A 144179-nucleotide genomic window follows, 5' to 3' on the forward strand; every position below is an offset into this window, starting at 1 on the left:
TTATAGGAGAAGAGCTGAAGGTTATTCCATAATTAAAGGTACAGTAACTGGAATAAGGAAATGGCTATATTCCTGACACTCATCAACAATACTCATAAAGAGACCCAATAGTGTTAATAGGGTCAAGAAGGATACAATATCAAACTAATGTTATCTGAACTTAATAGAGATACATGAAAAATGGAATGAAGAGCAAAATGAAAAAATCTCAAAGATCAATTAGCAGAATGGCACCATGAACCCTCATCTACTAATGGAATCGGGAACTCTCTTGACTCGTCGTCCACGGACTTCTCACAGGAATGTCTGCCAACCAGATTGGACATTCAGACCCCTGGGAGCCAAGGAGCCAAGTTCATGAATCCATCTTGCCTCTTTCTGAAGTAAGACCTTAGCTCTGCTACCACCTCTGCTTAATACTGGAACGTGATCAATTATGCAGAACCTCAGGTCTGTAACTGTGTGTTTATTCTCCAAAAAGTGTCTGGCTACTGGTGATTCCGCTTTGTCATTCTTCAATGCAGCCCTGATGGCTGATCGATGGTTCGCCATACGTGTTCGGGCATCATCAATGGTCTTACCAACGTAAAAAAGGCCACATGGACAATTCAGGAGATAGATGATATATGTGGTTGTAAAGTATCTGATCTTATACTTCCTTCTCTTCTCAGGATGTTGAAACACACTTCCTGCATGCATACTGTTGCAAGTTACGCAGCCCAGACATTTAAAACGGCCCATTTTCCGTTTGAGCCATGTTTGGTTTTCGGTGGATGTTCGGAAATCAGTTCTCATCAGGTAATCCTTCAAGCTCTTCCCCCTCCTGTATGCCAGCCGAGGGGCCTCCCACCGGGAGAACGGTAATGAAGGGTCTGACTGGATTAATCTCCATTCTTCCTTGATGGCCTTGTTAATGCAGTGTTGATTAGGGGTATAAGTTGTCATGAATGTCAGTTGTGTCATATCCTCTGTTGTATTACAAGTGTCACCCAACTCTCCCTTCAATACTTGTTCACACATAGACCGAAGTAATGGTTTCCTATACCCTCGTTGGGAGAATCTCTCTACCATTTCTTTCAACTGTGTTTCACCCTTTGATATATCTGTATTATTCCGAATAACCCTCTAAAATTGGGCCTTCGGAATATTACGGATCAGTGCCGGTTGATGACAACTATCAGCGTGAAGTATGGAGTTACGGTCCGTTTTCTTTCTGAATAAGGTAGTTCCCAGTGATCCATTCGCTTTAAATACCCTCACATCAAGATAATCAACCAAAGTACTGTCCACAACATGCTGAAATCTGATGGTACTCTCCATTGTATTCAGTGACTCAATCCAGACCTCCAATGTCTCAATCCCATCTTGCCAGATCAGAAACAGATCGTCTATATATCTGCGATAAAATTTTATGGATGAATTTTCATATATCTTCATCTGTGTTGTTTCGTATTCATCCATAAACAGATTCGCCAGCGACGGGGCCACATTGGACCCCATCGCTGTGCCTGCTATCTGGAGATAGAACTTGTTGTCAAAACGAAAATAATTTTCTTTCTAACAGATCGATAAAAGTTCCATTAGAACTTCCTCTGGAGGACCCACATAGGGTGTCCGTCTCAAGCACTTAGTCACTGCTGCAATACCTAATGAGTGAGGGATTACTCTGTATAAGCTTGAGACGTCCATCGCCACCAATAGATCTGTGTCTGTAATCTCACGTAATTGTATAAACGTTGACGAATCTTGTGTGAAAGATCTCATATGTTTCACCATCGGTTGTAAGAAATAATCAGTGAATATAGCTAAGGGCTGTAAAAGCGATCCTCTAGCCGAGATGATGGGTCTACCAGGTGGAAAACTCATGTCCTTATGGATTTTCGGCAGCGTGTAAAGGACAGGGATTATAGGACAGTCTCTCTGGAGGAAGCACCCTTCCTGTTCAGCAATCACCCCTGATTCTTTCCATACAGTTATTTTGTGGTCAATCTCCCGGTTTAATACAATGGTGGGATCTCCAGGTAAGATTCTATATGTGGTAGTATCAGAAAGCTGGCGAAGGATTTCCGCTTTATAGTTCTCCGTATCCATCACTACCACTCAGCCGCCCTTATCCACAGGTCGTATCACTATCGTCTCATCTTCCCTGAGTATTAGATTATTCTTGTGTCTTCTGGTATTCCCAGGTGCTTGACTAATTCTTGACAAATAATTTGTGTAGGATATAATAGACGGATTATTCGAGGTAGGCTCAAAAATGCCAGCCGTTCTGAAGCGTGTCTCTTCATCACTCTCTCCTTTCTAAAAAATTCTTTTAGGCGCAACTTTCTGCCAAACTTTTGTATATCAATAAAATAATTAAAGGGGTCTCTCTTGGTTGTGGGGACGAATGATAATCCCTTGTTTAATAGTGAGGTTTCTGCTTCATTCAATGGTCTTGTGCTGATATTGAAAACATTACTCTCCATTTTCTTTGGACAGGGGGGCGGTGGGACATGCCTCTCCCCCGCCTCGTGTGCGGCCGGGACCCTGCCCTAAAAAACGAGCTGATGTTGAATGTGGGGCCAAAGGTGGTCTTGAAAAGCTATCATGTTTAGTTTTTATAATGCATGATTATATGATGAATGTATGTGCCAACAATGATAGTAGAAAGAATAGTGGATGGGACAGTACATTAAAGGGGCTCCTGTGATAGAATGTACCATTTTTAAAAAACAAAAATCCAATTTCTTTCCCGAGATATGGTGAGTCCATGGCGTCATCATTTACTGTTGGGAATATCACTCCTGGCCAGCAGGAGGAGGCAAAGAGCACCACAGCCAACCTGTTAAGTATCACTCCCCTTCCCACAAACCCCAGTCATTCGCTTTGCCTTGATGCATGGAGGAGGTGAAGTTTTGGTGTCTGAAGGTTTTTTCAGCACTATAGATATGTCTTCTTTAATGAAAGAAAGCCAAACATAATTTTAAAGAATTTTTCCTTTCAGCCATCCATGAACACAGGCTAAAATTTCTAGAGAATACATTGCTTGCCATTGTTTTCCTGAAGGAGTGTATTTGCCTGCAGATTTTGCAGCTCAGGTATCCTCTGCGGTATCTGCAGCTTTATCTGATTTTTCTTTCTTACAGGGATAACGCAAGAGGACATTTTAAAGATTCAGATAGTAAGGTTTCTGCTCCACAGGTTGCTCTCTTTCCTAAGTCTGGTGAGGAGGCCGGTAGCTTCTGATGGTGAAAGCTCAGATTCACACAGTGTAATTCCTTCATCTGATGCTGAAGTAGACACCTTCAGAGGTAAGCTTGAACACCTCGTGTATTGTTAAAGGAGGTTTTTAGCTACTTGGACGACACTGATACCCTGTCGTTGTCAACCCTTGGAAGTTTTGTAGACTTTATCATTTCTATGATGTTCCTTCCTATGAGGAAGTGTTTCTAGAAATAGAAACACAGGAATAGGAGAAGTTAGGGATACCTTCTCCCTGTCTCCCGCTGACTCCGTTAAATGCACGGTGCCTTAAGTAGTAGGGACCATTTCTCTATGGCTCAGAGAACTTCGATCCAGTTAGAGGATAACTGCTCTTTTTCGGATCAATGGACAAGAAGCTGGAGGTTTATTTAATCATCTAGGTTTTCATGGAAACCTGCAGTTTGTATTGCCACTGTGTCAAGTGCGGCATCTTATGGTGCGATGCCTTGCTGGGCTAGCCCCCGGGGCGTTGTGTCTGAAATCTTGGTCAGCTGAGTAGCCTTCCTGTTGTCTAGAACTCTGCAGATGCAGGTTCAGTATCCAAATTGACCAAGACATGTGACATCCGTGGCCATATTTGGAATATATTTAATGTTACCTCTAAGTCCAAGCTTATGGCGATTCCTTACAAGGGTGATACCTTGTTTGGTCCTGGTCTGGCAGACTTAATTTCTAACATTACGGGTAGAAAAGGGTCTTCTCTACCACACGTCAAGAGGAATAGACTAAAGGAAAGTCTTAATTTTCCTCTTTCTGCAGGGACAGTCCAGTCTTCTGGGAAACCCAATCTCCTGCTGCAGAGGGAAGCAATCTAAGCTTTTCTCCCAGGGGCAGATTTCTCCTTTTCGAGTATCTGCAGTCCCAGTATGATGAGAGGCATTCTTGAACTGGGTTCAGGACCTTCCTCCCTTGGATTGATAGTTCCAGTTCCGGTAAGGGAACAGGGAGGTATTTTCACAAGTTTCTCAGAGTACCGTCCTTCAAAATGATATTCAATTTTCCTTTAGTTCAAGACGGTCTGTTCATGATGAACATGGACCTGAAGGATGTGTATTTTCATGTTCCCATTCTTCGGAATCTTCTAAAGTTCCTGAGATTCACCATTCTAGAAAGACCCTTTTTCAGGTCTCGGGAATTGCAGGAGCCTTCCTGGACAATATTTGGTTCGGTTGCCATTCTTCCTTGAGCAAACTTTCATTCTAGAGATCTGGTCTTTCTATGTTCCCATGGATGGAAAGTGAATCTGGAAAAGAGTTCCCTTGTTCCAGCTACAAGGGTGATTTTATTAGGAACTATAATAGATTCTCTATCAGATTGTTTTGGACAGAGGTCAGAAAATCAAAGATTCTTATCTCTCTCTGCAGTCTACTGTTTGGCCATCAGTGACTCACTGTTGGGAGGCAATTGGTCTGATGGTTCCTTGGACATCTTACTTTTGCTTGATTCCATTTGAGAGCTCTGCAGTTTTGCATGCTGAGTCAATGGAGTGGTGACCATTCAGATCTCTCTTAGAGAAAAAACAAGAGACTCTCTTCCGTGGTGACCTTCTCAGGAGCTTCTGTCTGAGGGCACGTTTCCTGAGATTTTCCTGGGCGATTGTGACCTCGGACGCCAGCCTGCTAGGTTGGGGAACAGTCTGGGTCTTGTTAAAGTCAAGGACTATGGATTCGGGAGGAGTCTGCTCTCCCCATTAACATTTTGGAGTTGAGAGCGATTTTCAATGCTCTGATGGCTTGGCCTCAGTTGTCCTTATCCTGGCTTATCAGGTTCCAGTCTGACAATATCACCTCAGTGGCTTACATCAACCACCAGGGAGGAACTCGGAGTTCCTTAGCCATGAAGGAGGTGGCTCGGATTGTTCTGTGGGCAGAAGTTCACAATTGACTTCTATCTGTCATCCACATTCTAGTGGAATACTGGCAAGCGGATTTTCTGAGCAGATAGACTTTTCATCCCGGGAAGTGGTCTCTCCATCCGGAGGTGTTGCCCAGGTTAACCCTCTAATGGGGGGTTCCTGGGTTGGATCTGATGGCGTTGTGGCAGAACGCCAAGGTTCGGTTTAAGGTCAAGAGATCCACAGGCCCCCCATATAATGGGTTTTCAAAATTGAATGATCTGGTGCCTTGGGATTTCAGTCTAGCATACCTGTGTCCACTGCTGCTCTTCTTTCACAAGTCATTACTGGTAACAAATGGGCGAGAGCATCGGTATTCTATTAGCTTCTGGGTGGCCTCGCAGGATCTGGTATGCAGAGCTAATGAAGATGTCATATTTTCCACTTTTGAGGTTGCCTCTGAGAAAGGGCCTTGTAACACAGGGTCCATTCCTTATCCAAATATCCCTTCTCTGAAGCTGACTGCTTGAAGTTTGAACGCTTAGTCCTGTCTAAGCGTGGTTTTTCTCAGTCGTCATTGAGACCAAGATTCTGGCTTGCAAGCCTGTTACTAGAAAGATGTACCATAAGGTATGGCGTAAATACCTGTATTGGTGTGAATCCAAGGGCTACTCTTGGAGTAGGGTCATTATTCCTAGGATTGTGTCTTTTCTCCAGGAAGGTAGAAAGGGTTGTCCGTCAGTTTTCTGAAAGGTCAGATTTCTGCTTTATCTATTTTGCTGCACAAGCGTCTGGCGGATGTGCCAGACGTCCAATCTTTTTATCAGGCCTGTGTTTAAATCTGTTGCTCCTCTTTGGAGCCTTAACCTTGTTCTTAAAGTTTTGCAGCAGGCTCCGTTTGAACCTATTCATTCCATAGATGTTTTGTTTCTTATTGCTTTCTCTTCTGATTGAAGAGTTTCAGAGCTCTTGGCTTTGCATTGCGATTCGTCTTACCTTATCTTTCATGCAGATAAGGTGGTCCTGAGTACTAAGTTGGGTTTTCTTCCTACAGTGGTTTTGGATAGAAATATTAATCAGGAAATTGTTGTTCTCTGTCGTAATCCTTCTTCACATAAAGAACATTTGTTGCACAACTTGGATGTTGTGCGTACTCTAGAATTCAATCTACAGGCGACTTAAGATTTTCACAGTCCTCTGCCCTGTTTGTTTCTCTGGAAAACATAAAGGTCAGAAAGCTACTGCTATTTCTCTTTCTCTCTGGTTGAGAAGTATATTTCATTTTGCTTATGAGACTGCTGGTCAGCAGCCTCCTGAGAGAATTACGGCTCTTTCCACGAGGGCTGTTTCCTCTTCTTGGGCTTTCAAAAATTTATACTTCTGTGAAACAGATTTGCAAGGCTGCAACTTGGTCCTCTCTGCATACTTTTTCAAAATTTTCCGAATTTTATACTTTTGCCTCGGCTGAGGTTTCTTTTGGGAGTAAGGTTCTTCAAGGGGTGGTGCCTTCTGTTTAGGTCTGCCTGTCTTGTTCCTCCCTAGTCATCTGTGTCCTGTTGCTTGGGTATTGGTTCCCAACAATAAATGATGACCTTGTGGACTCACCATATCTGTCTGACAGCAGGAGCGAGCTGCACTTAATGTTATGGTGCAATCGGGCCGGGCTGTGACTATACAGCTGGCCCGATGCGCTTTGTAAAAAAAACAGACCCGCTCAGCAGAGAGCGGGTATGTAAAACCGGCATATTTTTAAAAAATTCAAATGTGAAAAAAAGCTTTTATAACGATAGCACTAAAATAATGTTATATAATTCTGCACTATGTGCAGAATTATATAACATTATTTTTTAGGTTTACTGACACTTTAACAACTTGGCTGTGGTGCTCTTTGCCGCCTCCTGCTGGCCAGGAGTGAATGACGTTGTGGACTCGCCATATCCGGAATGAAATAAATTTATCAGGTAAGCATACATTTTTGTTTTACTTAAAATTTGCTTTGTTCCTGTATTCTTTGTTGAAGAGATACCTAGGTAGGTGTCTGGAAAACTACATGGCAAGAAATGCAAATGTATTATGTTCCTGCTTTTCAACAAAAATATGTCAATAGAAGTAAATTAGAAACTGGTTTAAAATTGCATTCTCTGCCAGAATAATGAAAAATTTAATGTTATGGGACTCAGTCTGGGATATTTTTAGAATAGTTGTCACTAACTGACCCAAAGCTTAGTTTTTATAAGACATATATGTTTGCCATTATCACCAGTGATTGTGGAATCAGTCAGTGCATTCAGGGAGCTCCTAAGGGGTCTTCTGCCCAAGATAGGGTCCTAATTTTAATATCATTGAATTCTGTTCAGTAGTGGGTATCCTAGGGAAGTTGACACAAAGCTTAGTTTTTATAGTGCATGATATTTATATGATGTATGTAGTTGCCATTATCACCTTTTTATAGTGGATATGGGCAGTACATTCAGTTGTCCCTAAGGGGTTTTATATAGTATTTATTTTTATTGGGAAGGTGTTTATATGATATGTCTCTGCCGTTAAGACACTATTAAAGGGACAGTCTACTTGAAAATGTTTGTTTAAAAAGATAGATAATCCCTTTATTACCTTATTTCCCAGTTTAGCATAACCAACACTGTTATTTTAATATACATTTTCTTTTGTGTGACCTTGTATATAGGCATCTGCAGACTGCCCCCTTATCTCAGTTCTTTTGACAGACTTTCATTTCAGCCAATCAGTGCTGACTGATAACTCCATGGGACTGAGCACAATGTCATCTGTGTGGCACACGTGAACTAGCACTGTTTAGCTGTGAAAAAACTGTCAAAAAGCACTGAGATAAGAGGCGGCCTTCAAGGGCTTAGAAATAAACATATGAGCCTTCCTAGATTTAGCTTTCAAAATAAGAATACCAAGAGAACAAAGCAAATTTGATGATAAAAGTAACACAAAGCTTATATGATTAATGTCTTTTGCAATAATCGCCTATTATCAAGCACTGAATTATGATAACAGAAAGAGGCAGTGTGTTTATGGTGCTCCTGATCGGTCATACTCCCTAAGATAGGGTCCTAACATTGATGTCATTGGATTCTGCTCAATCAGGGGTTCCCTTGGGTAGTTGTCACTAAAAGCACAAAGGTTTTTGTTTGTTTTTTAAACAAAGATGCTGATCCTCCGCCCGCAACTCCTGCTTTCTTTAGCAGATGACGGATCCGGCTTCCTCCAATCGTTGCGCTGCCCCACGAGCTAGACGCCAAGGGGGCCACACAAAGATTGGAGGAAGCCTGCTTTCTGTAGCAGAACAATGATGAATCCGAAGATGCGGGTAGAGGATTGGTGTTATGTTAACCATAGCGCAAAGGTATTTTTACATTCACTTTAACTTCTCTCTACCCTATGAAATCCTGTATCCCATAGAGCCTCGTTACTTTCTATGGAAGGCATCTCTCTGAGACTTCTAGGTTCCTCCATTTTCTGATACATTCAATTGAATTCAGTACCTATGAAGTCTGCAATATAATTTTTTCCTTCATGATTCAGATAGAGTATACAATTTTAATCTAATTTGCATTGTTCTCCCTTGTTGAAAAGCATACCTAGGTTGACTCAGCAGCTGGACGCTAACTGCAGATTGGTGGCTTCACTTATATGCCTTTTGTCATTGACTTAACAAGATTTGTGCAGCTAGCTCCTAGTAGTGCATTGCTGCTGCTTTAATGAAGGATACCAAGAGAATAAAACAAAATTTATATTAGAAATAAATTGAAAAGTTGTTTAAAAATTGTATACTCTATCTGAATCATGAATAAACACATTTGAGTTTCATGTCTTTGACTGCTAAGCCATTTCCCACCTGGGTGCCAAGCTGGGGGTTTTTTTTGTTGTTTTTTTTTTAATTTAAATATTTGTTTTTTACACTTTTTTTTTAATTTTATTTTTTCCCCAGATCCCCAAGACTTTGGAAAGGTTAGGCGATTACCTTTATAGTGGTGGGTCTTGGGGGTCTGTAGCTGCTTAGATGCCTTGGATACAGACATCTAAGCAGCATGCTCCCATCTCCCTATATTGTTCATTGTTAATGTTAAATAAAGTTGCGCAGTGAAGCGTGAAGCCCCGGCGATGCCTCTCACTATTCATGTCAAATCGCCTGGGTGGGAGTAGGTAGGAGCACCCAGATTGCCCTCAAGGTGGGTGAGTGCTAGCAACAGCTCTGAGTCGTCTTTAGCACCTGACTCAGAAAATTTGCTACGACTCAGTCGTCATTAGCATGCAAGGGGTTAATTGCCATGGCCTTAGAAAATTATGAAGCTCTCTGCGAAGCTGACAGTTTTTCATTTGTTTTTTATTTATTTTTTAATAGAAAAAATACAAAGTCAAGTACAATGCAATTTGTATAAGATACACCTAAATATTCAAAGTATGAGACTAATTTCTTTAAAGTTACGGACTGTCAAAGCATAATTTGGAAGGTCACAATCCTAAATACTTTGCTGTATACATAATATTTATGCATTAATATAGAAAATAAAAAGCACAGTTTTAAAGGGCAAGTAAAACCAAAAATTATTACTTATTTAGATTATGTAAATAACGATTTTTACTGCCAACTGTAGCCCAATTTTCATCTAAATATACTTTGCAAGTAAAAACCCTTACTAGTTCTCTTCCGGCTGTTTTGAAATGGCCACCTGACCCCTCCTTTCCCTGACGTCACCCAAAGTGAATTTCCAGCTTCCACTACAGGATCTTTGTCGATACTGCGCGTTCCAGTGCAATGCACCTTAAATGCCCCCTTGACGAAAATGGTGCATTGCGCATGCGCGAAACAAGGGGATGCGCAGGATCGACACAGATCCTGTAGTGGAAGCTGGAAGTTCACTTTGGGTGACGTCAGGGAAAGGAGGGGTCAGGCGCCATTTCAAAAGTGTTTTTACTTGCAAAGTATATTTAGATGAAAATTGGGCTACACTTTGCTGTAAAAATCGTTATTTACATCATCTAAATAAGTAATAATAATTTTTGGGTTGACTTGCCCTTTAAAGTGAAAATAAACTTTCATGAATCAGTGCTCTGTTTTTAAAAATGCTATTAAAAACAGGGGCACTTTCATTCATGAAAGTTTACATTGCAGCGTGTTTTGAAAAAGACTTTAAAAAAATAAATAAAAAAATACCTCTTCTGCAAAGCCGGATCGGCGATCCCCCGCCCACTGGTCCTCTGTACATACTTCACGAATGACGAAACCGAAATCATGGCTCCACCCCAGAGCGTCCATCTTGTGAGGCAACGCTGTGATTGGAGAAAGCCGGTTTCGTCATTGCTGTGTAGGTACAGCAGGAAGAAGCGGGCGGTGGATCGCCAATCTGGCTTTGCAGAAGTATTTTTCAAAATACGGTGCAATGTAAACTTTCATGAATAAAAGTGCCCCTGTTTTTAATAGTATTTTTAAAAACAGGGCACTATTTCATGAAAATTTACATTCACTTTAATGTTATGAAACTTAATCAGTAAAGTAATTTAAAAACAAAGCACAAAGTGTAAATGCAGCAGTATTTAAGTCATGCAGTGCTATATTGCCACTGGGCTTGTCTCTCCACATACAGAAATGCAGGGAACACCCCTTGGAGAAGTATAGCAAAATTTGCCTTTTTAGAATCTCACTAGGGATCTTGCAGTGCTGGAGTATCATTTTATAGTGCTCTCCACTAATATTGGTACCTTTTGGTAAATATGAGCAAAGAAGGCTGTGAAAAATTCTTTGTTTAACTTTTTGTTCAAAAACTAAATAGAAATACTCTGCTTTCATGGATATCAAACAATTGCAAACACAACACAGGTTTATAAAAAAAATATTTGTTAAATGTGTGGCACAGTTATTGGCACCCTTTTAGTCAATACTTTATGATACTTTGCCACGATAACAGCTCTGAGTCTTCTCCTATAATGCCTTTATGAGGTTAGATAATACATGGCAAAGGATCTGAGACCGTTCCTCCATAGAGAATATTTCCAAACCTTCAAATGTAGAGGTCAACACTGTTGAACTCTCCTCTTCAGTTCACCCCACAGGTTTTCTATGGGGTTCACGTCAGGGGACTGGTATAGCCATGTCAGAACCTTGATTTAGTGGTCAGTAAACCATTTTTGGGTTGATTTTGATGTATGTTTTGGGTCATTGTTCTGCTGGAAGATCCAACCACGGCCCATTTTAAGCTTTCTGGCAGAGGCAGTCAGGTGCTCATTTAATATATGTTGATATTTGATAGTCAATGATGCTATGTATCCTAACAAAATGTCCAGGTACTCTGGCAGAAAAACAGCCCCAAAACATTAAAGAGCCAGCACCATATTTATCCGTCTGCATGAGCTACTTTTCCATATGGCTACCTCTCTGTAAGCGCCAATCCCACCTCTGGTGTTTATTGCCAAAAAACTCTATTTTGGTTTCATCTAACCATATAACCCAATCCAATTTGAAATTCCAGTAGTGTCTGGTAAACGGAAGAAGCTTGAGTTTCATTTTGGATGAGAGTATAGGCTTTTTTTTCATGAAACCCTTCCAAACAACTTGTGATGTATGTAAAGGCCGGATTATAATTTTGGAGTCTTTCTGACCCCAAGACACAACTAACTTCTACAATTCTCCAGATGTGATCCTTGGAGATATTTTGGACACTTCTTTGAGACAATATAGACACACGTCCTCTTCCAGGTTGATTCATTAAATTTACAGTTGACTGAAACTTCTTAATTATTGCCTTGATGGTGGAAATGGGCATTTTCAATGCTTTTGCTATTTATTTATTTATTTATTTATTTTATAGCCTTTTGCCGCACATAACAGCTATATTCCTTGGTCTTACCCTTTGTGATGACTAAGGGAATTTAGCCTATATGTTGCCTCATATGTATACCTCTGTGAAACAGGAAGTCATAGTTGAACAATTTCCTGTCCCTAGTCACCCAGGTGTGCTAAAAATGTAAAATCAATGTGAATATACTTCAACTATGTTTTTCTTATATGAATTCATAGGGGTGCCAATAATTGTGCCACAAATATATTTAACATTTATTTTTTTAATAAACCTGTAATGTGTATGCAATCATTTCATAACCATGAGAGCAGAGTAGTGTTTTTTTTGTTTGTTTTGTTTTGGGGGTTTTTTAACTAAAGGTTAAACAATAGACAAATTTTCACAGCCTTCTTTGCTTATATTTACCAAGGCTCCTAATATTCACAGAGGGCACTGTATATCATCTCCTCTGAATGGAGATGTTTATATCATAGGTTCTCGGTGACTACTTCCCAAGAATACCCTTGACTAAGCAGAATCCAATGACATCAAAGTTAGGACCTTATCTTTTGCATAAGACCCCATAGGAGCCCCCTGATTGCATGGTCTCTATCCACAGTTACAAGTGATGATGGTAAATACACCATATATACAAGTGCCCTATAAAAACTAAGTTTTTTGTCACTTAGTGACAACTATCCTTGGATACCCTTGACTGAGCACATTTAATTGACAGAACCCTTAAAGTGGTGAATGCACTCTGTCACTTATTGTCACCTTTTTATAGCGCAAAAGGAAATGTTTGATTTTGTTAAAATAAAAACATATGTTTAATGTCAGAAAGACACTGCTTATTGTATCTCCTGGGACTATAAGTGCAAATGGAGTACATTTTTGAGTATGGAGAGGCAACTTGCTGCCATTGGGTACTATGGAATATTTAAGTTTTAGGCACTCTGAGATATACAGTAATGCTGGTATTTTGCGAGCATATAGCAGCAAGCACAATGTACCTGCTTTTCTTCCCTGTAACTTGAGGACTTATGATTTTTTTTTTGGGTGAGGCCACATGTATTTTAGCAGAAGCCAGCTAGGCCTGTGCATAGAGCAGCAGGATTTGGTGGACAAAGTGACTTTTGAAGTGTAGTTTTGTGCTCTCCAACATTTTTTATTTATTTAATTTATTAAAAATAAGAGTCCCCTGTTGGTGATCCCTACATATGTTCCTGTTCTCCAGTTGATTAGATTTCCCAGCACTCGGGGTAGCATAACACCACTGAGCACTGCTCATGCATAGGGGCCAAATGTATGTCCTCAGTGCTTACTGCCATATACCCCCAGTATTCCTAGTGTTACTCTGTAGCACAGGTGTATGGAATGTTGAATAACATTGTTTTCTGCATCATTTTCTCCAGGAGCACAAAGAAACATGGTAGAAAAGTCAGAGAATGGACCACTTCTTCCTCTCAGCATCACACCACCCCCTGAGCTACTTGGGGAAGTTTTCAGGGAGCATTACACACCCTTACCATATATGGCTGCCATCCACAAAATGAAGAGGCTCCATACTGGGGAATACCTGTGCACTGAAAATTTTGAAGAGGTTCTGGAGAGAAGGCAGGCAGCTAATGCCAAGGAAAGAGAACGAGTGAGAGTGTATTTTAATGAAATTGAAATAAAAATACCTTATTTATATATATAAATATATATATATATATTTTTTTAATCCATTCCATATCCAAATAAATGTGTTGATTTAGATGTAATATTTTGTTATAATCCAATCTGTACTCTCAATAATGCCCCAATACTGATGATTAATTGCTGCTTGCACAGCAGATATCACTTGATTCATCATGATTCTGTCATTTAAGTCTGAACCCTTACACCATATTGATTTACATTGAACACCCAATCAATTGTCACCTTCATGCATGACAGTCCCCAATTCCATCCTATGGTATTCTTACTCTTCAAGCTACCCAAGTACTCATGGGTCCTTTATCACCTACCCTGCACTGACTGTACAAATCAGTAGTAAAGCACAAACATCATTATTTACACACTTCCAATATCTCTTACTGGATCCAAAAAACAAATACTTTTCATACTCCAACCATCACTTTCTACAACCTTAGCAAGATTGTGGTAAACCTAGTATGTATAAAACTAAAATCAAAATTTTTTGTTCATTTCCTTTCTGTCCTGGTAGTAAATCTAAACTTCTCCCATAAACCCTATGTATCTCAATGCAATTAATATACCAATAAACCATGTTAGTCACACCCTTCCCCCTTTCTTACCATAGATTACATTTCCTTCTCTTATTCACTCACTCCAATAGACTATAAAAACACGATTTCCCACCCTTTCAGTTCCCCTAAATAACACTCCACATACTCCTCTTTCTACTCCCTTCACACATATTGTGAACTCTTTACTCATGCCCCTACTTGATTGTGCTCTTAACATTTTTTTCTAGGAACTAAAAATATTAAAGTTTTAAAATCTGAGCATTATGCGGATGTACTATTTCTTATATACCTTCTTGGCTCCCATCTTTCAACAGATTAGAAATATCAACAGTGGCTTTTCTAAGCTGAAAACAATTGTTCCTTTAATCCCTAAAGACAGAAAACCAAGCAAGGTAGACACACTTAAAGCAGCAACAGAATATATACGGCTGCTTCATGATATCTTGGAAGAGACTGGAGGGTATGAGGTAAGTCTGCCAGGGACACTAAACACAAATTGTAAACTACATGATTATAAACCTTAATTTAAAAGAATAATTTTGCATTGAAAACTGCAGCTTTATTTATTTTATATAGGTGGCAAGAGTGCACAAGCGGTTACTAATGGGATATACATTCCTACCAGGAGGAGGCAATGTTTCCCAAACCTCAAAAGCCTATAAATTCCCAGCCCACCTCACTTATACCTCAATTTAAAAACTTTGCCTCCTTAGGAGGTGGTGAAGCATGATGTGCTTGATTTCTTCAGTGAAACACTCTTCTAAGCATATTGAAGCCCAGTTCCTCTCTAAGTACAGTGTTTGTCTGAGGGAAGTGAAGGGAGTACTGTCTAATGATACCATGTTTTTGCCTCTGGAAAATCTTTTCATACAGGTTCTCTGTAAATTCAGTCACAGAGATTCATCTTCTGCCTCCCTTTATAGATCGACATTATACTCCTCTACCATTACCTCTGCTGATATGTTTCAGTACTGGTTTGGCTGTCGGCTATATGTGGATGGGTGTTTTAAAGGTAAGTATAATTTTAATTTTTTATTAAGACACTCTCAGCTATGGATTGGGCACTTTTTAAGTTTTTATGTACAGTATATTTTTATATAAGCTGCCCAGAGTCATGTATTTATTCTCCTTATAGACATTGCAGCAAGAGTATAAGTTAAAGTATAATTAGTAATTGGGGGCTATGATTTTATTATATGAAGAGCCATATCTTAATCCGTTTTTAAGGACATGTCATTTTAAATTTTCGTGTACAAATGCACACGAGATGATGCTTTTTACGTCATCTGTGACAAGGCATCAATTTGCGCCATTTGGCTCTAAACTTTCTGTGCCTTTTTTTTTTCCCCATTAAAAACCCACCTTCTTATCACTCTCTGCCCTCATACATTTATTAGAGGGCTATATGCAGCACTTGTTTTTTTTACTTCTTAGATAAACAATGTATATCAGATGCTATTTTATTATAAATATTCATTTTTTTTTTCTCTTGCAAGATGTATCGAGTCCACAAATTCATCCAATACTTATACTTGTGGGATATTCTCCTTCCCAACAGGAAGTGGCAAAGAGAGCACCCACAGCAGAGCTGTCTATATAGCTCCTCCCTTAGCTCCACACCCCAGTGATTCTCTTTGCCGGCTCTAAGCAATAGGAAGGGTAAAGTGAGTGTGGTGACAAAAATGTTAGTTTTATTTTCTCAAGCAAAAGTTTGTTATTTTAAATGGTACCGGTGTGTACTATTCACTCTCTAGCAGAAAAGGGATGAAGATTTCTGCAAGGAGGATGATGATCTTAGCACTTTGTAACTAAGATCCACTGCTGTTCCCACAGAGGCTGAGGAGTACAGGAAAACTGCAGTTGGTGTAACGGTTTGCATGCTAAGCTGCACTGAGGTATGTTCAGTCATTTTTTTCTAAACAGACTGATAATTTTAGAAAAGGCTGACAGTATCCCCATGAGGGAAGGGTAAGCTGTATTCAGAGACTTAGTATGGATTTCCAGCTTGCATAAAGGGCTAAGTTGACACTTATGAGAAAAACGTTTTTTATTAAAAGGATTAACGTTTTGAGGGACTTTGGAGGTTCATTTTGGCTTATTTAAGGGTTATTAACCCACATGGCTAGTTTAGAAACACTTTGGTGTGTTTCTTTTAGGCCCCACAGACATCAAGTGAGGTGGGAGGGGCCTATTTTCGTGCCTCAGATGCGCAGTTAATTTTACAGACAAGACATCAAGCTGCTACTCCGAAGGGTCCTGCTGTACTTGAGGGCCTAAAGGAAGTTTTTTCCCCACAAATCTATCCCTAAGGGCAGGTAGGCGCCACAGCAGAGCTGTGGCAAGGTGCTGAACTTTTTTGTACCGGTTTTTGACGTTTTGTCAATCCGGTTTTTCCATTAAGGGGTTAATCGTTTGACTAGTGGGGCAATCTTACTAAAGCTTTATGAATCCACTGTAAAAATTTCAAAAAGTTTACTGCTTTTTTACACTGTTTTGCAGAGTTTGTGCATCTTTTTTCTCTTAAAGGCACAGTACCGTTTTTTTCTAAGTATTGTTTTACTTTGAATAAAGTGTTTTCCAAGCTTGCTTGTTTCATTACTAGCCTGTTTAACATGTCTGACATCAAGGAAACTACTTGTTCAATGTGTTTAGAAGCCATTGTTGAACCCCCTCTTAGAATGTGTCCCACTTGCACTGATATGTCTATAAATTTTAAAGAGCATATTGTAGCACTTAATAATATAGCGCTAGATGATTCTCAGACAGAAAGAAATTAGGTTATGCCATCTAGCTCTCCCCAAGTATCACAACCAGTAACGCCCGCACAAGTGACGCCAAGTACCTCTAGTGCGTCAACTTTATTTACTTTACAAGACATGGCCGCAGTTATGAATACAACCCTCACAGAGGTTTTATCTAAACTGCCTGGGTTACAAGGGAAGCATGACAGCTCTGGGTTAAGAACAAATGCTGAGCCTTCTGACGCTTTAGTAGCCGTATCCGATATACCCTCACAATGTTCTGAAGTAGGGGTAAGGGATTTGCTGTCTGAGGGAGAGATTTCTGATTCAGGGAAGACGCTCCCTCAGACAGATTCTGATATGACGGCCTTTAAATTTAAGCTTGAACACCTCCGCTTGTTGCTCAGGGAGGTATTAGCGACTCTGGATGATTGTGACCCTATAGTGGTTCCAGAGAAATTGTGTAAAATGGACAAATACTTAGAGGTTCCTGTTTTCCTGTTTTTCCAGTCCCTAAGAGGATTGCGAACATTGTTACTAGGGAGTGGGATAGACCAGGTATACCGTTCGCTCCCCCTCCTGTTTTTAAGAAAATGTTTCCCATATCTGACACCATGCGGGACTCGTGACAGACGGTCCCTAAGGTGGAGGGAGCTATTTCTACTCTCGCCAAGCGTACAACTATACCTATCGAAGACAGTTGTGCTTTCAAAGATCCTATGGATAAAAAATTAGAGGGTCTCCTAAAGAAAATTTTTGTTCATCAAGGTTTTCTTCTCCAACCTATTGCTTGCATTGTTCCTGTAACTACTGCAGCTGCTTTCTGGAAGAGGCTCTTCAGATGGAGACCCCATTAGAGGATATTATGGATAGAATTAAGGCCCTTAAGCTGGCTAATTCTTTCATTACAGATGCCGCTTTTCAACTGGCTAAATTAGCGGCAAAGAATTCAGGTTTTGCCATTTTAGCACGCAGGCCGTTATGGCTTAAGTCCTGGTCAGCTGATGTGTCATCAAAATCTAAACTTTTGAACATCCCTTTCAAAGGAAAGACCCTATTCTGGCCTGAACTGAAAGAGATTATTTCAGACATCACTGGAGGGAAAGGCCATGCCCTCCCTCAGGATAAAACAAATAAAATGAGGACTAAACAAAATAATTTTCGTTCCTTTCGAAACTTCAAGGGTGGTTCCTCTTCCCCAGCTGCGAAGCAAGGGGGGAATTTTGCCCAATCGAAGTCAGTCTGGAGACCTAACCAGGCTTGAAACAAGGGTAAACAGGCCAAGAAGCCTGCTGCTGCCTCTAAGACATCATGAAGGGGTAGCCCCCGATCTTCGCTCAGGCTTGGGCAAGAGACGTTCACGACACCTGGGTTTTAGAAATTGTTGCCCAGGGTTATCTTCTAGACTTCAAAGACTCCCCCCCAAGGGGGAGATTTCACATTTCTCAATTGTCTGCAAACCAAAGAGAGAGGCGTTCTTACGCTGTGTAGAAGACCTACATACCATGGGAGTGATTCACCCAGTTCCAAAAGCGGAACAAGGGCTAGGGTTTTACTCAAACCTGTTTGTGGTTCCCAAAAAAGAAGGAACTTTCAGACCAATCTTGGATCTCAAAATTCTAAACAAATTCCTCAGGGTTCCATTGTTCAAGATGGAGACTATTCGGACTATTCTGCCTCTGATCCAGGAGGGTCAATATATGACCACCATGGAATTAAAGGATGCGTATCTGCACATCCCTATTCACAGAGATCATCATAAATTCCTCAGGTTCGCCTTTCTGGACAGACATTACCAGTTTGTGGCCCTTCCCTTCGGGTTGGCCACGGCTCCCAGAATTTTCACAAAGGTGCTAGGGTCCCTTCTGGCGGTTCTAAGACCGCGGGGCATAGCAGTGGCGCCTTATCTAGACGACATCTTAATTCAAGCGTCGACTTTCGAGCTAGCCAAATCTCACACGGACATCGTGTTGGCTTTTCTGAGATCTCATGGATGGAAGGTGAACATAAAAAAAAAAGAGTTCTCTCTTCCCTCTCACAAGAGTTTCCTTCATAGGGACTCTGATAGACCCGGTAGAAATGAAAATATTTCTGACGGAGGTCAGGAAATCAAAACTCGTAGCCACCTGCCAAGCTCTTCATTCCATTCCTCGGCCATCAGTGGCTCAGTGTATGGAGGTAATCTGAATTATGGTAGCGGCAATGGACAGAGTTCCTTTTGCCCGCCTACACCTCAGACCACTGCAACTATGCATGCTCGAACAGTGGAATGGGGATTATGCAGATTTATCTCCTCAGATACATCTGGATCAGGAGACCAGAGATTCTCTTCTCTGGTGGTTGTCACAGGACCACCTGTCCCAGGGAATGTGTTTCCGCAGGCCAGAGTGGCTCATAGTAACGACAGATGCCAGCCTGCTGGGCTGGGGTGCAGTCTGGAACTCCCTGAAAGCACAAGGTTTATGGACTCAGGAGGAAGCTCTCCTCCCGATAAACTTTCTAGAACTGAGAGCGATATTCAATGTGCTTTAGGCGTGGCCTCAACTGACTGTGGCCAAATTCATCAGATATCAGTCGGACAACATCACAACTGTAGCTTATATCAATCATCAAGGAGGAACACTGAGTTCTCTAGCGATGATGGAGGTGACCAAAATAATCCGATGGGCAGAGACTCACTCTTGCCATCTTTCAGCAATCCATATTCCAGTGGTAGAGTACTGGGAGGCGGATTTCCTACTTCATCAGACTTTTCATCCGGGGGAGTGGGAGCTCCATCCAGAAGTATTTGCCCAGCTGACTCAGCTATGGGGCACACCAGAATTAGATCTGATGGCGTCCCATCAGAATGCTAAGCTTCCTTGTTACGGGTCCAGGTCAAGGGATCCCCAGGCAGTACTGATAGATGCTCTAGCAGTGCCCTGGTCCTTCAACCTGGCCTATGTGTTTCCACCGTTTCCTCTCCTTCCATGTCTGGTTGCCAGACTAAAGCATGAGAGAGCTTCTGTGATTTTAATAGCACCTGCGTGGCCACGCAGGACTTGGTATGCAGATCTGGTGGACATGTCATCTGTTCCACCATGGACTCTGCCAATGAGGCAGGACCTTCTAATACAGGGTCCATTCAAGCATCCAAATCTAATTTCTCTGTGGCTGACTGCTTGGAGATTGAACGCCTGATTTTATCAAAGCATGGTTTCTCTGAGTCGGTCATTGATACCCTGATTCAAGCTAGAAAGCCTGTCACCAGGAAAATCTATCATAAGATATGGCGAAAATATCTTTATTGGTGTGAATCCAAGGGTTACTCATGGAGTAAGATTAGGATTCCTAGGATATTGTCTTTTCTCCAAGAAGGATTGGAGAAGGGATTATCAGCTAGCTCCTTAAAAGGACAGATATCTGCTTTGTCTATTCTTTTACACAAGCGTCTGGCAGATGTTCCAGACGTTCAGTCATTCTGTCAGGCTTTAGTTAGAATCAAGCCTGTGTTTAAACCTGTTGCTCCGCCATGGAGTCTGAATTTAGTTCTTAAAGTTCTTCAAGGGGTTCCGTTTGAACCTATGCATTCCATAGATATTAAGCTTCTATCTTGGAAAGTTCTGTTTTTAGTTGCTATCTCTTCGGCTCGAAGAGTTTCTGAACTATCTGCGTTGCAATGCGACTCGCATTCTCTTGTTTTCCATGCTGATAAGGTGGTTTTGCGTACCAAACCTGGATTCCTTCCTAAGGTTGTTACTAATAGGAATATCAATCAGGAAATTGTTGTTCCTTCTCTGTGTCCTAATCCTTCTTCCAAGAAGGAACGTCTGTTGCACACCCTAGATGTGGTTCGTGCTTTAAAGTTCTGCTTACAAGCAACTAAAGATTTCCGTCAAACATCTTCATTGTTTGTTGTCTATTCTGGAAAGCGGAGAGGTCAAAAGGCTACGGCAACCTCTCTTTCTTTTTGGCTGAAAAGCATCATCCGTTTGGCTTATGAGACTGCTGGCCAGCAGCCTCCTGAAAGGATTACTGCTCACTCTACTAGAGCAGTGGCTTCCACATGGGCTTTTAAAAAGGAGGCTTCTGTTGAACAGATTTGTAAGGCGGCGACTTGGTCTTCGCTTCATACTTTTTCCAAATTTTCCAAATTTGATACTTTTGCTTCTTCGGAGGCTATTTTTGGGAGAAAAGTTCTACCTGTCTTGTCCCTCCCTTCATCCGTGTCCTAAAGCTTTGGTATTGGTATCCCACAAGTATTGGATGAATCCGTGGTAATGATTCGGACTATGAGTATATATTTTTTTTTTATGTTCTTTTAACTGATTTCCCTTTCTCCCAGAAAAAAAGAAACCCTGCTAACCAATCACAAACTAATATTCAGATGTATATCAAACTATTTTTGCCCATGTGCAGACTGGGGAAGCCTGCCCTCTTGTATTACCTTAAAGGGAAACTGAACCCAATATTTTTTTCTTTCGTTATTCAGAAAAACATGCAATTTTAAGCAACTTTCTAATTTACTCCTATTATTAAATTTTCTTCATTCTCTTGGCATCTTTATCTTAGATGCCGGCCCATTTTTGGTGAACAACCTGGGTTGTTCTTGCGGATTGGTGGATAAATTCACCCACCAATAAACAAGTGCTGTCCATGGTTTGAATGGACCAAAAATTGTCTGGCTCCTTAGCTGAGATGCCTTCTTTTTCAAATAAAGATAGCAAGAGAACGAAGAAAAACTGTGTTAATCTCACCATATCTGTGCCAAAACTATATTGCTAACTCAGCGACTCCGGCCACCCACGGCACAGTGCTCTTCTCCAATGAGGTGACGTTTTCACCTCTAAACCAATAGCCGTGTGTTTATACATACCACTGTAAACAAAGAATAACAAGAAAATTTGATAATATAAGTAAATTGGAAAGTTGTTTAAATTGAAAACTCTATTTGAGTCATGAAAAGGAAAATAAAGGTTTTATGTCCCTTTTTTCAGGGGATATGTCTTAGTATTTAATTTTATTACTCTGCCTGAAGTTTAATTCTGCTCATGCTTTATGGGTTTACATGTTCTTTTAGCAGTTTGCTCTGTAACGCTGTCACATTTATCCTGCTTTACAGAGTGTGCTCCCATGTTTTTGTCACAGTAGGTCTGAAGCAGCTATAGCGTATTTTGTAGTAATTTTTGAAAGACAATGACCTGCATGGTTTCCTTCATTTTCTACTATGTAAAATGGGTATGATTTTGTAGATGATTTACTTACTGCTTTTTTTATACACACAGTAAAATGTACTGGCGGTCTTAACATTTATCTGTGTCTTATTATGCTGTACATATTGGAGTATACATATGAGTGAGAGAGAATAAAAAAAATATAATACAATACCTACTGATCTTTTAGTTTCTCTAACGGTATATTTTGCAACATTATCTTTGCAATGTCAGTATAGATCACATTGTACATTTTGTACAAACTAATGCTATGTTTTCTCTAGAGCAGAGAATTGTGTCTGGCACCTTAATTTTATTCCCCTTATCTGTCCCTATTGTCCATTTTCCCCCTCCGCCAGCCACCTGATTAATTTACTTCCTGTTGTGGCTGACGGTGTCCATTTCAATCGAAATAGCGCTGGGGGTGCTATTGCACATGCGCAAGTAGTTTCTGGCGGCACTTATCTCTAATATAATTAGAAAATGCTGGAAGGTTACTGCTCAAGCGCATAGTGCGCATGTCGTTTATATGGAGGCAAGAGTGCAGGACCGCAAGGTGCAAGCAAGAAGTCTGCTGTTTCTGAAGTGTACTGCATGGAGAAGAGGAGTGAGCGTAGGACTTTGAGTCAGCGTGAGCACACAATTCCCAATAAGAGCTCATACTGCCATCACAGACTCATAGGTTGTGAGCATCTCTGGCTATGTATGATATCATCCAGACAATCCCAAGGTCTCATTCATACACCAACAGACTGCAGGATTGCTAAAGAAAGTGTGGCACAGACAATGTAACATTGCTCCCATATGCAATGCATACAAAGGGTTATCCTAACACCCCGTTAACAGGGCTGGGCAAACCCCAAAGTCATAAAGAAGCGGTGATATGTTCACAACAATGTCACCTGTGCACAAATATCAGAGCTACCACCCTAATTCCAATACCTGACCTTAGACCATTCTTGCTCACGGATATCATGGCCAGTAAGATGTTGGTATAAGCCCTGTTCTTGCACATTTTACAATGAACTTTAATTATTTGATTTGCCCTGTTTTCCTCCAATTTTTCCTGTGTTGTTTTTATATTTTTCACTGCCCTAGAAATGATGGCATTCTGCACTGTGATTCCTGCTGCATGACTGCAAGAGCTCATGTATATCCGCCAATTAATTCCAGCATTTCTGGGGCAGTGGAAAAAAAACACAGGAAAACCGGAGGGAAATAGGGCAAATCAAATAATGAAAGTGCATTGCAATTTTTTTTTTCTTGTTGTTTTTTCTCTTGTAAGGTGTATCCAGTCCACGGATTCATCCATTACTTGTGGGATATTCTCCTTCCGAACAGGAAGCTGCAAGAGGACACCCACAGCAGAGCTGTCTATATAGCTCCTCCCCTAACTGCCACTCCCAGTCATTCTCTTGCAGCTCTCGACAAAGGAAGTATCAAGAGATATGTGGTGACTTAGTGTAGTTTATCTTCAATCAAAAGTTTGTTATTTTTAAACGGTACCGGCGTTGTACTGTTTTTGCCTCAGGCAGAAATTAGAAGAAGAGTTCTGCCTGAGGTTTTTGATGATCTTAGCGGTTTGTAACTAAGGTCCACTGCTGTTCTCACACATAATTGAAGAGTATGGGAAAACTTCAGCTGGGGGAATGGCCTGCAGAATTATCTGCTCTGAGGTATGTTCAGTATATTTTTTTCTAGAGAGATAAGGTCTAGAAAATGCTGACAGTGCCTGATATATTTAAGGTAAGCCTGATTACAGTGATTTAACAAACGACTGGGATCATGCTTGCAGTAAAGGGTAATATTCATTTTAATTGCTCTTATTACTAAGTATGTAAAACGTTTGCATGATATATAAAAAACGTTTTTTACTGAAGGTGATAAATCTTTATTGGGGGCCTAGTTTTCCACATGGCTAATTAGATTTCTCCTAGGAGTAGAGTAGTTATTTATGGCCATTTCACTTTGTGTGCATGGTGGGAGGGGCCTATTTTCGCGTTCTAATTGCGCAGTAGTTTTTGCAGTCTGAGACATCCAGCTTCCCTGACGGAGTCCCCTGACATATAGGACCTCTGTAAAGGGTTTTTGTTCTTACAAAAGTCGTTTTAAGGGCAGGTAGGAGCCACAGTAGAGCTGTGGCAGTTTGCTTGTGACTGTTTATAACAGTTTTTTATCGTTTTTCTGATCCGTTTTTGAGCCTGAGGGGTTAATCATCCATTTGCAAGTGGGTGCAATGCTATTTTAGTCTATTATACACACTGTAAAAATTTCGTAGAGTTTACTGCTTTTTTTCACTGTTTTGCAGTTTGTGATTGTTTTTTTCCCTTAAAGGCACAGTACCGTTTTAATATTCTGCTTTTTAACATTTATTAAAGTGTTTTCCAAGCTTGCTGGTCTCATTGCTAGTCTGTTAAACATGTCTGACATAGAGGAAACTCCTTGTTCATTATGTTTAGAAGCCATTGTGGAACCCCCTCTTAGAATGTGTACCAAATGCACTGATCTTACTATAAATTATAAAGACCATATTCTGGCTTTAAAAGATTTATCACCAGAGGAAATTGACAAGGGGGAAGTTATGCCGACTAACTCTCCCCACGTGTCAGAACCTATAACTCCCGCTAAAGGGACGCCAAGTACATCTAGCGCACCCATTGCGTATACCTTACAAGACATGGCGGCAGTTATGAATCATACCCTTACAGAGGTATTGTCCAGACTGCCAGGGTTACAAGGAAAGCGAGACAGCTCTGGGGCTAGAACAAATACAGAGCTCTCTGACGCTTTAGTAGCTATGTCTGATATACCCTCACAATGTGCAGAAGCCGAAGCAGGAGAGCTTCTATCTGTGGGTGATTTTTCTGATTCAGGGAATACACTTCAACCTCATTCTGATATGTCTACATTTAAACTTGAACACCTCCGCGTGTTGCTCAGGGAGGTTTTAGCAACTCTGGATGACTGTGACGCCATTGTAGTCCCAGAGAAATTGTGTAAGTTGGATAAATACTATGCAGTGCCTGTTTACACTGATGTTTTTCCAATCCCTAAGAGGTTTTCAGAAATTATTACTAAGGAATGGGATAGACCAGGTGTACCGTTCTCTCCCCCTCCTGTTTTTAAAAAGATGTTTCCTATAAATGCCGCTACACGGGACTTGTGGCAGACAGTCCCTAAGGTGGAGGGAGCAGTCTCTACCCTAGCGAAGCATACAACTATCCCTGTCGAGGACAGTTGTGCTTTTCTAGATCCAATGGACAAAAAATTAGAGGGTTACCTTAAGAAAATTTGTATTCAACAAGGTTTTATTCTCCAGCCTCTTGCATGCATTGCCCCAGTCACTGCTGCTGTGGCCTTCTGGTCTCTAGAAGAGGCTCTACAGGTAGAAACCCCGTTGGATGATATCCTTGACAAGCTTAAAGCTCTTAAGCTAGCCAATTCATTTGTTTCTGATGCCGTTGTTCATTTAACCAAGCTAACGGCTAAAAATTCAGGTTTTGCTATTCAGGCGCGTAGGGCGCTATGGCTTAAATCCTGGTCAGCTGACGTTACTTCAAAGTCTAAGCTTCTCAACATTCCCTTCAAGGGGCAGACCCTATTCGGGCCTGGACTGAAGGAGATCATTTCTGATATTACTGGAGGAAAAGGTCACGCCCTTCCTCAGGATAGGTCCAACAAATTAAGGACCAAACAGACTAATTTTCGTTCCTTTCGAAACTTCAAGAGTGGCGCAGCTTCAACTTCCTCTAATACAAAACAAGAGGGAAATTTTGCCCAGTCCAAGCCGGTCTGGAGACCAAACTAGGCTTGGAACAAGGGAAAGCAGGCCAAAAAACCTGCTGCTGCCTCTAAGACAGCATGAACGATCAGCCCCCGATCCGGAAATGGATCTAGTAGGGGGCAGACTTTCTCTCTTCGCCCAGGCTTTGGCAAGAGATGTCCAGGATCCCTGGGTGTTGGAAATTGTGTCCCAGGGATATCTTCTGGACTTCAAAGCTTCTTCCCCAAAAGGGAGATTTCATCTCTCACAATTATCTGCAAACCAGATAAAGAGAGAGGCATTCTTACATTGTGTTCAAGACCTCCTAGTTATGGGAGTGATCCACCCAGTTCCAAAGGAGGAACAGGGGCAAGGCTTCTATTCAAATCTGTTTGTAGTTCCCAAGAAAGAGGGAACCTTCAGACCAATCTTAAATCTCAAGATCTTAAACAAATTTCTCAGGGTCCCATCCTTCAAGATCAAGGAGGGTCAATATATGACTACCGTGGACTTAAAGGATGCTTATCTTCACATTCCGATACACAGAGATCATCATAGGTTTCTCAGGTTCGCCTTCCTAGACAGGCATTACCAGTTTGTGGCTCTTCCCTTTGGGTTAGCCACGGCACCAAGGATCTTTACGAAGGTTCTAGGGTCACTCCTAGCGGTCCTAAGGCTGCGGGGTATAGCAGTAGCCCCTTACCTAGACGACATTCTGATACAGGCGTTGAATTTTCAAATCGCCAGGTCCCATACGGACATTGTTCTGGCATTCCTGAGGTCTCATGGGTGGAAGGTGAACGAAGAAAAGAGTTCTCTATCCCCTCTCACAAGAGTTTCTTTCCTGTAGAAATGAAGATTTACCTGACAGAGGCCAGGTTGTCAAAACTTCTAAATTCCTGCCGTGTTCTTTATTCTACTTCTCGCCCTTCAGTGGCTCAGTGTATGGAAGTAATCGGCTTAATGGTAGCTGCAATGGACATAGTGCCGTTTGTCCGCCTACATCTCAGACTGCTGCAACTTTGCATGCTCAGTCAGTGGAATGGGAATTACACAGATTTGTCCCCTCTACTAAATCTGGATCAAGAGACCAGGGATTCTCTTCTCTGGTGGCTATCTCGGGTCCATCTGTCCAAGGGTATGACCTTCCGCAGGCCAGATTGGACAATAGTAACGACAGATGCCAGCCTTCTGGGCTGGGGTGCAGTCTGGAACTCCCTGAAGGCTCAGGGCTCGTGGACTCAGGAGGAGGCACTCCTTCCGATAAACATTCTGGAACTAAGAGCGATATTCAATGCTCTTCAGGCTTGGCCTTAGCTTGCTGCGGTCAGGTTCATCAGATTTCAGTCAGACAATATCACGACTGTAGCCTACATCAACCATCAAGGGGGAACAAGGAGTTCCCTAGCAATGTTGGAGGCTTCAAAAATAATTCTATGGGCAGAGGTTCACTCTTGTCATCTATCAGCTATCCATATCCCAGGAGTAGAGAACTGGGAGGCGGATTTTCTAAGTCGGCAGATTTTTCATCCGGGGGAGTGGGAACTCCATCCGGAGGTATTTGCACAGTTGATTCAACTTTGGGGCAAACTGGAACTGGATCTCATGTCGTCTCGTCAGAACGCCAAGCTTCCTTGTTACGGATCCAGGTCCAGGGATCCCAAGGCAGCACTGATAGATGCTCTAGCAGCGCCTTGTTCCTTCAACCTGGCTTATGTGTTTCCACAGTTTCCTCTGCTCCCTCGTCTGATTGCCAAGATCAAGCAGGAGAGAGCTTTGGTGATTTTGATAGCACCTGCGTGGCCACGCAGGACTTGGTATGCATATCTGGTGGACATGTCATCCCTTCCACCATGGACTCTGCCGCTGAGGCAGGGCCTTCTACTTCAGGGTCCTTTCAACCATCCAAATCTAATTTCTCTGCATCTGACTGCTTGGAGATTGATCACTTGATTTTATCAAAACGTGGTTTCTCTGAGTCGGTCATTGATACCTTAATTCAGGCTCGAAAGCCGGTCACCAGGAAAATCTATCATAAGATATGGTGTAGATATCTTCATTGGTGTGAATCCAAAGGTTACTCATGGAGTAAGGTCAGGATTCCTAGGATATTATCTTTTCTAGAAGAAGGATTGGAGAAGGGATTGTCAGCTAGTTCCTTAAAGGGACAGATTTCTGATCTGTCTATTCTTTTACACAAGCGTCTGGCTGATACTCCAGATGTTCAGGCGTTTTGTCAGGTTTTAGTTAGAATCAAGCCTGTGTTTAAACCTGTTGCTCCGCCATGGAGTTTAAATTTAGTTCTTAAAGTTCTGTTTTTAGTAGCTATCTCCTCGGCTCGAAGAGTTTCAGAGTTATCTGCTTTACAATGTGATTCCCCTTATCTCATTTTCCATGCAGATAAGGAAGTGTTACGTACCAAACCTGGTTTTCTTCCTAAGGTGGTATCTAATAAAAATATCAATCAGGAGATTGTTGTTCCTTCACTATGTCCTAATCCTTCTTCAAAGAAGGAACGTCTATTACACAATCTTGATGTGGTTCGTGCTTTAAAATTTTATTTACAAGCTATGAAGGATTTTCGTCAAACATCTGCTTTGTTTGTGGTCTACTCTGGACAGAGGAGAGGTCAAAAGGCTTCGGCATCTTCTTTCTTTTTGGCTAAGAAGTATAATCCGCTAAGCTTATGAGACTGCTGGCCAGCAGCCTCCTGAAATAATTACTGCTCATTCCACTAGAGCGGTAGCTTCCACATGGGCTTTTAAGAATGAGGCTTCTGTTGAACAGATTTGTAAGGCGACGACTTGGTCTTCGCTTCATACTTTTTCTAAATTCTACAAATTTGATACTTTTGCTTCTTCGGAGGCTATTTTTGGGAGAAAGGTCTTGCAGGCAGTGGTGCCTTCCGTTTAAGCGCCTGCCTTGTCCCTCCCTTCATACGTGTCCTATAGCTTTGGTATTGGTATCCCACAAGTAATGGATGAATCCGTGAACTGGATACACCTTACAAGAGAAAAAAAAATTTATGCTTACCTGATAAATTTATTTCTCTTGTGGTGTATCCAGTCCACGGCTCGCCCTGTCATTTTAAGGCAGGTGTTTTTTATTTTTAAACTACAGTCACCACTGCACCCTATAGTTTCTCCTTTCTCTTGCTTGTCTTCGGTCGAATGACTGGGAGTGGCAGTTAGGGGAGGAGCTATATAGACAGCTCTGCTGTGGGTGTCCTCTTGCAGCTTCCTGTTGGGAAGGAGAATATCCCACAAGTAATGGATGAATCCGTGGACTGGATACACCACAAGAGAAATAAATTTATCAGGTAATCAGAATTTTTTTTTTTTTTTTTTAATACACAATGGTAAAAAAAACAAAAACAAAAAAACTTTGCTTTATATGTATGGTATTTCGGCACTGGACTGACCGTAATAGGCAGGATCAGACTGATATACTACAGGAAAGTTCTACCCTGTGAAAAGCATTACTGGGCAAAAAGAAGCTGCACCCAGGTGGTAAATCGCCATAGAGCAGACTAACAATGGGAGCTGGTTGTTCGTTCCTGTGAGGTCACTTCTCTGTGTGTGTATGTATGTGTGTGTGTGTATGTATATGTGTGTGTGTATTTATGTATGTGTATATATAAAATATAAAAAAGGCACTCACTGGAATTTAGCTTAGAAATTAGTCAGACTTACAGAAAACAGTGCCAGTCAATAACCATGTTCAAACATTTGGGGTGGATCGTGTCCAGTATGTATATCCACTCTGCTTCCCTTTCTAATAAACGTTTCTCTCTGTCACTGTTTTCTGTAAGTCCGACTAATAGATCTCACCCATCGGTTTCCGCTCAGGTTTGATACTGCTACATTGCCCCTTGAAATGGAATCAGATGTGATACCAATGTATCATCTCTTTGCCTATATGTGTGTAGTTCAGTTGACTTTTCTGTTTGGATCACTTGACTCATACTCCCCTTCTTCTATGTATGACCCCAGGTTTGGTTTAGTGCCCTTTTTTTTATGCCCCTCGGACTGCCTTTTATTTGAAATATGTATGATCTGTGCAGCATAGTTTTTTTATTCTGTTTTTGGGGTTTTCTTTTTTCTTTTTTTTCCCTTTTCCTGATGCTTTTCAGTGCTATGTACACATTGTTTATTGCTTACTTTGCTTATTGCCTATTTGAGCTGTTATCAAGATTAATCAGTCTGTCTCCTAGTGTTGTTTACAGTTATATACCTTCACATATCTAAATTATGGTCCAGTCTGTTTACCCTGTGTGTGGCTCCATCCGCTCACAGGCTCAGACATTTCACACTCTAGGGACACCCTTTATGTATACAGATATTCTCTTTTTGCCCTGGGGATAGTATTTGGGTGTTGGTGCTTTGCTTTTTCTTGTTATACTTGTGGTTTTTACTTAACAAGACATGCATACGACAGGAGGCATGTCCTTCCCCATCAATGAGCACTGCTATGTCCCATGCCGCTCCAACCTCTTGTTGTCCGATATATTTAGCATAGATCTAGTGTACATGCCTCTCATTTCTAGATCCCTCCCCCGCTGCTACATTCAGCCCCTGATATCTCTGGTACATTTTCCCATGTTTTATTCAATATTGTCACACATTCCTAGTGTATACTGACATAGAGGCGCACCCCCCCCCCCATCTATGTAGACTAGCATGTTGCCGCCCACTGATCAGCTGTTCTTGCTCCAATGCATTAACATAGCCGATTTCTATCAGCTTGCGTGCTCTGACTTTGTCCATACTCCGCTCTGCTATTCTGCATATTGCGGTCTGTACGATCTTGCTTGTACACACATCTCTCTCATTTTAACTGACTTTAGCTAGTGGGGCATGTAGCTGCTGTTATATTACATTGAGGCTTATCACTAGTTCCTCATTTTAACCTGTATCAGTGCGTATCTAGTCTAGTGCCTAAGGGCAGAATCGAGCTGACTATTATGGGACACCATTAACCCTGTTCATTATTATGGGATACCATTTACCCTGTCTCTATGCACTTGAAGTTTGCAGCTCATATGTATCTGAGGTTGTATATGTATTTCATACCCTGCATTGAACACTTTTGTATATAGGGTGATTTGTATTGTATTTTATCTTTCTTTCATGTAATTAGCAAGAGTCCATGAGCTAGTGACGTATGGGATATACATTCCTACCAGGAGGGGCAAAGTTTCCCAAACCTCAAAATGCCTATAAATACACCCCTCACCATACCCACAAATCAGTTTTACAAACTTTGCCTCCCGTGTAGGTGGTGAAGTAAGTTTGTGCTAGATTCTACGTTGATATGCGCTTCGCAGCAGGCTGGAGCCTGGTTTTCCTCTCAGTGTGCAGTGAATGTCAGAGGGATGTGAAGAGAGTATTGCCTATTTGAATTCAATGGTCTCCTTCTACGGGATCTATTTCATAGGTTCTCTGTTATCGGTCGTAGAGATTCATCTCTTACCTCCCTTTTCAGATCGACGATATACTCTTATATACCATTACCTCTACTGATTCTCGTTTCAGTACTGGTTTGGCTTTCTACTACATGTAGATGAGTGTCCTGGGGTACGTAAGTCTTATTTTTTGTGACACTCTAAGCTATGGTTGGGCACTTTTTTATATAAAGTTCTAAATATATGTGTTTAAACATTTATTTGCCTTGATTCAGGATGATCAATATTCCTTATTTCAGACAGTCAGTTTCATTATTTGGGATAATGCATATGAATATATCATTTTTTCTTACCTTAAAATTGACTTTTTTTCCCTGTGGGCGGTTAGGCTCGCTGGGGCTGAAAATGCTTCATTTTATTGCGTCATTTTTGGCGCTGACTTTTTTGGCGCAAAAAAATTCTTTGTCATTTCCGGCGTCATGTTTGTCGCCGGATGTTGTTCGTGTTTGCGTCATTTTTTTGACGTTTTGCGCCAAAAATGTCGGTGTCACCGGATGTGGCGTCATTCTTGGCGCCAAAAGCATTTAGGCGCCAATAATGTGGGCGTCTTTTTTGGCGCCAAAAAATGTGGGCGTCATTATTGTCTCCACCTTTTTCTTCTGTTATGTGTGATCAGTCCACGGGTCATCATTACTTCTGGGATATAACTCCTCCCCAACAGGAAATGCAAGAGGATTCACCCAGCAGAGCTGCATATAGCTCCTCCCCTCTACGTCACTCCCAGTCATTCTCTTGCACCCAACGACTAGATAGGATGTGTGAGAGGACTATGGTGATTATACTTAGTTTTTATAACTTCAATCAAAAGTTTGTTATTTTACAATAGCACCGGAGCGTGTTATTGCCTCTCTGGCAGAGTTTGAAGAAGAATCTACCAGAGTTTTTTACTATGATTTTAACCGGAGTAGTTAAGATCATATTGCTGTTTCTCGGCCATCTGAGGGAGGTAAAAGCTTCAGATCAGGGGACAGCGGGCAGATGAATCTGCATTGAGGTATGTAGCAGTTTTTATTTTCTGAATGGAATTGATGAGAAAATCCTGCCATACCGTTATGACATGTATGTATACTCTACACTTCAGTATTCTGGGGATGGTACTTCACTGGAATTACTCTGTAAAAAGTTCATTAAACCTTTTAATAGGTATTTATTATGTTAAACGTTTTTGCTGGAATGTAGAATCGTTTGCATTTTCTGAGGTACTGAGTGAATAAATGTTTGGGCATTATTTTTCCACTTGGCAGTTGCTTGTTTTAATTGTGACAGTTTCGTTTCTCTCTCACTGCTGTGTGTGAGGGGGAGGGGCCGTTTTTGGCGCTCTTTGCTACGCATCAAAAATTTCCAGTCAGTTACTCTTGTATTTCCTGCATGATCCGGTTCATCTCTAACAGAACTCAGGGGTCTTCAAACTTCTTTGAAGGGAGGTAGATTCTCTCAGCAGAGCTGTGAGACTTATATATTGACTGTGATTAAAAACGTTGCTCTCTTATTTTTACGTTTCAAATTTAATTATTGTTACTTTACTAATGGGAACAAACCTTTGCTAAAAGTTGTGTTGTTTTCAAGGATTGATGCTATAACAGTTTTTCAGTTCATTATTTCAACTGTCATTTAATCGTTTAGTGCTTCTTTGAGGCACAGTACGTTTTTATTAAATAAGATTGTAACCAAGTTGCAAGTTTATTTGCTAGTGTGTTAAACATGTCTGATTCAGAGGAAGATACCTGTGTCATTTGTTCCAATGCCAAGGTGGAGCCCAATAGAAATTTATGTACTAACTGTATTGATGCTACTTTAAATAAAAACCAAACAGCGAGGGGAGAGTTATGCCGACTAACTCGCCTCACGTGTCAGTACCTGCATCTCCCGCCCGGGAGGTGCGTGATATTGTGACGCCTAGTACATCTGGGCGGCCATTACAGATAACATTACAAGATATGGCTACTGTTATGACTGAAGTTTTGGCTAAATTACCAGAACTAAGGGGCAAGCGTGATCACTCTGGGGTGAGAACAGAGTGCGCTGATAATACTAGAGCCATGTCTGATACTGCGTCACAGCTTGCAGAGCATGAGGACGGAGAGCTTCATTCTGTGGGTGACGGTTCTGATCCAAACAGATTGGATTCAGATATTTCAAATTTTAAATTTAAATTGGAGAACCTCCGTGTATTACTAGGGGAGGTTTTAGCGGCTCTTAATGATTGTAACACTGTTGCAATACCAGAGAAATTGTGTAGGTTGGATAAATACTTTGCGGTACCAGCGAGTACTGACGTTTTTCCTATACCTAAGAGACTAACTGAAATTGTTACTAAGGAGTGGGATAGACCCGGTGTGCCGTTCTCACCCCCTCCAATATTTAGAAAGATGTTTCCAATAGACGCCACCACACGGGACTTATGGCAAACGGTCCCTAAGGTGGAGGGAGCAGTTTCTACTTTAGCTAAGCGTACCACTATCCCGGTGGAGGATAGCTGTGCCTTTTCAGATCCAATGGATAAAAAATTAGAGGGTTACCTTAAGAAAATGTTTGTTCAACAAGGTTTTATATTGCAACCCCTTGCATGCATCGCGCCGATTACGGCTGCGGCAGCATTTTGGATGGAGTCTCTGGAAGAGAACCTTAGTTCAGCTACGCTGGACGACATTACGGACAGGCTTAGAGTCCTTAAACTAGCTAATTCATTCATTTCGGAGGCCGTAGTACATTTAACCAAACTTACGGCTAAGAACTCAGTATTCGCCATTCAGGCACGTAGGGCGCTGTGGCTAAAATCCTGGTCAGCTGATGTAACTTCTAAGTCCAAATTACTTAATATACCTTTCAAAGGGCAAACTTTATTTGGGCCCGGTTTGAAAGAAATTATCGCTGACATTACAGGAGGTAAGGGCCACGCCCTGCCTCAAGACAAAGCCAAAGCTAAGGCTAGACAGTCTAATTTTCGTCCCTTTCGGAATTTCAAAGCAGGAGCAGCACCAACTTCCACTGCACCAAGACAGGAAGGAGCCGTTGCTCGTTACAGACAAGGCTGGAAACCTAACCAGTCCTGGAACAAGGGCAAGCAGGCCAGGAAACCTGCTGCTGCCCCTAAGACAGCATGAATCGAGGGCCCCCGATCCGGGACCGGATCTAGTGGGGGGCAGACTCTCTCTCTTCGCCCAGGCTTGGGCAAGAGATGTTCAGGATCCCTGGGCGCTAGAGATCATATCTCAGGGATACCTTCTAGACTTCAAATTCTCTCCCCCAAGAGGGAGATTTCATCTGTCAAGGTTGTCAACAAACCAGATAAAGAAAGAAGCGTTTCTACGCTGTGTACAAGATCTGTTATTAATGGGAGTGATCCATCCGGTTCCGCGGTCGGAACAGGGACAAGGGTTTTACTCAAACCTGTTTGTGGTTCCCAAAAAAGAGGGAACTTTCAGGCCAATCTTGGATTTAAAGATCCTAAACAAATTCCTAAGAGTTCCATCGTTCAAAATGGAAACTATTCGGACAATCTTACCCATGATCCAAAAGGGTCAGTACATGACCACAGTGGATTTAAAGGATGCTTACCTTCACATACCGATTCACAAAGATCATTACCGGTATCTAAGGTTTGCCTTCTTAGACAGGCATTACCAGTTTGTAGCTCTTCCATTCGGATTGGCTACGGCTCCAAGAATCTTCACAAAGGTTCTGGGTGCCCTTCTGGCGGTACTAAGACCGCGAGGAATTTCGGTAGCTCCGTACCTAGACGACATTCTGAAACAAGCTTCAAGCTTTCAAACTGCCAAGTCTCATACAGAGTTAGTTCTGGCATTTCTAAGGTCGCATGGATGGAAAGTGAACGAAAAGAAGAGTTCTCTCCTTCCTCTCACAAGAGTTCCATTCTTGGGGACTCTTATAGATTCTGTAGAAATGAAGATTTATCTGACAGAAGACAGATTAACAAAGCTTCTAAATGCATGCCGTGTCCTTCATTCCATTCAACTCCCGTCAGTAGCTCAATGCATGGAGGTGATCGGCTTAATGGTAGCAGCAATGGACATAGTACCCTTTGCACGTCTACATCTCAGACCGCTGCAATTGTGCATGCTGAGTCAGTGGAATGGGGATTACTCAGACTTGTCCCCTACTCTGAATCTGGATCAAGAGACCAGAAACTCTCTTCTATGGTGGCTTTCTCGGCCACATCTGTCCAGGGGGATGCCATTCAGCAGGCCGGACTGGACAATTGTAACAACAGACGCCAGCCTACTAGGTTGGGGCGCTGTCTGGAATTCTCTGAAGGCTCAGGGACAATGGAATCAGGAGGAAAGTCTCCTACCAATAAACATTCTGGAATTGAGAGCAGTTCTCAATGCCCTTCTGGCTTGGCCCCAGTTAAAAACTCGGGGGTTCATCAGGTTTCAGTCGGACAACATCACGACTGTAGCTTACATCAACCATCAAGGAGGGACAAGAAGCTCCCTAGCAATGATGGAAGTATCAAAGATAATTCGCTGGGCAGAGTCTCACTCTTGCCACCTGTCAGCAATCCACATCCCGGGAGTGGAGAACTGGGAGGCGGATTTCTTGAGTCGCCAGACTTTTCATCCGGGGGAGTGGGAACTTCATCCGGAGGTCTTTGCCCAAATACTTCGACGTTGGGGCAAACCAGAGATAGATCTCATGGCGTCTCGCCAGAACGCCAAACTTCCTCGCTACGGGTCCAGATCCAGGGATCCGGGAGCGGTTCTGATAGATGCTTTGACAGCACCTTGGAACTTCGGGATGGCTTATGTGTTTCCACCCTTCCCGCTGCTTCCTCGATTGATTGCCAAAATCAAACAGGAGAGAGCATCAGTGATTCTAATAGCGCCTGCATGGCCACGCAGGACTTGGTATGCAGATCTAGTGGACATGTCATCCTGTCCGCCTTGGTCTCTACCTCTAAGACAGGACCTTCTGATACAGGGTCCATTCAAACATCAAAATCTAACTTCTCTGAAGCTGACTGCTTGGAAATTGAACGCTTGATTTTATCAAAACGTGGTTTTTCTGAGTCGGTTATTGATACCCTGATACAGGCTAGGAAGCCTGTTACCAGAAGGATTTACCATAAGATATGGCGTAAATACCTATACTGGTGCGAATCCAAAGGTTACTCCTGGAGTAAGGTTAGGATTCCTAGGATATTGTCCTTTCTACAAGAAGGTTTAGGAAAGGGTTTATCGGCTAGTTCATTAAAGGGACAGATCTCAGCTCTGTCCATCTTGTTGCACAGGCGTCTGTCAGAAAATCCAGACGTCCAGGCTTTTTGTCAGGCTTTAGCTAGAATCAAGCCTGTGTTTAAAACTGTTGCTCCGCCATGGAGTTTAAACCTTGTTCTTAACGTTCTACAAGGAGTTCCGTTTGAACCCCTTCATTCCATTGATATAAAGTTGTTATCTTGGAAAGTGTTATTTTTAATGGCTATTTCTTCGGCTCGGAGAGTCTCTGAGTTATCAGCTTTACATTGTGATTCTCCTTATCTGATTTTTCATTCAGATAAGGTAGTTCTGCGTACTGAACCTGGGTTCTTACCTAAGGTAGTCACTAACAGGAACATCAATCAAGAGATCGTGGTTCCTTCCCTGTGCCCGAATCCTTCTTCAAAGAAGGAACGTCTTCTACACAATCTGGATGTAGTTCGTGCCCTCAAGTTCTACTTGCAGGCAACTAAGGATTTTCGACAAACTTCTTCCCTGTTTGTCGTGTACTCTGGTCAGAGGAGAGGTCATAAGGCTTCGGCTACCTCTCTCTCCTTCTGGCTTCGTAGCATAATTCGTTTAGCCTATGAGACTGCTGGACAGCAGCCTCCTGAAAGAATTACAGCTCATTCTACTAGAGCTGTGGCTTCCACTTGGGCCTTTAAGAATGAGGCCTCTGTTGAACAGATTTGCAAGGCTGCAACTTGGTCTTCGCTTCATACTTTTTCCAAATTTTACAAATTTGACACTTTTGCTTCTTCGGAGGCTATTTTTGGGAGAAAGGTTCTTCAGGCAGTGGTTCCTTCTGTATAATGAGCCTGCCTATCCCTCCCGTCATCCGTGTACTTTTGCTTTGGTATTGGTATCCCAGAAGTAATGATGACCCGTGGACTGATCACACATAACAGAAGAAAACATAATTTATGCTTACCTGATAAATTCCTTTCTTCTGTTGTGTGATCAGTCCACGGCCCGCCCTGTTTTTTTAAGGCAGGTAAATATTTTTTAAATTATACTCCAGTCACCACTTCACCCTTGGTTTCTCCTTTCTCGTTGATTCTTGGTCGAATGACTGGGAGTGACGTAGAGGGGAGGAGCTATATGCAGCTCTGCTGGGTGAATCCTCTTGCATTTCCTGTTGGGGAGGAGTTATATCCCAGAAGTAATGATGACCCGTGGACTGATCACACAACAGAGGAAAGGAATTTATCAGGTAAGCATAAATTATGTTTTTTCACATTATTTAAGTCTCCTTTTTCATTTGCTTCTGGTTGCTAGAGACTTGTTCATTGGCATTTTTTCCCATTCCTGAAACTGTCTTTAAGGAATTTGATAGATTTTGCTTTATATGTTGTTTTTTATCTTACATATTGCAAGATGTCTCAGATTGACCCTGGATCAGAAGCTACTTCTGGAAAAATGCTGCCTGATGCTGGTTCTACCAAAGTTAAGTGTATTTGCTGTAAACTTGTGGTAACTGTTCCTCCGGCTGTAGTTTGTGATGAATGTCATGATAAGCTTGCTAATGCAGATAGTATTTCCATTAGTAATATTCCATTACCTGTTGCTGTTCCATCAACATCTAATACTCAGGATGTTCCTGTTAATATAAGAGATTTTGTTTCTAAATCTATTAGGAAGGCTATGTCTGTTATTCCTCCTTCCAGTAAACGTAAAAGGTCTTTTAAAACTTCACATTTTTCAGATGAATTTTTAAATGAACATCATCATTCTGATTTGTCTGTTTCTGATGATGATTTTTCTGGTTCAGAGGATTCTGTCTCAGATATTGACACTGATAAATCTTCATATTTATTTAAAATGGAATTTATTTGTTCTTTACTTAAAGAAGTTTTAATCGCATTAGAGATGGAGGAATCTACTCCTCTTGATACTAAATCTACTAAGCGTTTAAATTCGTTTTTTAAACCTCCTTTAGTTATTCCGGAAGTTTTTCCTGTCCCTGATGCTATTTCTGAAGTAATTTCTAGGGAATGGAATAATCTGGGTAATTCATTTACTCCTTCTAAAAGGTTTAAGAAATTGTATCCTGTGCCATCTGACAGATTAGAGTTTTGGGACAAAATCCCTAAAGTTGATGGGGCTATCTCTACTCTTGCTAAACGTACTACTATTCCTACGGCAGATAGTACTTCTTTTAAGGATCCTTTAGATCGGAAAATTGAATCCTTTCTAAGGAAAGCTTATTTATGTTCACGTAATCTTCTTAGGCCTGCTATTTCTTTGGCTGATGTTGCGGCAGCTTCCACTTTTTGATTGGAGGCTTTGGCACAATAAGTGTCAGATCATAATACTCATAGCATTGTTAAACTTCTTCAACATGCTAATAACTTTATTTGTGATGCCATCTTTGATATCATTAGAGTTGATGTCAGGTATATGTCTTTAGCTATTTTAGCTAGAAGAGCTTTATGGCTTAAAACTTGCAATGCAGATATGTCTTCTAAGTCAACTTTGCTTTCCCTTTCTTTCCAAGGTAATAAATTATTTGGTTCCCAGTTGGATTCTATTATTTCAACTGTTACTGGGGGGAAAGGAACATTTTTACCTCAGGATAAAAAATCTAAGGGTAAATATAGGGCTGCTAATCGTTTTCGTTCCTTTCGTCAGAATAAGGAACAGAAGCCTGATCCTTCCCCTAAAGGAACGGTTTCTGTTTGGAAACCATCTCCAGTCTGGAATAAATCCAATCCTTTCAGAAAGCCAAAGCCAACTCCCAAGTCCACATGAAGGTGCGGCCCTCATTCCAGCACAGCTGGTAGGGGGCAGATTACGATTTTTAAAAGAAATTTGGATCAATTCGATTCACAGTCTTTGGATTCAGAACATTGTTTCACAAGGGTACAGAATAGGTTTCAAGGTAAGGCCTCCTGCAAGAAGATTTTTTATTTCTCGCATTCCAATAAACCCAGTGAAGACTCAAGCATTTCTGAAATGTGTTTCAGATCTAGAGTTGGCTGGAGTAATTGTGCCAGTTCCAGTTCTGGAACAGGGTCTGGGGTTTTACTCAAATCTATTCATTGTACCAAAGAAGGAGAAATTCAAAATGGTAACTATAAGGACTATTCTGCCTTTTGTTCAGCAAGGGCATTATATGTCCACAATAGATTTACAAGATGCATATCTGCATATTCCGATTCATCCAGATCACTTTCAGTTTCTGAGATTCTCTTTTCTAGACAAGCATTACCAGTTTGTGGCTCTGCCGTTCGGCTTAGCAACAGCTCCAAGGATTTTTTCAAAGGTTCTCGGTGCCCTTTTATCTGTAATCAGAGAACAGGGTATTGTGGTATTTCCTTATTTGGACGATATCTTGGTACTTGCTCAGTCTTCACATTTAGCAGAATTTCATACGAATCGACTTGTGTCGTTTCTTCAAGAACATGGTTGGAGGATCAATTTACCAAAGAGTTCATTGATTCCTCAGACAAGGGTAACCTTTTTAGGTTTCCAAATAGATTCAGTGTCCATGACTTTGTCTCTGACGGACAAGAGACGTCTGAAATTGGTTTCAGCTTGTCGAAACCTTCAGTCTCAATCATTCCCTTCGGTAGCCTTATGCATGGAAATTCTAGGTCTTATGACTGCTGCATCGGACGCGATCCCCTTTGCTCGTTTTCACATGCGACCTCTTCAGCTTTGTATGCTGAACCAGTGGTGCAGGGATTATACAAAGATATCACAGTTAATATCTTTAAATCTGATTGTACGACACTCTCTGACGTGGTGGACAGATCACCATTGTTTAGTTCAAGGGGCTTCTTTTGTTCTTCCAACCTGGACTGTGATCTCAACAGATGCGAGTCTGACAGGTTGGGGAGCTGTATGGGGGTCTCTGACAGCACTGGGGGTTTGGGAATCTCAGGAGGCGAGATTACCAATCAACATTTTGGAACTCTGTGCGATTTTCAGAGCTCTTCAGTCGTGGCCTCTTCTGAAGAGAGAATCGTTCATTTGTTTTCAGACGGACAATGTCACAACCGTGGTATATGTCAATCATCAAGGGGGGACTCACAGTCCTCAGGCTATGAAAGAAGTATCTCGAATACTTGTATGGGTGGAATCCAGCTCCTGTCTAATCTCTGTGGTTCACATCCCAGGTGTAGACAATTGGGAAGCGGATTATCTCAGTCGCCAGACGTTACATCCGGGCGAATGGTCTCTTCACCCAGAGGTATTTCTTCAGATTGTTCAAATCTGGGGACTTCCAGAAATAGATCTGATGGCCTCTCATCTAAACAAGAAACTTCCCAGGTATCTGTCCAGATCCAGGGATCCTCAGGCGGAGGCAGTGGATGCATTGTCACTTCCTTGGAAGTATCATCCTGCCTTTATCTTTCCGCCTCTAGTTCTTCTTCCAAGAGTGATCTCCAAGATTCTAAAAGAGCGTTCATTTGTTCTACTGGTGGCTCCAGCATGGCCTCACAGGTTTTGGTATGCGGATCTTGTTCGGATGGCTACTTGCCAACCTTGGACTCTTCCGTTAAGACCAGACCTTCTATCTCAAGGTCCTTTTTTCCATCAGGATCTCAAATCATTAAACTTGAAGGTATGGAGATTGAACGCTTGATTCTCAGTCATAGAGGTTTCTCTGACTCCGTAATTAATACTATGTTACAGGCTCGTAAATCTGTGTCTAGGAAGATATATTATCGAGTCTGGAAGACTTACATTTCTTGGTGTTCTTCTCATCAATTTTCCTGGCATTCTTTTAGAATTCCTCGAATTTTACAGTTTCTCCAGGATGGTCTGGATAAAGGTTTGTCTGCAAGTTCTTTGAAAGGACAAATTTCTGCTCTTTCTGTGCTGTTTCACAGAAAGATTGCTAATCTTCCTGATATTCATTGTTTTGTACAGGCTTTAGTTCGTATAAAACCTGTCATTAATTCAATCTCTCCTCCTTGGAGTTTGAATTTGGTTCTGGGGGCTTTACAAGCTCCTCCGTTTGAACCTATGCATTCTCTGTATATTAAATTACTTTCTTGGAAAGTGTTGTTCCTTTTGGCCATCTCTTCTGCTAGTTATCTGCTCTTTCTTGTGAATCTCCTTTTCTGATTTTTCATCAGGATAAGGCGGTGTTGCGGACTTCATTTAAATTTTTACCTAAAGTTGTGAATTCTAACAACATTAGTAGAGAAATTGTGGTTCCTTCGTTGTGTCCTAATCCTAAGAATTATAAGGAAAGATCGTTACATTCTTTGGATGTAGTTAGAGCTTTGAAATATTATGTTGAAGCTACTAAAGATTTCCGAAAGGCTTCTAGTCTATTTGATATCTTTTCCGGTTCCAGGAAAGGTCAGAAGGCCTCTGCCATTTCTTTGGCGTCTTGGTTAAAGTCTTTGATTCATCATGCTTATGTCGAGTCGGGTAAAACTCCGCCTCAAAGGATTACAGCTCATTCTACTAGGTCAGTTTCTACTTCCTGGGCGTTTAGGAATGAAGCTTCGGTTGATCAGATTTGCAAAGCAGCAACTTGGTCTTCTTTGCATACTTTTACTAAATTCTACCATTTTGATGTGTTTTCTTCTTCTGAAGCAGTTTTTGGTAGAAAAGTACTTCAGGCAGCTGTTTCAGTTTGATTCTTCTGTTTATAATTTCAGTTTTTTTTTTCATTATAAGATTTAAACTTTATTTTGGGGTGTGGATTATTTTTCAGAGGAATTGGCTGTCTTTATTTTATCCCTCCCTCTCTAGTGACTCTTGCGTGGAAGTTCCACATCTTGGGTATTTATTATCCCATACATCACTAGCTCATGGACTCTTGCTAATTACATGAAAGAAAACATAATTTATGTAAGAACTTACCTGATAAAATCATTTCTTTCATATTAGCAAGAGTCCATGAGGCCCACCCTTTTTTGTGGTGGTTATGATTTTTTTGTATAAAGCACAATTATTCCAATTCCTTATTTTTTATGCTTTTGCACTTTTTTCTTATCACCCCACTTCTTGGCTATTCGTTAAACTGATTTGTGGGTGTGGTGAGGGGTGTATTTATAGGCATTTTGAGGTTTGGGAAACTTTGCCCCTCCTGGTAGGAATGTATATCCCATACGTCACTAGCTCATGGACTCTTGCTAATATGAAAGAAATGAATTTATCAGGTAAGTTCTTACATAAATTATGTTTTTACTCTTGTTATATTACATTATTGTTTCATTGGTTGCCTTGCATTTTTTTATACACGGGGGAGGGTCTTACATGGTATAAATGTTTGGTATTCACTTCTTGTTTGTTGGTCTAATGAAGGGGAGTGTTCTCCCAAACATCACTTAATTAAAAGCTTTTTTGCATGATTTAAGACCAGTGAGTCTTCTATCTAATAAATATATATAATATAAAATATATATAATGTGTGTAAATACAAAATGTTTGCATTGGAAATTAGCACATCCAGTCAAGTTTCCCGCTTGCTTTAACCCAGTAAAACTCCATGTACATTGTTACCAATGCACAAGAGGATTCTGGGTAAAATATGCAAATTAGATATGCAAAATCTCAGATTCTTTGCTTCAAATACTGTTTTTACACCACTGCTAGACAGCCTGTTTCGTTCTTTCTAGAACTCGTCAGTCAATGTAGATGGAGTTTTACTGGGGGAAAGCAAGCGGGGAACTTGCCTATATGTGCTAATTTCCTATGCAAAAAAATTGTATTGATTTACTTTTGAGACATGGAGGATTTTAATTTCAGATTTTTATCTCCACCATAATTTTAATGAATTGTGTGTATGTATGTACAGTATGTATGTATGTGTATTTATGTATGCATGTATATATATATATATATATATATATATATATATATATATATATATATATATATATATATATATATATATATATATATATATATATATATAGTGATAAAAGCACTATAAGTTCTCCACTAAATGTGGCTGTTATGAGTATCTCACTTACTCTAGAGTGAGAAAGGGTGTAATGTCTGTAAAAAGAGGGTGATTATAACTGCATCTTCAAAATGGGTGTCCTCATGTGCATGTAAATGAGAGGCAGATAAATCTCATAAGTGGTATACGATAGAAGAATTAAAACAAGCGATAATTAACCGCTCACCTGTATGGACCACAGGGGAAGGTGGTCAACGTCGTATATTTCTCCCGGTTGGTGTTGTCCTGGCTGTTGGTGTCCTGTAAATGACTGACCACAGTATGGATAAACTGTATAGCTAGGAAGATATTTACTGGAGAGGTGTGGGATATTCCCCTACCACTGCTCTGTAATGTTGGACAGAGAGTGAGAACAATGGGATATTCCTGATTTTATCCAGAGCTGTAAAGTTTATTTATTTATTTTTATTTCAAATTTTTATTGAAAGGAAACAAGTACATTTGCCATAACAAAGGCAGAATCCAAAAAACAGATAAGTTCTCGTATACTTTGTACAATTCTAGCTCTATCTTACGGCAATTACTCTTGAGTTCATTATCCTTTAATTTGAAGGACCTTTGCCTTATCCCTAATGGGGAGAAGGCAATTTCATTCATACAACAACAAAACAAACAACGAAAGAAAAGAGAAAAAAAAAAGGAAAAAAGAAGAGAAGGGGGTACCCGGCTCTCTGACTCAATACTCCCTCCACGACCAGCCGCCCCCGGTCCCCGTCATCCCGCTAAGGATGTTCTATCCACTGTTCCAAACCTCAGTACCATTCAGGAGGAAATACCCCTGATAGAATTAAGGTTTCAAAGTTCTCTGTTCTTCGCAGGCTAGTAATGAGGGAGAATTGTATATCTCTGGGGTATGATAGTATGACTCTTAACCATGTTGAAAAGTAAGCTATAATCTTTTTCTTATGTGAAGGCGATATAGTCATTTGCTCAAAAATTATTTGAGACCTCACAGAGTTTAAAAAACACGAGATTGACGGAGCTCTGTTACTCTTCCAGTTTTTAAGAATAAGATTGCGCCCTATCATAATCACTGTATTAATAAGGTTACAATTATTTCTGCTGTTTTCTGTTGGGGCAAGGAAAAAGATGTATCTGGATGTAAGTTCTATTCTATTCTCTAACCTCTTATTGGTCCAGAACTCGACTTTGCGCCAGAACTGTTTAATTTTAGGACAGTCCCAGAAACAATGGACTATGTCTGCATTTGCATTATTGCATCTGGAACAGTTGTTACCTCTATTAGGAGCCTGTTTTGTAAGCCATTTAGACATTTTCCTAGGTGTGAGATATGCGTTATTCATTAGCTTTAGGTGTGATTCTTTCCAGGATGTAGAAATGGTAGCTTTTTGGACCCTTTTAAAGCCTGTGTATAGTGTATCTACAGATACGTCAGAGAAATAGTAATTCCATTTTTCAGAAAGACTGTTAACACTCAATTGGCCCTGTTTAGCGAGCATAATCTTGTATAATAATGAAATACTGTGATGGCCTGATTTGTAATAAATGAAATATTGTTCAATTTTGCCCCATCCTTCAGTATCGAGGATTGATATTTTACTATTAGTAATGAAATGTCTAATCTGAAGATAGGCAAAAAAAAATTTGTTTGACAGGGAAAAACTACTAGCAAGTCCCTCAAACGTTCTAATTTGAAGGTGGTTATTTAGACATTGGTATACATTCGATAAGCCTTTCTGAGCCCAGACATTATAAACTTCATTAGAAAACCCAGGAGTAAATTTTGGATTGCCTTGTATTGGAAGTAATGGAGTGATCTCATAGTTAATATCAAATTATATATTTAATTTTTGCCAGGCATCAATGGTGTTATATATTATAGTCATTGTTTTAATATATTTTGGCAACTGAGACACTGGGCAGTGTAACAGGGCTTTTAAAGCATATGGTTTACATAGGTATTTTTCAATTTGAGAATGTGTGAGATAGTTAGCTTCTGTTAGCCAGTCAAAAGCTGATCGGGCTAATATAGCGATGTTATATTTTTTAATGTCTGGGAAAGATAAACCACCTTCCTCAGATCCAAGAGATAATTTGGTTATGGATAGCATATGTCTTTTATTATTCCATATAAAGTTAGCTGCCTCACTATTGAATCTTTTTATATCTTGGGTCTTTATAAATAGTGGTAGATTTTGCATTATATACATCAATTGGGGAAAAAGGATAGTTTTTATAATCATGACTTTAGCAGACAGGGAGATAGGAAATGTTAACCAACGTTGCATTTTTTCTGAGGCTTTTTTAAAAAAGATAGAATAGTTAAGTTTATACCACTTATTAGGGTCGGAGTGTAGATTTAATTCTAAATAGTTAATACTCTCGACCTCTTGAAAAGGATGATCTTGAATGCTTGCCTTGGTCTTGTGTAGCCATAACATTTCAGATTTACTAACATTTATTTTATAGCCTGAAAAAGAGCTAAACAGGTCAATGATCTTTAGTGCCTGTGGTATACTCCTCTTTGTATTTCTTATGCATAGCATCAGATCATCTGCATATAATGCTAGTACCACTTTTTATTGCCCTAATCTGATGCCTTGTAACTCCTGTCGAAGAGTAATAGCCAAGGGTTCTAGGGCAAGGTTAAAAAGTAAAGGAGAAAGTGGGCATCCCTGTCTTGTCCCCCTGTTTAAAATAAAATCTGTGGTATGGCTACCATTAATTAAAATGCTGGACCTTGGATGGTCGTATATGGTTTGGATAAATTTTACAAAATGACCAGTGAAGCCGAAAGAGACCAATGTTGAGGATAAATGCTTCCATTCTACCGAATCAAATGCCTTTTCGGCGTCTAATGTAATTAATGCGAAGTCTTGGTTATTTGTTTTCCTCTCCGCTTTTTTATGCCAGAAATGCTCTATTAGTAAGATTATCTTCCTAATATTTTTCGTAGAAGTTCTTTAAGACATGAATCCCGTTTGATCGGGATGTATGATGGGGTCAAGACAGGATTTTAATCTATTTGCAACAATATGTGTCAATAGCTTATAGTCTGCATTGAGTAATGAGATGGGTCTATATGACTTGGGATCTAATGGGTTCTTCCCTTTTTTCAAGATCAATGATATAATTGAAGCCGTAAAATATTTAGACATGCTTAGACCCTCAACATAATATCCATTAAACAATGAAACTAAAATGCCCACTATCTCTGCTTTGAGTATTTTATACATTTCAATAGGTATTTGATCTGGGCCCGGGGATTTATTAGCTTTGGTGTTATTTATAGCTTCCAAGACTTCCTCATTTGTTATTGGTCTATTAAGAGTGTCACAGGCTTCTGACGTTATTTTAGGCCAGTTAATCCTATGCCAAAATATATTCTTATTGTCAACATTAATCTCTTTGGCTTCATATAAATTTTGATAATATTCTAAAAAGACATTTTTGATTTCGGACTGTTCCGTGACTCTATTTATCCCATCATTAATGGCTTCTATTATATTTGATTTTTTCCTCGCTTTATCTAATATGGATAGATATTTGGCGGATTTTCCATATTGGCCTTTATATTTGATGCTAATTCTAAGTTCTTCTAGTTCAACTTTTTTCTTAATAAAGATATCTCTTTCTGCCTTGAGAGCATTATATTTCTCTCTTAGTTGTTTAGAGGGATTATAGAGATATTTACGATGTGCGTTCTGGATTTGTCTAGATAGTTGGACCTCCCTTTCTAAACGTTTCCTTTTTTTTTGAGACCATATAGGCTTTAATCTCGCCTCTTAAGTAGGCTTTGGCGGTTTCCCAAAATATTTCTGCTCTCCCTCTATACTCTCTATTCGTCTGCTCAAATTCTCGCCACTTATGTTTTAACCAATTATTAAATTCAAAATTGTTTACCAAGAAATTCGGAAAATAGAAATTATTTCTTTCATTATTTTGCGCTGGTTTTAATTGAAGATCTAATGAGATGATGGCATGGTCTGAGATCAAAATGTCAAATATCTCTGTCTTAATTTCTAATTTAATTAGTGAGCTGGACAGTAGAAAGAGATCTATACGGGAAAAAGAACCATAACTTTTAGAGTTGCAGGAAAAAGATCTAGTATCTGGATGTTGTAGACGCCAGATATTGTGGAGTTTAAGGCTTTTTTACAGATTTGTTTGAAAATATGTGCTTTCTGTTTGGAGGAAGCTGAATTTATGGGAGTAAATTTGTCCAGTATATCAGAGGGGATTAAGTTAAAGTCTCCTGCTAGAATTAAATTTTGACCATGGAACTTAGACAGCAAGAACATCAAATTATTCCAGAAGCTAGAGTCTGTATTGTTGGGACCATATACGTTACATATTACCGTCCGAAAATTATTGATTTCAATTTCCAGAACTAGCCATCTCTCATGCAGATCTAAAATAGTGTTTAAAATATTATAAGATAGTTTTTTATTTATCAGAATTGCAACTCCCTTTTTCCTTCCGGAACAAGGGGTGGCTATCACCCCCCCCCCCCCAACCCATTTACTTTTAAGCTTGAGTATTTCCTCTGCATTCAAGCGAGTTTCTTGTAATAATGCAATATCAGGGCTATATTTGCCCAGTTGTCTAATTATCATTTTCCTTTTGATTGGGGAGGTGATGCCCCCCCCACATTCCATGAAAGACATCTAATATTCCCCGTCATTGGGGACCAAGTCAACAACTAGAAAGATGTGGGGGATAAGTGGAGGTGAAGAGGAGAGGAAGGAGGCGGGCTAGGGCAGAGGGAGAGTGAGACAGAGGGAAAGCAAGAGAGAGAAGAGAAAAGAAACAAAAAACAAAACCCTATCATGCAACAACAAAACCTTTACAGCCGGGGTGCCCCCTAGGCACTCCTCTGTTTTATATACCATTTTACCATAACTAAAACACATTTTTATTCCAATAACATTATGTACCTTTTCCCTTTCTGACATTTTCAAAAAAGTTGGAAAAATAAAAATAAAAAAGCAATCCCAGCCTAAAAAAGGAAAGAAAAGGAGGGACAGCCGATAATATAACCAATTACCAGTGCACCTATTTTGTGGTCACCTATTTTCATGTAAGAGATATATTATGTTTTTCCAGATAAGATTTAGCTTCCTCTCGACTATTTAGTCTAGATATTCCCTCCTTCTTTTGTATAAATATTTTTGCAGGGTACACTAGTCTTGCTGAGAGACCCTCTTGAATCAGCCTTGTACAAAAGGGTGCCATTTCCTTTCTTCTAGCAGCTGTTTCGGCAGAGTAATCTTGAAAAACTAAAATCCTGCTATCTCCCACTTGAACATTTTCAATCTTTCTATATGCTCTGAGGATATTGATTTTATCTTGGAAGCTCAAGAATTTAATTAATATTGGTCTATGAATAGTTTTTCCGTTAGCTCCAGTTCTAGGTGGGCCCAACCTGTGGGCTCTTTCTACAGCTATTGGAAGCTGGAGCTGCTCTATTCCTAGCGCTAGCGGGAGAGTTGTTGATGCAAATTGCAATAGATTTTTATACTGTTCTGTTTCCGGTACGCCTATAATTTTTAGATTACTCCTCCTAGATCTATCTTCTAGATCGTCTATCCTGTTTATTAGCGTCTTATTTTTCTTTTCAAGTTCGGATATTCTTAATGCATGATCATTACAAATGTCTTCTGTTATAGATATTTGGTCTTCTGCCTCAGTAAGTCTATTGGAAAATACTTTTAGTTCAGATGATAGGCTGGCTATTTGAGTTTTGAGGGATTCAAATTGGGGTAAAAAGATATCGCTAAGTTGATTAACTAGTGGTTGGAGATCAAATCTAGGATTACTTCCTTCACTAGTATGTTCCACCACAGCATCAGATAGACGCGATTTTTTATCTTTGATTTTAGGAGGCATGGTCTGTGGAGGTGTGCGGGAAGTGAGGAGGAATCTTCCATATATTATATGTGATTGTGAAAAATAAAACGTGAACGAAAAACTATCAGTGTGCTCTTATAAAGAAAATTTTAAGGGCGGGGGGGGAATGCCCCAAAAGTGAAATTACAAGAGGTCTATGTGAGGGGGGAGAAAAAAAAAAAAAAAGACCGGTGGGGATAGTGAGATAGTGCAATACGTGAGGGTTGTTAGACTAAATTAATGGACCTCACCTGCTGTCTTTTATGATTCTTTGTGTGTGTAGTTTCTATTCTGCAAATAATTATCTAATTACTTAATTGTTTGCCCTCTACAACTATTCAATGGTTTAATGAAACCCAAAAGACTTCCTAAGCTTATGGCTATTTGAGGCAGTAAGTTCCTCTTTAGTTTTTCCCAGATAGGATTTTATAAATTAGATTATATTTACCAATTAAAGTTTAAAAAGTGGTCGCCTAGTGCCAGGTCTGTATGTTTACAAAGACGTTTATCCTTCCCTCTGCTTGATATCCTCTGTTACTCTAGATACAATGTCTAACCAATGAAGCTCCTATAGATTATAACATCAGACATGTAAGCTTTAAAAGGATCCAGCCCAGATTTGTGTACTACACAAGAACCTCTAATATATCATGTCCGTGATTTATCTAGAGAGAATTGTACATCATGTACCTAACCCCTGAATGGTATTAGGCGTGTGCTGACCTTTATATAACAATAATCTATATTGGATTTATACCTCTGCAGCAATACGAATTATTATTCTCTCCTATTACCTCCTCATATAAGAAGGTTTTTAGGGTTCAACAGAGATATTCAAATTATGCAGGAGCGTGAAAAATAATAATCTCTATACGAAGCTAACTAGGAACCACTTAGAAAATAATTTGGATACAGTTTAGACATCTAACATTCAGATATAGTTATAAGGTTATAACAGAAGAGTGTCTAACACAATATCCTAACCTTCCACACCCTTGTTATATTCAGAAATAATAAGAAGTAGTAAATTTCTTTTCACAAATAAAAAATATTTAACCAACAATATAATGTCTTAAGTCAGAAGGAGAAATTCAATACTGGAACCCCTGATTTCCTGCTTATCATCTTGTTTGACCCTTAGGTCTTATCCATGAAAGTCATTTATCTCAGATAAAGAGAAATAGGCATGAACCAAAAGTAGAGTTGAGTTGAGTGCACAGTCTCAATGTGTCTGAATACAAAGTTCTCACAACTTCAGGGATAAGTTTGATTGATTGGAATAACAGCTTGAGAGTAAATGCAAGTTTTTATAGTATTTTTAGTAGCACCCAGTAAGGTTCTTTAGGGCTAAGGAGACCTGCGGTTTTATGTTCTAGCCTGCCCCTGGATATAAATCAAAGTGCCTCAGAGCCAGACCGCAATATTTACAATGTTAAGTCCCTGTTTGTAGGTTGTCTGATTCTAAGATAGGGGCGTAATGCCTTTCAAATGTTCGGGGCCTGGTGAAGGCAAAATTTCAGATCAAACACCTCTGTAGCAACTGTTATCCAGGCGTTTTTACCTTTCACTTTGTCTATCACCTTCTAACTCCCCCAACGGCAACAGCCAAACTCACCGCTGGTATCTCATCTCGTCCTGGCTGTTACCGCCTCACAGTTTGCGACGGGGAGTCCTCAGCATCGCGGTCTCAGCAGACCGGGGCTCTGCTCGTGCTCCACACACCCCTCTCCAGCTCCGTGTGAGAGACGCGCTGTGTAGGCGTGGTTAGTCTCGGTTCCGGCCCCGCTCTCAGCCAGGTGAGTCTCCCGGGGGCCCGTCTGGTCACGGCGTTGAAGGTATCCTCTGCAGGTAATCAGCCTTTACTAACCATTCCTTGTTTCCTCGGTCTGTAGTATATCCAGGGGGAGCGTTGACCGCTATATCCCGCCAAATCTCGTCTCCTTAGCTATCGCTTCCTCAGTCTCTGCTCCTTGAAGGGTGCTCTAAGTTTAAGGTGGTTTTCAGTTAGGCTCTCCGACTGTGGCCCTAGCAAACGAGCCAAAAAGCAGCTATGTGGAGGCTTCCAGGTCCGCCCCGATGGCAACAAGGCTTAGTCCTAGGGAGTGGAAAAGGACACTCCAACAACGGACTGAGACCGTTAGGATCTTAGGAGAGCTCCTTCAGGTAGCACATAGGTAGCACACTGCTGTAAAGTTTATTAATTCTTAAACAGATAAAAAGTAAAAAAGAGACTATTAAAATATAGCGTTAAGTTTAAGTGCTAAAAGCAAATGAAATATAAAATAGAACAAATCCAATTGATATAATGGATTCCTATAAATGTCGCAAAGACAATGAGAGTAAAATAAAATAAGAACTAAGTTAAAATAGAACCGCTATCAGCTGACGTGCCGAGCGGAACGAAGAATCCGTAAGTGACGTCACTAATATGCGTCACGTGGCCCTTACGCTTTCTTTTACAAGATATGACGAGTCCACGGATTTCATCCTTATGGGATTAAATCTCCTGTTAGCAGGAAGTGGCAAAGAGCACCACAGCAGAGCTGTATATGTAGCTCTTCCCTTCCCTCACACCCCAATCATTCTCTTTGCCTGTGTTAGTGATCGGAAGAGGTAAAGTGAGTTGTTAATTTAGATTCTTCAATCAAGAAGTTTGTTATTTTAAAATGGTGCCAGTGAGTACTGTTTTCCTCAGGGAGAAATCGTCTGTCTATAACTTCCCAAGAGGAGTGGAGACATTTTATTTTTCTGCCCTGATGGTTCCCACAGAGCAGTTGAAGGTAGTGTAAAGAAAGATCTTCAATGTGGAGAACCGTGTCATGCTACAAGCAGCATTGAGGTATGTTCAGTCATTTGTTTCTGGGGAGACTTGATGCCTCAGAAAAAGCTGACATTCCCTATCTGGGTAGAGGTGATCAGTATGCACTATATAAATATATATATATATATATATATTTATAATCTGTCTGAGGAGAATCGGGGTATGCCGCCAAATTCTCCCCATGCGTCACAACCTTTAACACCCACCCAAGCGACGCCGGGTTCTTCAACCGCGTCTACTTCATTTACTCTGCAGGATATGGCTGCAGTTATGTCATCTACCCTTACAGAGGTATTATCTAAGTTGCCAGTATTACAGGGCAAGCGCAGCAGGACAGAAGATTTGGGGGTCAGGAAACTTCTGTCTGAGGGGGAACTTTCCGATTCGGGAAGTGTTACCTCAGACGGATTCGGATGTCATGTCCTTTAGATTTAAGCTTAAACACCTCCGCCTGTTACTTCGGGAGGTTTTAGCGACTCTGGATGACTGTGACTCTATTGTGGTACCACCAGAGAAATTGTGTAAAATGGACAAATGCTTAGAGGTACCTGCTTACTCTGATGTTTTTCCAGTTCCTAAGAGAATTTCGGAGATTATTACGAGGGGATGGGACAGACCGGGTATCTCGTTCTCACCTTCTCCTAATTTTAAGAAAATGTATCCCATATCTGACACTGTTCGGGACTCTTGGCAAACAGTCCCTAAGGTGGAGGGAGCTATATCTACCCTGGCTAAGCGTACAACTATTCCCATTGAGGACAGTTGTGCTCTCAAAGACCCTATGGATAAGAAATTGGAGGGTCTCCTAAAGAAGTTGTTTATTCATCAGGGTTTCCTTTTACAACCGACGGCCTGCATTGTTCCAGTTACCACTGCGGCGGCCTTCTGGTTTGATGCCTTAGAAGAGTCTCTTAAGACTTAGACTCCTTTAGAGGATATTTTGGATAGAATTAAGGCTCTTAAGCTGGCTAATTCTTTTATTACAGATGCCGCCTTTCAGATTGCCAAATTGGCGGCTAAGAATGCCGAATTTGCCATTTTAGCGCGTAGAGCGTTATGGTTAAAATCTTGGTCTGCTGATGTGTCATCCAAGTCAAAGCTTTTGGCTATTCCTTTCAAAGGAAAAAACCCTATTCGGGCCTGACTTGAAAGAAATCATTTCTGACATTACGAGAGGTAAGGGTGATCTCCTACCTCAGGATACAACAGCTAAACTAAGGGGAAAACAAAATCATTTTCGTTCCTTTCGGAACTTCAAAGGAGTCCCCTCTTCTTCCGCTAAGCAGGAAGGGAATTTTGCTCTGGCCAAGTCTGTCTGGAGACCCAACTAGGCTTGGATCAAGGGTAAACAACCCAAAAAGCCCGCTGCTGCTACCAAGACAGCATGAAGGGGTGGCCCCCGATCCGTGACCGGATCTAGTAGGGGGCAGACTTTCTCTCTTTGCCCAGGCTTGGGCATGAGATGTTCAGGACCCCTGGACACTGGAAATCGTGTCCCAAGGGTATCAGTTGGAATTCAAAAATTCGCTCCCAAGGGGGAGGTTTCTTCCTTCACGATTGTCTGTAGACCAGATAAAGAGAGGCGTTCTTACGTTGTGTAAAAGACCTCTCTACTATGGGAGTAATCTGTCCCGTTCCAGTACTGGAACAGGGACAGGGGTTTCTCCTGTTAAGTGTGGTCAGTCCACGGGTCATCATTACTTCTGGGATATTAACTCCTCCCCAACAGGAAGTGCAAGAGGATTCACCCAGCAGAGCTGCTATATAGCTCCTCCCCTCTACGTCACACCCAGTCATTCTCTTGCACCCAACTAATAGATAGGATGTGTGAGAGGACTGTGGTGATTATACTTAGTTTTATACCTTCAATCAAAAGTTTGTTATTTTATAACAGCACCGGAGTGTGTTGTTCCTTCTCTGGTAGAATTTGAAGAAGAATCTACCTGAGTTTTTTGTATGATTTTAGCCGGCGTAGTTAAGATCATATTGCTGTTCTCGGCCATCTGAGGAGTGAGGTAAACTTCAGATCAGGGGACAGCGGGCAGGTTAATCTGCAAAGAGGTATGTAGCAGCATATTATTTTCTGACAATGGAATTGACTGAGAAAATTCTGCCATACCGATATAATGTAAGCTCAGCCTTAAATGCAGTGGTAGCAACTGGTATCAGGCTGTCATGTATGTATATTTTACACTTCAGTATTCTGGGGAATGGCACTTCACTGGGATAATACTGTATGCATAAGACTTTAGCCTAATTTGCAGTGACTAGCAACAGGCTTTCTAATGACATTTCATTTATTTGATGTTAAACGTTTTTGCTGGCATGTTAAATCGTTTAATTTTCTGAGGTACTGGGTGAAAAAATGTTTTGGGCACTGTTTTTTTCCACTTGGCAGTCGTTTTATTTAATTTAAGACAGTTTACTGATCTCCCTCACTGTTGTGTGTGAGGGGGAGGGGCCTATTTTGGCGCTTTTGCTACGCATCAAAAAATTCAGTCAGAAGTCTCTGGTCTTCCCTGCATGATCCGGTTCGTCTCTACAGAGCTCAGGGGTCTTCAAAACTTATTTTGAGGGAGGTAATCACTCACAGCAGAGCTGTGAGATTGTAGCTGACTGTGATAAAAAACGTTTATTTCTGTACTTTTTTTCTGCTATCAGGGTTAGTTATCCATTACTAATGGGGGCAATCCTTGGCTAAAATTGTGTTTTTACCGGAAAAGATTTGATGTTATAGTTTCTCAGTTTATTATTTCTCAACTGTCATAACTTTTTTCTGTGCTTCTTAAAGGCACAGTACGTTTTCATATTATTTGTAAATTACTTTGAAAAGTATTTCCAAGTTGCTAGTTTATTTGCTAGTGTGTTAAACATGTCTGATTCAGAGGAATATCTCTGTGCTATATGTGCTAAAGCCAAAGTGGAGCCCAATAGAAATTTATGTACTAATTGCATTGATGCTACTTTAAATAAAAGTCAATCTGTACAAATTGAACATATTTCACCAAACAACGAGGAGAGAGTTATGCCGACTAACTCGCCTCACGTGTTAGTACCTGCATCTCCCGCTCGGGAGGTGCGTGATATTGTAGCGCCGAGTACATCAGGGCGGCCATTACAAATCACATTACAGGATATGGCTAATGTTATGACTGAAGTTTTGGCTAAATTACCAGAACTAAGAGGTAAACGTGATCACTCTGGGGTGAAAACAGAGTGCGCTGTTGATAATAGGGCCATGTCTGATACTGCGTCACAGTATGCTGAACATGAGGACGGAGAGCTTCAATCTGCAGGTGACGGATCTGATCCCAATAGAATGGATTCAGACATTTCTAATTTTAAGTTTAAACTCGAAAACCTCCGTGTACTGTTAGGGGAGGTATTAGCAGCTCTAAATGATTGTAACACCGTTGCAATCCCAGAGAAATTATGTAGGCTGGATAGATACTATGCGGTACCGGCGAGTACTGACGTATTTCCTATACCTAAGAGGCTTACAGAGATAATTACTAAGGAGTGGGATAGGCCCGGTGTACCCTTTTCCCCCCCTCCTGTGTTTAGAAAAATGTTTCCAATAGACGCCACCACACGGGACTTATGGCAGACGGTCCCTAAGGTGGAGGGAGCGGTTTCTACTCTGGCTAAGCGTACCACTATCCCGGTGGAGGATAGCTGTGCCTTTTCAGATCCAATGGATAAAAAATTAGAGGGTTACCTTAAGAAAATGTTTGTTCAACAAGGTTTTATATTGCAACCCCTTGCATGTATTGCGTCTGTCACGGCCGCGGCCGCTTTTTGGTCCGAGTCCCTGGAAGAGACTCTTGACTCAATAACTATAGATGAGATTTCAAACAAGCTTAAGACACTTAAGCTAGCTAATTCATTTATTTCGGATGCCGTAGTACATTTAACTAAACTTACGGCTAAGAATTCCGGATTCGCCATTCAGGCACGCAGAGCACTGTGGCTAAAATCCTGGTCAGCTGACGTTACTTCTAAATCTAAATTACTTAACATACCTTTCAAAGGGCAGACCTTATTCGGGCCCGGGTTGAAAGAAATTATCGCTGACATTACAGGAGGTAAAGGCCATGCCCTGCCTCAAGACAGAGCCAAACCTAAGGCTAGACAGTCTAATTTTCGTTCCTTTCGTAATTTCAAAGCAGGAGCAGCATCAACTTCCTCTGCACCAAAACAGGAAGGAGCTGTTGCTCGCTACAGACAAGGCTGGAGACCTAACCAGTCCTGGAACAAGGGCAAGCAGGCCAGGAAACCTGCTGCTGCCCCTAAGACAGCATGAATTGAGGGCCCCCGATCCGGGAACGGATCTAGTGGGGGGCAGACTTTCTCTCTTCGCCCAGGCTTGGGCAAGAGATGTCCAGGATCCCTGGGCGTTAGAGATCATATCTCAGGGATATCTTCTGGACTTCAAATCCTCTCCCCCAAAAGGGAGATTTCATCTGTCAAGGTTGTCAACAAACCAAATAAAGAAAGAGGCGTTTCTACGCTGTGTACAAGATCTTTTACTAATGGGAGTGATCCATCCGGTTCCGCGGTCGGAACAAGGACAAGGGTTTTACTCAAATCTGTTTGTGGTTCCCAAAAAAGAGGGAACTTTCAGGCCAATCTTGGATTTAAAGATCCTAAACAAATTCCTAAGAGTTCCATCGTTCAAAATGGAAACTATTCGGACAATCTTACCCATGATCCAAAAGGGTCAGTACATGACCACAGTGGATTTAAAGGATGCTTACCTTCACATACCGATTCACAAAGATCATTACCGGTATCTAAGGTTTACCTTCCTAGACAGGCATTACCAGTTTGTAGCTCTTCCATTCGGATTGGCTACGGCTCCAAGAATCTTCACAAAGGTTCTGGGTGCTCTTCTGGCGGTACTAAGACCGCGAGGAATTTCGGTAGCTCCGTACCTAGACGACATTCTGATACAAGCTTCAAGCTTTCAAACTGCCAAGTCTCATACAGAGTTAGTACTGGCATTTCTAAGGTCGCATGGATGGAAGGTGAACGAAAAGAAGAGTTCTCTCTTCCCACTCACAAGAGTTCCCTTCTTGGGGACTCTTATAGATTCTGTAGAAATGAAGATTTACCTGACAGAAGACAGGTTAACAAAGCTTCAAAATGCATGCCGTGTCCTTCATTCCATTCAACACCCGTCAGTAGCTCAATGCATGGAGGTGATCGGCTTAATGGTAGCGGCAATGGACATAGTACCCTTTGCACGCCTACATCTCAGACCGCTGCAATTGTGCATGCTAAGTCAGTGGAATGGGGATTACTCAGACTTGTCCCCTACTCTAAATCTGGATCAAGAGACCAGAAATTCTCTTCTATGGTGGCTTTCTCGGCCACATCTGTCCAGGGGGATGCCATTCAGCAGGCCAGACTGGACAATTGTAACAACAGACGCCAGCCTACTAGGTTGGGGCGCTGTCTGGAATTCTCTGAAGGCTCAGGGACAATGGAATCAGGAGGAGAGTCTCCTGCCAATAAACATTCTGGAATTGAGAGCAGTTCTCAATGCCCTTCTGGCTTGGCCCCAGTTAACATCTCGGGGGTTCATCAGGTTTCAGTCGGACAACATCACGACTGTAGCTTACATCAACCATCAGGGAGGGACAAGAAGTTCCCTAGCAATGATGGAAGTATCAAAGATAATTCGCTGGGCAGAGTCTCACTCTTGCCACCTGTCAGCAATCCACATCCCGGGAGTGGAGAACTGGGAGGCGGATTTCCTAAGTCGTCAGACTTTTCATCCGGGGGAGTGGGAACTTCATCCGGAGGTCTTTGCCCAAATACTTCGAGATCTAGTGGACATGTCATCCTGTCCACCTTGGTCTCTGATTCTGAGACAGGACCTTCTGATCCAGGGTCCCTTCAAACATCAAAATCTAATTTCTCTGAAGCTGACTGCTTGGAAATTGAACGCTTGATTTTATCAAAACGTGGTTTTTCTGAGTCAGTAATTGATACCCTAATACAGGCTAGGAAGCCTGTTACCAGAAAGATTTACCATAAAATATGGCGTAAATACTTATATTGGTGCGAATCCAAGAGTTACTCATGGAGTAAGGTTAGGATTCCTAGGATATTGTCTTTTCTACAAGAAGGTTTAGAAAAGGGTTTATCCGCTAGTTCCTTAAAGGGACAGATTTCAGCTCTGTCCATTCTTTTACACAAACGTCTGTCAGAGGTTCCGGACGTTCAAGCTTTTTGTCAGGCTTTAGCTAGGATCAAGCCTGTGTTTAAATCTGTTGCTCCACCATGGAGTTTGAACTTAGTTCTTAATGTTTTACAGGGTGTTCCGTTTGAACCCCTTCATTCCATTGATATCAAGCTATTATCTTGGAAAGTTCTGTTTTTAATGGCTATTTCCTCGGCTCGAAGAGTCTCTGAGTTATCTGCCTTACATTGTGATTCTCCTTATCTGATTTTTCATTCAGACAAGGTAGTTCTGCGTACTAAACCTGGGTTCTTACCTAAGGTGGTCACTAACAGGAATATCAATCAAGAGATTGTTGTTCCATCTTTGTGTCCTAATCCTTCTTCGAAGAAGGAACGTCTTCTACACAATCTAGATGTAGTCCGTGCCCTGAAATTTTATCTACAGGCAACTAAGGATTTTCGACAAACGTCTTCCCTGTTTGTCATTTATTCTGGTCAGAGGAGAGGTCAAAAAGCTTCGGCTACCTCTCTCTCTTTTTGGCTTCGTAGCATAATACGTTTAGCCTATGAGACTGCTGGACAGCAGCCTCCTGAAAGAATTACAGCTCATTCTACTAGAGCTGTGGCTTCCACTTGGGCCTTTAAGAATGAGGCTTCTGTTGAACAGATTTGCAAGGCTGCAACTTGGTCTTCTCTTCATACTTTTTCCAAATTTTACAAATTTTACACTTTTGCTTCTTCGGAGGCTGGTTTTGGGAGAAAGGTTCTTCAGGCAGTGGTTCCTTCCGTATAAAGAGCCTGCCTGTCCCTCCCGTCATCCGTGTACTTTAGCTTTGGTATTGGTATCCCAGAAGTAATGATGACCCGTGGACTGACCACACTTAACAGGAGAAAACAAAATTTATGCTTACCTGATAAATTCCTTTCTCCTGTAGTGTGGTCAGTCCACGGCCCGCCCTGTTTTTTATGGCAGGTCTAAATTTTTTAAATTATACTCCAGTCACCACTGCACCCTTTGGCTTCTCCTTTCTCGTTGGTTCTCGGTCGAATGACTGGGTGTGATGTAGAGGGGAGGAGCTATATAGCAGCTCTGCTGGGTGAATCCTCTTGCACTTCCTGTTGGGGAGGAGTTAATATCCCAGAAGTAATGATGACCCGTGGACTGACCACACTACAGGAGAAAGGAATTTATCAGGTAAGCATAAATTTTGTTTTTACTCAAATCTTTTCGTGGTCCCCAAAAAAGAGGGCACGTTTCAACCTATTTTAGATCTAAAGAGTCTAAACAAGTTTCTCAGAGTCCCATCCTTCAAGATGGAGACTATTCGAACAATTCTGCCATTGATCCAGGAGGGTCAATATATGACTACCGTGGACTTGAAGGATGCATACCTTCATATTCCTATCCACAAGGATCATCACCAGTTCCGAAGGTTTGCCTTCCTGGACAAACATTTTCAGTTTGTGGCTCTTTCCTTTGGGTTGGCCACAGCACCCAGGATCTTCATGAAGGTTCTAGGGTCCCTTCTGGCGGTTCTCAGGGCGCTGAGCATTGCTGTGTCGCCTTATCTGGACGATATTCTAATCCAGCGTCATCTTACCATCTGACAAAATCTCATACAGACATGGTTCTGTCCTTTCTAAAGACTCACGAGTGGAAGATGAATCTAGAAAAGAGTTCACTAATTCCACAGACAAGGGTTTCCCTTCTTGGGAACTCTAATAGATTCTATATCCATGAAAATTTTCCTGACAGAGGTCAGAAAGTCAAAGATTCTGAATACATGCCGAGCCCTTCAGTCCAATCCTCAACCATCAGTGGCTCAGTGCATGGTGGTGATTGGATTGATGGTGGCGGCAATGGACATCATTCCGTTTGCTCGATTTAATCTCAGACAGCTACAACTGTGCATGCTCGGGCAGTGGAATGGAGATTATGCAAATTTGTCTCCTCAGATAAGTCTGGATCAGGAGACTCTGTTCCTTGGTGGTTGTCGCCGGATCATCTCTCCCAAGGGACATGTTTCCGCAGACCCTCTTGGGTGATAGTGACAATGGACGCCAGTCTACTAGGCTGGGGTGCAGTCTGGAATTCCCTGAAGGCTCAGGGGGTGTGGACTCGGTCGGAGTCTCTACTTCCAATCAATATTCTGGAATTGAGAGCAATATTCAATGCGCTTCAGGCTTGGCCTCAGTTGGCTTCGGCCAAATTCATCCGTTTTCAGTCGGACAACATCACGACTGTGGTCTACATCAATCATCAGGGAGGAACAAGGAGTTCCTTAGCGATGACAGAAGTATCCAAGATAATTCGATGGGCGGATGCTCACTCTTGTTATCTGTCAGCAATCTACATCCTAGGAGTGGACACCTGGGAAGCGGACTTTTTAAGCAGACAGACGTTTCATCCGGGGGAGTGGGAACTCCACCCGGAGGTCTTTGCCACCCTGATTCTCAGATGGGGCAGACCAGAATTGGATCTTATGGCGTCTCATTAGAATGCCATGCTCCCAAGATACGGATCCAGGTCAAGGGATCCTCAGGCCGAACTGATGCCTTGGCAGTGCCTTGGTCGTTCAACCTAGCTTATGTGTTTCCACCGTTTGCTCTCCTTCCCCGGGTGATTGCACTATTCAAAAAGGAGAGGGCTTCGGTAATTCTAATCGCGCCTGCATGGCCTCGCAGGACTTGGTATGCCTATCTAGTGGATATGTCCTCTCTGCCGCCGTGGAAGCTTCCATTGAGACAGGACCTTCTCATTCAGGGACCCTTCCAACACCCAAATCTAGTTTCTCTGCAACTGACTGCTTGGAGATTGAACGCTTGATTTTATTCGGTCATTGATACTTTGATTCATGCACGTAAGCCTGTTACTAGAAAGATCTACCATAAGATATGGTGTAATCCAAGGGCTACTCATGGGGTAGGGTTAGGATTCCCAGGATTCTGTCTTTTCTCAAAGAAGAATTGGAGAAATGGTTATCAGCGAGTTCCTTAAAGGGACAGATCTCTGCTTTGTCAATTCTGCTACACAAGCGTTTGGCAGATGTTCCAGACGTTCAGTCTTTCTTCTACAAGATACGACGAGTCCACGGATTCATCCTTGTGGGATATTATCCTCCTGCTAATAGGAAGTGGCAAAGAGCACCACAGCAGAGCTGTCTATATAGCTCCTCCCTTGACTCCACCCCCCAGTCATTCTCTTTGCCTATGCTAGTAATAGGAAGGGTAAAGTGAAAGTGGTGATAGAATAATAGTTTTTTTAGTCCTTCAATCAAGACGTTTTTTATTTTAAATGGCACCGGAGAGTACTATTTTTTCTTCAGGCAGGAGATAGAAGATTACTGCCATGAGGTTGATGATCTTAGCAGATGTCACTAAGATCCATGTCGGTTCCCACAGAGTTGCTGAGGAGTACAGGAGACATCTTCAGTGTGGGGAACGTTTTCATGCTACAAGCAGCATTGAGGTATGTGCAGTCATTTATTCTGAAGAGACTATAGTATATCAGAATTGGCTGACATGTTTCCCAAATTGGGAAGGGGTAAGCAGTAGACCTATGTGTAACAGGGTGGTACTGAAAACCTATGGCGTTTAACTTTGTCATGATGCAAAGAAAATTCAGGGCTGATTATTAGACACTGGGGCAGCCTAACGTTTATTTTTTATATAAAACAGTTCATGGCTGGTAATGTTTGCGATTCTAGGGTTTCACATGGCTATGTTTGTTTGCGTGTTTCACATTGATATCCCTCATGGCTGTGCTAAAACCGCTTCCCATGCAGTTACTGAGGCAGGCAGGACGTCGTCCATGATGGGTGGAGCCTCTTTTTGGCGCATCTAGCGCGCAGTTAGTTCTTTCTGAAAACAGCAGCCATCAGCTCCGGTTGGGCCCAGATTTGGAAGCAGAAGTACCGGAGTGATACCGGATCGTTAGTTTACTAATTGAGGGCAGGTAGGTGCCACAGCAGAGCTGTGGCGAGGTGCAGGGGCAGTTTTTAGAAAACCTTTGTCTCCATAACGTTTTGTGCTTACATTAACCTAAAATAGAGGTTTGATTGTCCTGATTACTTGTGGTGCAATATTAGATTGCACTTTAGGACCTATACTGTTAAAACTGAGCAGTTATATAACGTTTTGAGCAATTTTGGAAAAAATGTGTACGTTTTTATTTCTTAAAGGCGCAGTACTTGTTTTTGATTTGTTTTTTCAAATATAATAAAGGGTTTAATGACTGGTATTGTTATTATTAGTCTGTTCAACATGTCTGACATTGAAGAGAGTCAGTGTTCTATGTGTTTAGAAGCCATTGTGGAACCCCCTCTTACATTCTGTCCTTGTACTGAAAGGGCCTTACACTGTAAAGAACATATTTTAAATAAAGAAAGTGTGTCCAAGGATGATTCTCAGTCTGAAGAGAATCAGGATATGCCATCTAATTCTCTCCATGTGTAACAACTTTTAACGCCCACTCAAGCGACGCCAAGTACTTCTAGTGCGTCTAATTCTGTTGCTCTGCAAGATATGGCTGCAGTTATGTCAACTACCCTTACAGAGGTATTATCTAAACTGCCAGTTTTGCAGGGTAAACGCAGTAGGCCAGGTATTAATGTAGATACTGAACCCTCTGATGCCTTATTGGCCATTTCCGATGTACCCTCTCAGTGCTCTGATTTAGGGGTCAAGGAATTGCTGTCTTAGGGAGAACTTTCAGAATCAGGAAATGTATTACCTCAGACAGATTCGGATGTCACATCCTTTAAATTTAAACTTGAACACCTCTGCCTGTTGCTCAGGGTGGTTTTGGCGACTCTGGATGATTGTGACCCTATTACAATTCCCCCAGAAAAATTGTGTAAGATGGACAAGTATCTAGAGGTCCCTACTTACACAGATGTTTTTCCGGTTCCTAAGGGAATTTCGGAAATTGTTAAAAGGTAATGGGACAGACCAGGTATACCGTTTTCTCCCCCTCCTAACTTTAAGAAAATGTTCCCTATATCTGACACCATACGGGACTCCTGGCAACTGGTCCCTAAGGTGGAGGGAGCTTTATCTACTCTAGCTAAGCGTACAACTATTCCTATTGAGGACAGTTGTGCTTTTAAAGACCCTATGGATAAAAAATTAGAGGGCCTTCTAAAGAAGCTATTTGTTCACCAGGGGTTTCTCTTACAACCTACAGCCTGCATTGTTCCAATAACTACTGCAGCTGCCTTTTGGTTTGATGCCCTGGAGGAGTCCCTGACGGTAGAGGCGCCTTTAGAGGACTTTTTAGACAGAATAAAGGCTCTTAAACTAGCCAATTCATTTATTACTGATGCTGCTTTTCAAATTGCAAAATTAGCGGCGAAAAACGCAGGCTTTGCCATCCTGGCATGCAGAGCATTATGGCTAAAATCGTGGTTTGCTGACGTATCATCTAAATCTAAGCTTTTGGCTATTCCCTTCAAGGGTAAGACCCTATTTGGGCCTGAGCTGAAGGAAATCATCTCTGACATTACTAGAGGTAAGCGTCACGCCCTACCTCAGGACAAGTCTCTCAAGATGAGGGGTAAACAAAATAATTTTCGTTCCTTTCGAAATTTTAGATAAAATAATTTTTATTAACCACAAACCTCCTCCTTGTACATCAGGAAAATTACATATAGCTTACAATGAAAAACATCAAATATCAAAACACATAGTGCTCTTCACATAGATGAGAACCATCATATATCTTTAGAATATACCTAAGAACAGTTCTCTGAGCAAGGTTTCCCAGGAAACCGCACACAATCTTCCTTGTCTTTCTTTCATTGAGATGTCAACAATCTTTCTTAACAACTAAAGTTGTTGCAGTCCATCTCAGGATATATGGAGGATCCTCTCATTTTCAATACTTTTCCCCTGGTTACTCCTTTTATATGTCAGTAAATATAACAGTCTATATCGGAGATACCTAATCATGGGGGGTAGTATTCTTATAGCTTTAGCAATACTATTAATTTAATTAGAACAAATAAACAAAACTTAATAAACTAAGAATCACATAATATAGAACTAATGAAATCGCGGGTAAATACCGCCCTAATCTCTGTCTAAATGGCTAATAGTAGCTCACTCATCAACCTTTTCCCCATACTGAATAAATTATCATACTGACTATCAGACCCCATCATCTAAGGGTTCTTTACACCATATTCTATCTTGTTCTTGTACTACCCCTAACTATCCAATAAAACCAGATCTTCTGGAACGTAGGCCCTGTGTCTTGTATAAATGCTGCTGTCTCGTACATCGAATAAACCATCTGTATCCTAGCTAAAACCTCTGTCCGCGACTGTATCTCTTTTTTCCAATATTTAGCTACGGCTATTCTTGTGGTAGTGCAGAGGATTCGAATAAAAGTATTTATATGTGTGTTTAGTCTCGGAATGGTCTCATGCAATAATGCTTGAGCCGAAGTGAGCGAGATCTGTTAGTCTAATAATGTGCTCAGCAGTGATGATAACTCCCGCCATATGTTTTGGACTTTAGGACAATCCCACCTCATGTGGAGGTATGATCCTATGACCCTACACCCTCTATAGCAATATTTAGAGCCTCCTGACACCATATGAGATGTTTTTACTGGTGTCAAATACCACCTAAAGGTTGTCTTCAATATGTTCACTCTTAAATCTGCACTAATGAGACCCTTGCTAGCATAATGAAATATATTGTTCCATTCGTCAATCGCAAACTCTTTTGCAATATCTGCCTCCCAATTTAGTAGCAATGGAGCCTTAGGTGTTTAGTTTCTTGTAAAGATATGTATAATCTAGAAATTGCTTTCTTAGGTCTATTGCTGTACATAAGCTTTCGAGAGTCGTCTGCTGACTGTGTCTTGGCCGTAGTGATGTATGGAAGTATAGCTGATATGATCTGTAGGTATAAGAACCAATGTACCTGAATAGGCTCTAGCTTTTGTGTGAAGGTCAGTAATTTACCCCGTAGCTGCATATCCGCCACCCTATACAAGCCTTTTTCTTCTGTTAAGTGTGATCAGTCCACGGGTCATCATTACTTCTGGGATATTACTCCTCCCCAACAGGAAGTGCAAGAGGATTCACCCAGCAGAGCTGCATATAGCTCCTCCCCTCTACGTCACTCCCAGTCATTCTCTTGCACCCAACGACTAGATAGGATGTGTGAGAGGACTATGGTGATTATACTTAGTTTTATATCTTCAATCAAAAGTTTGTTATTTTAAAATAGCACCGGAGTGTGTTATTATCTCTCTGGCAGAGTTTGAAGAAGAATCTACCAGAGTTTTTGTTATGATTTTAGCCGGAGTAGTTAAGATCATATTGCTGTTTCTCGGCCATCTGAGGAGAGGTAAACTTCAGATCAGGGGACAGCGGACAGATGAATCTGCATAGAGGTATGTAGCAGTTTTTATTTTCTGACAATGGAATTGATGAGAAAATCCTGCCATACCGATATAATGTCATGTATGTATACTTTACACTTCAGTATTCTGGGGAATGGTACTTCACTAGAATTACACTGTAAGAAATACATAAAGCTGTTTAATAACTAGAGATTATGTTTAACGTTTTTGCTGGAATGTAAAATCGTTTTCATTTACTGAGGTACTGAGTGAATAAATGTTTGGGCACTATTTTTCCACTTGGCAGTTGCTTAATCTGTTTTTCTGACAGTTTCTGTTCTCCCTCACTGCTGTGTGTGAGGGGGAGGGGCCGTTTTTTTGGCGCTTTTACTGCATCAAATATTTCAGTCAGCAACTCATTGTATTCCCTGCATGATCCGGTTCATCTCTACAGAGCTCAGGGGTCTTCAAAACTTATTTTGAGGGAGGTAATTTCTCTCAGCAGAGCTGTGAGAATTATAGTTTGACTGAGATAAAAAACGTTTATTCTGTAATTTGTTTCCTGCTTTCAGAATTTGTTATCTTTGCTAATGGGATTAAACCTTTGCTAAGTTGTGTTGTTTACAAGGATTGAGGCTATAACTGTTTCAATTTATTAATTTTCAACTGTCATAGATCTTCTGTGCTTCTTAAAGGCACAGTACGTTTTAATATTATTCTAATTGAATTGTATTTCCAAGTTGCAAGTTTATTTGCTAGTGTGTTAAACATGTCTGATTCAGAGGATGATACCTGTGTCATTTGTTGCAATGCCAAAGTGGAGCCCAATAGAAATTTATGTACTAACTGTATTGATGCTACTTTAAATAAAAGTCAATCTGTACAAATTGAACAAATTTCACCAAACAACGAGGGGAGAGTTATGCCGACTAACTCGCCTCACGTGTCAGTACCTACATCTCCCGCTCAGAGGGAGGTGCGTGATATTGTAGCGCCGAGTACATCTGGGCGGCCATTACAAATCACATTACAGGATATGGCTACTGTTATGACTGAGGTTTTGGCTAAATTACCAGAACTAAGAGGTAAGCGTGATCACTCTGGGGTGAGAACAGAGTGCGCTGATAATATTAGGGCCATGTCAGACACTGCGTCACAGGTGGCAGAACATGAGGACGGAGAACTTCATTCTGTGGGTGACGGTTCTGATCCAAACAGACTGGATTCAGATATTTCAAATTTTAAATTTAAACTGGAAAACCTCCGTGTATTACTAGGGGAGGTGTTAGCGGCTCTGAATGATTGTAACACAGTTGCAATACCAGAGAAAATGTGTAGGTTGGATAAATATTTTGCGGTACCGACGAGTACTGAGGTTTTTCCTATACCTAAGAGACTTACTGAAATTGTTACTAAGGAGTGGGATAGACCCGGTGTGCCGTTCTCACCCCCTCCGATATTTAGAAAAATGTTTCCAATAGACGCCACCACAAGGGACTTATGGCAAACGGTCCCTAAGGTGGAGGGAGCAGTTTCTACCTTAGCTAAGCGTACCACTATCCCGGTGGAGGATAGCTGTGCTTTTTCAGATCCAATGGATAAAAAGTTAGAGGGTTACCTTAAGAAAATGTTTGTTCAAAAAGGTTTTATATTGCAACCCCTTGCATGCATTGCACCGATCACGGCTGCAGCGGCATTCTGGATTGAGTCTCTGGAAGAGAACATTGGTTCAGCTACTCTGGACGACATTACGGACAGGCTTAGAGTCCTTAAACTAGCTAATTCATTCATTTCGGAGGCCGTAGTACATCTTACTAAACTTACGGCGAAGAATTCAGGATTCGCCATTCAGGCACGCAGGGCGCTGTGGCTAAAATCCTGGTCAGCTGATGTTACTTCTAAGTCTAAATTGCTTAATATACCTTTCAAAGGGCAGACCTTATTCGGGCCCGGGTTGAAAGAGATTATCGCTGACATTACAGGAGGTAAAGGCCATGCCCTGCCTCAGGACAAAGCCAAAGCCAAGACTAGACAGTCTAATTTTCGTTCCTTTCGTAATTTCAAAGCTGGAGCAGCATCAACTTCCTCTGCACCAAAACAGGAAGGAGCTGTTGCTCGCTACAGACAAGGCTGGAAACCTAACCAGTCCTGGAACAAGGGCAAGCAGACTAGGAAACCTGCTGCTGCCCCTAAGACAGCATGAATTGAGGGCCCCCGATCCGGGATCGGATCTAGTGGGGGGCAGACTTTCTCTCTTCGCCCAGGCTTGGGCAAGAGATGTTCAGGATCCCTGGGCGCTAGAGATAATATCTCAGGGATACCTTCTGGACTTCAAATACTCTCCTCCAAGAGAGAGATTTCATCTGTCAAGATTGTCAACAATCCAGACAAAGAAAGAGGCGTTTCTACGCTGCGTACAAGAGCTCTTGTTAATGGGAGTAATCCATCCAGTTCCACGATCGGAACAGGGACAGGGGTTTTACTCAAATCTGTTTGTGGTTCCCAAAAAAGAGGGAACTTTCAGACCAATCCTGGACTTAAAGATCCTAAACAAATTCCTAAGAGTTCCATCGTTCAAGATGGAGACTATTCGGACAATTTTACCTATGATCCAAGAGGGTCAGTACATGACCACTGTAGATTTAAAAGATACTTACCTTCACATACCGATTCACAAAGATCATTATCGGTACCTAAGGTTTGCCTTCCTAGACAGGCATTACCAGTTTGTGGCTCTTCCATTCGGATTGGCTACAGCTCCAAGAATCTTCACAAAGGTTCTGGGTGCTCTTCTGGCGGTACTAAGACCGCGGGGAATCTCGGTAGCTCCATACCTAGACGACATTCTGATACAAGCTTCAAGCTTTCAAACTGCCAAGTCTCATACAGAGTTAGTGCTGGCATTTCTAAGTTCACATGGATGGAAGGTGAACGAAAAGAAAAGTTCACTCGTTCCACTCACAAGAGTTCCCTTCCTGGGGACTCTTATAAATTCTGTAGAAATGAAGATTTACCTGACAGAGGACAGGCTAACAAGACTTCAAAGTGCTTGCCGCACCCTTCATTCCATTCAACACCCGTCAGTGGCTCAATGCATGGAGGGAATCGGCTTAATGGTAGCGGCAATGGACATAGTACCCTTTGCACGCTTACACCTCAGACCACTGCAACTGTGCATGCTAAGTCAGTGGAATGGGGATTACTCAGACTTATCCCCTTCTCTGAATCTGGATCAAGAGACCAGAAATTCTCTTCTATGGTGGCTTTCTCGGCCACATCTGTCCAGGGGGATGCCATTCAGCAGACCAGACTGGACAATTGTAACAACAGACGCCAGCCTTCTAGGTTGGGGTGCCGTCTGGAATTCTCTGAAGGCTCAGGGACAATGGAGTCAGGAGGAGAGTCTCCTGCCAATAAACATTCTGGAATTGAGAGCAGTTCTCAATGCCCTCCTGGCTTGGCCCCAGTTGACAACTCGGGGGTTCATCAGGTTTCAGTCGGACAACATCACGACTGTAGCTTACATCAACCATCAGGGAGGGACAAGAAGCTCCCTAGCTATGATGGAAGTATCAAAGATAATTCTCTGGGCAGAGTCTCACTCTTGCCACCTGTCAGCAATCCACATCCCGGGAGTGGAGAACTGGGAGGCGGATTTCTTAAGTCGTCAGACTTTTCATCCGGGGGAGTGGGAACTTCATCCGGAGGTCTTTGCCCAAATACTTCGACGTTGGGGCAAACCAGAGATAGATCTCATGGCGTCTCGACAGAACGCCAAGCTTCCTCGTTACGGGTCCAGATCCAGGGATCCAGGAGCAGTCCTGATAGATGCTCTGACAGCACCTTGGGACTTCAGGATGGCTTACGTGTTTCCACCCTTCCCGTTGCTTCCGCGATTGATTGCCAGAATCAAACAAGAGAGAGCATCAGTGATTCTAATAGCACCTGCGTGGCCACGCAGGACTTGGTATGCAGACCTGGTGGACATGTCATCCTGTCCACCTTGGTCTCTACCTCTGAAACAGGACCTTCTGATACAGGGTCCCTTCAAACATCAAAATCTAACTTCTCTGAAGCTGACTGCTTGGAAATTGAACGCTTGATTTTATCAAGACGTGGGTTTTCTGAGTCAGTTATTGATACCTTAATACAGGCTAGGAAACCTGTTACCAGAAAGATTTACCATAAGATATGGCGTAAATACCTATATTGGTGTGAATCCAAAGGTTACTCTTGGAGTAAGGTTAGGATTCCTAGGATATTGTCTTTTCTACAAGAAGGTTTAGAAAAGGGTTTATCTGCTAGTTCATTAAAGGGACAGATCTCAGCTCTGTCCATTCTGTTACACAAACGTCTGTCAGAAATTCCTGACGTCCAGGCTTTTTGTCAGGCTTTGACCAGGATTAAGCCTGTGTTTAAAACTGTTGCTCCACCATGGAGTCTAAACCTTGTTCTTAATGTTTTTCAGGGCGTTCCGTTTGAACCCCTTCATTCCATTGATATAAAGTTGTTATCTTGGAAAGTTCTATTTTTAATGGCTATTTCCTCGGCTCGAAGAGTCTCTGAATTATCAGCCTTACATTGTGATTCTCCTTATTTGATTTTTCATTCGGATAAGGTAGTCCTGCGTACTAAACCTGGGTTCTTACCTAAGGTAGTTACTAACAGGAATATCAATCAAGAGATTGTTGTTCCTTCTTTATGCCCAAATCCTTCTTCAAAGAAGGAACGTCTACTGCACAACCTGGATGTAGTCCGTGCTCTAAAATTTTACTTACAGGCAACTAAGGAATTTCGACAAACGTCTTCTCTGTTTGTCATTTACTCTGGGCAGAGGAGAGGTCAAAAAGCTTCCGCTACCTCTCTTTCTTTTTGGCTTCGTAGCATAATTCGTTTAGCTTATGAGACTGCTGGACAGCAGCCTCCTGAAAGAATTACAGCTCATTCTACTAGTGCTGTGGCTTCCACTTGGGCCTTCAAGAATGAGGCCTCTGTTGAACAGATTTGCAAGGCTGCAACTTGGTCTTCGCTTCATACTTTTTCCAAATTTTACAAATTTTACACTTTTGCTTCATCGGAGGCTATTTTTGGGAGAAAGGTTCTTCAGGCAGTGGTTCCTTCTGTATAAAGAGCCTGCCTATCCCTCCCGTCATCCGTGTACTTTTGCTTTGGTATTGGTATCCCAGAAGTAATGATGACCCATGGACTGATCACACTTAACAGAAGAAAACATAATTTATGCTTACCTGATAAATTCCTTTCTTCTGTAGTGTGATCAGTCCACGGCCCGCCCTGTTTTTAAGGCAGGTAAATATTTTTTAATTTATACTCCAGTCACCACTTCACCCTTGGCTTTTCCTTTCTCGTTGGTCCTTGGTCGAATGACTGGGAGTGACGTAGAGGGGAGGAGCTATATGCAGCTCTGCTGGGTGAATCCTCTTGCACTTCCTGTTGGGGAGGAGTAATATCCCAGAAGTAATGATGACCCGTGGACTGATCACACTACAGAAGAAAGGAATTTATCAGGTAAGCATAAATTATGTTTTTTCCCCACTTCTTAATATGATATCTAAACTCTTCATTTATTAAATATTTTAGTGGCATTATCAGAGACTGTTTAGGAATTAGTTTCCCTACCTGTTGGATGTTGGCCCATTGTTGTTTGGCAATTTGTGTAGTTTTATTTTGATATATTTTTTGGTCTTTGTTATTTGCGGTATTCCATATAATATCGTTGGGTTCTTCTAGCCCCCCCATAGCTGCCTCGAAGGCAGGCCAAAGAACATCTCTCTGTCGTATACCGAGTATTGAGTTCTGAGCCAGTCTTGCTGCTGTATAGTAGTCTTGTAGATTGGGAGCACCTACCCCCCTAATTGTCTGTGTTTCGTCAGAATTTGGTGTGGAATCCTCGGATGCTTATTATCCCTCAAAAATCTGTGTATGTCTCATTGGAGGTTGTCTAAGTCTAGTCTGTTAACTTTGATTGGCAGGACCCTAAACAGATAAAGAATTCTAGGCAAAAAAATTGTCATCTTAACAGCAGATAATCTCCCATACCAAGAGAATCCCATTTTCCTCCATTTTCCTAAGTCTGATCTAATTACTTTAAACAGGGGGGTATAGTTAGAAGCGTATAATTTTGAGGAATGCGTAGTCAGTTTTATCCCTAGGTATTTTAATCCATCTGGAACCCATTTGAAATCAAAATTTGCCTCAATCGCCTTAATGGTATGTTTTGGTATCGACAGGGGAAGCGCCTCACACTTTTCTACATTAATTTTATAACCCGATATTTGAGAGAATAGTTGTATAGCGTGATATACCTGAGGCAGCGATATCAATGGTCTTGAGATGGTTAGCAACACATCATCCGCAAACAGGGTAATTTTATGATGTATCATCCCCATCTCTAATCCCCAAATATCAGGGCAGTTACGTATATATGCAGCTAGCGAAAATTAAAGGCGAAAGGGGACATCCCTGCCTCATACCATTAAGAATACGTATAATCTGATTGGTGTCCAATTGCTCTAACCTGGGCTATAGGTTTCGAATATAGTCCCTTAATAGCCTCCATAAATATTCCCTCAAAACCCATTATTGACAACAGCCTCAACATATATTTCCAATCGACCCGGTCTAATGCCTTCTCCTCATCCAAAGAAAGGATCAGAGAAGGCACTCCCCTATCTTGAAGAAGATCTATAACCGACACCATTCTACGAATATTGTCTGGGGCTTCCCTATCCTTAATAAATCCAACCTGATCAGGGTGTATAACTGAGGGTAGAATATGTTTCAATCTGTTAGCTAGTATTTTTGTTACTATCTTGAGATCCTGGTTGATAAGGGAGATCGGCCTATAATTAGCGCAAAGGTGGGGTCCCTCCCTTGTTTTGGTATTACCACTATCTTGGCCTGGAGAAGATCTGCAGGTATTTCTCCTCCCTCCATAATGTGGTTGGCAAACACCACCAAATGAGGTGTTAATATATCTTTAAAAAATTTATAATATTCCCCTGGGAACCCATCTGGCCCCGGAGCTTTACCCGGTTTAAGATCCTTAATGGCTGTTCGCACCTCTGCATGTGTAATTTCTTTCATGTAATTAGCAAGAGTCCATGAGCTAGTGACGTATGGGATATACATTCCTACCAGGAGGGGCAAAGTTTCCCAAACCTCAAAATGCCTATAAATACACCCCTCACCACACCCACAATTCAGTTTTACAAACTTTGCCTCCGATGGAGGTGGTGAAGTAAGTTTGTGCTAGATTCTACGTTGATATGCGCTCCGCAGCAAGTTGGAGCCCGGTTTTCCTCTCAGCGTGCAGTGAATGTCAGAGGGATGTGAGGAGAGTATTGCCTATTTGAATGCAGTGATCTCCTTCTACGGGGTCTATTTCATAGGTTCTCTGTTATCGGTCGTAGAGATTCATCTCTTACCTCCCTTTTCAGATCGACGATATACTCTTATATATACCATTACCTCTGCTGATTCTCGTTTCAGTACTGGTTTGGCTTTCTACAAACATGTAGATGAGTGTCCTGGGGTAAGTAAATCTTATTTTCTGTGACACTCTAAGCTATGGTTGGCACTTTGTTTATAAAGTTCTAAATATATGTATTCAAACATTTATTTGCCTTGACTCAGAATGTTCAACTTTCCTTATTTTTCAGACAGTCAGTTTCATATTTGGGATAATGCATTTGATTTAATCATTTTTTCTTACCTTCAAAAAAATATGACTTTTATTCCCTGTGGGCTGTTAGGCTCGCGGGGGCTGAAAATGCTTCATTTTATTGCATCATTCTTGGTGCGGACTTTTTTGGCGCAAAAATTATTTTCCGTTTCCGGCGTCATACGTGTCGCCGGAAGTTGCGTCATTTTTTGACGTTATTTTGCGCCAAAAATGTCGGCGTTCCGGATGTGGCGTCATTTTTGGCGCCAAAAGCATTTAGGCGCCAAATAATGTGGGCGTCTTATTTGGCGCTAAAAAATATGGGCGTCACTTTTGTCTCCACATTATTTAAGTCTCATTTTTCATTGCTTCTGGTTGCTAGAAGCTTGTTCTTTGGCATTTTTTCCCATTCCTGAAACTGTCATTTAAGGAATTTGATCATTTTTGCTTTATATGTTGTTTTTTCTCTTACATATTGCAAGATGTCTCACGTTGCATCTGAGTCAGAAGATACTACAGGAAAATCGCTGTCTAGTGCTGGATCTACCAAAGCTAAGTGTATCTGCTGTAAACTTTTGGTAGCTGTTCCTCCAGCTGTTGTTTGTATTGATTGTCATGACAAACTTGTTAATGCAGATAATATTTCCTTTAGTAAAGTACCATTGCCTGTTGCAGTTCCTTCAACATCTAAGGTGCAGAATGTTCCTGATAACATAAGAGATTTTGTTTCTGAATCCATAAAGAAGGCTATGTCTGTTATTTCTCCTTCTAGTAAACGTAAAAAATCTTTTAAAACTTCTCTCCCTACAGATGAATTTTTAAATGAACATCATCATTCTGATTCTGATGACTCTTCTGGTTCAGAGGATTCTGTCTCAGAGGTTGATGCTGATAAATCTTCATATTTATTTAAAATGGAATTTATTCGTTCTTTACTTAAAGAAGTTCTAATTGCTTTAGAAATAGAGGATTCTGGTCCTCTTGATACTAATTCTAAACGTTTGGATAAGGTATTTAAATCTCCTGTGGTTATTCCAGAAGTTTTTCCTGTTCCTAATGCTATTTCTGCAGTAATTTCCAAAGAATGGGATAAATTGGGTAATTCATTTACTCCTTCTAAACGTTTTAAGCAATTATATCCTGTGCCGTCTGACAGATTAGAATTTTGGGACAAAATCCCTAAAGTTGATGGGGCTATTTCTACCCTTGCTAAACGTACTACTATTCCTACGTCAGATGGTACTTCATTTAAGGATCCTTTAGATAGGAAAATTGAATCCTTTCTAAGAAAAGCTTATCTGTGTTCAGGTAATCTTCTTAGACCTGCTATATCTTTGGCTGATGTTGCTGCAGCTTCAACTTTTTGGTTGGAAACTTTAGCGCAACAAGTAACACATCATGATTCTCATGATATTATTATTCTTCTTCAGCATGCTAATAATTTTATCTGTGATGCCATCTTTGATATTATCAGAGTTGATGTCAGGTTTATGTCTCTAGCTATTTTAGCTAGAAGAGCTTTATGGCTTAAGACTTGGAATGCTGATATGGCTTCTAAATCAACTCTACTTTCCATTTCTTTCCAGGGTAACAAATTATTTGGTTCTCAGTTGGATTCTATTATTTCAACTGTTACTGATGGGAAAGGAACTTTTTTACCACAGGATAAAAAATCTAAAGGTAAAAACAGGGCTAATAATCGTTTTCGTTCCTTTCGTTTCAACAAAGAACAAAAGTCTGATCCTTCATCCTCAGGAGCAGTTTCAGTTTGGAAACCATCTCCAATCTGGAATAAATCCAAGCCAGCCAGAAAGGCAAAGCCTGCTTCTAAGTCCACATGAAGGTGCGGCCCTCATTCCAGCTCAGCTGGTAGGGGGCAGGTTACGTTTTTTCAAAGACATTTGGATCAATTCTGTTCACAATCTTTGGATTCAGAACATTGTTTCAGAAGGGTACAGAATTGGTTTCAAGATAAGACCTCCTGCAAAGAGATTTTTTCTTTCCCGTGTCCCAGTAAATCCAGTAAAAGCTCAAGCATTTCTGAATTGTGTTTCAGATCTAGAGTTGACTGGAGTAATTATGCCAGTTCCAGTTCAGGAACAGGGGATGGGGTTTTATTAAAATCTCTTCATTGTACCAAAGAAGGAGAATTCCTTCAGACCAGTTCTGGATCTAAAAATATTGAATCGTTATGTAAGGATACCAACGTTCAAGATGGTAACTGTAAGGACTATCTTGCCTTTTGTTCAGCAAGGGAATTTTATGTCCACAATAGATTTACAGGATGCATATCTGCATATTCCGATTCATCCAGATCATTATCGGTTCCTGAGATTCTCTTTTCTGGACAAGCATTACCAGTTTGTGGCTCTGCCGTTTGGCCTAGCTACAGCTCCAAGAATTTTTACAAAGGTTCTCGGTGCCCTTCTGTCTGTAATCAGAGAACAGGGTATTGTGGTATTTCCTTATTTGGACGATATCTTGGTACTTGCTCAGTCTTTACATTTAGCAGAATTTCATACGAATCGACTTGTGTTGTTTCTTCAAGATCATGGTTGGAGGATCAATTTACCAAAAAGTTCATTGATTCCTCAGACAAGGGTAACCTTTCTGGGTTTCCAGATAGATTCAGTGTCCATGACTCTGTCTTTAACAGACAAGAGACGTCTAAAACTGATTGCAGCTTGTCGAAACCTTCAGTCACAATCATTCCCTTCGGTAGCCTTATGCATGGAAATTCTAGGTCTTATGACTGCTGCATCGGACGCGATCCCCTTTGCTCGTTTTCACATGCGACCTCTTCAGCTTTGTATGCTGAATCAATGGTGCAAGGATTACACAAAGATATCTCAATTAATATCTTTAAAACCGATTGTTCGACACTCTCTAACGTGGTGGACAGATCACCATCGTTTAATTCAGGGGGCTTCTTTTGTGCTTCCGACCTGGACTGTAATTTCAACAGATGCAAGTCTCACAGGTTGGGGAGCTGTGTGGGGATCTCTGACGGCACAAGGAGTTTGGGAATCTCAGGAGGTGAGATTACCAATCAATATTTTGGAACTCCGTGCAATTTTCAGAGCTCTTCAGTTTTGGCCTCTTCTGAAGAGAGAATCGTTCATTTGTTTTCAGACAGACAATGTCACAACTGTGGCATACATCAATCATCAAGGAGGAACTCACAGTCCTCTGGCTATGAAAGAAGTATCTTGAATTTTGGTTTGGGTGGAATCCAGCTCCTGTCTAATCTCTGCGGTTCATATCCCAGGTGTAGACAATTGGGAAGCGGATTATCTCAGTCGCCAAACGTTGCATCCGGGCGAATGGTCTCTTCACCCAGAGGTATTTCTTCAGATTGTTCACATGTGGGAACTTCCAGAAATAGATTTGATGGCGTCCCATCTAAACAAGAAACTTCCCAGGTATCTGTCCAGATCCCGGGATCCTCAGGCGGAGGCAGTGGATGCATTATCTCTTCCTTGGAAGTATCATCCTGCCTATATCTTTCCGCCTCTAGTTCTTCTTCCAAGAGTAATCTCCAAGATTCTGAAGGAATGCTCGTTTGTTCTGCTGGTAGCTCCGGCATGGCCTCACAGGTTTTGGTATGCGGATCTTGTCCGGATGGCCTCTTGCCAACCGTGGACTCTTCCGTTAAGACCAGACCTTCTGTCACAAGGTCCTTTTTTCCATCAGGATCTGAAATCCTTAAATTTAAAGGTATGGAGATTGAACGCTTGATTCTTCGTCAAAGAGGTTTCTCTGACTCTGTGATTAATACTATGTTACAGGCTCATAAATCTGTATCTAGAGAGATATATTATAGAGTCTGGAAGACTTATATTTCTTGGTGTATTTCTCATCTTTTTTCTTGGCATTCTTTTAGAATTCCGAGAATTTTACAGTTTCTTCAGGATGGTTTAGATAAAGGTTTGTCCGCAAGTTCCTTGAAAGGACAAATCTCTGCTCTTTCTGTTCTTTTTCACAGAAAGATTGCTATTCTTCCTGATATTCATTGTTTTGTACAAGCTTTGGTTCGTATAAAACCTGTCATTAAGTCAATTTCTCCTCCTTGGAGTTTGAATTTGGTTCTGGGGGCTCTTCAAGCTCCTCCGTTTGAACCTATGCATTCATTGGACATTAAATTACTTTCTTGGAAAGTTTTGTTCCTTTTGGCCATCTCTTCTGCCAGAAGAGTTTCTGAATTATCTGCTCTTTCTTGTGAGTCTCCTTTTCTGATTTTTCATCAGGATAAGGCGGTGTTGCGAACTTCTTTTGAATTTTTACCTAAAGTTGTGAATTCCAACAACATTAGTAGAGAAATTGTGATTCCTTCATTATGTCCTAATCCTAAGAATTCTAAGGAGAAATCGTTGCATTCTTTGGATGTTGTTAGAGCTTTGAAATATTATGTTGAAGCTACTAAATCTTTCCGAAAGACTTCTAGTCTATTTGTTATCTTTTCCGGTTCTAGAAAAGGCCAGAAAGCTTCTGCCATTTCTTTGGCATCTTGGTTGAAATCTTTAATTCATCTTGCCTATGTTGAGTCGGGTAAAACTCCGCCTCAGAATGAGCTGTAATTCTCTACTAGGTCAGTTTCTACTTCCTGGGCGTTTAGGAATGAAGCTTCGGTTGATCAGATTTGCAAAGCAGCAACTTGGTCCTCTTTGCATACTTTTACTAAATTCTACCATTTTGATGTATTTTCTTCTTCTGAAGCAGTTTTTGGTAGAAAAGTACTTCAGGCAGCGGTTTCAGTTTGAATCTTCTGCTTATGTTTTTCGTTAAACTTTATTTTGGGTGTGGATTATTTTCAGCAGGAATTGGCTGTCTTTATTTTATCCCTCCCTCTCTAGTGACTCTTGTGTGGAAAGATCCACATCTTGGGTAATCATTATCCCATACGTCACTAGCTCATGGACTCTTGCTAATTACATGAAAGAAAACATAATTTATGTAAGAACTTACCTGATAAATTCATTTCTTTCATATTAGCAAGAGTCCATGAGGCCCGCCCTTTTTTTGTGGTGGTTATGATTTTTTATAAAGCACAATTATTCCAATTCCTTATTTTATATGCTTTCGCACTTTTTTATCACCCCACTTCTTGGCTATTCGTTAAACTGAATTGTGGGTGTGGTGAGGGGTGTATTTATAGGCATTTTGAGGTTTGGGAAACTTTGCCCCTCCTGGTAGGAATGTATATACCATACGTCACTAGCTCATGGACTCTTGCTAATATGAAAGAAATGAATTTATCAGGTAAGTTCTTACATAAATTATGTTTTTAGCATTGAGGGTTTCCCTATCCTTGTCAGAAATTGGTTTCAGGTTTGCTTTTTGCAAAAAGGAGTCAAATATTTTTTCCGTCAAAGGACTATGTTGTACTTTGGTACCATCGTATAACTCGCTATAAAATTGGGCAAATGTGTCTACAATTTCCTGCGGGTGGGATGTCACGTGACCTTTAGAGTCCTGTATGTATGGTATAGATAGAGCTTGATAATTATCCCTGATTTTTTTCGCTAAGTATTTATCTGGCTTGTTTGCAAAAATAAAGTAATTTGTTTTCAGCCTGTGTGCCGCTTTTATAGACTGTTCATTTAATATGGATTGCAAACTGTGTTTTTTATTTGTAAGTTGTGTCAGCGTAGTTTGTGATTTAGTCACTTTTATGTGCCTTCTCTAGTGAGTTTATCTCCAAATATAGCTGCTTAAGGAGAAGATCATTGTGTTTCCTAAATGTTGCCTTTTCTTTAATCAATACTCCCCTGATCACTGCCTTGTGCGCTGCCCATGGTATTATAGGGTTATCTGTGGAGTCTATATTGATCTGCCAGTATTCCTCCAAATTTTTAAGTATTCTATCTTTGGTGAGCGGATTTTTAATACAGGATGGGTCATATGTCCATGCTTTTGTTCTCTTTGGATCTGACAAGTTACCCAGGTTAAGTTTGGTGATTGAATGGTCTGACCAAACACAAGGAAGGATATCTATATGTTGTATTATTGGTTGTAAGATCTGGCTGGTGTATATATAGTCTATCTTCGTGTAACTGTTGTGTGCCGAAGAATAAAATGTGGTATCCCTAGCGTTTCCATGCAGTACCCGCCAGGTGTCCTGTAAAGTGTGCTGCTCAAGCATCTCCAGTATGTTCTTAGCTACTCCTCTCTGTCTTTGTTTCTTTTTAGATTGCAAAATGGTGGTGTGTTCTGTCAATGACTGTAGGTCTACATTAAAGTCCCCTGCCAAAATTATGTGCATCCTGGACCAGCCAATCAGCAGATTGGATATAGTATGAAAGAATTTATCTTGTTGCTCGTTAGGAGCGTAAACATTGCACAAAAGTATGTCTATTCCCCCTATCTGACTGAAGACCAGGAGGTATCTGCCATCCCTATCTGATATGGTTTCTTTATGTGTAAAGGGAATGGAAGAATGTATAAGGATAGAGACTCCTCTCTTTTTAGAATCTAGTGTGGAGTGGAATTGCAGCGGAAAGTCTTTTGCCCAATACCTTGGGATGGTGGAATGAAGGAAGTGTGTCTCCTGGAGGAAAATAACAGTAGCTCTCAGCCGTCTATAGTTAGTCATAGCTGTCCTTCGTTTTATGTCGGTGTTAAGGCCTCTCGCATTATGCGAGAGCAGTATAATGCTAGGTAATAACATTAGTAAAAGTGTGGCTATATTCTGCTCTCTTCCTACATATACCTAAGTAATTCTGGAGTAGCTTATTTAATATATGGTAAGACAGCCTCCAGCATTTCGCTAGTTCGTCAGTAGTTGATGAGCATCGGATGTGCGTGCAGTACCCCGTGATTCCAAACAACAAAAATATAAACAATAACATAACTAATAACATATTGTAATGAAAAAGTGTGTGGGCAAACATGTGTCAGAACAAACACAGTGTTTATCATATATGCAGTCACAACAAAAACCACAATAACATATATCAATCAAAAAATAATGAACACATAATAGTCTTTTAGGCCTAGTACCTGAGTAACCTCTTTCTTCTCCTTGAGGTTAGTAAACTTTGAGTAAGTCCCGAATTCACTCAACAAGAGTGTAAATACCTCCATGCGGGTCTCGAGATCCTTGTCTCCAAGTCTCAAGTTTTAGCTTTCTTTTTAGTAACCTTTTTCCATCGTGGTCTCTGAGACTTTGCTTGGGAATGAGATAATTCAGAAGAGATCGTTGTTGTTTCTACCAAACCAGATCAAGGTTTCTAACTCCAAAAGCTTGCAGATATCGGGTATCTCCGCTGTGGTCTTGATCGTAGCTGTTTTGCCATTTCTTACAACGTGCAATGCAAAGGGGAAGCCCCATCTGTATGGAATGCAGTGTTTTCTGAGGAGGAGGGTAAGTGGACGAAGTGCATATCGTCTCTGCAGGGTCTTAATGCATAGGTCTTGGAAAAACTGGATGACGTTGCCTTGGAATTTAAATGTGGGATTTTGTCTGGCAGCTAACAATATTTTTTCTGTATCAGGGAATCGCAGAAGCTTGAGTATCACATCCCATGGGGGTTGATCTGGTTTGGGCTTGGCTCTTAGGGCCCTATGGGCTCTTTCTATTTGAACTTCAGAGTCACCCGATGTTCCTAAGATTGCCCGGAATAGTTGCTGGAGGTAATTATATAGATCTTCAGCCTCAATTGTCTCAGGGACCCCTTTAAGTCTAATATTAGATCTTCTGCTTCTATTTTCAATGTCCTCAAGTTTCTCCTCCAGTTCCATTATCGTTTGCTGTTGGGTTGTTAGCGATTGCGATATTCCGGCAACCTCCTCACCCATTTCATCAGTAGCATTCTCTAGTGAGTCCACACGGGTCCCCAATTCTGAGATCTCATTTTTGATATCAGTAAGGCTGCTAGTGATTTTCTCTTGGAAGCTATCCATCTTCTCCCACAGTTTTTCGAAGTTGGATGCGATGTCCTGCTTGGATACCAAGGTTTGGAGATCTGCTCTAGTCACAGGGTTCATATCTTCAGGATCTACTTCATTGTCAGATTCCATATCCTCCTCTACTTCATTTGAAAGAAGATCTTTAGCTTTATGCACTCTGGATGTTTTGAAAAACGTCTCCATAGACATGGGTTTCATCCCACTGTCAGCTTTGGCCCCCATCCCGGTAGACATTGTAGATATCCAAGTTAAGTGCTTTGCTCTGTGGGCCAGTTAGATGGGTTGGCCTTTTGTGCAGGAATACGGATGCAGCCTTCTCTCTTCCTCAATCCTGATCAGAGTATAGCAGAAATCAGAATCCTCTGCACACTCTCCTATTTATTTAGGTTGTGTCTCTGTAGCTCTTCCGTGAAACCCTCCTCCGCTATGCAGCTGGAGATTTTATTCCTTGTGTTTATTCTGCTTCACTTTATTCCTGGAGCATGTTCCAGTAGCGCATATAGATGGTGTCGTGAGAGAGATGGGACTTGAGGCGGAAGAGATTTTACCCCGTATACATTTGCGCTGAAGTGACTTGGTCTTTGTAGGGCTGTTGGACTGCTTAAACACACACCTTTACATATTCAGATCATTTTTTATCTCAGTGACTCTTCTATTCGAGTATGCCCATATATGTCTTGTTGGCGTGTAGTTTGAGGAGTGAATTACTTTACTAGCCTCTGTTCCCCAGGGCAATTGTCCTCACTGGACGAAGAAGGGGAAGGATAGTGGGATATGACCTGCTGACACAGCGTTCAGCAGGAAATGGAGGGGAAAGAGACTAGTTTAGCAGTGTATGTCTGCCCCACTTTAGGAATGCACCTCCTCATCTGTCACAACTTTAATCTTTGTCTAATGTGGTGTTCCTTGAATACCCTAGCAGTGTCCAGAACCAAGGGGTGTCCCGCAACTGGCCGCAGAGCCTGCAATTATCTTTATCATAGGCTACAAGGTCTTTCTCCCCTACTGTGTCACTGGGGTAGCAATAGAAGAGCCCTCAAATTATTGGGTTACAGAGTCTCTGTGAGCAGGCCCTATAGTTGTGCAGTGAAATTTATGTTTAAATATCCAGCCGCTGTGTGAGCTTCAGTCAATTTTCACATGGCAGGTCTCCCTTTCTACAGCTCTGTCTTAGTGTTCACTAAGTTATCTTTCATTTATATTGCTTGTAGTCTGTGGGGCCTAAAAATTATCTTGCCTGTGTGTGCCATATAGAAAAGTGAGAAATAAACATTCAGCTCGTTACTCTGAGCTGTTGCCCTTTTAACTGTAATCAGTATTCAAATTATTAGGAGCCCTCCGATGCGATCTGCCACTATTCCCACTATTCTCTCCCATCGAGTGTAGTTATTTCAGGCGGATCTGTCCTTACAAGCAAAGCCGTTATATGTTGACAAAGTGTGAGGCTACCCCCAAGATGGCGTCTTTTTCCGCCACTGGCCTTTTCTCTGTGCGGCTTAAACTGTTGTGCCTCGCCCTAGCTCAAATGTCTCCACTCTTGTCAATATGGGGTTACAAGACAGGGGATCTTTCCTAGGATTATCCCCAGTGTCCGCTTACCCCTCCAGGATGTCTCAATCAGAGAGCCGCACCGAATCAGACGAGTCTGCTGCTGTGTGTATCTCCGGTGACTCTCAGGACTGCTAGAGCGCTCAGGAGCGGAGCCCCGACCCTCCGGAGTCGCAAACCGGCTGCTGGTTTTCAGATGGCGTGCTAGTATATAGTCCACAGTCTCGGAGCAGATATATGGCAGATCAGGTACGTGTAGCAGGGCAGCGCAACTCGCCTCACCACAGCGGCTCTTCTAACTTCTCCAAATTCCTCCTTTCGAAATTTTAAAGGAGTACCCTCTGCTTCCTCTTCCTTCACTAAGCAGGAAGGGAATTTTGCTCAATCCAAGTCCGTCTGGAGACCTAACCAGGCCTGGAATAAAGGTAAACAAGCCAAGAAGCCCGCTGCTGCTACCAAGACAGCATGAAGGGGCAGCCCCCGATCCGGGACCGGATCTAGTAGGGGGCAGACTCTCTCTTTGCTCAGGCTTGAGCAAGGGATGTACAGGATCCCTGGGCATTGGAAATTGTGACCCAGGGGTACCAGCTGGAATTCAAGGATTTTCTCCCAAGGGGGAGATTTCACCTTTCACGTTTGTCTGTAGACCAGACAAAAAGAGAGGCGTTCTTACGCTGTGTAAAAGACCTCTATACAAATGTCTAATCAAATTTGTCCCAAGATGGAGACGTTCAAGATGGAGACTATTCGTGCAATTTTGCCAATGATCCAGGAGGGTCAATACATGTCCACCGTGGACCTGAAGGATGCGTACCTTCACATTCCTATCCACAAGGATCATTATCAGTTTCTAAGATTTGCCTTTCAGGACAAACATTATCAGTTTGTGGCTCTTCCTTTCGGGTTGGCCACAGCTCCCATAATCTTCACAAAGGTCCTAGGGTCCCTTCTAGCGGTTCTCAGGCCGCGGGGCATAGCGGTGGCGCCCTATCTGGACGATATTTGGATCCAGGCGTCGACTTATCATCTGACCAAATCTCACACGGACATCGTGTTGTCATTTCTAAGAACTCACGGTTGGAAAGTGAATGTAGAAAAGAGTTCACTAGTGCCACAAACAAGAGTTTCATTCTTGGGAACTCTGATAGACTCGGTACACATGAAAAATTTTCTGACGGAGGTCAGAAAATCAAAAATTCGAAATACTTGCCGAGCACTTCAGTCCATTCCTCGGCCATCAGTGGCTCAGTGTATGGAAGTCATTGGATTAATGGTAGTGGCAATGGACATCATCCCGTTTGCTCGCTTTCATCTCAGGCCACTGCAGCTGTGCATGCTCAGACAGTGGAATGGGGATTATGCAAATGTATCTCATCATATTAATCTGGATCAAGAGACCAGAGACTCTCTTCTGTGGTGGTTGTCACAGGATCATCTGTCCCTGGGGATGTGCTTCCGCAGGCCATCTTGGGTAATCGTTACGACGGACGCCAGCCTCCTGGGCTGGGGTGCAGTCTGGGATTCCCTGAAGGCTCAGGGTGTGTGGAGTCTCAACTGCCAATCAATATTCTGGAACTGAGAGCAATATTCAACGCGCTTCAGGCGTGGCCTCAGTTGGCTTCGGCCAAATTCATAAGATTCCAGTCGGACAATATCACGACTGTGGCATATATCAATCATCAGGGGGGAACAAGGAGTTCTCTAGCGATGATAGAGGTATCAAAGATAATCCGATGGGCGGTTACTCACTCTTGCCATCTATCAGCGATTTATATCCCAGGAGTAGAGAACTGGGAAGCGGATTTTCTAAGTCGTCAGACTTTTCATCCGGGGGAGTGGGAACTCTATCCGGAGGTGTTTGCAACTTTGATTCATCAATGGGGCACACTGGAATTGGATCTGATGACATCTCGACAGAATGCCAAACTTCCACGTTACGGGTCCAGGTCAAGGGATCCCCAGGCGGTACTGATAGATGCTCTAGCAGTACCTTGGTCATTCAACCTGGCTTATGTGTTTCCACCATTTCCTCTCCTGCCTCGTGTGATTGCAAGAATCAAACAGGAGAGGGCTTCAGTAATTCTAATTGCACCTGCGTGGCCACGCAGGACCTGGTATGCAGATCTAGTGGACATGTCGTCTCTGCCACCGTGGAAACTGCCATTGAGACAGGACCTTCTCATTCAAGGTCCGTTCCAACATCAAAATCTAACTTCTCTGCAGCTGACTGCCTGGAGATTGAACGCTTGAGTTGGTCATTGATACTCTGATTCAGGCTCGCAAGCCTGTCACTAGAAAGATTTACCATAAGATATGGCGTAAATATCTTTATTGGTGCGAATTCAAGGGCTACTCATGGAGTAGGGTTAGGATTCCTAAGATTTTGTCCTTTCTCCAAGAAGGATTGGAGAAGGGATTATCAGCTAGTTCCTTAAAGGGACAGATTTCTGCTTTGTCAATTTTACTTCACAAGCGTCTGACAGATGTCCCAGACGTTCAGGCTTTTTGTCAGGCTTTAATCAGAATCAAGCCTGTGTTTAAACCTATTGCTCCGCCATGGAGTTTGAATTTAGTTCTCAATGTTCTTCAAGGGGTTCCGTTTGAACCTATGCATTCCATAGATATTAAGCTGTTATCTTGGAAAGTGTTGTTTTTAGTTGCTATCTCTTCTGCTTGAAGGGTTTCTGAGCTTTCTGCGTTACAATGTGCTTCGCCTTATCTTATATTTCATTCTGATAAGGTGGTTTTGCGTACTAAACCTGGATTTCTTCCTAAGGTTGTTTCCAATAAGAATATTAATCAGGAAATTGTTGTTCCTTCCTTGTGTCCTAATCCTTCTAATAAGAAACTTATATTACATAACTTGGACGTGGTTCGTGAAGTTCTACTTACAAGCGACCAAGGATTTCCGTCAAACGTCTTCCCTATTTGTTGTTTATCCTGGAAAGTCAAAAAGCTACGGCTACCTCTCTCTTTTTGGCTGAAAAGCATCATCCGCCTGGCATACGAGACTGCTGGACAGCAGCCTCCTGCAAGGATTACGGCTCATTCCACTAGAGCTGTGGTTTCTACATGGGCTTTTAAAAACAATGCTTCTGTTGAACAGATTTGTAAGGCTGCGACTTGGTCCTCGCTTCATACTTCATACTTTTACCAAATTTTACAAATTTGATACTTTTGCTTCTTCTGAGGCTATTTTTGGGAGAAAGGTTCTTCAAGCAGTGGTGCCTTCTGTTTAGGTATCTGTCTTGTCCCTCCCGTTCATCCGTGCCCTGTTGCTTTGGTATTGTATCCCACAAGTAAGGATGAATCCGTGGACTCGTATCTTGTAGAAGAAAAGGAAATTTATGCTTGCATGATAAATTGATTTCTTCTACGATACGACGAGTCCACGGCCCGCCCTATCTTTTTAGACAGATTTTATTTTACTTTTCAAACCTTCAATCACCTCTGCACCTTTTTTAGTTTCTCCTTTTTCTTCCTATACCTTCGAATGACTGGGGGTGGAGTCAAGGGAGGAGCTATATAGACAGCTCTGCTGTGGTGCTCTTTGCCACTTCCTGTTAGCAGGAGGATAATATCCCACAAGTAAGGATAAATCCGTGGACTCGTCGTATCGTAGAAGAAATCAATTTATCAGGTAAGCATAAATTTCCTTATTTTGATGTTTTTGCCTTTTTTGGAGGCTGGTCAATGATATGCCTTTTATGTCCCACCCTTGTTATTGTATCATGGACTCCACAGCTTGGGTATTATATCTCATATGTCAAGTCTAGTAGACTCACTAATTTATGAAATAAAACAAAAGTTATGCTTACCTAATAAATTTAATTTCTTTCAAGGTGGTGAGAGTACACAAAGCCCTTCTTTTTTGTCTTAGTCAACGGTTCTAGCATTCACCTCATTTACCCTGCTTTTATGTTTTCTACTTTGTCTTGGCTATACAGTAGACTGAGGGGAACCATGAAGTGGGAAAGAATAAAGATTTTGGTGTTGGGTTATTTTTGCCTACCTCCTAGTTGAGTGGAGTTTATTCTCATATGCCAAGGCTTGTTTACTCTCACCACCATGAAATAAATTAATTTATCAAGTAAGCATACATTTTTTTTATTTATTTTTTTTATTTTGGAAATTACTTGCATTTTCATTTATTATGAATTATTTCATACAGTTCATGCCTTACATTAACATATTTCCTCTATTTCTTATCTGTAGAAAGTGGAGGTCCTGACTGATGTGGAGCCTCAAGACAGATATTCAGGGCCAGTCTCACTGATGCCTGAGTTCATGGGAAATCTCCCTCCTTTAGCCTCAGAATTGCACATGAATATGGGAGATATTCAGGGAACTGTCCCTTTTGTTCTTAATGGAGAGGAGTCTGTGTGTTTGTGGAGAGCAGCTGGTATGTTTCCTGGATATCTGGGCATCGTGCAGATTCACAAGACTGGCAGACTGGTATGTATTATTCCCTTGAACGTGCTAATTCTCTCCTTAAAATCAGTTTTTTAAGTTTGTGTTTTAGATCATGCTTTGTATAGCAGTACAGTACATAGTTAATTTACCCTTCCTGCATTTATCTTTTTTCTTGTATAAGGTAGTGAGAGTCCAAGAGCCATTACTCCTGGAATTCAACTCCTGGCCACTAGGAGGAGGTAAAGATTCCCTAAGCTCCAAGAGCACGTAATGCCTCTCACCTCTCTGATATTCCAGCCTTATCTTTCCCTTCACAGGAGGATGCTTCTCCAGATTCTTTGTTGAAACCGGTCCTCAGACCGATTTGAGGCATTTTCCCCCCTCAGAGTGCTGCTACTGCGAGAGGAGAAATTGGAGTATTAGGCAGTGGCACAATCACTCAAAGTAAAGAGTTGGTCATAAGCCTGCCACAGGTGTTGTGGGGACCGTTCCCTTAGCCTCCTCCTGTTGGGTTGTTGATATACTACTTATATAGATCCTCTGCTGTGACATACACAGCACTGAATTGGCTTTCTACTGGAAGCAGTCTTTTTCTGCAGCTGGTAACCACAGTAGAGTGGGTGCATCTCAAGGTAAGTAAACAAATATATGCACTAAGTTAGCCCGTAGGCTATTAGCAGGTACACCATTCATGAGGTACATCATAACCAGGGGACACTGTGATATACAGACATTACCACATACAGTCTAGCAGTTTATGAAAGACATTTTATTTGGGCTTTAAAATCCTCTTTGTGAAATATTTTTTATTTTAAAGAACACTTTATTAATTTTCTGCATTTCTGTCCTGCTTTACTTATGATTTACCTTACGTAGAAATGCGTCTTTATATTTTGGCACTTAGTGATTTGTCTTTTCTGGTAGCTTGACAGTTAATCTTTTCCTGCCATGCTAATGTCTGATCAGTTTTTTTCTAAACAATTCAGACGGTCTGTGCTGACAGACTTTTTTTAGCTTGCTGCTTTATAATTACTGCACCGAGGGGTACGTTTTTTTATTTATTAAAAATATGTTTTCTTTTGCATGATGTACCGAGTCCACGGATTCATCCTAACTTGTGGGATATTGTCCTTCCTGACAGGAAGTAGCAAAGAGAGCACCACAGCAGAGCTGTCTATATAGCTCCCCCCTTAACTCCACCCCCAGTCATTCTCTTTGCTGGCTCTAAGCAGGAAGGGTAAAGAGAAGAGGTGTTAAACTGTTAGCTTTATTTTATCTTCAATCAAGTGTTTGCTATTTTTAAATGGTACCGGTGTTGTACTATTTACTCTCAGGCAGGACATAGATGAAGATTTCTGCCTGGAGGATGATGATCTTAGCATTTGTAACTAAGGTCCACTGCTGTTCCCACAGAAGCTGAGGAGTACAGGAAAACTTCAGTGTGAGGAACAGTTTCTTGCTATACAGCAATGAGGTATGTTCAGTCATATTTTCTGCAGGGACTGTGTTAACTCAGAAAGGCTGACAGTGTCCCCATTAGGGGAAGGGGAAGCAGTAATCCTAGTGTTAGCAGAGGTTTTTACTAGCTTGCATAAAGGGTTAATTTTTTGTGGGCACTTTTGTCTCTGGGATTAATGTTTTCTGTTTTATGGGACATTTGCTTGAGGGTTATTTGGGGTTGTTTATAACCTACATGGCTTTCAGGCAGGCTTTGTTAGTTTTGTGTAGGCCCCAGCAACATCGAGTGAGGTCGGCGGGGCCTACATTTACAAGCAGCAAGCAACTTCTCCTGAGGTCCTGAGAGTCTTCTGAGGGACTAATTGAGGCTTTAAACCCCATATTATCGCTTCCTAAGGGCAGGTAGGGCCACAGCAGAGCTGTGAGAAGGTGCTTTAGGGGGTTTTAACCGGTTTTAGACATATTTCAATCCGTTTTTTTCATTTGGGGGGTTTATTGCTTATTAACTTGTGGTGCAATCCTTCTAAAGCTTAGTGGGTACACTGTTAAAATTTCAGAAAAATTGAAGCAATTTTAACCTGTTTTGCAGTTTGTGTATGCCTTTTTTTCTCTTAAAGGCACAGTACCGTTTTTGCAAATTGTGTTTTTTTTCATTAAATAAAGTGTTTTCCAAGCTTGCTTGCTTTATTACTAGTCTGTTAAACATGTCTGACACTGAGGAAACTCATTGTTCAGTTTGTTTAGAAGCCATTGTGGAACCCCCTCTTAGAATGTGTCCCACTTGTACTGATATGTCTATAAATTGCAAACAGCATATTTTGACTTCTCAGACAGAAGGAAATCAGGTTTTGCCATCTAGTTCTCCCCAAGTGTCACAACCAGTAACGCCCGCACAAGCGACGCCAAGTACTTCTAGTGCGTCTAATTCTTTCACCTTGCAAGATATGGCTTCAGTTATGAATACTACCCTCACAGAGGTTTTATCTAAGGTGCCTGGGTTGCAAGGGAAGCACAGTAGCTCTGGGTTAAGAACAAATGCTGAGCCTTCTGACGCTTTAGTAGCCGTATCCGATATTCCCTCACAATGTTCTGAAGTAGGGATGAGGGATTTGCTGTCTGAGGGAGAGATTTCTGATTCAGGAAAGATGTTCTCTCAGACAGATTCAGATATGACGGCATTTAAATTTAAGCTAGAGCATCTCCGCTTATTGCTCAGGGAGGTTTTAGCTACTCTGGATCATTGTGACCCTATTGTAGTTCCAGAGAAATTGTGTAAAATGGACAAATATTTAGAGGTTCCTGTTTACACTGATGTGTTTCCGGTTTCCTAAGAGGATTTCGGACATTGTTACTAAGGAGTGGGATAAACCAGGTATTCCGTTCTCTCCCCCTCCTGTTTTTAAGAAAATGTTTCCCATTTCTGACACCATAAAGGACTCATGGCAGACGGTCCCTAAGGTGGAGGGAGCTATTTCTACCCTGGCTAAGCGTACAACTATACCTATTGAAGACAGTTGTGCTTTCATTGATCCTATGGATAAAAAATTAGAGGGTCTCCTAAAGAAAATTTTTGTTCATCAAAGTTTTCTTCTTCAACCTATAGCATGCATTGTTCCTGTAACCACTGCAGCTGCCTTTTGGTTTGAGGCTCTTCAGATGGAGACCCCACTAGATGATATTTTGGACAGAATTAAGGCTCTTAAGTTGGCTAATTCTTTTATTACAGACGCCGCTTTTCATCTTGCTAAATTAGCGGCTAAGAATTCAGGTTTTGCCATTTTAGCGAGTAGAGCGTTATGGCTTAAGTCCTGGTCAGCTGATGTGTCATCTAAATCTAAGCTTTTGTCCATCCCTTTCAAAGGTAAGACCCTATTCGGGCCTGCATTGAAAGAGATCATTTCAGACATTACTGGAGGGAAGGGTCATACCCTCCCTCAGGATAAGTCAAATAAGACAAGGACCAAACAAAATAATTTTCGTTCCTTTCGAAACTTCAAGAGTGGTCCCTCTACCTCTTCCCCTGCTGCAAAGCAAGAAGGGAACTTTGCTCAATCCAAGCCAACCTGGAGACCTAATCAGGCTTGGAACAAGGGTAAACAGGCCAAAAAGCCTGCTGCTGCCACTAAGTCAGCATGAAGGGGTAGCCCCCGATCCGGGACTGGATCTAGTAGGGGGCAGACTCTCTCTCTTTGCTCAGGCCTGGGCAAGAGACGTTCAGGATTCCTGGGCAGTAGAAATTGTAACCCAGGGATACCTTCTAGATTTCAAGGATTCCCTTCCAAGGGGGAGGTTCCATCTTTCTCAATTGTCTGTAAACCCGACAAAAAGAGAGGCGTTCTTACGCTGTGTAGAAGACCTTTTTACCAAGGGAGTGATCTGCCCAGTTCCAAAAGCAGAACAGGGACAGGGGTTCTACTCCAATCTGTTTATAGTTCCCAAAAAGGAGGGAATCTTCAGACCAATTCTGGATCTCAAGATCCTAAACCAATTCCTAAGAGTTCCACCTTTCAAGATGGAGACCATTCGGACTACCATTGATCCAGGAGGGTCAATATATGACCACCGTGGACTTAAAGGATGCATATCTGCACATTCCTATCCACAAAGATCATCACCAGTTCCTCAGGTTCGCCTTTCTGGACAAGCATTATCAGTTTGTGGCTCTTCCTTTCGGGTTGGCCACGGCGCCGCAAATCTTCACAAAGGTGCTAGGGTCACTTCTGGCGGTTCTAAGGCCACGGGGCATAGCAGTGGCGCCTTATCTAGACGACATTTTAATTCAAGCGTCGTCCTTCCAACTAGTCAAGTCTCACACGGACTTAGTGTTGGCCTTTCTAAGGTCTCACGGGTGGAAAGTGAACGTAAAAAAGAGTTCTCTTTCCCCCCTCACAAGAGTTTCATTTCTAGGGACTCTGATAGAGTCGGTGGACATGAAAATATTTCTGAAGGAGGTCAGGAAATCAAAGATTTTGTCCACCTGCCGAGCTCTTCGTTCCATTCATCTGCCGTCAGTGGCTCAGTGTATGGAGGTAATCATACTAATGGTAGCGGCAATGGACATAGTTCCGTTTGCTCGCTTGCATCTCAGACCACTGCAACTATGCATGCTCAATCAGTGGAATGGGGATTATGTGGAATTATCTCCTCAGATAAATCTGGATCAAGAGACCAGAGACTCTCTTCTTTGGTGGTTGTCACAGGATCATCTGTCCCAGGGAATGTGTTTCCGCAGGCCAGAATGGGTTATAGTGACGACAGACGCCAGTCTTCAGGGCTGGGGTGCAGTCTGGAATTCCCTGAAAGCTCAAGGTTTGTGGACTCGGGAGGAGGCTCTCCTACCAATAAATATTCTGGAATTAAGAGCGATATTCAATGCTCTCCAGGCATGGCCTCAGCTGGCTTCGGCCAGATTCATCAGGTTTCAGTCGGACAACATCACGACTGTGGCTTATATCAATCACCAGGGCGGAACAAAGAGTTCCTTAGTGATGATAGAGGTCTCAAGGATAATCCAATGGGCAGAGGCTCACTCTTGCCATCTGTCAGAGATCTATATCCCAGGAGTAGAGAACTGGGAGGCAGATTTTCTAAGTCGTCAGACTTTTCATCCGGGGGAGTGGGAACTCCATCCGGAGGTGTTTGCTCAACTGGTTCAGCTATGGGGCACACCAGAATTGGATCTGATGGCGTCTCGTCAGAACGCCAAACTTCCTCGTTACGGCTCCAGGTCAAGGGATCCTCAGGCTGTACTGATAGATGCTCTAGCAGTACCCTGGTCGTTCAACCTGGCTTATGTGTTTCCACTTTTCCCTCTCCTTCCATGTCTGATTGCCAGAATCAAACAGGAGAGAGCATCAGTGATTTTGATAGCGCCTGCGTGGCCACGCAGGACTTTATATGCAGACTTGGTGGACATGTCATCCCTTCCAACATTGGTCTTTGCAATTGAGACAGGACCTTCTGATTCAAGGTCCATTCAAGCATCCAAATCTAATTTCTCTGCAACTGACTGCTTGCAGATTGAACGCTTGATTCTATCAAAGCGGGGTTTCTCTGAGTCAGTCATAAATACCTTGATTCAGGCTCGAAAGCCTGTTACCAGGAAGATTTATCATAAGATATGGCGTAAATATCTTTTTAGGTGCGAGTCCAAAGGCTTCTCCTGGAGTAAAATCAGGATTCCTAGGATTTTGTCTTTTCTCCAAGAGGGATTGGAGAAAGGATTATAAGATAGTTCCCTAAAGGGACAGATATCTGCTCTGTCTATTTTGTTGCACAAGCGTCTGGCAGATGTTCCAGACGTTCGGGCTTTTTGTCAGGCTTTAGTTAGAATTAAGCCTGTGTTTAAACCGATTGCTCCGCCATGGAGTCTAAATTTAGTTCTTAGAGTTCTTCAGGGGGTTCCGTTTGAACCCATGCATTCCATAGATATTAAGCTTTTATCTTGGAAAGTTTTGTTCCTAGTTGCTATCTCTTCAGCTCGAAAAGTTTCTGAACTATCTGCATAACAATGTGACTCTCCTTATCTTGTGTTCCATGCTGATAAGGTGGTTTTGCGTACCAAGCCTGGGTTCCTACCTAAGGTTGTTGTTCCTTCTCTGTGTCCTAATCCTTCTTGTAAGAAACAACGTCTGTTGCACAACTTGAACGTGGTTCATGCTTTGAAATTTTATTTGCAGGCAACCAAAGATTTTCGTCAAACATCTTCTTTGTTTGTTGTCTATTCTGGAAAGTGTAGGGGTCAAAATGCTACGGCGACTTCTCTTTCCTTTTGGCTGAAAAGCATCATCCGTTTGGCTTATGAGACTGCTGGACAGCAGCCTCCTGAAAGGATTACAGCTCATTCTACTAGAGCGGTAGCTTCCACATGGGCTTTTAAAAATGATGCTTCTGTTGAACAGATTTGTAAGGCTGCAACTCGGTCGTCTCTTCATACCTTTTCAAAATTTTATAGATTTGAGACTTTTGCTTCTTCGGAGGCTATTTTTGGAAGAAAGGTTTTGCAAGCAGTGGTGCCTTCCGTTTAGGTTCCTGTCTTGTCCCTCCCTTCATCCGTGTCCTAAAGCTTTGGTATTGGTATCCCACAAGTTAGGATGAATCCGTGGACTCGGTACATCATGCAAAAGAAAACAAAATTGATGCTTACCTGATAAATTTCTTTCTTTTGCGATGTACCGAGTCCACGGCCCGCCCTGTCTATTTAAGACAGATAGTATGTTTTTATGTAAACTTCAGTCACCTCTGCACCTTATAGTTTCTCCTTTTCTTCCTTGCCCTTCGGTCGAATGACTGGGGGGTGGAGTTAAGGGGGGAGCTATATAGACAGCTCTACTGTGGTGCTCTCTTTGCTACTTCCTGTCAGGAAGGACAATATCCCACAAGTTAGGATGAATCCGTGGACTCCGCGGTACATCGCAAAAGAAAGAAATTTATCAGGTAAGCATAAATTTGGTTTTTATATGTACTGCCTTATTTTCTATGAAACACTTTGTAAAGGTTTGGACTCAAATAGACTGCGTACCTTTTTGGCAATGGAACAGCGCAGAGTTGCGCAGCTTCTAATAGCTATGCACACTTTTTTCTTATAGAAGGGGAGGTCTTTTCTTGCGCACCGCGTAATCGGGTGCGGCTCATTACGTCCTATAACTGTCTGGGTCTAGGAACCATTGTGGTTATAAAGGTGCCTCTTTTTAAGAATAAAAATTAGTCCTTGAGGAATTATTTCATTTTTTTCCCTTACTGTGGGATTGCATCTTCAGCAATGGAGGACTCTGATAATATGTTAGAAGGTTCTGCACCTTCTATTATAAATAATACCTGTTTATATTGTGAGGAGGTGGTGGTTTGTCCACCTGCTCAATTTTGTTCCAATTGCCTGGGTACCGTTCTAAAGTCTAAGAAGGGAGCTAAATCTTCTAATCCCCCTAGCATAATTAGTCCCTCTGAGCTGTCAACCTCTCAGGATTCAGTGGTCTGGGAAATGTCTACCCTATCCCCTCAAACCGCTTCACATGCAGTTCCCTGCGGCACACCTAATACTCCGGCTGGAGGGGGCTTTTCTCCTGCGGACTTTACCATGCAGTTACAATCTGCTGTGTCTGTGGCCTTGAGTGCCTTACCTATCTCTGGGAAACGTAAGAGAAAGGTTAAACATAGTTCTAATTAATTAGATTTAGCTACTTTCCATTCAGATTTAGCCAGTATGTCTCAGTTGTCCGAGGATGAGTTAACCTCTGTAGCGTCAGAGGGTAATCTCTCGGAGTCAGAGACTTCATGTACTAAACCCCCTCCTTCCCGAGGAGCCCTCTTTTAGATTTAATATTAAGCATCTGTGTTTTTTACTAAAGGAGGTTTCGTTTACATTAGAGGTTCCAGAAGCAGCGCTTCCAAAGGAACCCAAGATTCCTAAGTTAGACAGGGTTTATGAGGATAGAAAGGTTCCACAAACTTTTCCTGTCCCACTTCGCATGGCGAATATTATTAGTGAATGGGAACGAGTTGAGACTTCTTTTTTCCCTTTGTCAACTTTTAAAAAGTTATTCCCGGTTCCTGATTCTCAGCTGGAATTGTGGGGTTCCATCCCTAAGGTGAATGGTGCCATTTCGAAGCTAGCCAAGCGTACCATTAGCCCTCTGGAAGAAGGACAAGAAGTTGAAAAGTTTCCTTAGAAGAATGTTCCAACACACACAGGTTTTTTGTTTTAACCGGTGGCAGCAGTTATGGAGGTGGAATCTCCCCTCGAGGATATTCCGGAGAGAATTAAGGCTCTAAGAATTGCCAATTCCTTTATCTGCAATGTGAATATGCAGATTATACGTCTCAACGCAAAGGCTTCAGATTTTGCGGTTCTGGCTCGCAGAGCTCTCTGGTTGAAATCTTGGTCTGTGGATATAATTTCTAAATCCAGACTTGTTTCCCTCCATTTCAAGGGGAAGGTTTTGTTTGGTCCAGGTCTGGACTCTATCATTTCTTCTGTTACTGGAGGAAAGGGTGCTTTCCTTCTGCAAGATAAGAAAAACAGAACTAATTGATGGCAGTCCTCTACTTTTCGTTCCGTTCGTTTGGACAAGTCCCAGAGAACTAAATCGACCTCCAACCCTGAGCAACCCAAGAGTACCTGGGAGCCTGCTCAGCCCTGGAATAAGTCTAGGCAGACTAAGAAGCCCGCAGATAACAAATCTGCATGAAGGTGTGGCTGCTGGTCCGGGATCGGATTGAGTAGGAAACAGACTGTCGTTTTTATTAGACGCTTGGTTTCAGGATGTTCAGGACCCTTGGGTACTGGAGGTTGTATCTCAAAGGTACAGGATAGGATTCAAATCTCATCCGCCCAGGGGCAGATTCCTCCTCTCCAGACTGTCTACAAGACCAGAGAAGAGGACAGCCTTTTTAGATTGTTTAAGGGATCTATCCTCCTTAGAAGTAATAGTCCCGGTACCTGCATCAGAAAGAGGTCTAGGGTTCTTTGTGGTTTACAAAAAAGAGGAAACGTATCGTCCAATTCTGGACTTGAAGTGTCTGAACAAATTTCTAAGTGTCCCCTCCTTCAAGATGGAGACTATCAGATCAATCCTTCCCCTGGTTCAGGAAGGATAATTTAGGACTACTATCGATCTTAAGGATGCATACCTGCATGTTCTGATCCACAAGGATCATTTTCAGTTCCTAAGGTTTTGCTTTTCTGGATCAGCACTTCCAGTTCATAGCACTTGCTTTTCTGATTCAGGGCACATGTTTCCAGGGTCTATCCTGGGTGATTGGGCCACGGAAGCCAGCCTGATTGACTGAGAGCAATCTAGGATTTGTTAAAGGCGCAGGAACTATGGACTTAAGAGGAGCTCTCTCCATAAACATCTTGGAGTTGAGAGCCATTTCCCTTGCTCTCATGGCTTGGCCTTAGTTGTCCTTTACCTGGTTTGTCAGGTTCCAGTAGGAAAGCATCACCTCAGTGGCCTATATCAACTACCAGGGAGGAACTCGGGGTTCCTTAGCCATGTAGGAGGTGGTTTGGTTTATCAGTCGGTGGTAGCACACTATTGTTTTCTATCTGTCTTCCACATTCCAGGACTGAATATTTGGGAAGGATTTCCTGAGCAGACAGACATTTCACCTTCAAATGGGGGGTGCCAGTTTTGGATCTGATGATGTCTAGGCAGATCGCTAACGTTTCAAGGTACAGTTCAAGGTCGAGAGATCCACAGGCCGCCCTGATACATGATCTGGTGGTTCCTTGGGATTTTGGTCTGGCATTCCGGTTTCCTCCGTTTGCACTCTTTCCAGGAGTCATTGCTTGTATCAAATGGGAGAGAGCATTGGTATTTCTAATAGTTCCTGCATGGTCTCGCAGGATCTGGTATGCGGACCTTGGAGGTTGCCTCTGAGGAAGGATTTTCTAACTCTGGGTCCATTCCTTCATCCAAATCTTGTTTCTCTGAAGCTGACTGCTTGGAGATTGAACGCTTAGTTCTGGCTAAGCATGGGTTTTCTGAGTCTGTTATTGCGACCATGATTCAGGCTTGCAAGCCTGTTACTAGAAAGATTTACCATAAGGTGTGGCATACATACCTTTCTTGATGTGAATCCAAGGGCTACTCTTGGAGTAGGGTCAGGATTACTAGGATTTTGTCCTTTTCCAGGAAGGTCTGGGGAAGGGTTTGTTAGTCAGTACTCTGAAGGGTTAGATATCTGTATTTTCTATTTTGTTACACAAGCGTCTGGTGGATGTGCCAGATGTGCAATCTTTTTGTCAGAATCAGGCCTGTGTTTAAGTCTGTTGCTTGGAGCCTTAACCTTGTTCTTAAAGTTTTGCAGCAGGCTCTGTTTGAGCCATTGCATTCCATAGATATTAAGTTATCTTGAAAAAATGTTTTTCTTATGGCTATATCTTCTGTCTGGAGAGTCTCTGAACTATCGGCTTTGCAGTGTGATTCACCTTATCTTATTTTTTCATGCTAACAAGGCTATTCTTCATCTAACTTAGGTTTTCTAACGAAAGTGGTTTTGGATAGAAATTTTAATCAGGAAATTGTTGTTCCTTCTATATGTCCTAATCCTCCTCCTCATAAGGAATGTTAGTTGCACAATTTGGATGTTGTGCATGCTTTAAAATTTTATCTTTAGGTGACTAAGGATTTTCGCCAGTCTTCTGTCCTGTTTATTTGTTTCTTTGGAAAGCATAAAGGTCAAAAAGCTACTACTACTTCTCTTTCTCTCTGGTTGAGAAGTATTATTTGTTTTTGGGCTGAAACGACTAATTGATAAAATCGATAATAATCGATAATGAAAATTGTTGTCAACGATTCTCATTATCGATTAGTTGGTGGTCGATTAGTTGTTTTTGAACGCTTGACTCAAGCATTGTTTTTTAGCGTTAGAAAACGTTTGAGGCCGTGCAGTTTCCGGCTTGTTGAAAGCCCGCTCTGCGCTTTATGGCTGCTTTGCTGAAAGCTTTAAAATGTTTCCCAGTTTCCTGGAGATATGTGGGGAAATTTGCAAAGCCCGTGCTGTGCTTTATATGGGGAAAGGTTACCGCTACAGCTCTCTCCTAGCACTCAGTCAGATACAGTGATGGCCAAACTTCAATTTAACTCCTTGGGGGAACTGCACTGGGAATGCTCCCCAGCCATTTTCCCTGAACAGCGTGCCAGGATGGAGCACCAAAAGGTGTTCCTGAAGCTGGTTTTCTTGTGTAGTGTGGGATCGAAGGGTCTGTGCTGGTTGAGTATGCCGAAGCACTAGTTACAATCAGATACTGTACACGTTGAACTGCAAAAACAGACCTGCCCCTGACATATCCATAGAAGAAATCAAAAGTTATGGGAAGGACATCGGCATTGGTAGCCAGTTATGTATGTATGTATGTAGTTATTTTCTGCTGCAAATGTTAATTAACCAGTTTTCTGCCAGAGAGGGCAATTTTAACTATGTCTAGCATACATGGTTCAATAATTGTGTTGTTGTAACTTTGGGATTGAACACTAATATAATTTATAGTAATGTATTATAAGATTTGTTTTATATATAACACCTGAGATAAAGAGCACTTGATCTTCTCAACACTTTGATTTAATGGCAGAATGTAATATGTGTTGGTAAATACTGTAAATATTAAGCTGTTTTAATGAGAAGCTTAAATGTGTTCTGCACACTTGCTTCAAATAATAATTTATTAATTTACTATGCAGTAGTTTCTATTTCTTTCATGTAATTGGCAATTGGTAATTAGTCCATGAGCTAGTGACGTATGGGATATACATTCCTACCAGGAGGGGGCAAAGTTTCCCAAACCTCAAATGCCTATAAATACACCCCTCACCACACCCACAATTCAGTTTTACATACTTTGCTTCCTAAGGAGGGGGTGAAGTAAGTTTGTGCTTGATTTTTATGATTTATTCTATGATAAGCGCTTCTAAGCATTCTGAAGCCCAATTCCTCTGAGTACAGTATTTGTCAGAGGGATGTGAAGAGTATCGTCTATTGATTTTATGGTTTTCCTCGCGAGAAATCTTTTCAAGGGTTCTCTGTTACCAGTTGTAGGGATTCATCTCCTATCTCCCTTTTCAGATTGACAATACTCTTTTATATACCATTACCTCTGCTGTTAGTTTTCAGTACTGGTTTGGCTATCTGCTATATGTGGATGAGTGTCTTTCGGTAAGTATGTATCATTTATTTAAGACACTCTCAGCTATGGTTTGGCGCTTTATGTATTAATATAAAGTTTAAAATACATGTATTTTACTTATATTTGCCATGAGTCAGGTCTATTTGTATTTCCCTTTTGCAGTCTAAACAGTTTCAGTATAGGAATCATGTTGGGAAGTTTATTTAAACTTTTTTCTTACCTGGGGTTCAGCCTTTTTCTAATTTGACTTTCATTTTTTCGCGGGCATGCTGTTTTTTATTGGGTCATTCTTGTCGCAAATTTTTGGGCGTGAAGAAGTGCCTTTGATGGAGCAAATTTCAGCATTTCCTGCGTCTTTGTTGATGCTAGTTTTTTTGGCGCAAAATCGCGTTTGTTATGACGCGAATTGTGTCATTTCCTTTTTTTTTTTCTTTTTTTTACTTCTTTTGCGTAATGCGTCATTCTTGGCCCCAAATTTTAGTTATTTTACCCCTCTCCCTCTATTGCTCGCTGTTTTCATGATCTTTGAAAGCTATTATGCCTGCTTTTGTTTTTCTCTACTGAAACTGTTACATTGTGGAATTTGAATATTTTGCCCAACGTTATTTTTCTTTTTATGTCACATTTTGCGAGATGTTTCATTCTGATCCTGACCAGGGATAGGCACAGACAAAGACTGTGGCGGACATTTTTCAAAGTACAGACCTTAGTGAAGGACACCAAGGTACATTTGAAATTAAAAACATTATTTTATAGTGCTTGGTGTTATTATACTGATGCAAATACCACTGATTCTATAACCAGCCCTCCTCTGGATATACCCATGAGCAAGTGTCAAAACTGTGTCTTTCTATATGGCTTTGTGTTATTATACTGATGCAGACACCACTGATCCTATAACCAGTCATCCTCTGGCTATACCCATGTGCCAGTGTAGCTACTGTGTCATTATATACACCATGTTCCAAATTATTATGCCAATGATATCTTTCTCATTTACCTAAATAATTGATGTAAACAACAGTCAGCATAATTATCATGTTATCAACTATTAAGAGTACAATTCAGGGGGCGGAGCCAACCGCCAAAGCTACAAGATGTGCCATCTCAGAGCTCCTGCAAACTGACTATTAAGATTCCACTTTGTGGCACCCTAGAACGTTAAATATTACTATATTCTGCTTTTGCTATACTCTAGGATACAGATTACAAAATCTGGGACCGAATGAACGTTTAATTGTCATACTATTGGCACTGAGGCCCACTATCCAACTTGTGACTACCCACGCACTGCCCCAACAGACGGAAACACACTCCTTCTAAGTGCACTTTCAGCATACTCATGGAACAACAATTTCTTTCAGCGATGCACGCTCTAATGCATTCCATGGACCTTCACCGACAAGCTCTTACTACAGAATTGAGATCTGCGATGGGCCCATCTCAACATATCACTCTACCCAGGGAAATGAAGGCAGAGGTAGATCGGTCGGAACTTGACCCTCCGCAACACTGCACAGATTTGTTCCAAGACCCTGTGAACTGGTGCACAATAACTACGGAGGACTCAGACCCAAGATCAAAGAAACAGCCGGCAATATTACCTTTGCAGAGTATCTCGCAGCACCGCCCGGCCCTCACAGGACTGCAACAACAGAAAGCCGCATACCTCGTGACACCGCAGGCACTGCTGTTCAGAGTGACCAGTGCGGGCAGTTCTCAGCTGACGGCTTGTGCTTCCCATGGTCCCGAGATGACTGATCCAAGCGGAGGCCCTCTGGCAGATGATGGAGCCAGGGCCCATGTGGCTGCTGATCTGGGAGCTGAAAGAAGAGCATGGTGCCTGGGACGCTCCGTACTACCCAACTTGAAGCAGGATGAACCTAGGCACGGAGGATCTGAGACGCAACTTTACACTAGCACCAAGCGCTCCAGCCCATCTATAAGGTGCTTTAGCTATTACAGGTATTCTTTTTTTGGTGGCCCCATTCCGCTAGTACAGCGGTGGGGTCAGTACCCTAATCCTCTAACCGGCAAATTGGATCAGCCCCCACGGCGGAGACCCCCTCCGTGTATCTCCTTTGAGCTGGATTACCTTTGCAGATGTGGGGTTGGTTGAATAACACACCGGAGCCCATCTCTCACAGAACAGCTTGTGTTTTCACTTTGGCAATAACATTTAACATTGTGTGCATGGGGTAGCTGACCCCCCACCCTAAGGTTAATATGGACTCATAAGTTCTGTTGAGTTAAGTTTGGGGAATGTTTTTGTTAGAAATTGATGTGCTCTCCCATACATTTATATTTGTAAGTTCATTGGTTTTGTACTATGCATATTTTGTGTTTCTTTCTCTTTCATTCCTACCCCCCTCAAGGTTAGTCTCTTAGGTCTATTAGGTATAATAATTAAAACAGTAGAGTGAATTCTAAATGCAGCTGAAATCTGCAGCCAGCAAAACAACATTAGTTCATTCCTTATATCAGAGGTCCATTGCTAGCTGAACTCTGCAGGTTATTACTACTTATCTTGAGTATCTCATGCTGACATATGCTGTTCACTTGAGTCTGGCACAACACCACTCATTACAGTTGCTCCCTGAGTATATCTCTTTATTAATGTGAGCTTATTATACCTTTAATATGACTTTTCATCTCAGAGACACACTTTCTATCTACTGCAGTGTTTTCTATACATGTCCCAACAGATGCTGCTGGGCTGTGTCAGCTGGGAAAGCACGGTCCAGCATATACACTTCTATCTTTTTTAATTCTCTACAGACATGTAAGCTTTAACTGCAAGACACTGGACATATGTTGGGTTATAACTTAAGGGATAAATTCACTATATTGTTTCAAAGAGTATATGTAGTAATCAACAGTATATATGGTGTCGAATATATTTACCTCACAATTGCTTATGTACCTTGGTCGTGATATATTATACCCACCTCCTTCCCTGGCGCTCTTTATGTCAGAGCTACCGCAGCATGGGAATACTAGGAATTCCCATACAAGTGACCCACTTATTTCTCCTAGAGCACTCCACTACATAGATGTTAGAGACTTTCTAATAGCCCCTCATAAATGTCATTAATAACATGCAAAGAGTTGCTTGCTCTGCAGTTAGCGGTTCCTTGCACCCTTTACGTACTCATTTTCTCTCTATGTGAAGTTTGCTATTATGACTTAGACTATCTAAGGGAAAATTTTCTGAAACTAGTATTTACCTTATTGGAGGTACAACACCCTACTTTCTTTAGCTAGTATATATACCCTTGTTTTTATGCGCATCACTTGTTACCATATAGTTTAATAAGTTTGATTTTTGTCCGTATGTCAGGGTTACAAAGTATACCTGCCTCAGCTCCAAGTGAAACCACCTTCTTCTATTCTATCACTAGCTTGGTCAGTAACTTGGAATCACACATATTTTATAGTATGCATACCACTTCTCTATAATATATCTACCATGAGTATATTCATCCTCCTTCTTTGAGTTCTTTACCTCATAGAGTTAAATAGCCCTGTAGTCTGCACCTTTATAACGTGTTGATTGGCTCCGCCCTCCCATCCCCCCTCTATTATGAGCGGCTTTGGCCCGCTGCTTCTCCCCCACCCATATATGCAGGCCTACGGGAGGCCTGACAACAGCCAACTCCCTATCTCTTACTTTTATTTAGCTCCTAGAACACCTTTCTTATAGAGTGGGGACCATTAGTTTTCAGTTATAAATAAAAAAAAAAACGAGGCTTCATCTATATATATATCCCGGTCACACATGTTTTCTATTTACAGTTTTACATTTCATATTAAAAATCACAATGGTGGTACTATAACTTTTGTTAACCCTTATTCTTCTGCTTTTGACCTAGCTATTTATTTCATGCCACTGATCTCAGCCTCCATGCAAGTATGGCACTATTATGGATGGGACACTGAGATAACAAATTCTACATTAGTACACCAATGTCTTAACTCTTGTTTACTCTTCATATGTGAACTGTACAAGTTTCTTTGTTTTTTTCTCTGTAGCTATTATTCTGTACCTGGTTATATTCTTTGTGTTGTTTATATTCAATGCCTCAATAAAAAAAAATTATTTAAAAAAAAAAAAAAAAAAAAAGAGTACAATTCAAATTTTATTGAACAAACCTCCTAATGATAACAGTATTTTCTTTCATGTAATTAACAAGAGTCCATGAGCTAGTGACGTATGGGATATACATTCCTACCAGGAGGGGCAAAGTTTCCCAAACCTTAAAATGCCTATAAATACACCCCTCACCACACCCACAAATCAGTTTTACAAACTTTGCCTCCAAGGGAGGTGGTGAAGTAAGTTTGTGCTAGATTCTACGTTGATATGCGCTCCGCAGCAAGTTGGAGCCCGGTTTTCCTCTCAGCGTGCAGTGAATGTCAGAGGGATGTGAGGAGAGTATTGCCTATTGAATGCAGTGATCTCCTTCTACGGGGTCTATTTCATAAGGTTCTCTGTTATCGGTCGTAGAGATTCATCTCTTACCTCCCTTTTTCAGATCGACGATATACTCTTATATTTACCATTTCCTCTACTGATTCTCGTTTCAGTACTGGTTTGGCTTTCTACAAACATGTAGATGAGTGTCCTGGGGTAAGTAAGTCTTATTTTCTGTGACACTCTAAGCTATGGTTGGGCACTTTATTTATAAAGTTCTAAATATATGTATTCAAACATTTATTTGCCTTGACTCAGAATGTTCAACTTTCCTTATTTCCAGACAGTCAGTTTCATATTTGGGATTATGCTTTAATTATCATATTTTTCTTACCTCAAAATTTGACTTTTTTCCCTGTGGGCTGTTAGGCTCGCGGGGGCTGAAAATGCTTCATTTTATTGCGTCATTCTTGGCGCGGACTTTTTTGGCGCAAAAATTCATTTCCGTTTCCGGCGTCATACGTGTCGCCGGAAGTTGCGTCATTTTTTGACGTTATTTTGCGCCAAAAATGTCGGCGTTCCGGATGTGGCGTCATTTTTGGCGCCAAAAGCATTTAGGCGCCAAATAATGTGGGCGTCTTATTTGGCGCCAAAAAATATGGGCGTCGCTTTTGTCTCCACATTATTTCAGTCTCATTTTTCATTTGCTTCTGGTTGCTAGAAGCTTGATGTTTGGCATTTTTTTCCCATTCCTGAAACTGTCTTATAAGGAATTTGATCTATTTTGCTTTATATGTTGTTTTTTCTCTTACATATTGCAAGATGTCTCACGTTGCATCTGAGCCAGAAGATACTACAGGAAAACCTCTGCCTGCTGGATCTACCAAAGCTAAGTGTATCTGCTGTAAACTTTTGGTAGCTATTCCTCCAGCTGTTGTTTGTATTAAATGTCATGACAAACTTGTTAATGCAGATAATATTTCCTTTAGTGATGTACCATTGCCTGTTGCAGTTCCCTCAACATCTAAGGTGCAGAATGTTCCTGATAACATAAGAGATTTTGTTTCTGAATCCATAAAGAAGGCTTTGTCTGTTATTTCTCCTTCTAGTAAACGTAAAAAGTCTTTTAAATCTTCTCTCTCTACAGATGAATTTTTAAATGAACACCATCATTCTGATTCTTTGGACTCTTCTGGTTCAGAGGATTCTGTCTCAGAGATTGATGCTGATAAATCTTCATATTTATTTAAGATGGAATTTATTCGCTCTTTACTTAAAGAAGTACTAATTGCTTTAGAAATAGAGGATTCTAGTCCTCTTGATACTAATTCTATACGTTTGGATAAGGTTTTTAAAGCTCCTGCGGTTATTCCAGAAGTCTTTCCTGTTCCTAATGCTATTTCTGCAGTAATTGCTAAGGAATGGGATAGATTGGGTAATTCATTTACTCCTTCTAAACGTTTTAAGCAATTATATCCTGTTCCGCCTGACAGATTAGAATTTTGGGACAAAATCCCTAAAGTTGATGGGGCTATTTCTACCCTTGCTAAACGTACTACCATTCCTACATCAGATGGTACCTCGTTTAAGGATCCTTTAGATAGAAAAATTGAATCTTTTCTAAGAAAAGCTTATCTATGTTCAGGTAATCTTCTTAGACCTGCTATATCATTGGCTGATGTTGCTGCAGCTTCAACTTTTTGGTTGGAAACTCTAGCGCAACAAGTAACAAATCGTGATTCTCATGATGATATTATTCTTCTCCAGCATGCTAATAATTTCATCTGTGATGCCATTTTTGATATTATTAGAGTTGATGTTAGATTTATGTCTCTGGCTATCTTAGCCAGAAGAGCTTTATGGCTTAAGACTTGGAATGCTGATATGGCTTCTAAATCAACTCTACTTTCCATTTCTTTCCAGGGAAACAAATTATTTGGTTCTCAGTTGGATTCTATTATTTCAACTGTTACTGGTGGGAAAGGAACTTTTTTACCACAGGATAAAAAGTCTAAAGGTAAAAACAGGGCTAACAATCGTTTTCGTTCCTTTCGTTTCAACAAAGAACAAAAGCCTGATCCTTCGTCCTCAGGAGCAGTTTCAGTTTGGAAACCATCTCCAGTCTGGAATAAATCCAAGCCTGCTAGAAAGGCAAAGCCTGCTTCTAAGTTCACATGAAGGTACGGCCCTCATTCCAGTTCAGCTGGTAGGGGGCAGGTTACGTTTTTTCAAAGAAATTTGGATCAATTCTGTTCACAATCTTTGGATTCAGAACATTGTTTCAGAAGGGTACAGAATTGGTTTCAAGATGAGACCTCCTGCAAAGAGATTTTTTCTTTCCCATGTCCCAGTAAATCCAGTGAAAGCTCAAGCATTTCTGAATTGTGTTTCAGATCTAGAGTTGGCTGGAGTAATTATGCCAGTTCCAGTTCCGGAACAGGGGATGGGGTTTTATTCAAATCTCTTCATTGTACCAAAGAAGGAGAATTCCTTCAGACCAGTTCTGGATCTAAAATTATTGAATCGTTATGTAAGGATACCAACGTTCAAGATGGTAACTGTAAGGACTATATTGCCTTTTGTTCAGCAAGGGAATTATATGTCCACAATAGATTTACAGGATGCATATCTGCATATTCCGATTCATCCAGATCATTATCAGTTCCTGAGATTCTCTTTTCTAGACAAGCATTACCAATTTGTGGCTCTACCGTTTGGCCTTGCTACAGCTCCAAGAATTTTCACAAAGATTCTCGGTGCCCTTCTGTCTGTAATCAGAGAACAGGGTATTGTGGTATTTCCTTATTTGGACGATATCTTGGTACTTGCTCCGTCTTTACATTTAGCAGAGTCTCATACGAATCGACTTGTGTTGTTTCTTCAAGATCATGGTTGGAGGATCAATTTACCAAAAAGTTCTTTGATTCCTCAAACAAGGGTAACCTTTCTGGGTTTCCAGATAGATTCAGTGTCCATGACTTTGTCTTTAACAGACAAGAGACGTCTAAAATTGATTACAGCCTGTCGAAACCTTCAGTCTCAATCATTCCCTTCGGTAGCCTTATGCATGGAAATTCTAGGTCTTATGACTGCTGCATCGGACGCGATCCCCTTTGCTCGTTTTCACATGCGACCTCTTCAGCTCTGTATGCTGAACCAATGGTGCAGGGATTACACGAAGATATATCAATTAATATCTTTAAAACCGATTGTTCGGCACTCTCTAACGTGGTGGACAGATCACCATCGTTTAATTCAGGGGGCTTCTTTTGTTCTTCCGACCTGGACTGTAATTTCAACAGATGCAAGTCTCACAGGTTGGGGAGCTGTGTGGGGATCTCTGACGGCACAAGGAGTTTGGGAATCTCAGGAGGTGAGATTACCGATCAATATCTTGGAACTCCGTGCAGTTTTCAGAGCTCTTCAGTTTTGGCCTCTTCTGAAGAGAGAATCGTTCATTTGTTTTCAGACAGACAATGTCACAACTGTGGCATACATCAATCATCAAGGAGGGACTCACAGTCCTCTGGCTATGAAAGAAGTATCTCGAATTTTGGTTTGGGCGGAATCCAGCTCCTGTCTAATCTCTGCGGTTCATATCCCAGGTGTAGACAATTGGGAAGCGGATTATCTCAGTCGCCAAACGTTGCATCCGGGCGAATGGTCTCTTCACCCAGAGGTATTTCTTCAGATTGTTCAAATGTGGGGGCTCCCAGAGATAGATCTGATGGCCTCTCATCTAAACAAGAAACTTCCCAGGTATCTGTCCAGATCCCGGGATCCTCAGGCGGAGGCAGTGGATGCATTATCACTTCCTTGGAAGTATCATCCTGCCTATATCTTTCCGCCTCTAGTTCTTCTTCCAAGAGTAATCTCCAAGATTCTGAGGGAATGCTCGTTTGTTCTGCTAATAGCTCCGGCATGGCCTCACAGGTTTTGGTATGCGGATCTTGTCCGGATGGCATCTTGCCAACCATGGACTCTTCCGTTAAGACCAGACCTTCTGTCTCAAGGTTCTTTTTTCCATCCGGATCTGAAATCCTTAAATTTAAAAGTATGGAGATTGAACGCTTGATTCTTGGTCATAGAGGTTTCTCTGACTCCGTGATTAATACTATGTTACAGGCTCGTAAATCTGTATCTCGAGAGATATATTATAGAGTCTGGAAGACTTATATTTCTTGGTGTCTTTCTCATCATTTTTCTTGGCATTCTTTTAGAATACCGAGAATTTTACAGTTTCTTCAGGATGGTTTAGATAAGGGTTTGTCCGCGAGTTCTTTGAAAGGACAAATCTCTGCTCTTTCTGTTCTTTTTCACAGAAAGATTGCTATTCTTCCTGATATTCATTGTTTTGTACAAGCTTTGGTTCGTATAAAACCTGTCATTAAGTCAATTTCTCCTCCATGGAGTTTGAATTTGGTTTTGGGAGCTCTTCAAGCTCCTCCGTTTGAACCTATGCGTTCATTGGACATTAAATTACTTTCTTGGAAAGTTTTGTTCCTTTTGGCCATCTCTTCTGCTAGAAGAGTTTCTGAATTATCTGCTCTTTCGTGTGAGTCTCCTTTTCTGATTTTTCATCAGGATAAGGCGGTGTTGCGAACTTCTTTTGAATTTTTACCTAAAGTTGTGAATTCCAACAACATTAGTAGAGAAATTGTGGTTCCTTCATTATGTCCTAATCCTAAGAATTCTAAGGAGAAATCATTGCATTCTTTGGATATTGTTAGAGCTTTGAAATATTATGTTGAAGCTACGAAATCTTTCCGTAAGACTTCTAGTCTATTTGTTATCTTTTCCGGTTCTAGGAAAGGCCAGAAAGCTTCTGCCATTTCTTTGGCATCTTGGTTGAAATCTTTAATTCATCTTGCCTATGTTGAGTCGGGTAAAATTCCGCCTCAAAGAATTACAGCTCATTCTACTAGGTCAGTTTCTACTTCCTGGGCGTTTAGGAATGAAGCTTCGGTTGACCAGATCTGCAAAGCAGCAACTTGGTCCTCTTTGCATACTTTTACTAAATTCTACCATTTTGATGTATTTTCTTCTTCTGAAGCAGTTTTTGGTAGAAAAGTTCTTCAGGCAGCGGTTTCAGTTTGAATCTTCTGCTTATGTTTTTTGTTAAACTTTATTTTGGGTGTGGATTATTTTCAGCAGGAATTGGCTGTCTTTATTTTATCCCTCCCTCTCTAGTGACTCTTGTGTGGAAAGATCCACATCTTGGGTAGTCATTATCCCATACGTCACTAGCTCATGGACTCTTGTTAATTACATGAAAGAAAACATAATTTATGTAAGAACTTACCTGATAAATTCATTTCTTTCATATTAACAAGAGTCCATGAGGCCCACCCTTTTTTGTGGTGGTTATGATTTTTTTGTATAAAGCACAATTATTCCAATTCCTTATTTTATATGCTTCGCACTTTTTTTCTTATCACCCCACTTCTTGGCTATTCGTTAAACTGATTTGTGGGTGTGGTGAGGGGTGTATTTATAGGCATTTTAAGGTTTGGGAAACTTTGCCCCTCCTGGTAGGAATGTATATCCCATACGTCACTAGCTCATGGACTCTTGTTAATATGAAAGAAATGAATTTATCAGGTAAGTTCTTACATAAATTATGTTTTTTTTTCAAAACAAAAAACTTACAATGCACTGTTCCAAATTATTACGCACAGTAAGTTTTCAAAACACTTTATAAGTTGTAAAGAACTGAAAATTGTGTTTGCAGCATATTTACTGAAATCAAAAGCTATTTCAATCAAACTTTGAACAACATTTTAACTTTTTAAACATTTTAACAGGTCACGCTACATTTTAACATAGGACCCCTTATTTGATAGCAGCTTCACAAGTCTTGCATCCATTGAACTTGTGAGTTTTTGGACAGTTTCTGCTTGAATTTATTTGCAAGATGTCAGAATAGCCTCTCAGAGCTGCTGTTTGGATGTAAACTGCCTCCCACCCTCATAGATCTTTTGCTTGAGGATGCTCCAAAGCTTCTCAATAGGATTGAGGTCAGGGGAGGATGGAGGCCACACCATGACTTTCTCTCCTTTTATCCCCATAGCAGCCATTGATGCAGAGCTATTCTTTGCAGCATGAGATGGTGCATTGTCATGCATTAAGATGATTTTATTACGGAAAGCATAGTTCTTCCTTTTGTACCAGGGAAGGAAGTGGTCAGTCAGGAACTCCACATACTTTGCAGAAGTCATCTTTACACCTTCAGGGACCCTAAAGGGGCTGACCAGCTCTCTTCCCATGATTCCGGCCCAAAACATGACTCCACCACTGCCTTGCTGATGTCAAAAGCCTTTTTGGAACAGGGTGGCTGTCCACCAACCATCCACTACTCCATCCATCTGGACCATCCAGGGTTGCACGGCACTCATTAGTGAACAGGACTGTTTGAAAATTAGTCTTCATGTATTTTTTTGCCCAATGCAGCCGTTTCTGCTTGTGAGCATTGGTTAGTGGTGGCCAAATGGAAGGTTTATGCACAGTTGCAAGACTCTGGAGGACTCTACACCTTGATGTCCGTGGGAATCCAGAGGCACCAGCAGCTTCAAATATCTGTTTGCTGCTATGTAATGGAATTTTAGCAGCTGCTCTCTTGATCCGATGCATGGATCTGGCAGAAATCTTCCTCAATGTGCCTTTATCTGCATGAACCCGTCTGTGCTCTGAATCAGCCACAAATCTCTTAATAGTGCGATGATCGCGCTTAAGTTTTCGTGAAATATCTAATGTTTTCATACCTCGTCCAAGGCATTGAACTATTTCACTCTTTTCGGCAGCAGAGAGATCCTTTTTCTTCCCCATATTGCTTGAAAATTGTGCTCTGCTTAATAATGTGGAACACCCTCCTTTTAGTAGTTTTTCCTTTAATTGGGCTCACCTGGCAATCTAATTATCACAGGTGTCCGAGATTGTTTTCAGTGATCAAAAGAGCCCTGAGACACAATGCCATCCATGAGTTAAACTGGAATTTATTTTTTTGTTTTTGTGAACACTGAAATAGAATTTGCATAATAATTTGGAACAGGGTGTAGTGCTGGGTGTTATTATAGATACCACTGATTCTGTAACCAGCCCTCCTCTGGCTATACCCATGTGCCAGTGTCACTATTGTGTCATTTATATAGAGCTGGGTGTTATTATACTGATGCAGATACCACTGATTCTATAACCAGCCCTCCTCTGGCTATACCCATGTGCCAGTGTCACTACTGTGTCATTATATAGTGCTGGGTGTTATTATACTGATGCAGATACCACTGATTCTATAACCAGCTCTCCTCTGGCTATACCCATGTGCCAGTGTCACTACTGTGTCATTTATATAGAGCTGGGTGTTATTATACTGATGCAGATACCACTGATTCTATAACCAGCCCTCCTCTGGCTATACCCATGTGCCAGTGTCACTACTGTGTCATTATATAGTGCTGGGTGTTATTATACTGATGCAGATACCACTGATTCTATAACCAGCTCTCCTCTGGCTATTCCCATGTGCCAGTGTCTTACTGTGTCATTATATAGCGCTGGGTGTTATTATACTGATGCAGATACCACTGATCCTATAACCAGCCCCCCTCTGGCTATACCTATGTGCCAGTGTCACTACTGTGTCTTTGTATAGAGCTGGGTGTTATTATATAGATGCAGATACCACTGATCCTATAACCAGCCCTCCTCTGGCTATACCCATGAGCCAGTGTCACTACTGTGTCATTATATAGCGCTGGGTGTTATTATACTGATGCAGATACCACTGACCCTATAACCAACCCTTGTCTGGCTATACGCATGTGCCAGTGTCACTACTGTGTCACTATATAGTGTTGGGTGTTATTATACTGATGCAGATAGCACTGACCCTATAACCAGCCCTTGTCTGGCTATACGCATGTGCCAGTGTCACTACTGTGTCACTATGTAGTGTTGGGTGTTATTATACTGATGCAGATACCACTGACCCTATAACCAGCCCTCTTCTGGCTATACCCATGTGCCAGTGTCACTACTGTGTCATTATATAGTGCTGGGTGTTATTATACTGATGCAGATACCACTGATAATATAACCAGCCCCTGTCTGGCTATACATGTGCCAGTGTCACTACTGTGTCTTTGTATAGAGCTGGGTGTTATTATACTGATGCAGATACCACTGACCCTATAACCAGCCCTCCTCTGGCTATACGCATGTGCCAGTGTCACTACTGTGTCATTATATAGTGCTGGGTGTTATTATACTGATGCAGATACCACTGATAATATAACCAGCCCTTGTCTGGCTATACATGTGCCAGTGTCACTACTGTGTCATTATATAGTGCTGGGTGTTATTATACTGATGCACATACCACTGATAATATAACCAGCCCCTGTCTGGCTATACATGTGCCAGTGTCACTACTGTGTCTTTGTATAGAGCTGGGTGTTATTATACTGATGCAGATACCACTGACCCTATAACCAACCCTTGTCTGGCTATACGCATGTGCCAGTGTCACTACTGTGTCATTATATAGTGCTGGGTGTTATTATACTGATGCAGATACCACTGATAATATAACCAGCCCTTGTCTGGCTATACATGTGCCAGTGTCACTACTGTGTCTTTGTATAGAGCTATACAGATGCAGATACACATCCAGTATTTCACTCAGGCCTTAGTTATCCCATAACTTATCACCCAATATCACTAGCAGTCTCTTGACAAGCCACTAACTTTTTTCACACTACATTGTTTTTTTTTTATTCCTATTATTCAATCAAAACATATACTAAGATTGTGGTGGACACTGCAAGGGCTAGTCACGGACACCAGTGTCCGTGTACGGACACCTTGCCTATCCCTGATCCTGACTCTGATGTTACTGTAGAAAACTATGATGCCCTGGAACACAATTCTACAAAGCTAAGTGTGTTCTTTTCATTTGTTATTGTTATTTCTTCAGCTCAATTATGTGGCATTTATGTATTATGTTTTATGCTAGCAATGTTTCTACATGTACAAAAACATTTACTGTTTTTTACATATTCAGTTCATGTACTTGATTTCATCTGCAAACATCACATGTTGTGGCTTATATCCTAAAACGTTATGACTGCTATTATGCCTTTAAGTAAACTTACCAAATCTGTATCAGATAATTTGTTAAAAATTTTCCTTATTTTTCATTTGAACATTTTTTGTTCTTTGTTAAGGAAATGTTTCTGTTTTATAGCTTTTAGTAATCTAGTCCTCCTATTAACTATTGGCCAGATTACGAGTTTTGCGTTATGGCTGGCTCGGTAATAACTTGCAAGTTATTTCCACCACTCAGCTTTAATAGCGCTGCTTTACAGGTTTTCCAAAAACCTGCGTTAGCGGGCAATATGGTTGCGTTGAGCTCCATACCGCACACAAATACCAGCACTGCTTTGAGCTGGTTATACGTGCTCATGCACAATTTCCCCATAGACATCAATGGGGAAAGCCGGCTAAAAAAAGCCTAACACCTGCAATAAAGGATCGTAAAGCTCTGTAACACAGCCCTATTGATTCCTATGGGGAAAGAAAAGTTATGTTTACACCTAACACCCTAACATAAACCCTGAGTCTAAACACCACATATCTGCCGCCTACATACATTTATTAACCCCTAATCTGCCGCCCCCCAACGTTGCCACAACTATACTAAAGTTATTAACCCCTAAACCTCTGGCCTCCCACATCACTAACACTAAATAAATATATTAACCCCTAAACCTAACCCTAAGTCTAACCCTAACTTTAATATAATTAAAATAAATCTAAATAAAACTTACTATCATTACCTAACTAATTCCTATTTAAAACTAAATACTTACCTATAAAATAAACCCTAAGCTAGCTACAATATAACTAATAGTTACATTGTAGCTATCTTAGGTTTTATTGTTATTTCACAGCTAAGTTTGTATTTATTTTAACTAGGTAGACTAGTTAGTAAATAGTTATTAACTATTTATTAACTACTATTGTGGTGCTTCCTTATTTGGATAGTATCTTGGTATTAGCTTAAAACTTTTCTTTTATTAAAGGGATACTAACCCCAAATTTTTTCTTTCATGATTCAGATAAAGCATGCAATTTTAAGCAACTTTCTAATTTACTCCTATTATCAATTTTTCTTTGTTCTCATGTTATCTTGATTTGAAAAAGCAGTAATGAAAGGTTAGGAGCCAGCCCATTTCTCTTGCAAGATGTATTGAGTCCACGGATTCATCCAATACTTGTGGGATATTCTCCTTCCCAACAGGAAGTGACAAAGAGAGCACCCACATCAGAGCTGTCTATATAGCTCTTCCCCTAACTCCACCCCCCCAGTCATTCTCTTTGCCGGCTCTAAGCAATAAGGAAGGGTAAAGTGATTGTGGTGACAAAAATGTTAGTTTTTATTTTCTCAAGCAAGAGTTTATTTTAAATGGTACCGGTGTGTACTATTTACTCTCAAGCAAAAAAGAGATGAAGATTTCTGCATGGAGGATGATGATCTTAGCACTTTGTAACTAAGATCCACTGCTGTTCCCACAGAGGCTGAGCAGTACAGGAAACTTCAGTTGGGGGGAACGGTTTGCAGGCTAAGCTGCACTGATGTATGTTCAGTCATTTTTTTTCTAGACAGACTGTGATAATTCTAGAAAAGGCTGACAATATCCCCATGAGGGAAGGGTAAGCTGTATTCAGAGACTTAGTGTGGAATTACCAGCTTTCATAAAGGGCTAAGCTAATACTGGTTGACACTTATAAGAAAGGCTAACGTTTTTTATTAAAGATAAACGTTTTTGAGGGACTTTTGGAGGTTCATTTGGGCTTACTTAAGGGTTATTAACCCACATGGCTAGCTTAGAAACACTTTGGTGTGTTTCTTTTAGGCCCCACAGACATCGAGTGAGGTGGGAGGGGCCTATTTTCGCGCTTCAGATCCGCAGTTGTTTTTACAAAGCAAGACATCAAGCTGCTACACCGGAGGGTCCTGCTGTAATTTGAGGGCCTAAAGGAAGTATTTTCCCCACAAAATCTATCCCTAAGGGCAGGTAGGCGCCATAGCAGAGCTGTGGCAAGGTGCTAATCATTTTTTTCCCCTGGTTTTGTCAATCCGGTTTTTGCATTAAGGGGTTAATTGTTTATTTTGCTGGTGGGGCGATCTTGTTAAAGCTTTAAGAATACACTGTAAAAATTTCGAAAGGTTTACTGCTTTTTTACACTGTTTTGCAGAATTTGTGCACTTTTTGTCTCTTAAAGGCACAGTACCGTTTTTTCTAAGTGTTGTTTTTACTTTGAATAAAGTGTTTTCCAAGCTTGCATGTTTCATTACTAGCCTGTTAAACATGTCTGACATCAAGGAAACTCCTTGTTCAATGTGTTTAGAAGCCATTGTGGAACCCCCTCTTAGAATGTGTCCCACTTGCACTGATATGTCTATACATTTTAAAGAGCATATTGTAGCACATAAAAATATAGCCCTAGATGATTCTCAGACAGAAATGAGGTTATGCCATCTAGCTCTCCCCAAGTGTCACAACCAGTAACGCCCGCACAAGTGACGCCAAGTACCTCTAGTGCGTCTACTTCGTTTACCTTACAAGACATGGCCGCAGTTATGAATACTACCATCACAGAGGTTTTATCTAAACTGCCTGGGTTGCAAGGAAAGCGCAATAGCTCTGGGTTAAGAACAAATGCTGAGCCTTCTGACGCTTTAGTAGCCGTATCCGATATACCCTCACAATGCTCTGAAGTAGGGGTAAGGGATTTGCTATCTGAGGGAGAGATTTCTGATTCAGGTAAGACACTCCCTCAGAAAGATTCTGATATGACGGCGTTTAAATTTAAGCTAGAACACCTCCGCTTGTTGCTCAGGGAGGTATTAGCGACTCTGGATGATTGTGACCCTATTGTGGTTCCAGAGAAATTGTGTAAAATGGACAAATACCTAGAGGTTCCAGTTTACACTGATGTTTTTCCGGTCCCTAAGAGGATCGCGAACATTGTCACTAGGGAGTGGGATAGACCAGGTATTCCGTTCACTCCCCCTCCTGTTTTTAAGAAAATGTTTCCCATATCAGACACCATGCGGGACTCGTGGCAGACGGTCCCTAAGGTGGAGGGAGCTATTTCTACACGCGCCAAGCGTACAACTATACCTATTGAGGACAGTTGTGCTTTCAAAGATCCTATGGATAAAAAATTAGAGGGTCTCCTAAAGAACATTTTTGTTCATCAAGGTTTTCTTCTCCAACCTATTGTGTGCATTGTTCCTGTAACCACTGCAGCTGCTTTCTAGTTCAAGGCTCTGGAAGAGGCTCTTCAGACGGAGACCCCATTAGAGGATATTATGGATAGAATTAAGGCTCTTAAGCTGGCTAATTCTTTCATTACAGATGCCGCTTTTCAACTGGCTAAATTAGCGGCAAAGAATTCAGGTTTTGCCATTTTAGCGCGCAGAGCGTTATGGCTTAAGTCCTGGTCAGCGGATGTGTCGTCAAAATCTAAACTTTTGAACATCCCTTTCAAAGGAAAAGACCCTCTTCGGGGCTGAACTGAAGGAGATTATTTCAGACATTGCTGGAGGGAATGGCAATGCCCTCCCTCAGGATAAATCAAATAAGACAAGGACCAAACAAAATAATTTTCGTTCCTTTCGAAACTTCAAGGGTGGTCCCGCTTCCTCTTCCCCTGCTGCAAAGCAAGAGGGAAACTTTGCTCAATCCAAGTCAGTCTGGAGACCTAACCAGGCTTGGAACAAGGGTAAACAGGCCAAGAAGCCTGCAGCTGCCTCCAAGACAGCATGAAGGGGTAGCCCCCGATCCTGGACCAGATCTAATAGGGGGCAGACTCTTTCTCTTCGCTCAGGCTTGGGCAAGAGATGTTCACGATTCCTGGGCTTAAGAAATTGTTTCCCAGGGATATCTTCTGGACTTCAAAGATTCCCCCCAAGGGGGAGATTTCACATTTCTCAATTGTCTGCAAACCAGATAAAGAGAGAGGCGTTCTTAAGCTGTGTATAAGACCTACATACCATGGGAGTGATTCACCCAGTTCCAAAAGCGGAACAGGGGCTAGGGTTTTACTAAAACCTGTTTGTGGTTCCCAAAAAAGAAGCAACTTTCAGACCAATCTTGGATCTCAAGATCTTAAACAAATTCCTCAGAGTCCCATCTTTCAAGATGGAGACCATTCGGACTGTTCTGCCACTGATCCAGAAAGGTCAATATATGACCACTGTGGACTTAAAGGATGCATTTCTGCACATCCCTATAAACAGAGATCATCACCAATTTCTCAGGTTCGCCTTTCTGGACAGGCATTACCAGTTTGTGGCCCTTCCCTTCGGGTTGGCCATGGCTCCCAGAATTTTCACAAAGGTGCTAGGGTCCCTTCTGGCGGTTCTAAGACCGCGGGGCATAGCAGTGGCGCCTTATCTAGATGACATCTTAATTCAAGCGTCGACTTTACAACTAGCCAAGTCTCACACAGACATCGTGTTGGCTTTTCTGAGATCTCCTGGGTGGAAGGTTAACATAAAAAAGAGTTCTCTCTTCCCTCTCACAAGAGTTTCCTTCCTAGGGACTCTGATAGGCTCGGTAGAAATGAAAATATTTCTGACGGAGGTCAGGAAATCAAAACTTGTAACCACATGCCAAGCTCTTCACTCCATTCCTCGGCCGTCAGTAGCTCAGTGTATGGAGGTAATCCGACTAATGGTAGCGGCAATGGACATAGTTCCGTTTGCTCGCTTGCATCTCAGACCACTGCAACTATGCATGCTCAAACAGTGGAATGGGGATTATGTAGATTTATCTCCTCAGATAAATCTGGATCAAGAGACCAGAGACTCTCTTCTTTGGTGGTTGTCACAGGATCATCTGTCCCAGGGAATGTGTTTCCGCAGGCCAGCATGGGTCATAGTGACGACGGACGCCAGCCTATTAGGCTGGGGTGCAGTCTGGAATTCCCTGAAAGCTCAGGGTTTGTGGACTCAGGAGGAGGCTCTCCTCCCGATAAATATTCTAGAACTGAGAGCGATATTCAACGCGCTTCAGGCATGGCCTCAGCTGGCTTCGGCCAAATTCATAAGATTCCAGTCGGACAACATCACGACTGTGGCTTATATCAATCACCAGGGGGGAACAAAGAGTTCCTTAGCGATGATAGAAGTTTCAAGAATAATTCGATGGGCAGAGGTTCACTCTTGCCATCTGTCAGCGATATATATCCCAGGAGTAGAGAACTGGGAGGCAGATTTTCTAAGTTGTCAGACTTTTCATCCGGGGGAGTGGGAACTCCATCCGGAGGTGTTTGCTCAACTGGTTCAGCTATGGGGCATACCAGAATTGGATCTGATGGCGTCTCATCAGAACGCCAAACTTCCTTGTTACGGATCCAGGTCAAGGGATCCTCAGGCAGTACTGATAGATGCTCTAGCAGTACCCTGGTCGTTCAACCTTACTTATGTGTTTCCATCTTTCCCTCTCCTTCCACGTCTGATTGCCAGAATCAAACAGGAGAGAGCTTCGGTAATTTTGATAGCGCCTGCGTGGCCACGCAGGACTTGGTATGCAGACCTGGTGGACATGTCATCTCTTCCACCATGGACTCTGCCACTGAGACAGGTCCTTCTGATTCAAGGTCTGTTCCAGCATCCAAATCTAGTTTCTTTGCGGCTGACTGCTTGGAGATTGAACGCTTGGTTTTATCCAAGCGGGGTTTCTCTGAGTCGGTCATAGATACCTTGATTCAGGCTCGAAAGCCTGTCACTAGGAAAATTTATCATAAGATATGGCGTAAATATCTTTATTGGTGCGAATCCAAAGGCTACTCATGGAGTAAGATCAGGATTCCTAGGATTTTGTCCTTTCTCCAAGAAGGGGCTATCAGCTAGTTCCTTAAAGGGACAGATATCTGCTTTATCAATTCTACTGCACAAGCGTCTGGCAGATGTTCCAGACGTTCAGTTGTTCTGTCAGGCTTTAGTTAGAATCAAGCCTGTGTTTAAACCTGTTGCTCCGCCATGGAGTCTGAATTTAGTTCTTAAACTTCTTCAAGGGGTTCCGTTTGAACCTATGCATTCCATAGATATTAAGCTTCTATCTTGGAAAGTTCTGTTTTAGTTGCTATCTCTTCGGCTCGAAGAGTTTCTGAACTATCTGCGTTGCAATGCGACTCGCCTTATCTTGTTTTCCATGCTGATAAGGTGGTTTTGCGTACCAAACATGGATTCCTTCCTAAGGTTGTTACTAATAGGAATATCAATCAGGAAATTGTTGTTCCTTCTCTGTGTCCTAATCCTTCTTCCAAGAAGGAACGTCTGTTGCACTACCTAGATGTGGTTCGTGCTTTAAAGTTCTACTTACAAGCAACTAACGATTTCCGTCAAACATCTTCATTGTTTGTTGTCTATTCTGGAAAGCGGAGAGGTCAAAAGGCTACGGCAACCTCTCTTTCTTTTTGGCTGAAAAGCATCATCCGTTTGGCTTATGAGACTGCTGGCCAGCAGCCTCCTGAAAGGATTACTGCTCACTCTACTAGAGCAGTGGCTTCCACATGGGCTTTTAAAAATGAGGCTTCTGTTGAACAGATTTGTAAGGCGGCGACTTGGTCTTCACTTCATAGTTTTTCTAAATTTTACAAATTTGATACTTTTGCTTCTTCGGAGGCTATTTTTGGGAGAAAGGTACTACAAGCAGTGGTGCCTTTCGTTTAGGTACCTGTCTTGTCCCTCCCTTCATCCGTGTCCTAAAGCTTTGGTATTGGTATCCCACAAGTATTGGATGAATATTTTTGAAAAATAAAAAAATATATATATTTATTTTTTTCGTAAATATTTACTATAACAAATATAACATTAAAAAAAAATGTATGATTGCGCTATATATGCTTCTGACTGTGGATAGCTAATATTGTATAAAAAATATAATAGGATGGCATTGATAGTTGAAGGATTATATGATTGCCTGATGAAAAAAAAAATACATTATGAGCAGATATTTTTTCAAAATTATGTCTGACACCTGATGTCTGATACCTGACGTCTGATACCTGATGTCTGACACCTGAGTCCTGATGTCTGACACCTGAGTCCTGATGTCTGATAACTGACATCTGATACCTGATGTCTGATACCTGATGTCTGATACCTGACACCTGAGGTCTGACACCTGAGGTCTGACACCTGAGGTCTGACACCTGAGGTCTGACACCTGAGGTCTGACACCTGAGGTCTGACACCTGAGGTCTGACACCTGAGGTCTGACACCTGAGGTCTGACACCTGATGTCTGACACCTGACGTCTGACGCCTGAGTCCTGATGTCTGACGCCCGACTCCTGACGCCTGACGCCTGAGTCCTGATGTCTGACACCCGACGCCTGACACCCGACGCCTGAGTCCTGATGGCTGACGTCTGACGTCTGGCACCTGACGTCTGACGCCTGAGTCCTGACGCCTGACTCCTGAGTCCTGATGTCTGACACCCGACGCCTGACACCCGACGCCTGAGTCCTGATGGCTGACGTCTGGCACCTGACGTCTGGCGCCCGACGCCCGAGGTAGAATGGAGTTTTGCAGGAGGGAGCTTGGAGTTTTGCAGGAGGGAGCTTGGAGTTTTGCAGGAGGGAGCTTGGAGTTTTGCAGGAGGGAGCTTGGAGTTTTGCAGGAGGGAGCTTGGAGTTTTGCAGGAGGGAGCTTGGAGTTTTGCAGGAGGGAGCTTGGAGTTTTGCAGGAGGGAGCTTGGAGTTTTGCAGGAGGGAGCTTGGAGTTTTGCAGGAGGGAGCTTGGAGTTTTGCAGGAGGGAGCTTGGAGTTTTGCAGGAGGGAGCTTGGAGTTTTGCAGGAGGGAGCTTGGAGTTTTGCAGGAGGGAGCTTGGAGTTTTGCAGGAGGGAGCTTGGAGTTTTGCAGGAGGGAGCTTGGAGTTTTGCAGGAGGGAGCTTGGAGTTTTGCAGGAGGGAGCTTGGAGTTTTGCAGGAGGGAGCTTGGAGTTTTGCAGGAGGGAGCTTGGAGTTTTGCAGGAGGGAGCTTGGAGTTTTGCAGGAGGGAGCTTGGAGTTTTGCAGGAGGGAGCTTGGAGTTTTGCAGGAGGGAGCTTGGAGTTTTGCAGGAGGGAGCTTGGAGTTTTGCAGGAGGGAGCTTGGAGTTTTGCAGGAGGGAGCTTGGAGTTTTGCAGGAGGGAGCTTGGAGTTTTGCAGGAGGGAGCTTGGAGTTTTGCAGGAGGGAGCTTGGAGTTTTGCAGGAGGGAGCTTGGAGTTTTGCAGGAGGGAGCTTTAAAGGATGGAGTAGGGAGCTTTAAAGGATGGAGTAGGGAGCTTTAAAGGATGGAGTAGGGAGTTTTAAAGGATGGAGTAGGGAGTTTTAAAGGATGGAGTAGGGAGTTTTAAAGGATGGAGTAGGGAGTTTTAAAGGATGGAGTAGGGAGTTTTAAAGGATGGAGTAGGGAGTTTTAAAGGATGGAGTAGGGAGTTTTAAAGGATGGAGTAGGGAGTTTTAAAGGATGGAGTAGGGAGTTTTAAAGGATAGAGTAGGGAGTTTTAAAGGATGGAGTAGGGAGTTTTAAAGGATGGAGTAGGGAGTTTTAAAGGATGGAGTAGGGAGTTTTAAAGGATGGAGTAGGGAGTTTTAAAGGATGGAGTAGGGAGTTTTAAAGGATGGAGTAGGGAGTTTTAAAGGATGGAGTAGGGAGTTTTAAAGGATGGAGTAGGGAGTTTTAAAGGATGGAGTAGGGAGTTTTAAAGGATGGAGTAGGGAGTTTTAAAGGATGGAGTAGGGAGTTTTAAAGGATGGAGTAGGGAGTTTTAAAGGATGGAGTAGGGAGTTTTAAAGGATGGAGTAGGGAGTTTTAAAGGATGGAGTAGGGAGTTTTAAAGGATGGAGTAGGGAGTTTTAAAGGAAGGAGGAGGGAGTTTTAAAGGAGGGAGGAGAAAGGAGGGATTTTTGCAGGAGGGAGCATGGAGTTTTAAAGGAAGGAGGAGGGAGTTTTAAAGGAGGGAGGAGAAAGGAGGGATTTTTGCAGGAGGGAGCATGGAGTTTTAAAGGATGGAGGAGGGAGTTTTTGAGGAGGGAGCAAGGATGTCCTAAAATGGACACCGTATCCCTGGACTCGATACATCTTGCAAGAGAAAACAAAATGTATGCTTACCTGATAAATTTCTTTCTCTTGCGATGTATCGAGTCCACGGCCCGCCCTGTCTATTTAAGACAGGTAGTATATTTTATTAAAAAACTTCAGTCACCTCTGCACCCTTTAGTTTCTCCTTTTTCTTCCTAACCTTCGGTCGAATGACTGGGGGTGGAGTTAGGGGAGGAGCTATATAGACAGCTCTGCTTTGGGTGCTCTCTTTGCCACTTCCTGTTGGGAAGGAGAATATCCCACAAGTATTGGATGAATCCGTGGACTCGATACATCCCAAGAGAGAGAAATTTATCAGGTAAGCATAAATTTTGTTTTTTAGTTCAACCCCTGGGTAACGCTTCCTAATTGGTTTGCTACATTTAGCCACAAATCAGCAAGTGCTACCCAGGTGCTGAACAAAAAATGGGCTGGCTCTAAAGCTTACAGTACTGCTTTTTCAAATCAAGATAGCATGAGAACAAAGAAAAATTGATAATCGGAGTAAATTAGAAAGTTGCTTTAAAATCTCATGCTCTATCTGAATCATGAAAGAAAAAATTTGGGTTTAGTATCCCTTTAAAGCCGGACAGATAGCTCAGCATGCTAACACACTGTGGCTAAGCTCTGTAGCAACCTTAGGGTTGCAGGTTCGATTTCCGGCGAGGTCCATTCAGCATTTCATTCTTCCGATGTCAATTAAATGAGCAGCGTCTTCAGTCCCTTACGGGTGATTAGACGCGCTTTACAAGTACCCAATACATCCATATGAAAGAGCAGTATTCAAATATATGGACTTATCTTTTTGTGTAATCCTTCATGAATTAACTAAGTTTTGTTTCTTCAAGACATGGTTAGAGGATTTAATTTACCTAAGACTTTCGTGATTCCTCAGACAAGGGTCACTTCTTTATTCAGGGGGCCTCCTTTTGTTTGTCCTTCCTGGACTGTATTCTTAATGGATGCAAGTCTTACAGGTTGGGGAGCTGTCTGAGGGTCTTTTGACAGCACAAGGGGTTTGGAAACTTCTAGAGGCGAGGTTTCCAAATCGATATTTTATAACTCTGTGCTATTTTTCAGAGCTCTTTCAGGCTTGACCTCTTTTTTTTTTTTAGGAGAGAACGTTTTCGTTTTCTGCTTTCAGACAGACAATATCACAACTGTGGCATTTGTCAATCAACAATAGTAGTTCCTTAGCAATTAAGAAGTATCTTGAATACGTTCTTAGATGGAATTTATCTCCTGTCTTTTTTTACGATTTTAGACATTTGGAAGGTGGATTATCTCAGCCGTCAGTCTTTACATCTGGGAGAGTGGTGTCTCTGTACTGATGTCTTCATTTCCCAGGTACCTTTTCAGGTCCAGGGATCCTCAGGTGGAGATGGTGGATGCATTAGCAGTGTCTTTGTTTTGCAACCTGACTACATCTTTCTGCCTCTGTTTTTTTCTTCCAAAGGTGATTTCCAAGATTATATTGGAACAGTGCCATGTGTTTCTGATAGCATCGGCATGGCCTCACAGGTTTGGTATGTGGATCTTGTTCAGATGTCCAGTTGCCATCCTTGGCTGCTTTCTCTTTGGCCAGCTATCTTGTTTTAGGGGCCATTTTTCCATCAGGATCTCAAATTTCTAATTTGGGGGTATGGAAATTGATTAGTGTTTAGTCATAGAAGTTTCTCTGACTCCGTTTTTATCGCTATGTTGCAGGCTGATAAGTCTGTTTCAAGGAACATGTATTATCAGTTTTGGAAAACCTATATTTTATAGTGTTCTCATAAATTATCTTGGCATTCTTTTAGAATTACTAGGATTTTTCAGTTTCTTCAGGTTGGTTTGGATAAGTCTGTCTTCAAATTTTTTTGAAGGGACAAAAATCTGATCTTTCTGTTTTATTTCCTAGAAAGGGTGTTTAAACTTCCTGATATTCACTGTTTTGTTCAGGCTTTTTGGTTTGTATCAAGCCTGTTCATTTATTAATTCTCCTTTTTTGGAGTCTTAATTTGGTTCCAGGATTTTGTAGGCTATTTCTTTTGAGCCTATATTTTCTTTGAAGATTATCTTCTCTCTTGGAAAGTGTTGTTTCTTTTGACTATCTCTTCTGCTACAAGAGTTTCTGATTTATCAGCTCTCACTGGTGTCTCTCCTTATCTGATTTTTTTCATCTAGGTAAGTTGTTTTGTGGACTTCTTTTTTTCCTAAGGTTGTGCATTTGAACAACATTTGTGGCAAAATTCTTGTTCCTTCCTTGTTTTATAATCCTAAATAATTCTTTAAGAGTTCTTTTCATCCTTTGGATGTGGTAAGAGCTTGTAATTCTTTATCAAGGTTATTAGGATTTCAGAAGACTTCTAGTCTATTTGTTGTTTTTCTGCTTTCAGAAAAAGTTAGAAAGCCTATGCCATTTCTTTGGCATCCTCGTTCAAGCTTTTGTTTTTCAAGGCTTATTTGGAGGCTGGGTAGGTTCTGCCTCAGAGATTTACAGCTCATTCTGCTAAATTCAGTCGCCATTTCTTGGGCTTTTTCAGAGAGAAGCTTAAGATGATCAAATTTTCAAAGCAGTATTTTGTTCTTCTTTGAATTCTTTTGTTGTTTTTACCATTTTAATGTATTTTGCTTTTTCTAAAGCAGTCTTTGGTAAAAAAAAAAAAAAAAAAGTTATTCAGGCAGCTGTTTCAGTTTGATTCTACTGTTTTTGATTTAATTTTTTTAAGGAAAACTTAATTATGGTGTGTATTTAATTCTCAGTGGAAATAGCTGTTGTTATTTTATCCCTCCCTCTCTAATGACTCTTCTGTGGACTTCCACATCTTGGGTATTTTTATTCCATATGTCACTAGCTCATGGACTCTTGCCAATTACATAAAGAAAACATAATTTCTCTTGCAAGGTGTATCCAGTCCACGGATTCATCCTTTACTTGTGGGATATTCTCATTCCCTACAGGAAGTGGCAAAGAGAGCACACAGCAGAGCTGTCCATATAGCTCCCCCTCTAGCTCCACCCCCCAGTCATTCTCTTTGCCGGCTCTAAGCACTAGGGTCTCTCTCGGGAGGGTAAAGTGAATGTGGTGTTAGAGTTGTAGTTTTTATTATCTTCAATCAAAAGTTTGTTATTTTAAATGGTACCGGTTTGTACTATTTACTCTCTAGCAGAAAAGTGATGAAGATTTCTGCTGAGAGGAAAATGATTTTAGCATGTTGTAACTAAAATCCACTGCTGTTCCCACACAGGACTGAGGAGTACCAGAAAACTTCAGTTGGGGGGAACGGTTTGCAGAGTAATCTGCAATGAGGTATGTTCAGTCATTTATTTCTAGACAAGACTGAGATAATGCTAGAAGAGACTGACAATATCCCTATGAGGGGAGGGTAAGCTATGTTCATAGACTTAGTAAGGAATTGAATGCTTGCATAACAGGGCTAATTATGCTGGTTAACACTGATTCAGGGCAATTGATTGTTTAGTTAAGAAAAATATCGTTTTTAGACACTTTGAAAGTCCTTTTGGGGTTCTTTCTGGGGTTATTACCCACATGGCTGTTTTTTATTCACTTAAGAGTGATTTACTAGGCCTAACAGCTCCAGAGTAGAGTGGGAGGGGCCTAATTTCGCGCCTCAGATGCGCAGTTAGAATTGCAGAGAAGTTCATGCTGCTCCACATGGAGGGTCCAGCTGCTGTTTGAGGGCCTTATAGAAGCTATATTCCCCCAAATCTGATCCCTAAGGGCAAGTAGGGCCACAGCAAAGCTGTGGCAAGGTGCTGTACTAATTTTAACCGGGTGTTGGCTTTAGGCTGCTCCGGTTTGGGCATTAAGGGGTTAATCGTTTTGCAACTTGTGGTGCAATCTTATTAAGGCTTTAGGTACATACTGTGAAAATTTCAAGAGGATTGCTGCTTTTTTCACTGTTTTGTAAAATTGTGTGCTCTTTTTATCTCTTAAAGGCACAGTAACGTTTTTTTCAAATTGTGTTTTTTATTTGATTAAAGTGATTTCCAAGCCTGCTTGTGTATACTACTAGTCTGTTAAACATGTCTGACACTAAGGAAAATCCTTGTTCAATGTGTTTAGAAGCCATGGTGGAACCCCCTCTCAGAATGTGTCCCACTTGTACTGATATGTCTATACACTTTAAAGATCATATTGTTGCACTTAAGAATGTGGCCCAAGATGATTCTCAGACTGAAGGTAACGAGGGTAGCCCGTCTGCCTCTCCCCAAGTGTCACAACCAGTTACGCCCACGCAAGCGACGCCTAGTACCTCTAGTGCGTCTAACCCTTTTACATTACAAGACTTAGCGGCAGTCATGGATAATTCTCTTACAGCCTTCTTATCTAAACTGCCCGTGTTATCTGCAAAGCGTGATAGCTCCATTTTAAGAACAGATTATGAGCATTCTGACGCTTTGGTAGCCATATCCGATATACCCTCACAACGCTCTGAAGTGGGAGCAAGGGATTTGATGTCTGAGGGAGAAGTCTCTGATTCAGGAAGGGTTCCTCCTCAGACAGATTTAGATACATTGGCTTTTAAATTTAAACTAGAACACCTCCGCGTTTTGCTTAGGGAGGTATTAGCTACTCTGGATGACTGCGACCCTTTGGTGATCCCAGAGATATTGTGTAAAATGGACAAGTACCTAGAGGTCCCTGTTCACACAGATACGTTTCCGGTCCCTAAGAGGATTGCGGATATCGTTTCTAGGGAGTGGGATAGACCAGGTGTTCCCTTTGTTCCCCCTCCTGTTTTTAAGAATGTCTAAAAGATAGGGGGCGCCCTAAATAGATTACTAAGTGTAATAAAGTGAAATAAGAAATTAGCACTCAATATGCTATGTGATATATGTAATAATATATATAGTATATACCAAAGAGATACAATGTGAGAAATATAGATTATTGTTACATATACATACTATTAATCAAGTGTTAAAACAAAATAACATTGACAAAACTATAATAAAGTCTATAATAGAACTATAATAAAGTCTTTGGATAGTGGAAATGATGGTGCTAAAGGCAGCAATCTGTAGGGGACCCGGCCTGGATCCAAGAAGGTAATCTATAAACGAGAGAAGAGACAGATGCGCCACATGGCCCAATATTGTTTGATCCAAAAAGATTAAACGAGCAGGTTGTGTTAAATTAGACTCACAATCTTAGTAGCACTCCAGTTAGTGCAATAGGAACAGTCTGGGATCTATAACAGTCACCCAGCAGACCGAACTCTTGGTGAGATGATGGATAATCTGTGAGAAAAATACAAAAAGACACAGAGGTGCCTATATGGCCTAGTACAGTCTTAAACCAGGGAGCAGTGGTATATGTGGTAATATATATACTCACAAAGGGTAATGCATCTCCATTGATGCTATTCAGACAGGAAGGGATCAATACAGTCACCCAACAGACTACGACAAGGCTTCCACAGGAGTCAAACAGCAGCGGTCCAATGGACCAAGAGAGATCCAAATAATACACAGTAGCAAGTGTTTAAGATAAAATAGTATCAACTTTACTAACAAATATTAAAATCAAGCGACGCGTTTCTCAGCAGCTAACTGTTTCATCAGGCTTATGAGGCGATAAGCCTGATGAAACAGCTCCTCAAGATTGTGAGTCTAATTTAACACAACCTGCTCGTTTAACCTTTTTGGATCAAACAATATTGGGCCATGTGGCGCATCTGTCTCTTCTCCTGTTTTTAAGAAAATGTTCCCCATACCTGACCCTGTGCGGGACTCGTGGCAGACGGTCCCTAAGGTGGAGGGGGCTGTTTCTTCACTTACTAAACGCACAACCATACCAATTGAAGACAGTTGTGCGTTTAAAGACCCTATGGATAAGAAGTTAGAGGATTTACTTAAGAAAATTTTTGTTCAACAAGGTTTTCTTCTCCAGCCTTTTGCCTGCATTATTCCTGTAACTACTGCAGCTGCTTTCTGGTTTGAGGCGCTGGAAGACTCGCTCCAGACGGAGACCTCATATGAGGAAATTATGGATAGAATTAAGGCTCTAAAGCTAGCTAATTCTTTTATCACTGACGCCGCTTTCCAATTAGCTAAGTTAGCGGCAAAAAATTCAGGTTTCGCCATTTTGGCGCGCAGGGCGCTATGGCTAAAGTCCTGGTCGGCCGATGTGTCATCTAAATCCAAGCTTTTGAACATCCCTTTCAAAGGAAAGACCCTCTTCGGGCCTGAATTGAAAGAGATTATTTCAGAAATCACCGGGGGAAAAGGCCATGCTCTGCCTCAGGACAAGTCCTTTAAGACAAAGAACAAAGCTAATTTTCGTTCCTTTCGTAATTTCAGGAACGGCCCCGCTTCATCCTCTCCGGCTGCAAAGCAAGAGGGTAACGCTTCACAGCCCAAGACAGCCTGGAAACCTTACCAGGGCTGGAATAAGGGTAAACAGGCCAAAAAGCCTGCAGCTGCCAACAAGACGGCATGAAGGGGTAGCCCCCAATCCGAGACCGGATCTAGTAGGGGGCAGACTCTCTCTCTTCGCTCAGGCCTGGGCAAGAGATGTATACGATCCTTGGGCGTTAGATATTGTATCCCAGGGATATCTTCTAGAATTCAAGGATTCTTCTCCAAGGGGGAGGTTCCACATTTCTCGTCTGTCTACAGATCAGACAAAGAAAGAGGCGTTTTTACGCTGTGTAGAAGATCTACATACAATGGGAGTGATCCACCCAGTTCCAATCATGGAACAAGGGCTGGGTTTTTACTCAAACCTGTTTGTGGTTCCCAAAAAAGAGGGAACTTTCAGACCCATCCTGGATCTAAAAATTCTAAACAGATTCCTAAGAGTCCCATCATTAAAAATTGAGACCATTTGGACAATCTTACCAATGATCCAGGAAGGTCAATATATGACTACCGTGGATCTAAAGAATGCATACCTACACATTCCTATCCACAAAGATCATCACCAGTTTCTCAGGTTCACCTTTCTGGACAAGCATTACCAGTTTGTGGCTCTCCCTTTCGGCTTAGCCACTGCTCCCAGAATTTTCACAAAGGTGCTAGGGTCCCTCCTGGTGGTTCTAAGGCCGCGGGGCATAGCAGTGGTGCCTTACCTAGGCGACATCTTAATTCAGGCGTCGTCTTTCCAAAGAGCCAAGTCTCACACAGAGATTGTATTGGCCTTTCTGAGGTCTCACGGGTGGAAGGTGAACATCAAAAAGAGTTCCCTTTCCCCTCTCACAAGGGTTCCCTTCCTAGGGACTCTAATAGACTCGGTAGAAATTAAAATATTTCTGACGGAGGTCAGAAAATTAAAACTCTTAACTACTTGCCGAGTTCTTCATTCCATTCCCCGGCCATCAGTGGCTCAGTGCATGGAGACAATCGGATTAATGGTAGCGGCAATGGACATAGTCCCTTTTGCTCGGATACACCTCAGACCACTGCTACTATGCATGCAACAGTGGAATGGGGATTATGCAGATTTGTCTCCTCAAATTCAGTTGGACCAGGAGACCAGAGATTCTCTTCTCTGGTGGTTGTCTCAGGATCACCTGTCTCAGGGAATATGTTTCCGCAAACCAGAGTGGATCATTGTAACGACCGACGCCAGTCTGTTAGGCTGGGGGGCGGTCTGGGACTCCCTGAAAGCTCAGGGCTTATGGTCTCGGGAAGAAAAGCTTCTCCCGATAAACATTCTGGAACTGAGGGCGATATTCAATGCTCCTCAGGCATGGCCTCAACTAGCTGCGGCCAAATTCATCAGATTTCAGTCGGACAACATCACGACTGTAGCTTATGTCAATCATCAGGGGGGAACAAAGAGTTCCCTAGCGATGACGGAAGTAACCAAAATAATCAGGTGGGCGGAGGATCACTCCTGCCATCTCTCAGCAATTCACATCCCAGGAGTAGACAACTGGGATGCGGATTTTCTAAGTCGTCAGACTTTTCACCCGGGGGAGTGGGAACTCCACCCGGAGGTATTTGCCCAGCTGACTCAGCTATGGAGCACTCCAGAATTGGATCTGATGGCGTCCCGTCAGAACGCCAAACTTCCTCTTTACGGGTCCAGGTCCCGGGACCCCAAGGCGGTATTGATAGATGCTCTAGCAGCGCCTTGGTCCTTCAATCTGGCTTATGTTTTTCCACACTGTTTCCTCTCCTCCCGTATCTGGTCGTCAGAATCAAGCAGGAGAAGGCTTCGGTGATTCTAATAGCACCTGCATGGCCACGCAGGACTTGGTATGCAGACCTAGTGGACATGTCATCTGTCCCACCATGGACACTGCCAATGAGGCAGGATCTTCTAATACAGGGTCCGTTCAAGCATCCAAATTTAGTTTCTCTACGTCTGACTGCTTGGAGATTGAACGCTTAATTCTATCAAAGCGTGGGTTCTCTGAGTCAGTTATAGATACTCTGATTCAGGCTAGAAAGCCTGTCACCAGGAAAATCTACCATAAGATATGGCGGAAATATCTTTGTTGGTGTGAATCCAAGGGTTACTCATGGAGTAAGATTAGGATTCCCAGGATATTGTCCTTTCTCCAAGAAGGATTGGAGAAATGATTGTCAGCTAGTTCCTTAAAAGGACAAATATCTGCTTTATCTATCCTGTTACACAAGCGTCTGGCAGAGGTACCAGACGTTCAAGCGTTTGCTCAGGCTTTAGTCAGAATCAAGCCTGTCTTTAAACCTGTGGCTCCGCCATGGAGTTTGAATCTAGTTCTTTCAGTTCTTCAAGGGGTTCCGTTTGAACCTTTACATTCCATAGACATTAAGTTGTTATCTTGGAAAGTTTTGTTTTTGGTAGCTATCTCTTCTGTTCGAAGAGTTTCAGAATTATCTGCCTTACAGTGTGATTCACCTTACATAGTGTTCCACGCAGATAAGGTAGTTTTGCGTACCAAGCCTGGTTTTCTTCCTAAAGTTGTTTCTAACAAGAATATTAACCAGGAAATAGTTGTTCCTTCTCTATGTCCTAATCCATCTTTGAAGAAGGAACGTCTATTACACAATCTTGATGTAGTTCGTGCTTTAAAGTTCTATTTACAAGCAACTAAGGATTTCAGACAAACATCTTCCTTGTTTGTTATCTATTCTGGTAAGAGGAGAGGTCAGAAAGCTACTGCTACCTCTCTTTCCTTTTGGCTGAAAAGCATCATCCGTTTGGCCTATGAGACTGCTGGCCAGCAGCCTCCTGAAAGAATTACTGCTCATTCTACCAGAGCAGTGGCTTCCACATGGGCTTTCAAAAATGAGGCTTCTGTTGAACAGATTTGTAAGGCAGCGACTTGGTCTTCACTGCATACTTTTGCCAAATTTTACAAATTCGATACTTTTGCTTCTTCGGAGGCTATTTTTGGGAGAAAGGTTTTACAAGCAGTGGTGCCTTCCGTTTAAGGTACCTGTCTTGTTCCCTCCCTTCATCCGTGTCCTAAAGCTTTGGTATTGGTATCTCACAAGTAAAGGATGAATCCGTGGACTGGATACACCTTGCAAGAGAAAACAGAATTAATGCTTACCTGATAAATTACTTTCTCTTGCGGTGTATCCAGTCCACGGCCCGCCCTGGCATTTAAGTCGGGTAAAATTTTTTTGTTTAAACTAGAGTCACCACTGCACCCTATGGTTTCTCCTTTTTCTTCCTAACCTTTGGTCAAATGACTGGGGGGTGGAGCTAGAGGGGGAGCTATATGGACAGCTCTGCTGTGTGCTCTCTTTGCCACTTCCTGTAGGGAATGAGAATATCCCACAAGTAAAGGATGAATCCGTGGACTGGATACACCGCAAGAGAAAGTAATTTATCAGGTAAGCATAAATTCTGTTTTATGTAAGAACTTACCTGATAAATTCATTTCTTTCATATTGGCAAGAGTCCTTTAGGCCCACCCTTTTTATGGTGGTTATGTTTTTTTTTTGTATAAAAGCACAATTACATTTCCAGTTCCTCTTTTTGTATGCTTTTCTACTCATTATTTTATCACCCCACTACTTGGCTATTCGTTAAACTGAATTGTGGGTGTGGTGAGGAGTGTATTTATAGGCATTTGAGGTTTGGGAAACGTTGCCCCCTCCTGGTAGGAATGTATATCCCATACGTCACTTGCTCATGGACTCTTGCCAATATGAAAGAGAGAAATTTATCAGGTAGGTTCTTACATAAATTATGTTTTTGCAGTATTTTGAGGGAACTGAAAGGTAATTTTTATTGGTTGAAGACATATAGCAGCAAAAACTTCATTGTGGGTTATTTTTTTAAGTTTTTTTTTTTTAATCCCTGGATGATGCACATAATTTCCCACAACTTTTATATAGTCCTATGCAATTTATTTTTTTAGAATTTGGCATAAAATGTGTAATCTGACACAAATTTTACTTTAATGTACTATGCAGTGTGTGTTTAAAAAGCAATATAGAAAATAACTGACACTTATGTAAATTTTACCTTTAACCAAGCCATGTTATACTTGCTAAATGTGTACCCTTAGGGTCTACAATACATTACATTTCATATACCCACTGATTTATGTTAACACATTATTTCTTTTATCTCAACCTTATATATAAACTATAATTTTCTTCTGCGTGAACAACAATGCTATTTCAAGTGTTTCTCTTCTAATAAATGTATTTTTTTATCCGATTACTAATCGATTAGGAAAAGAATTGTTAGTTGCATCCCTAATTCGTTTTGCTTATGATACTGCTGGTTAGCAGCCTCTTGAGAGAATTACGGCTCATTCCACGAGGACTGTCTCCTCTTCTTGGGCTTTTAAAAATAAAGCTTCTGTGGAACGGATTTGCAAGGCTGCATCTTGGTCCTCTCTGCATATTTTTTCCAAATTTGATACTTTTGTCTCTGCTAAAGTATTCTTTTGGGGGAGAGGTTCCTCAAGTGGTGGTGCCTTCTGTTTAGGTCTGCCTGTCCTGTTCTCCCTCCCTAGTCATCTGTGTCCTCTAGCTTGTTTATTGGTTCCCACTAGTAATTCATGATGTTGTGAACTCTCCATATCTTAAGCATAAATTTTGTTTTATTTCCTATCTGATAAATTTCTTGCCGGGTATGGAGAGTCCACGACCCCTCCCTTATCTTAAAGACAGTTATTTTTTTTTTACTAAACTTCAGGCACCTCTACCCCTTTGTGTTATTCCTTTTTTCCCATTTCCCTTGGTCGAATGTGTGGGGATTGTGGGAAGGGGAGTGATACTTAACAGCTTTGCTGTGGTGCTCTTTGCCTTCTCCTGCTAGCAAGGAGTGATATTCCCACTAGTAATTGATGATGTCGTAGACTCTCCATATCCGGAAAGAAATGTATCAGATAAGCATACATTTTGTTTTTTCTCTCCAAATATGATTTTACTGCATTAGCAGTGTGCTTGTGATCATTATCATGCTGAAAAATAAAACCATTCTCAATCAGGATCTTTTCAGAAGGAATGACATGAATTAAAACCTGTCTGTACTTTTCAGCATTCATGAGGCCATCAATTTGGACAATACCTCCAACACCACTGGCAGATATACACCCCCAAACTAGCGCAGACCCTCCACCATGTTTTACTGAAGCCTGCAAGCACTCATTCTTTCATCTCTCTACAATTTTACTTCTCACATATTGTCGATGATTGGACCCAAAAATTTCAAACTTGGATTTGTCACTCCATAATCCTCTTTTCCACTGATCTTCATTCCAATCTTATTGAGCTTTAACATATCTTAGCCTTTTCACCCTGTTCCCCTTCCAAAAAACAGAGATTTCTTGGCTGCTATCCTTCCACAAAGACCATTCCTGATCAAGTCGATGAAGATGCCAGATGCTGAGCCAGGTCCTTGCTGGACTTCTTCTGTTCTCTCAAAGAAGAAACTTTGAGAAACTTCTCAATCGATTTTAAAAGTGTATTTGGCCTTCCAGTCCTTGACCTCTCCGGATTCTTCTTCAAATTTCAACAGCTTGAATACCACATCTTGAGTATCCAGTTTGTTTGCTGGTTTCACTTTAAGAGTGGCCTTGCTGATGCAAAAGTATGACTTTATGTCTGTCATTTTCTGTGATCCTTGGCATTTTGAATGGAATGATGTGATTGAAAGTTGGTCTTATTAGCAAGCTTCCAGTTAATTAAACTCATATCTCATGTGTATGTAATGCACAAGCATGTCTTGCACAAACCTGGTGTAAAAGACCTTTTTCACAGCAGTCATTTTGACATGAAATAGTAGGACAAATGCAAGTGTTGGCAATGACATTAATTAGATTTCCATTCCATTTAGGTTTACGAGACCCAGGTTCCTGCTATTGATCAAATGAAAGGGGAGGTCACACTAAATACTTGCCAGTTTAGCCCTATAGAAGCTGTTTTCCATCTTAATATGAGGAGAGTCCACGGCTTCATTACTTGTGGGAATACAGAACCTGGCCACCAGGAGGAGGCAAAGACACCCCAGCCAAAGGCTTAAATACTTCCCCCACTCCCCTCATCCCACAGTCATTCTTTGCCTTTCATCACAGGAGGATGGCAGAGAAGTGTTGACAGATTCGGAGTAGTCTCTTATGGAGGGTAGTACTCTTCAGTATGGGACTGGAGTTTTAAGTAGTCTTGTGAGAGCATTGACGAATGTTAGGGTCTGGAGTTGCAGGGAGAGTCTTTCTACGAAACCATCTGTATTAACAGCTCCTAAGCAATAGGTGTTGATGAGTTTCACTGCCTGCTTTTATCACTCAAGTCCATGTCAGGTGCGATGCTACAAGACTGTCAAACTTGAGAGGCTGTGTGTCTGTTCCACGGCAGAGATTCAGGTAAGATAACTTCATTTTATCTCTTATGATAACGTACAGAAGACAGGGTCACAGTGTGACTCCTTTATCTGTATGGAATCAAGGGGCAATATCTCTGGAAGGAGGTCATTGAACAGAGGGGATTTTTACATCACTTGATTTATTATGTTTTATGCTGCGATATGTGTGAGATGAGGCTCAGGCAGATGTGGAAGATTTAGGTTTTACTTACGTTTTTGAGATAAGTGCGCAGCCTGTTATTTTTGGCGTTTTTCTCTTCTGGAGCAGGGGCGGTCCTGCATGGCACTCGATGTGACCGGGTTTGGTCTCATTGACTTCCTCTTTCCTGACCGTGTGGTTTACAGGAGAAGTAGTAGTTTCTCTGTGGTTCCTGGGTCACAGGAGGTTGAGTGCCATTGGAGGTATAAAGGTGCCATTTATCTTGTTCAATCTTAAAAGCGCAAGCTATGGAGGACTCTGATGCATTAGAGTGCACTCTTTTCCTAAATCTAATACCTGTTTTAATTGTGAGGAGGCTACGGTATACCCCCCTGCTCAATTATGTTCCACATGCCTCAATAAGGTAGTTATATCTAAAAAGTCAAAGATGTTTAGTACCACTGAGCCCTCCACCTCTGAGGGGTCTCTGTCCCATAAGGTGTGTTCCCTGCAATCATCTCCTTCTACACATGCAGCCTCCCATTGCACTGCTAATCCTCCTTCGGGAGGAGCCCTCTTACCGCCAGACTTTTCTGAGCAGTTAGAAATGGCAGTGTCTGCGGCCTTCAGTGCTTTACCTCGCCCTGCTAAGTGCAAGCAAAGGGTCAAATATTGCTACCTGGTTATCTTCCAATTTGTTGGATTTATCTGATACTAGATTATCTACTGATGAAGACGCCTTTCATAGTTCAGAGGAGGCTTTTTCTGGGTCGGAAATCTGCTGCCTCCAAACTGCCGGAACCAGACTTTAGATTTAGAAACAAGGACTTACGCTTTCTGTTAAAGGAAGTGTTGGCTACGTTAGAGGTTCCGGAACCTAAATTACCAGAGGAAACTTCTATTCCTAAGCTTGACAAGGTTTGAGGACAGGGTGGTGCCTCAGACTTTCCCGGTTCCACTAAAGATGGCAAATATCATTAAGAATGAATGGGAGAGACTTGGATCTTCTTTTTCCCCTTCTTCTTTTAAGAAATTGTTCCCAGTTCCAGACTCTGAGTTGTGGGGGTCTGATGGAGCTATCTCCACGCTTGCTAAGCACATCACTATCCTGCTTGAGGATAGTTCGTCGTTTAAGGAGCCCATGGATAAGAAACTAGAAACTCTATTAAGAAAAATGTTTCAGCACACGGGGTACTTGTTTCAGTCTGCAGCAACCGGTTGCTGTGGTAGCTGGAGCTGCTACCTATTGGTGCGACTCTCTCTATTGAAGATGATCGAGAGGGAAACTCCCCTCTACGAGATCCAGGAAGGAATTAAGTCTTTGAGGGTAGCTAATTCTTTCATCTGTGATGCAAACATGCAGATTATTCACCTGAATGCCAAAACATCTTCTGTTCTAGCTCGTAGGGCTCCCTGGCTTAAGTCTTGGTCTATGGACATGACTTCAAAATCTAGATCGCTTTCCCTTCCTTTTAAGGGGGAAGATTATTTTTGATCCAGGCCTGGACTCTATCATGTCCACGGTCATGGGGGGCAAGGGTGCCTTTCTACCGCAGGATAAGAAGAATAAACCTAAAGGATAAGGTCCTAATTTTCATCCCTTTCGTTCAGATAAATCCCAACGCCAGCAGCCTGATCAGTCCAAGGGAACTTGGAAACCATCTCAATCTTGGAATAAATTGAAGCAGAACAAGAATCCCGCAGAAACAAAGTCAGCATGAAGGGGCGGCCCCTGATCCGACGTTGGATCGTGTTGGGGGCAGACTGTCTCTCTCTTTGTGGAGGCTTGGTTGGGGGACGTGCAAGACCCTTGGGTTCTAGAGGTCATCGCTAAGGGTTACAGGATAGGTTTCAAATCTCATCCACCCAGGGGCAGATTCATCTTATCAAACCTGTCTTTAAGACCAGAAAAACGAGAATCTTTTCTAGGGTGTGTGAGGGATCTCTCCTCCCTGGGATAATTGTGCCAATACCTCTATCAGAGAGAGGTCTAGGGTACTACTTAAACCTTTGTGGTCCCAAAGAAGGAGGGTACATTTCGCCCGATTCTAGACCTAAAGTGCCTAAACAAGTTTCTGTCGGTCCCATCATTCAAGATGGAGACGATAAGGTATATTCTGCCCTTAGTTCAAGAGGGACAGTTCATGACTACGATAGACTTGAAGGATGCTTACCTACATGTGCCAATACACAAGGATCACTTAAAGTTCTTAAGATTCGCTTTTCTGTACCAGCACTTCCAGTTTGTAGCTCTCACTTTTGGTCTGGCTACTGCTCCAAGAGTCTTTACAGCGGTTCTGGGGGCTCTGCTCGTGGTGGCGAGGTCCAGAGGTATTGCAGTAGCGCCATAATTGGAAGAGATCCTGGTCCAGACTCCGTCCTGCCGGCTAGCAGAGGACCATTAAAGAGCTCCTCCTCCTCCTCCTCCTCCTCCTCCTCCTCTTCTTCTTCTTCTTCAATCTAATTGATGGAAGATAAACTTAGGAAAAAGTTCTCTGGTTCCCAGTACCGGAGTGGAATTCCTTGGCACAATAATAGATTCCATATTTATGAGGATATTCCTTACAGACCAAAGACGTTGCAAAATTACTTCCAATTGTCTTGCCCTCCAGACCTCCTCAGGGCCAACTGTGGCCCGGTGTATGGAGGCAATTGGGCTCATGGTGTCCAGCATAAATATCATTCCATTCGCCAGGTTCCATCTCAGACCTCTTCAGCTCTGCATGCTGAGGCAATGGAATGGAGACCACTCAGATCTGTCTCAACAAATTTCTCTGGACAACCAGTCAAGAGAATCACTCTCTCTAGGTGGCTCTGTCCAGATCGCCTGTTCCAAGGGAAGTCCCTTTTGAGACCATCCTGGGAGATTGTGACTACGGACGCATGCCTCTCAGGATGGGGAGCCAGGAAGGCACAGGGCTGGTGGTCTCAAGAGGAATCTTTTCTCCCATCAACGTTTTGGAACTTCTGGCGATCTTCAACGCACTGAAGGCTTAGCCTCTTCTTAGTTTGTCCCAGTTTATCAGATTCCAATCGGACAACATTACCTCTGTGGCTTATATCAACTATCAGGGGGGGATGAGGAGCTCCCTAGCAATGAGGGAAGTATCTCGAATTCTGGAATGGGCAGAGGCCCACAACTGCTTGCTGTCAGCGATCCACATTCCGGGTGTGGACAACTGGGAAGCCGATTTTCTCAGCAGACAATCCTTTCATCCGGGGGAATGGTCTCTTCATCCGGAGGTGTTTGCAGAGATTTACAACAGATGGGGGACGCCGGAGATAGATCTCATGGCGTCCCAACTCAATTCCAAGCTGCCCAGATACGGGTCGCAGTCCAGTGATCCACAGGCAGAGCTGATAGATGCATTAGCAGTGCCTTGGAGGTTCATAATAGTTTACATTTTTCCGCCGTTACCACTTCTACCTCAGGTAGTGGCCCGCATCAAGCAGGAGCAAGCTTCGGCGATTCTAATTGCTCCATCGTGGCCGTGAAGGATGTGGTTTGCGGACCTGGTGGGGATGTCCTCATCTGCTCAATGGAGGTTACCTTGTCGCAGAGATCTGCTGAACCAGGGTTCTTTGTTCATCAGAATCTAGATCCTCTGAGGCTGACTGTGTGGAAATTGAACGCTTAGTCCTAGCCAAGAGAGGTTTTTCTGAGAGAGTAATTGATACTCTTATTCAAGCTAGAATGCCCGTCACTCATCACATCTATCATAAGGTGTGGAGGACCTACTTTTTCTGGTGTGAAGAGTGTGGATTCCCCTGGCATAAGGTCAGGGTGTCCAGGATTCTTTCCTTTCTCCAAGATGGTTTGGAGAAGCGACTTGATGCTAGTTCCTTGAAGGAACAGATTTTGGCTCTTTCTTGGCTCGCTGAGCTTCCTGATATACAGGCTTTTGTTCAGGCTCTGTCTAGAATCAGGCCTGTGTTTAGACATTACGCTCCTCCTTGGAGTTTAAAGGGACAGTAAACCTTAAAAATAATGTTATATAATTCTGCACATAGTGCAGAATTATATAACATTATATTAGCCAAACCTTATAAAACCTAATGTACCCTTTTAATTTTTTTAAAAAAAACGCTGTTTTACAGACCCGCTCTCTGTACTCTGCTGAGCGGGTCTGTTATATTGACACAGCGCATCAGGCCAGCTGTATAGTCACAGCCCGGCCTGACCGCGCCATAAGACTAAGTGCAGCTCGCTCCTGCTCTGTCTGACAGCAGCAGCGAGCTGCACTTAGTCTTATGGCGCGGTCGTGTTTTTTTTTTTTAAATTAAAAGGGTACATTAGGTTTTATATGGTTTGGCTAATATAATGTTATAAAATTCTGCACTATGTGCAGAATTATATAACATTATTTCTTTCATGTAATTAACAAGAGTCCATGAGCTAGTGACGTATGGGATATACATTCCTACCAGGAGGGGCAAAGTTTCCCAAACCTTAAAATGCCTATAAATACACCCCTCACCACACCCACAAATCAGTTTTACAAACTTTGCCTCCAAGGGAGGTGGTGAAGTAAGTTTGTGCTAGATTCTACGTTGATATGCGCTCCGCAGCAAGTTGGAGCCCGGTTTTCCTCTCAGCGTGCAGTGAATGTCAGAGGGATGTGAAGAGAGTATTGCCTATTGAATGCAGTGATCTCCTTCTACGGGGTCTATTTCATAAGGTTCTCTGTTATCGGTCGTAGAGATTCATCTCTTACCTCCCTTTTCAGATCGACGATATACTCTTATATTTACCATTTCCTCTACTGATTCTCGTTTCAGTACTGGTTTGGCTTTCTACAAACATGTAGATGAGTGTCCTGGGGTAAGTAAGTCTTATTTTCTGTGACACTCTAAGCTATGGTTGGGCACTTTATTTATAAAGTTCTAAATATATGTATTCAAACATTTATTTGCCTTGACTCAGAATGTTCAACTTTCCTTATTTCCAGACAGTCAGTTTCATATTTGGGATTATGCATTGAATTATCATATTTTTCTTACCTCAAAAATTTGACTTTTTTCCCTGTGGGCTGTTAGGCTCGCGGGGGCTAAAAATGCTTCATTTTATTGCGTCATTCTTGGCGCGGACTTTTTTGGCGCAAAAATTCTTTTCCGTTTCCGGCGTCATACGTGTCGCCGGAAGTTGCGTCATTTTTTGACGTTATTTTGCGCCAAAAATGTCGGCGTTCCGGATGTGGCGTCATTTTTGGCGCCAAAAGCATTTAGGCGCCAAATAATGTGGGCGTCTTATTTGGCGCTAAAAAATATGGGCGTCGCTTTTGTCTCCACATTATTTCAGTCTCATTTTTCATTTGCTTCTGGTTGCTAGAAGCTTGATGTCTGGCATTTTTTCCCATTCCTGAAACTGTCTTATAAGGAATTTGATCTATTTTGCTTTATATGTTGTTTTTTCTCTTACATATTGCAAGATGTCTCACGTTGCATCTGAGCCAGAAGATACTACAGGAAAACCACTGCCTGCTGGATCTACCAAAGCTAAGTGTATCTGCTGTAAACTTTTGGTAGCTATTCCTCCAGCTGTTGTTTGTAATAATTGTCATGACAAACTTGTTAAAGCAGATAATATTTCCTTTAGTGATGTACCATTGCCTGTTGCAGTTCCCTCAACATCTAAGGTGCAGAATGTTCCTGATAACATAAGAGATTTTGTTTCTGAATCCATAAAGAAGGCTTTGTCTGTTATTTCTCCTTCTAGTAAACGTAAAAAGTCTTTTAAATCTTCTCTCTCTACAGATGAATTTTTAAATGAACACCATCATTCTGATTCTTTGGACTCTTCTGGTTCAGAGGATTCTATCTCAGAGATTGATGCTGATAAATCTTCATATTTATTTAAGATGGAATTTATTCGCTCTTTACTTAAAGAAGTACTAATTGCTTTAGAAATAGAGGATTCTAGTCCTCTTGATACTAATTCTATACGTTTGGATAAGGTTTTTAAAGCTCCTGCGGTTATTCCAGAAGTCTTTCCTGTTCCTAATGCTATTTCTGCAGTAATTTCCAAGGAATGGGATAAATTGGGTAATTCATTTACTCCTTCTAAACGTTTTAAGCAATTATATCCTGTTCCGCCTGACAGGTTAGAATTTTGGGACAAAATCCCTAAAGTTGATGGGGCTATTTCTACCCTTGCTAAACGTACTACCATTCCTACGTCAGATGGTACCTCGTTTAAGGATCCTTTAGATAGAAAAATTGAATCTTTTCTAAGAAAAGCTTATCTATGTTCAGGTAATCTTCTTAGACCTGCTATATCATTGGCTGATGTTGCTGCAGCTTCAACTTTTTGGTTGGAAACTCTAGCGCAACAAGTAACAAATCGTGATTCTCATGATATTATTATTCTTCTCCAGCATGCTAATAATTTCATCTGTGATGCCATTTTTGATATTATTAGAGTTGATGTTAGGTTTATGTCTCTGGCTATCTTAGCCAGAAGAGCTTTATGGCTTAAGACCTGGAATGCTGATATGGCTTCTAAATCAACTCTACTTTCCATTTCTTTCCAGGGAAACAAATTATTTGGTTCTCAGTTGGATTCTATTATTTCAACTGTTACTGGTGGGAAAGGAACTTTTTTACCACAGGATAAAAAGTCTAAAGGTAAAAACAGGGCTAACAATCGTTTTCGTTCCTTTCGTTTCAACAAAGAACAAAAGCCTGATCCTTCATCCTCAGGAGCAGTTTCAGTTTGGAAACCATCTCCAGTCTGGAATAAATCCAAGCCTGCTAGAAAGGCAAAGCCTGCTTCTAAGTTCACATGAAGGTACGGCCCTCATTCCAGTTCAGCTGGTAGGGGGCAGGTTACGTTTTTTCAAAGAAATTTGGATCAATTCTGTTCACAATCTTTGGATTCAGAACATTGTTTCAGAAGGGTACAGAATTGGTTTCAAGATGAGACCTCCTGCAAAGAGATTTTTTCTTTCCCGTGTCCCAGTAAATCCGGTGAAAGCTCAAGCATTTCTGAATTGTGTTTCAGATCTAGAGTTGGCTGGAGTAATTATGCCAGTTCCAGTTCCGGAACAGGGGATGGGGTTTTATTCAAATCTCTTCATTGTACCAAAGAAGGAGAATTCCTTCAGACCAGTTCTGGATCTAAAATTATTGAATCGTTTTGTAAGGATTCCAACGTTCAAGATGGTAACTGTAAGGACTATATTGCCTTTTGTTCAGCAAGGGAATTATATGTCCACAATAGATTTACAGGATGCATATCTGCATATTCCGATTCATCCAGATCATTATCAGTTCCTGAGATTCTCTTTTCTAGACAAGCATTACCAATTTGTGGCTCTACCGTTTGGCCTTGCTACAGCTCCAAGAATTTTCACAAAGATTCTCGGTGCCCTTCTGTCTGTAATCAGAGAACAGGGTATTGTGGTATTTCCTTATTTGGACGATATCTTGGTACTTGCTCAGTCTTTACATTTAGCAGAGTCTCATACGAATCGACTTGTGTTGTTTCTTCAAGATCATGGTTGGAGGATCAATTTACCAAAAAGTTCTTTGATTCCTCAAACAAGGGTAACCTTTCTGGGTTTCCAGATAGATTCAGTGTCCATGACTCTGTCTTTAACAGACAAGAGACGTCTAAAATTGATTACAGCTTGTCGAAACCTTCAGTCTCAATCATTCCCTTCGGTAGCCTTATGCATGGAAATTCTAGGTCTTATGACTGCTGCATCGGACGCGATCCCCTTTGCTCGTTTTCACATGCGACCTCTTCAGCTCTGTATGCTGAACCAATGGTGCAGGGATTACACGGAGATATATCAATTAATATCTTTAAAACCGATTGTTCGACGCTCTCTAACGTGGTGGACAGATCACCTTCGTTTAATTCAGGGGGCTTCTTTTGTTCTTCCGACCTGGACTGTAATTTCAACAGATGCAAGTCTCACAGGTTGGGGAGCTGTGTGGGGATCTCTGACGGCACAAGGAGTTTGGGAATCTCAGGAGGTGAGATTACCGATCAATATCTTGGAACTCCGTGCAGTTTTCAGAGCTCTTCAGTTTTGGCCTCTTCTGAAGAGAGAATCGTTCATTTGTTTTCAGACAGACAATGTCACAACTGTGGCATACATCAATCATCAAGGAGGGACTCACAGTCCTCTGGCTATGAAAGAAGTATCTCGAATTTTGGTTTGGGCGGAATCCAGCTCCTGTCTAATCTCTGCGGTTCATATCCCAGGTGTAGACAATTGGGAAGCGGATTATCTCAGTCGCCAAACGTTGCATCCGGGCGAATGGTCTCTTCACCCAGAGGTATTTCTTCAGATTGTTCAAATGTGGGGGCTCCCAGAGATAGATCTGATGGCCTCTCATCTAAACAAGAAACTTCCCAGGTATCTGTCCAGATCCCGGGATCCTCAGGCGGAGGCAGTGGATGCATTATCACTTCCTTGGAAGTATCATCCTGCCTATATCTTTCCGCCTCTAGTTCTTCTTCCAAGAGTAATCTCCAAGATTCTGAGGGAATGCTCGTTTGTTCTGCTAATAGCTCCGGCATGGCCTCACAGGTTTTGGTATGCGGATCTTGTCCGGATGGCATCTTGCCAACCATGGACTCTTCCGTTAAGACCAGACCTTCTGTCACAAGGTCCTTTTTTCCATCCGGATCTGAAATCCTTAAATTTAAAGGTATGGAGATTGAACGCTTGATTCTTGGTCAAAGAGGTTTCTCTGACTCCGTGATTAGTACTATGTTACAGGCTCGTAAATCTGTATCTCGAGAGATATATTATAGAGTCTGGAAGACTTATATTTCTTGGTGTCTTTCTCATCATTTTTCTTGGCATTCTTTTAGAATACCGAGAATTTTACAGTTTCTTCAGGATGGTTTAGATAAGGGTTTGTCCGCAAGTTCTTTGAAAGGACAAATCTCCGCTCTTTCTGTTCTTTTTCACAGAAAGATTGCTATTCTTCCTGATATTCATTGTTTTGTACAAGCTTTGGTTCGTATAAAACCTGTCATTAAGTCAATTTCTCCTCCTTGGAGTTTGAATTTGGTTCTGGGAGCTCTTCAAGCTCCTCCGTTTGAACCTATGCATTCATTGGACATTAAATTACTTTCTTGGAAAGTTTTGTTCCTTTTGGCCATCTCTTCTGCTAGAAGAGTTTCTGAATTATCTGCTCTTTCTTGTGAGTCTCCTTTTCTGATTTTTCATCAGGATAAGGCGGTGTTGCGAACTTCTTTTGAATTTTTACCTAAAGTTGTGAATTCCAACAACATTAGTAGAGAAATTGTGGTTCCTTCATTATGTCCTAATCCTAAGAATTCTAAGGAGAAATCGTTGCATTCTTTGGATGTTGTTAGAGCTTTGAAATATTATGTTGAAGCTACGAAATCTTTCCGTAAGACTTCTAGTCTATTTGTTATCTTTTCCGGTTCTAGGAAAGGC

At 41.6% G+C, this 144179-nt stretch overlaps 1 protein-coding gene across 1 annotated transcript; it reads left to right on the forward strand.

Annotated features, from left to right (window-relative positions):
- Positions 1 to 13315: 13315 nt before the first annotated feature.
- Positions 13316 to 95338, forward strand: FIGLA (folliculogenesis specific bHLH transcription factor). Its single transcript, XM_053719381.1, has 4 exons — positions 13316 to 13534; positions 14456 to 14608; positions 87015 to 87254; positions 95018 to 95338. Exons 1-4 carry the CDS (start codon positions 13316 to 13318, stop codon positions 95336 to 95338), a joined length of 933 nt encoding a protein of 310 aa, XP_053575356.1.
- Positions 95339 to 144179: the final 48841 nt, after the last annotated feature.

Source organism: Bombina bombina, chromosome 6 (genome assembly GCF_027579735.1).
Source record: "Bombina bombina isolate aBomBom1 chromosome 6, aBomBom1.pri, whole genome shotgun sequence".
NCBI classification, from domain to species: domain Eukaryota; kingdom Metazoa; phylum Chordata; class Amphibia; order Anura; family Bombinatoridae; genus Bombina; species Bombina bombina.

Coding starts and splice junctions, on each gene's coding strand:
- FIGLA (XM_053719381.1), top strand. CDS start 13,316: ATGGTAGAAAAGTCAGAGAATGGACCACTTCTTCCTCTCAGCATCACA. Junction 13,535..14,455: donor ATGCCAAGGAAAGAGAACGA/GTGAGAGTGTAT, acceptor ATCTTTCAACAG/ATTAGAAATATCAACAGTGG. Junction 87,255..95,017: donor TTCACAAGACTGGCAGACTG/GTATGTATTATT, acceptor TTTTTACTAAAG/GAGGTTTCGTTTACATTAGA.